This window comes from Procambarus clarkii, chromosome 66, assembly GCF_040958095.1.
Source record: "Procambarus clarkii isolate CNS0578487 chromosome 66, FALCON_Pclarkii_2.0, whole genome shotgun sequence".
NCBI classification, from domain to species: Eukaryota; Metazoa; Arthropoda; class Malacostraca; order Decapoda; family Cambaridae; genus Procambarus; species Procambarus clarkii.
The window spans coordinates 27,307,672-27,451,850 of record NC_091215.1 but is presented as its reverse complement, the minus strand read 5'-3'; the positions used below and the strand labels follow the sequence as shown (position 1 = coordinate 27,451,850).

The window sequence follows — 144,179 nt, the reverse complement described above, 5'->3', positions numbered from 1 at the left end:
AGTGCTTAGACTGGCTATTATATTTCAAGACAAAAAAATACTAGGTACTGTTGATTTTACTATTCTCAAATTTACTAATATTGTTATTCATTTTTGTATGTAAATCGTGTATGTACATGGTAAACAAAGACCCTGAAGCAGAACAATTCCTGAACTCCAGTTATGACTTTCAACGTCACTTTTGATCCAGTTAATAGGTCCTCTCCAACACCGGACACGTCTACCTTCCATATCAGTATCTTGTGTAGAATAGTAACAAAATGCTAACTAATGCCTGGAATATAAATAATAAATTAAACTGTGCCCAACAAACATGTTCTGTAAGCAGTGCAAGACTGTCAAACATTGCTGAAAATCTGTCTAAATTATTTACCAATTTCGAGGGACAAACAGAATTTACCATAATTGACAAACTGGTCAGAGGAAGATCAGGGGGGAAAGTAGGTAGTCAGGAAAAGTAATTGGGAGGAAGGGCAGCAAGATTAAAATGCAAACTGTATATTTGCATTTCAAAATATCCCGCATCTAATCGCCAAAAATTCTGGAGATTAAGAATCACCAAACCAGCGAACAATACAGTAGTATACAGCAGCAGCACAATTACATTTTAACAAATACCCCATTTCCACAAATCCATAACTCACTTCTCACAAATTTATTCTGTTTTTAATAAAAATAAAAATATGACAGGCAAAATTCTGTACTAAGTCCAAAACCTATAAAAATGATTACACTTATGTACTCAAATATTTGTGTACATTAGTCTGTTCCCAATTTAGCTATCAAGCTTTTATTTGCACAATCCTCAAACCAAACAACAAATTGCGTGTTTTAAGTAAAATGGAACGATTTAAACCATAAATCATCTTGCTTCTATGCATCATACTGAAAGTATGTAAAATGTCAGCAAGAGCTCCAATATGTTAATATCACCAGCTTGTCTTACATGACAATTCTGCCATGTTTAGTACACTTAATATGTTTATGTCTCACATATAACTATTTTAGCAATAGCTTAAAACTAATAATATCTAATTTCACTTTGCGCTGTTTTATATGAGAAAATAAATGGATCATGAAGTTGGATCGAGTTCTCATCCCTGGGCTCCCAAATACACTCACTGTCAATGGAACCACAATGAGTAAGAGCGTGGGAACATCTCTTCCTACACCATTGTGGGCAGGTATATCTTCTGGATTGTGGTACAAGAGGCTGCTTTCCAAACTCCTCAGGAAGTAATTCTGTTCAAGATACTTATAACCCCATTATGTTTCAGTTGTTAGTGTGCATTCCTGGGAAGTCCAGGGTTGAGCATCCGATCCCATGATGCCTATGTATTCATAGATGCATCAACCTTATTTGATTTGATTGTATTACAATATTCAGGATTGTACTCTTGTTACGCTTAATGTTTAACAGTTAACAAGATTTTATTTATCACCTCTAATATTAAAATTTTAAGTAATAACTTTAATGCTAACCATTGCATAAAATTTTAAAAATCTTATGCAAAACTAACCTCCAATAATTATTTAAAACTTTAGCAATAGTGAAGACAAACCACATAATACAGCTACTTGACAATAACAGGCTAACCATGAAATGATTTTTCCCTGCCAAATTTTATTCTAATATATCCACTAAGCACTTCCTACCAATATGCAACATGTCGATGCTTTCGTGCAAAAATGTGAAGATGGGATTACCAGAACACAATTTTTATCTAGGCATGCATTAACCATCAAAAAACTAACTTTACAGCTCAATTTAATACTGTTCAGAGCTAGTTTCAATTGAATAAAAGTTAAACATTTAAAATCTAGATGACTACAACAAATGTTAGAGATGCAACCTGTTGGTTTCTTTAACAAGAGTACCTGGAGGGAAGTTTTGAACTAACAAAAGGCATTATTATGCTGTGCTTTGTGATTGGAACCTCTGGTAAAGAAAATTCCCAGAAGCCTGCAAGCAATTATCTCATTGAGTTTTATCATCAATTTTCACCCTCAGGATTGAGTTACTTTCAAATGTAGTATGTAATACGACCATTACAAAATAATCAATAGTAAAATCTTTAATATTTACACGATTATTCTACAATCATTTTGCTATTGTTGAGTCGACACCCAGAACCAACTAGTTAACTTGTATTTTAGCAGATTCAAATGTACTATGGAGCAACACATCTAATTATCCCTGGCATCTACACTTAAATTATAATTTTACCAAGTAAATAATTTATCAGCATGGAATATTCACTTTTTTTTTATCAGGGCTTAAAATATTGAGTATTCAACCTTGTTCATGACGTAAGTAATCAATAATGTAGAAATTCTGCCAAAAAACCCTCAATATATCTTGCTTTGGCTCCCCTATGCAGCACAGTACTGCAATTCTAGACTGTACTAAAACTTATTGTTCCAGTGCTATTACCTTTAAATGAGAAATTTGTCAACATGTACAAAGTATCCTCAATACACAACCCCTGGTTTGGTGCCAAAGAAGAAATCCCGATGCATTCCGATTCAATATTCTGCTGTGTGGATATGGTACTTTTTTGTCTTTGAAATAATATTATGTCCTGTTGAATTGGAGCTTTATCAACTTTTGCCTCAAAATCAGAAAATGGGGACAACAGCAGACATAGAAGGGGTGGATGGGAAAGCAGAATGGGAGGAGAGGGGTGTAGAAGGGAAAGCAGAATGGGAGGAGAGGGGGTAGAAGGGAAAGCAGAATGAGAGGATGGGGTGTAGAAGGGAAAGCAGAATGGAAGGAGGGGTGTGGAAGGGAAAGTAGAATGGGAGGGGGTGGAAAAAAGCAGAATGGGAGGAGGGGGGGGGGTGGAAAGGAAAGAAGAATTGGAGGGGAGCGGTGGATGGGAAAGCAGAATTAGCAGAGGATGGAGAAAAAGCCAAACAGGTGGATAAAGGAAAAGTAAGGGAGGAATCTCAAACTGTAGACATTAAATGGTATTTCCATGTCTTTGCCTTATATGTAGGTCTAAAAACAAAAACATTCATAAATGTAGGCATAACAGCCCATCTATAAAGTATATAAAGACTTTCAGTTATTTTAAGCCCACAAAGATATTTGGCACTGAAGTACTGTAATGATATGAAATGCACTTAGTATTGTATGCTGCAGAATGTTATCAATTTCACTTTACTAAACTTCCCTTTGAATTACGTAAGTTACTTAAGAGAAATATGCACTGCTACCAGATAAACACTGGGACATCAATCCGATACTCCAATTATAGTAGTCATGATGTTGACTAAAGAACGCGAAGTCAAATCAGGCCCGATAAAATACAACACAAGACTTCAGTATCAAGCACACTTGAAACTGACTAGAACAATGGCAAAGTTTTCCAAGGCAAATAAACTGGATAAAACTGTACATTAACCATTTACCGGTTGAAATGGGATGAAGGCCACGAAAACAAGTTGCTTCTGACCAGACTTTGGCCTTTTGCAGAACAATGCTACAAAAAGCACTCTCCTTAAGAACATCACAGTTGAAAATATCAAAATGGAATACTTACCGGTGGTGGCGGGAGTTCACTCTCACTACTGCCTCGTTGGTATGCGCTACGGCCTGGAAGGAAATGAAGGCGATGCTTTCAATACACTAATCTGGGATAAAATGCCAATGAAGAGAAAGTCATATTTACTTCAAATTCTTACATTTGCAGTTTAATGCACTTACTATCACTCTGCCAGGGATCTGGACGACCATCCCAGCTACTGTCCGCCCAGCTACCAGCCAGACCAGACGAGCTAGTGCCTCCGCGACTACCTGCCATTCCAGAGCGACCCCACGATTCACTACCACCTCCACGCCAACTGCTGCCTCCCTGGGATCTGTATGTGTCACTGTTGCGGCGCCAATTGCTACCATCAGTACCCTGATAGCCACTGCTTCCAAAACTGTCTTGGCTATTTTCATTCTTCAACATGTCGCCAGCACGTTCCTATCAATTAAAAAAAATTTAATCAATCATTTATCCAGCAAACATGAAGAATCTTCATTATTAACAATGAAAATATATACATAAAATTCTGTGTATCTTTTAGCTAAAAGAAATTCTCCACATCCATTGCATAATAGTGTCATCCCTCTGCCAACTTTGCTTGCTATGTGCACTATCATGTGCACTATCAATGAAATGGCCCTGGTGATGCGCAGTTCAAGGGTTAAGGGGAATTAAGTGACAACCCGGGATTAAACCTAGACAGCTTGTGGACCAGTCAAGTGGCTTTGGGCCTGCACAGGAATAACACAAACAAACAGGAAGTGTATACATTCGGTTAGGGCAATGCACTCAATGTTCCTAGATCTGACCTCGCAACTACGAGCCATTCAATTCAGTGACTACTTTTTCTTTACATTAAGATTCAACAGTTACATTGCCCTTAATTCACTTTAGTCTATACCACTTTTTTAAATTCTTAAACTGAAGTTGATTTTGACATTTGACTCATTGTCTACTTTACAATTGTCCCCCCTCATTTTACCATTTCTCACTTTAAACAAGACTTCTCTATCCATTTTGACGATTCCCATAGAATCTTTTACAGTCTACCCAATTCAGTCATTGCTCCAGTGGCAAAGTCCAGCTTTTCCAGTGCAAAGTCTTCCTTTAGTTCAGTTCTTTCTGGGCAGCATACTCGAGAATGGGTCTCATAGGATGGATAGTCTACAAACAATTCTGTCCCAATTTCCTTACGTTGATCTGGACATTTGCTAGTTTGGTATATGCTGCTATGTGCTTTTATATTTGGAGTCATGTAAATATCCAGGTATCTCAGATGTGGGAAGTGGCATGCCTTTCCTTCTGTATTTGAACTTTGTTTCCCTTGAAAACAACCTTCTGTACAGTATTTGGAGTCTTCACACTTTAATTTGTTTAGTTAATTTTTCAATATATTGCATCCATCCTCAATTCTGATCCTTTATTATTAGTTGAGCATCACCAGCAAACATTGGCATGAATGGGCACAGAGGGACATTTGTAAGCAAAGAATCAGTTGAACTATGCCTGTTGCAGGCAGTAGTAACACCAGTGCAGGGGCAATGCAAACATGAAACTGATCAAGCTCAATTATATCTATCTATACCTGCAGAAAGCCTATCAAGGTCCCCTAAAAGCACTGCAATGTGCACCCAAAAAAAGCAGGCCAGGGCAACTGCAAATAAAACAGACTGGTTGAGGTTAAGTAAGAGTGGAGCTGAAAGATTAACCCACAAGTCTTAATGTTGGCCACAACTGTTTCTCATTTGTATAAAATAGTTCAATAATGGTTTTTAATACATTAGAATCCCCCCCTTTGTAATACCCTTTCATAAAAACTTCTATCCTTCAGCCACATTATCCCTTACTCGTCACCCTTCGAGGCTTTTTTTTTTTTAAATTTCAAACTAGGTATTTAACTCCTAAAATTAATTTGGTCACTTATCTCTATAAATTGGTAAGCGAATTTACAATCATACAATAGTATGTTGACAAATAACTGTCATGCTCAGGAAAGATAAACCTGAATAACATATCTTATTACTAATACTGGACCCCTAGATATGAACCCTAGTATCCTAGTTTGATAAATATTGTTCAATTAGAGAATTTATGATTACAAGTTATTCTCACTACAGACATACTGAATCCAATTACCATAGGCAATATAAACTAAAGATCAACATTGCTGACAAAGGTGGATAAATAATTGTATACAAACATTAATGCATACATACACATTAACCACTACACTGCTCTGCATAAAAATATGACAAACCCGTGGTGCGCCGAAAATAAATTCTTTCCAAATTATTATTTTATCTTATAGTTAAAATGCACTCTAATCACAGGACACAAAAAAAAAATTTGTATGTGACATACTATAGCCACAATGGAGCTGGGAAGTTGAGCAAATTATGGGCGCTGAGCAATGGAGTGTTTGGGGTCACGCTGCACCGCAACCCCGTGGGGCAGCATTTGCCACGAAAATAAACTATCACATTTATTCTGACGTTTTTCATTCGTGTCTTCTCTGGGTTTTTGCTGTTATATTATTCAAAAGTGCGTAATTTGTGGAATTTATTTAGTTCAATGTGTGGAACATCACTATGCTGAAAATTATGGGGCTTATATGTGACATGTATATTATATTCTACAATCGGTGTTTTTATTACACTATTTACAGTGTTATACACAAGTATCTACATGTTTTGTTCACCATAACTGTACAAAAAAGCTGGTATGCCGAGTTCAGGCAATAAAAGAAGTCACCCCACACAGAGCTGATGGCTGCCTCCCTCACTGGCTCAGGTGCTAATTCTCACTACAATCCTACTATTATCAGAATCCTGGTCCCCAATTAATGTAAATGAATAACTTTCCAAATGTTAATTTTGTAAAGGAACTCGAGGAGTAGTTTGATGAATTTTAGAGGGACGAAATAATGGCAGTGTGCTGTGGCTAGAGCTGTGAACATCTTGAATATTTATTCAATGATATCTGAACATAGTACACAGTCTTTATCAGTCAGGCTCTTCTGTAATACTATCATGGCTAAATAATACCAGATACATATATATTTGGACATTTTTAGGCAATGCCCTGGTCCCAAGCTGAACAGCAATGTTGTTAGCTCATGCTGCGTGCACCAGCCTTGCTTGCTCACTCAGTACCGAGTCCTTCACACCAGGGAACGTTGCCCATTATTTTTTTTTTTAAATGGTCTGTTTAGGAGAGCCCTGAGGAAGCTGATGTGAACCCCATGTAGCCGCAGGAGTTTTAAATGATACGCTATACCCACAATATCCCAGAGGCGCATTGCGCACCACCCGTCGAGAGCCTCAAAGCATGTTGCGCAGTGCAGTGGTTAAACAAATTCATGCAAAAAAATTTGGACTAAGGGGCAGTAAGAATGATTACATTTTAGTTATAAACAATCATTTAATAAACACGCATGCATTAACTTTACTTAGTATAGTACTTATGTGACAAAGCAATGTAGAAACGCCATGTTAATTTGTACAAACCTGCATAAATTGTCTGTTTTCTTCTTGGCGTCTCCGAAGCTCCTCCTCTTGTTGACGAAATTTCAGTGATAATTCCTCCTCTTGACGTCTCTGTCTTTCCTCTTCTACACGGCGATGTTCTTCCCATTCACGCTGACGCTGTTCATAATCAGATTTCGTCCGCTGATTCATCTCTTCCCTCTGGCGTAGTTCTGAAGAGAGCAAATTTACAGTCAATCTTTGAAAACATTAGAGCAGAAAAGTGTGTGCATGTGTGTAATTACCAGAGGTAGGACGATACTAACATTTCTAATGATTGCGATGCCAATGCTGATCAAAACTGAAGTCTTAATATGATCACCTAGTTCCTATTCAGACTCTTTAAAAAAAAAGTTATACTGTACTTATTTTCCTGAAAATTATTATTTTAGTTTTGGAAAATAATGAATTACATTATGAGCATTGTAAAAATATTACTACCAACAGCTTTAACAATAGAAACCAATTGGTTAATCCAGCTAAGTCTTTAGACGAATCCTGAAGAGTGGAACTATTACATTATCCAGTACATGCTGTAATTGTATGGTAACAATTTGTAATCCAATTTCAAATAAGATTAATATTGCATCACTAACTCAAAGCATAACTAATACCTTTTTACTCAAAAGGTATTCCTTAATCTACAAAACACAATCTAATTATAACCAAAATCTAAACATTTATTTTATTAAAAGTTGAGAGAATTTTCAAGAATCTGAAAATTATAAATTTCTCTCGATGCCTATTAACCCTCCCATCACTAGTATTTATGCAAGTTCCACTGCAGGATGAGAATTTTCACAATTAGATATCGAATTTTTATGACAACTCTTGCTTATTTACTTACGTTCTCTAAGCATCTCTGTTTCATGTTCATATTTGGCATATTCTATCTGTTCTTCCAACTTCCTCTTCTCATCTTGCAATTCTTTATCTAAAGCATCTTTCTTCTTATCAAAAAGTTCATAGAGCTGCTTCCACTTCAAGCCATACCTTTATCCAGAAAAAAATTTGGTTTAAAAAATGCACTATTTAAATCAAATTAAATTTATTATGATTTGAAATTTATCATTAGATTTGAATTTATCAAATCTTCTCAAGATAGATCATATAATTATTAATAATCAGGAAGTACAAAATAAAAATCTGCTCACTCAAATTCAAATGATCCAGGATGTGCAAAACGTGGCCCTTGTTGACGTTCCTTCACATACTCGGGATTACGCTTGTTTACATTTATCTCGCTCATGCCTTCGTTATCATCAACTAAAGCCATTTGTTCCACAATGACAGGACGGGGAGATCTGGAATAAAGATTAATTAAATTACAGATAATATATTGGGAAAGGCAAACTTGGTAATTGTTATATCTTCAGTAAACCAACTTTTCAAGACTTATTGCCTTCACCAACCTTATTAACCATTAAAGTGCAGTTATCCTCCAACATTAATTTAGGTGTAATGGGTTATTCATTTAAACTTATTTGCATGGTTTTTATACCAATAATGTTAATATGGATATACAGTAATAGCTAAATGGATGTAGTGGAGTTTATCTTGACAAATTAACATATCTTGCCATCGCTTTATGATTGTTTACTATGCAAATGTATTTATTGTTGCAAATGTTACAAAGAGAATGCGGTATTGGTCATTGGTATAAAATTCCACCAATTACATGTATACTGAGCATGTTTACATGGTTTTCACAACCCTTTATGGGTGTAATGAATACTACAACCAATCATTTTAATATCCTGTAATAAGACCCTGTAGAAGGCCTATTGGACTCATGTGAGGCAATTCCTACTTATATATGAACAAGTTTGGGTGAATATATATAGCTGTCTCATATGGGGTGAATAGGCCATATGAATAGGTCCATATATGAATGAGTTTGGACAAAGAGGCACTGCCTTGTACAGGCCAACAGACCATCTGCAATTTCCTAGTTTTTATGTTCTTAGTGGTACATAAATTCACTCATTCATTGATACATTCTTCAATTGAGATAGTAGAGGTACTTGGGATAACAAATATCTACATATTTATTGGCTGGATGAGCTGGATATCCATGTATAGTATCTCTCTACAGCTGCACTTTAGGGACTAAGCATCTCCCACTAAGGCACCAAGGGTAAAAATATAATCAAAACACTTTTGTATAGCTTTTTTCGTATTTATAGCAAGCCGTGTTTTCCATCTATCCAGCATCCCCACCTACTCAGACATGCATTAAATGGAAAATCAAATATAAACACCTTTCTAACCACCCCTTCCAAGCCATAAATTGACAGTTAATGTTCATTTAATGTCTACCATATTTCACTAAGGCAAGACAACTCTTGCCTTAGTTCAGTAGGTTGACCCAGTAAGAAAGATTCAATGTAGAAATATAACACTACAGTATATGGAAATATTTCTTTACTTTAATAATCCTTAAAACATAAAAAAGTATATAAAACTTACGAAACCATGAAGAAACAGCCTTCATTGCATTTTTTTAGTGCCAAATTTGCAGAGGGTTTCTTGCAGAATTCAACTATTCCTTCACCAGTTGCACGGCCTCGCTCATCAGTAATAACTATTGCTTTTTCTAGTTCTCCAAATACCTAAAAAAAAAACCATTTCAGCTATGTATTAAAACAAGGCAAATTAACAGTACTAGTACTAATAAAGAAAACTTTCACAACTTGTCAATTCTACAAGCTCTTGCACCAATCTGTACACCTTCCCTTTTTAGTTAATGCTTTTTACTGATAAAAAATGGTATGCAGAGTAACATTGTAAAAAAAAATATTGATTTAAAACCTAACAGAGAAACCATATCTTGTTGCATTGAAAGCAGGGCAGGTCCATTTACCATGACCTGAAGTGGGTTCCTTTATTGACTAGATATAATCAGCCACAGATAATTAACAAGTAAATAGTCAGGGAAATACCCACTAATACGGGAAGTAGGTGAAGGTATTGGGTGGTATGCAAGAAACGGTTAAGACAAAACATCGCCTAAGTGCAGCTGTAGTCAGCACTGCCTTAATTATCCTCCATGCCACCCATTCATAATGAATAATAAGAAGGTAATTTCTGATACTGACAAGCAGCTGAAGAATTAACCAATGAATGTAGTGCTGTAAAAAGTTTGCCTAATAAGAAAGCCTTCTCTCCACTGCTAAAAATAAAATACTTATTAAGTAGGTGAGATCATGTGTTTAATTTACAATTAACATTTGCACAAAGTTAGCCTATTGAAACATTTCTGACCATAAAGATAAAACAATTTAAATTAACTTCAGAATCCAGTGGGATTATATATGTTATTAAACCGATAATAAACTCCACTAAATAGTGAACCATTGCTGGTGGTGTGAAGGGAGGGGGGGAGGGGGTGTACAAGTCATGACTGCAGGGAATTCCATTTGCTGGATGGCAGATATGAAGATCTTTGAAACTTTAGTTTGAAATTTGTTTCTCCTTCCACATCTTCAGATGATGTGGAGGGAGAGAGGATTTTTTGATATGACAAGAGAGGAGTGGAAAATGAAAAAAGTGTTGCAGAGAAATGAGGAAAAAATGTGCACAGGGGAAATGCAAGTGAATTATGAGAGTGAGTGAGCAAGCAAGTGTACAAACGTGTTTAACCACACGTGATAAAGAAAACCCTTTGTATCACTACCATTCGGCATTTCAAATTTATTTCTCATCTACTCACTGAAAATGCTTTCTCCAAAAGCTCGTTTGTGACCCATGTAGAAAGATTACGGATCTTTAATGCAGTACCAGGCGATGAGAAGCGAATTTTTAGCTGTCTTCCTTTGTAATCCTTCAAGTGTAGTTCTTGGCGAGCTTTTTCTGCATTGCTCTTGTAATCCTGAAAAGGCAAAATTATAAATTTCTCATATTACATAAAAAACTATAGCAGGCTATACAAAATTATTAATTTTCATTTAACAGTTTATTGCAATAATCCTTACTTTATGCAAATTGACTTACCATGCGAACAAAGGCAAATCCTTTGTTTTTGTCAAAATATACTTCATCGAACTCTCCAAAGGGCTTAAAAAGTTCCTTTACGTCATCCTCTTTTATGTCTAATGGAAGATTACCAACCCAGAGTCTGCAATGGTTAGAAAATTTCCGCACTGTTTCTTCCCTTGGTGGTAGATCAAGCAAAGGCCCAGCCAGCTGTTTTAGACGTTCCATGATTCTGTCTTGATGCTGAAATTTGCAGAAAATATAAACTGAGAACTGTAGTACTAACCAGGACAATATATATATCCCAAAATGTATTACATAAAAAAAATTTAAATTAACAATAAATCTATGTTAACTCCAAGATACCTATGTGCAAATAACAGTATCATATCCTTTACATTTTTAACTTGATCCAATCATATTTAAAAAAAAATAGCAAAATTATAAACATGTTAAGTACACCCTGTTTGGTTAGGTTATTACAATTGCTAATTCTGTACATAATTATAAATTTAGATTAATACTGTAATGTGATGTAAACACATGACCTAATAAGTACTGGACGATCATCTATGTTTTGGTTTATGAATAGTACATTAGCTTAAGGGGTCCAGTGACAGTAAATATTTGTCCAAATGAAATAGTGAACAATTTTAAACAAATCTCCCGTTATTTGGCATCGGCGTCGTTAAAATTTCATCCCAATGTTATTGATTTTTACAAATTTTTAAAAATAAATGTGCGTGCGACGGGCAGCAACCGGTACTGATAACGATAACACCCATTTACTGGCAATCAGGGATAAAGAGATGCAAGCACCTGTCCAAGACAAAGAAGAGTAGTAGTATAAAGGAGGGTCCACAAAGTGGATATCCGCTCATGCCACCTGGAGGGCCAAATTTCACACTTAACAATTAGTATGTTATTTTGCTGTATTTTATTATATACATTATATAAATACATTGCCCAATGGCAATATTTCTTATGTCCCTTTGAACAAAAAGGGACAATTCCAATTTTAAGTTTAACATTCATGATTTTTAGAGATCAAGATGCTCATGACAAATTCTTTTTAATCTAAACCTATATGATGGTTAACTTTCCCAGAGCTATGAACTTGGGTCCCTGCTTCTTAAGAAAATCGGCACATCCAACATACTGCTAAATATCCAAACATGTATTCAGAGAAGCAGGATAGATCTGATTAATACCTTGTTGTAAAAGGAGATTCACTTAAACAAGGTTTACCATATCAAGATTGCACTGTTTCTACCAGATAGTCACTTGGCCAAGTAATTTATATTAAATGTTGCATTATTTGCACTACAATTGCCTTTATTAACAAGGTAGTCTTGCAGTAGTATTCATAAGAGCTTAAGGTGTTAGGAAGTTATGTATTTTCACAGTGGAAAAATTACTATATGAAATATAAAGCCTGACACGCATTCCTGGTCCTTTTAAAATGTTGGAGAAGGATGTTACGAGATAGTGTGATGAAGCTAAGGCATGAGTTATTGAACTAAAGCAGAGCTAAAAAATACAAAATTCCATGTCACCCTTCACCCTTTCCCTTGTACCAGCTTATCAGCAGAATGTCCCACCCCACCCACTCCATCACTCACAATGACCAAGTGTCACCCCACTCTCGCACAATTATGCCTTTCCCACCCCCATCTGGCATGCACACGAATGAAGTACAGCTCTCAGAATGGATGCCCCTCCTCCTATTCACACATTGACAGCATATACCCTCCCTGTCCACCCCTCCCTATACCCATAAGGCCTTGCGGCTGAGTAGACTGCTTGGGGGTCTTAGTCCTAACTGCCCGGGTTCAATTCCCAATGGAGGCAGAAACAAATGGGCAGTTTCTCTCTCACTCTGATGCCCCTGTTCATCTGGTACTAAATAAGTACCTGGGACTTACTATTGTTACTTGTTACTGCTACGGGGTGCTTCCTAGGGATGTGTGTGTGTGTTAGAGAAATGTATATAGTAGATATAATAGAGGAAAAATAGATTGGTTAGAAAGCCAGGGTCCAAGAGGTAATAGCTCAATTCTGCAGACAAATAGTAAATACACCTCAACAGCATGTTTCCACCCCCCACATACACCAATAGGGTACTCCATCATCCACTAGCACCAACAAACATAACCCCCCTCCCACTTCACACCAGTGAGTAGCTTCACATGGCTCGGTCCGCCTTCTGTCGTTTCCTTGTGTTCATTTGTTAAAGAGCCCATGATATTAATGTTTTATGACCATTGACCTCAATAGGTTAGGTTGGTTGCAATGGTTCATAAGTTTCTAGTTCAGCAAGAACAGTTGTATTTTTAACAATACCAGCTTGATTAACAATACAATGTTAGAAACAGTGGATTGTATGAATAATTACCTGTCAAAATAAAAGCAAACCATAGTGTGAGGGGTTTTAATAACTTTCCAAAACACTAAGCTATTTCTTCTAGAGTTGCGTTCATCTAAAAAAAACATTTATGCCCTATTTTTCCCCAAGCTCTATTAGCAAATTTCAGTTAAATTTAATTTTCAATCAACATGACGGACAACTACCAGGACAATGTGAAGAGATTTCTCACTCATTGCAAAAACAGTATTTCTTAGTATCCATCCATTATTTTTCAAACAGGAACTTTCACACACAGTTATGTACACTTCAAACATACTAGAATTCTGGACTGGTTCTAAAGTTGCACACATCACCACATGAGACTAGAAGGCATTTTAGGAAGTATAAATAGGCCCCCTTTGTAAAACAGGTGCAATAAGCACAAAGAACTACTAACATCAAAAACCCAAGACTATTCACCTCTCGCTCTGAACTGACCAGAACCACCTTATAACTGTTGCAAGGTAACCACATGGTAGGACAGACACACCAAATGAATTGGGCCTATCTACTTTCCAATGCCCAAAACCAAGAATTTTAACGAAATATCTTGGGAACTAATAAAAAATTAAGGTGATATACTTTCATAACCATTTTCATAGAAACATTTCTGGCACCTCCACTGTGCCAAATTCAAGCCCCCGCTGAATGAAACATCAAAACTCGCCCCTTCTAAAATGGAAACCGCCCACATGACTTCTTCCAATAATGGGACCAACAACTAACATTCAAAACAGTTTATTAATTGCGGTTTTTCCATGAGCTTTATTGACCATATAACGGTTCATAAGGATATGGGACAATTCATAACTTCCTTCTGTGAATAAAACCTAGCCAACTGTTCTTTCAAACCAAGTCCATCCATAATTCCTACTTGAAACTGCTATGATCAAGTTTACTTATGAAATATTTTAGGAATCTTTTTCCAATTAACCATATAGGATATATGGTTTCATAATCATTGAGAGATTTCTGACACTACCACTAACCTAAACTCTCAACTGAACAAAAATACAGCCCAAAAACTTTAGAAAAACCATCAAGCATGAAATTACTTAATCAAAAGTAATGATCTAAAATTTCACCCCCCCCCCCCCCCCAGAATCCAGACTTTTCTTTAAAAATTTTAAACCTAGAGATTTGGCAACCAAATTTGGTCTGTTTAATTGTAAACAAGCTCAGTAGGAGTATATTTCCTTTTGGCTAGCAAAAAAAGAACAATATTTTACCTAATAATTATGCACAACAATGAACTACAGAGCCCTAAAATTAAATGACTGCCCAGTTTTAAAAAATCTGCATTTTAAAATAAGTACTGTACCATAACAATGAGCCTAATAAGAATTTTTTGACATCTTTTAACATTAAATACTATAGTTGAGCAAACAATAATTGATTAAATGTCCACATTACATGCATTGATAAATTATATACAGTACAACAAATGTATCCAACTGCAACCTGCATTTCAATTTAGAAAAGTTTGCAATTCAAAATGATGTGTGGTACAGCAGAGGCGTTTCAAACTACGTTCTACAGCACCATAGTTAGAGCTCCATGGGGCATTTGATGTTTTTGCATTATCTATTTTTTTTATTTCAGTGATTTATATTAATTTAACACTATCCTGCTCTATGGAGCGAAAGTGCATCTTTTTTTCTCTCGAGTCCTAGTGGCGGATTCGTGCTTGTGTCTATTATTAAAATATTTGTTAAAAATTTAAGTTTTATCCGATCAATCTGGGAATAGTTTCAAAATAAACACCTTTATATTGCGCACAATTTAATACAATAATGACGACGTAGCCTGACAATTCAGGTCAGAACACTGGAAAGATTATAAATACTTGTGGTCCAAAATTTAAAATACTTGCTAAAATACCATTTATTGCTCTATTATTATGGGACTAGTTTTAAAATGCGTGCCTTTAGATTGCAAACAATTTGATACCAAAATGAAAGATGTAACACGAAAATTGATGTTATCAAACTGAAACTAGTACACATTAGGTTGCAGGTGTGCCAATCGGTGCTCGTTCACGGATAACGGTTGGCCGAATTTAGGCTTTGCTGTGGGGGAGTCACGCCAGGCTTTTGGACCTTGTATGCATATATCCCTGTAGGGAATTCTATTGCGAACACAATGATACCTAAATGAACGGCATAGCACGAGAATAAAGGTGAGAAAACGGAAATGAGTATGCACATTTCAGTGTCGCCGCACACTCACCCAAAATGCTGGGAGTATGACAGCGAAGTCTGCGGCGCTTGTGCGCCATGCGCAAAAGTTGTAAACAAAGTGGGCAAGTGAATTCTTTTACCATTTGAACGCAGTATAAAACAGGAACCGATATTGCAATCAAAACACAGCTAATGATCACTAGGACTACTATGATTATAAGATCTAGTTTTCTTGGGTTACATAAGTTATAATCACAGCATATTAGAAAACATCTTAAAATATAAATCCATTGACAAGCCTATGGCACAGGGTGGCTATCTTTCCCCAAGGAATAAATCTTAAGAAGCTTGCATTCAACACATCAAATTATTCTTACTGATGTATTCTAGATATTACCAATATGTATCAAATTGAGGCACAAGGCCTCTTATTTAGTTGCTAAAACATTTATTTGAAAACATACCAGTAACAATTATTTGATTAAGTTTCACAAAGCATTTGTTGATCAGTTGTAGTTTTCATCCCTTCATCTGCCAAGCATATTTGTAAACACACCTGGTGATTGTGGTGTGTGCAGACCACCCTTGGGAGTACTGAGGCATCTAGGACACTGCAGGTAAATCTGCAAACTTCTAACTGGGTGCCTCAATTTTATATTTATAAACTAGGGAGATAACAAATGCCTATTTAGCCTTTTGAATGTGAGCATCACTTGGTCCAGTCTCATCCCACCAACAAAATGTTGAGGTAGAAGATTCATTTATTTCATGATGATTAAATAATTTGTAGTGACAATAAGGTCACCTGAATGAGCTTGTGGATTATAGACAAATTAGACAAACCCATTGATTACATTTTTTGTATTTTGCAACTTTTGTAACCATTTGTATAGAAAAAGTTCCCATGGAACCTGGTTAGGTGGACAGTTGTTGCTAGGAATAATTATTTACGGACATAAACCAAAAGAATGGCAGCTAGACTTTTTAGTAATTTTTTCATCTACACGTGTGTAATGTAGGGAATGGAGAGAAGAATTTATGCACCCCATTATTGCAACATTTTTATGCAATCTCTTATTAGATTTTTTTTTTTTATCTGGGCACTCAAGAGGGAGGCGGGGGGACATCTTTCAGGGCCTACCACAACTAAACAAGAACAGCTACACCTTTTAGCCAATTATTTTCTGTTGCCATCATCTTGTCAAAACTTGAAGCTTTTTTGTGACTTTTTAGTGCATTTTGCAAAAGCTCAAAATGCCTTTAGTTACTTAAATGACATTGCACATAAGAATAGGAATCTGCAGACCTATTGGGCCATTTGAGGTGGTTCCAATTTCTATCCACTAACCCTTCATTTGTGTAACCTATGTGTGAAACAATCAAGCACATTTATTAACCCTTGCAATGCTCCAATTGCTATCTGTAATTTTCTCCTGTGTTCAGATCACTTCATGTGATTGATCCTTATAGATTTTAAATAGTTTTCATGCACACATGGATGCAGGACAAATACCTTAACAGTTCAAGGGTTAAGGGGTTAGCTAAATTGGTCTAGTATTTCAAAAGGAGGTTGATATTTTTATAGATAGGTTCTCGGATCCCGTGGTGCTCTTCCACTATCTGGGTGACGCGGGTAACGGAGTTTGTTTAAGGGGTGCCGGATAGGATGCCTCCACTGACAGCACCGCCTGGTGGTCGAGCACCTTCTGCCCACATGCTGCTGTGGGAAGTGTACTGCTTGCCCTTTCCGGTGTGGGAGTTCCCTGGTAAATATTAGTCGTCGTCATGGACACAACGTGCCGCCCTCCAGTGCGACATGTCTCCCTCTCCTGTCCACCTTTGTTTGCGTCGCCTCTCCTCTGCCTATGGCTCGTTGCGACCATCACTTCTGACCCTTATTCTCAATATATGCACATCTCCTAACATCTGTCCTGGAGCAGTCATCAGGACAAACCCTTCATGCAAACTGCACCTACTATCAAGAAGTCGAGTCTGGCCTCGGGCCGGGCTCGGAGAGAACTACTACTTCCGAAACCCTCTCCAGTTATGCTCCAGGAACACAATGCAACCCTGTACACAAAATACGCTGCTATACACAAGCGGTCCAATATACAAGATCTACTGTGAACAGAGCTGTTGTGTGTAATGAACATTGTGTACAAAAAGCTTTTGGATAATATAAACACTGCCCCTCCCCCTTTTAATTTTCAAATTGTATACAACAGTTTGCCAACATGTTAATAGGTAACCTGACTGCTTAACACAATCGAACACAAACAAACTCAAGCTAATATAGCCAAACAATATATGCAGGGGTTATAACAAAATGATGTCTGTCAAAGACTGTTTGCTCCTAACACCCCGCCCCCCTCATTTGGGAAGGCAACTACTAGGAGAGAGCACCAAGACATTATGCCTATATAGCACTTTGAAGGGGATTCAGGACGGGACAGCGGGAAGGAATAGTGCCTCACTTGGGACTAACCAGAAACTTAGTTTCCTCAAGACCTTTATTGCTAATTTATGAGTGAAAATGTTGGCTAGATTATAAGAATAGCTGGCGACCCAAGATAACCTCAAGATAACCAATCTGCAAGCAGTGACCTCACTCCCTAAAGACAGCCTCGCCCAAGACGAGGATAGTATGACCAATTATGAATTACCTGATTCCTCTGAGAGCTGCCATCTCTGTCTCCATAGTTAGACCTGTCGCCGCCTCTGTCCCCGCCGCCGCCGCCGCCACCACCGCCGCCGCGGCCGCCGCCACGACCCCGTCCGCCCCTATAGTAGCCGCCGCCCCCACGCTGCTCGCTCCTAGAGTCACTGTTACTGTGGTGATGGCTATTGCTACCACCGCCGCCACCACGACCACCACGGCCGCCACCACCACCACCATGGCCGCCGCCATGACCACCGTGGCCGCCACCACCACCGTGGCCACCACCACCACCACCGTGGCCACCAGCCCCGTGGCTACCAGTATCGCCACTCCCACCACTCCCTAAACTTCCAATACCACCGGGAACTTGTGTAGAAGTCTGAACATTTCCCTGGTTATTGTTTGCTCCACCTCGTCCTCCCTGGCCGCCGCCGCCGCCCCGGTTCCCACGGAATCCTCGCCCTCCTCGTCCGCCGCCACGGAAATTCGACGTATTTTCCCCATTCTCATTCGTCTTGGGCGTCTGGGGCTCTTTCTTCACGTTGTCGAGGTTCTTGGCCTGAGCCTGGGTGTCCATGGCCATGGTGTGAGATAATCAACGCGGGCAGCACAATGCCAACAGCTCGACTCAAAATGGCGGCGCTGGGAGGTATGGGCGGCGCGCGGGCTGGCGGGGGCAATGATCGATACTGCGCATGCGCCGCCCCGACCCACGCCACCACGCGTCCCGCCGCCACACTCACAATCGATAATTCTCCCCTTTAAATACTCCAAATTTTCCCTCTATAATCATAATACTAATAAATAATAAATGTTTATTCAGGTCAAGTACATGCATACAAGAGGTTTTACAAAAAATTGATGGATTTATAGATAGACCTGGTACATACAATGCCTAAAGCCACTATTACGCAAAGCGTTTCAGGCAGACAGCTCTCTATATGTTATCCCTGATTTTAAGGAAAGAATGTAATTTTTTTTTGTTTTTTTGCTTTATATGTTGAATGTAGGGGGGTTTTTTAGTTCCTGGGCGGTGTTGTTTGCTATGGTGAGCATTGGCTACCTCCGGGCAGATGCCAGACTCCACAATATTTATCACAAAATCTTAATTTTTTCATTTGTTGTTACCCCGAAAGGTTTTAATCTAAAATAACGCATTCACCAGAAACGTGTGAATGTAGCATATATGAACTATTCAGTGTGACATATATACATAATACTTTAATATACATATAACGAGATTCCTCCTCCCTTGTCTTTTGTGTTAACATACAATATTTTGGTACATGGATTCGGCTTCTCTAAAGTAAATGAAGTGTTTCAAAAAATTTGTCAAAGCGATATAGGTGGTTTTCCATTTATATGTATGGCTGACAAACCATGCATACACTTAATTATCACATAAATGAGTGAAGCGGAATATCGGTGTACTACTAATATGTTAATATATGCGCACAAATATCCTAGCGGGACCTCGATTAGCTTAACGGGCTTCGTGTACTTGAAAATGGGAAACCAATGCATGGTTTTCGCTTATTTTTCCCTGCGGTTAGTTAAGCTAAACAATCCGAAATATGCAGACGATGCGTCACAATAACGTGACTGAAGATATGTTGACCAAACAAGCCACTAGAAGATGAAGAGACGACGACGTTTTGGGCAGGATTCTATTGTGTCGATTCTAGTGTGTGGTTTGGTTAACAAACCCCAAATATGTATAGTATAGACAGCAATTTTATCAACAAATAGGCTTAGATGCACAGAACTGTACACGCCTGTGCTTATACAAGGCACAAAGCATGTTGTTAATAATAAGTTCATCCAATATACGCAACTCTCAGCTAGGAGAAATGGTCATAATAGGCTGTGAGTCCAGTCTGCAATATTGCCAGCTCTGGCAAACTATCTTCTAATATACTCGATTCATAAAAATAATAATTTACTCACAAGAATAGGTTTGTGAGATTACTTAATATTGGTATTTGCACATTCTTGCAAAGCCACTAACACACATAGCGTTTCGAGCAGGTCTTTAATCTAATATATTCAGGTAAGATGTAAAGGTAGAGTGTAACAAGGTTTTATATCAACAAATAACTACAATATAAATTGATAAAGATGATTACTCTGGTAAAGATATATACAAATATTGGGGAAGTGGGTAGTATAAGTATATAGTGTGAGTTTGAAGCACAAGATAGGAAACTATGGGGATGGAATTAGGTACTTTTTGGTTTTTACTTTTGAATTGGGCATAGGTTGGACAATTTTTTAATTCGTCAAGGAGTTCCAAAGACTGGGATGACACATGTTTTGTATGTGAATGTCTTAGGCTAGTCAGGGTGAGCCCCAATGACACCCCCGGCGATTTTCACCATTTGAAATCAAGATTTATTTTCCGTCGAGTTTTTAGCAACTTTTTCAATGCTTTGAGATATAACACTTTCACAGAGAGAGAAAGCGAGAGGAGAGGAGGATTTTGGGGAGAGGAAAGGAAAGGTGGAGAGGGGGCAAAAGGTAAAGAGGGAGAGAGAAAGGGTGGAGAAGGTAGGAGAAAGGGGATGGTGGGGGAGAAAGATGGAGAGGGGAAAGGAAGAAATGAAAGGGAGTGGAATTGGGAGAGAAGAGAAGACAGAGGGTACGGAGATAGACCCGGGTACTGCCGGATACCCCATCTGTGTTATGTTGAACAAAGCTGCGTGAAATAATATCCATACAAACAAGCTAGTTTTTCTCATTTAGTATGCACCCCATACTCATCTAGTGAGTGGTAGCAGATCCCATACCCATCCCATTTGTTCACTGTCCTGACACTGACAAAAATTATTTATAATGTCTGGCTCATTTAGGGAACTTAGTTCTATCTATGTTCCTTTATCCGTATACAATCCTTGCTAAACAGACTCTCCCTATCTGCCTTTTATATTCCTCCTGAGTATTATGTATGTGGTAATCATGTCTGCTCTGTCTCTTCTGTCCTCCAGTGACGTGATGAATAACTCCCTTAGTCTTTCCTTCTATTTCATACCTCTCAGCTCTGAGACTAATCTGGTTGCTCATTCCTCTCTACTTTCTCTACCTTCATTTTGTGTTTATCGAGATAGGAACTCCACAATAATGTCTCATATTCCAGAATTGGTCTAACATAAACGTTATACAAGATCCCGAACAACTCGACCATGTTCAAATTCCTAAAGGCATTTGTTTTATTAGCAAACCTTCCGTATGCACCTGAAGATATGGTGTTGATGTGGGCTTCTAGTGACATGTCAGAGAAATTATCAACCAGCGAGGCTTTTTGTCCGTCCGAATCCAGGAGGATTTCCTCTCCCATGTGATACCTTGTGTGTAGCCTACTGTTCCCGTACACACTTTCTTAACATATACATCAACACTCTATCACAGTTTAGCTCAGTTAGCATGGTTACAGTCACATGGTTATTGTCACATAGTCACATGGTTATTGTCACATAGTTACAGTCACATGGTTACAGTCACATGGTTATTGAGTCGCATAGTGGGTTTAAGAATTGAACTCAAATGTTCTGTGTATATAAAGTACATGACCCACTAGTTACAGGTTTCATTTCCTTAAATTTGTGATAAATATATTATCTCAGAAATAAAATTTCCTCTTGGAATTTTAAATTTTATAATGAACAGTGATAAGGAGAAAATATATAAATCTTCTAATTTATTTTAAACAGTCGTTTATGAGAATATATGCCCTAATCAGTGCTAAAATAAAAAGTAATTATTATTATTATTAAGAGCTTTATTGACAAAATTTATTGAGAAAGAGAGAGAGAGAGAGAGAGAGAGAGAGAGAGAGAGAGAGAGAGAGAGAGAGAGAGAGAGAGAGAGAGAGACAGAGAGAGAGAGAGAGAGAGAGAGAGAGAGAGAGAGAGAGAGAGAGAGAGAGAGAGAGAGAGACAGAGACAGAGACAGAGACAGAGACAGAGAGAGACAGAGAGAGAGAGAGAGAGACAGAGAGAGACAGAGAGAGACAGAGAGAGACAGAGAGAGACAGAGAGAGACAGAGAGAGAGAGAGAGAGAGAGAGAGAGAGAGAGAGAGAGAGAGAGAGAGAGAGAGAGAGAGAGAGAGAGAGAGAGAGAGAAGAAAGAGGGGGCAAGCGCTGGTCTATGGGGGGGGGGGGACATTGAAAGAGAGTTGGCATAATCACAGTCAGATATAAGAGAGAGAGAGAGGATGGACGTCCTCCGATGAACTTCCTGATACACACACACACACGACATGATAATGGTCCAGGATGGACCGAAACGTGGTCTTCATGTTTTGATGTATGGTTTGGTCACTGTTATTGCGACTCGTCGTCTGCACATATGTTAATAAAGGATTCACAACATGCCTTTACTTAGGACCCGTGTTGTTTAACAATTGTACTCTCATTCTTTTTCCTAGTGTATTTTAAGCAGTTGACAGCTGGAAGGCTTTGGACCTATAGCTTGACACTAACATATCATTTTTGGGTTATAATATTCAAAGTGTATGGTGTTTTTTTATGTTATTTTAATATAGCTTAGGTACAGCTGTTGGACGTTGGAAATGATAGGACGGCGTGGTGATAGGTTGGGAATTGGAACTAGACTGGGAATGATGATGATTAAACAACCCATGAGGTGACACGAGCATAATCAGCCTGTGGGTGGTTGATGTTTAGAGTGAATGTGACAGCTTGATTGATGAAGATTAAGCCACTCAAAAGGTGGCACGGGCATGAATAGCCCGTAAGTGGTGGCATTTTTTAATGTTCTGGACCAAAGAAAAGCTCATCCCCCACAAGCACAACTAGGTGAGTACAGAATGAGTATGGGGTCCCATCACTCCCAGGATGGGTAGAGGATGCATTACCAATTTCAGAATGGGTATGGGGGTATAATAATTAATTGTGTCGGAGGACAGGCAGCCAGAGTGTATATGATCATACTTTTGATTTAAATTGACTCTTATCTCTTGATTTAAATTTAAATAAAAATGTTTATGGATACCGGTGTCCAAACAGCGACCATTGACCTAAAATATATTATACCATCACTACTTCCACAACCTACCTCTAGCATATGAAATATTGATGATCGGTATTAACAGTTAAATTACAAGCATATTTAAGTCAATCATTTTTTTAAATTAAGACTGTAGGTAAATATCAGAGGAAATGGTATGTGTTGTGTTTACACTTTACAGAGAAAAGAAGTCAGTAACCCGCGGACTGGTAAACAAGAGCCCGGTCTGGGAGAGCCCAGGAGCTAGATCTCGGCTGCACAGGTGCTACCTGCATGTGTAACAAAGGGAGGGGAACCTTTAGAAGAAGATAACGACCGAACATGTATTAGAAGTGTTAGGACCTAGTTGTTGTATGTTGTAGTACAGTCGGCCATTGTCGGTAAATGTTATCTTCACTGCTCGTTCTCTGGTCTGGTCTGGTCTGCTGGTCTCTGCTTTGTTTCTGGTGTTTATAGTCCTAAGTCTGTAACTATTGCTCTTAACTGTGTGGCCATAAGTAATATTATTAATTTAGGGATGGAAATTTGTAAAAGAGCAACATTTATATAGGAGTAATTTGGAAACATAACATTTCTTATCATTAACTTCTAGAGGGAGCTAGCATTTATACTACATAAATGGACCCTATAGAATCGGAAAAGACATTAAAGTTATTTGTCTAGGTAATATATCTGTGAAACAGCAGCACCATCACCTTGCTGGTGCTCTTTAGCTCAGGGACTGTACTGATGGTGAATATATATCTTGGGTCTCGTCTGGTAGCCGGTTGTTAGGAAATGTTATCACATTTTTATAGCCTTGGTACTTTATTTTCCTATTTAACGAAAATAAGAACTTTCGGCAAGTACTGAAGTTATATTTAATACTGAAGAATTTATGATCCCATATTTATCCGCAGTGTTGCAAAGTTATAAGATAGCAGGTTGTAGGCCTATTCTTCTGCTTGCTCCTGAGGCAATTTACCGACGACTATGTTTTATGCTCTAAAAGAAAAGAAAATCTTGAAGAAAATCTAGTTTTTTGTTGTGGTCAGGTTCTTAACCAGTTGTACCAGAGTTTAAGTCACAGGTAGGGCGAGGCATTTGGTCATGTTTCCTTACACCTGGTGTGTCAATTTGACTAGCAGTAAGTAGGTGCCCAGGAGCTAGGCAACTGTTGTGGATTGCATCCTGGGGAAAGATCAGTTGTTGGCTTGGGGGGGGGGGGGGGGACCTCATTAAATCTGACAGTAGTAGACTATATATAATAATATTAATCTATATACTGTACTGTATATATATGTATACAGTATAGGTAGCATAAGGTAATTATCAGGAGAAAGCACTAAGCCATTACAACTATGCCATATAGCACTTGAAAGGGATATGATAAGTGTTTTAGAATAGTGCAAAGGAAAGGAATGGTATCCAACCACTTGGTCGAGGATTGAATGGCAACATGCAAGAAGCAAGATGCTCTCTCTACCTATACCTACGGTTTACAGTAAATTGTATTATATTACTGTATACACAATGTATATAGTATTTTAAAATAATTTCCATGAACATTATAGAACAGTTATTTAATTATATATTTATTGAAATGTTACAGATGGGCCACTGTTTAAACTTAGAAGTTGTATAAGTGAATAGTTGTGCTTCAAGATGACCAAGCAAGGTGAAGAGACTACAATGGGGAGTCGGGAGGGTGCGTGGGCAGCAGCAGGCTTTGCAGCTGTACTGGTCTTGGTTGGATTACCTGTGTGGTGGTACACTACAACGGTCTATCGTGCTCAGCTGCCATACTCGGACATCGTAAATTTGTCTGGTCAACTTCGGTATCATGGTGTTGCAATGACCCTTGTTAGTGCAACACCATCAGCATTTTCAGCTGATTTGGAAAGGAATCTTCGATCTTTGCGTAAGTCTACTGTACAAAAGTGTACATGTACATGTTATGTATTGCTGTATTTTGTATAGGTTTTGAAATTAAAATAGTAAAATCTTACAGGGCTTATTCAGTACAGCATTTATATTTAAAATCAATCTTAACATATTATGATGATTTCTAATGTTCATATTATAGTCACAAATTGTTTGTATTTTTTGGTAGTTTATGAGAATAATCATCTATATATCTTTCTATATTTTTACCCTTGCTTCCTTCCAGAGTAAATGAAGTTGAAGAATTCCTTGAAACTCATGAATAAGAATATATAATGTGCGAAGTACTAAAAAATATAATAAAAACTTGAAATATTTTTTTTCTTTTGGTTCTCAAATTTTGTATGGTTTAGTAATCAGAATTTCTAAATTGCTACATCAAATTTAGTTCACTTGTTGGGGGAATTCTTCTTTCAGTTTTTCCATCAACACAGTCTCTGTTTCACACAATACCACTATACTTTATCATGTGTCTAAGTTGTTTATATATACAGTACTCCATATTGTAAACTACAATGGTCCCAGGACAGCCTTGGAGTACTCCATTTCCATTGTAGTTGACCCAATTTTGATGTTGCCTACCATCTCGTCTTTACATTTAGCTTGTACAGTGCCATAAAACTACAGTATCTCAATGCAATACTATAATATTACCTAAGTTGTACCATTACATTACAGTACTACCAATTTGGATCTCTCATTTTAACTTGTTTCGTAATGAGAGTACAAGGGTACTACGTTTTTCCCTCTAACTTTGCTGTTCTTCACTGTCACTACAGTATATTTCCCAGTTATTTCACAAATACCACCAAAGTTTTCTCAGTACTTCGTAATTTATTTCCAGAGGGTATCAAGTTTCACTTATCCTCTAGAAAGCCAAGAAAGGAAGAACTAGATTTGATAAAATCAGCCGAGTCAATAGCTGACCTTGATTCCAAAATGACAAGAAAAATGCATGTTTCTGCTGGCACTTTGGCTGTGTTTGTTGTCCCTGAGCCAAAATATTTTGAAAAAGATAATGTCAGCATAATTGTTGGAAGACACCGACTCATCTTTGTAAGACCTGACGTAGGTTAGTGTATAACCATTTCCTTTACTTGCCAGCTCGTATTATTTAGACTATGATAACATTTCCATTACTTGATAGATTCTAAATATTTATACGATGTTGCGGACATTGTTTGATTATTGTAATTCTTTTTCATATTGGGAATACGTACTTCATGCATGAGGGAATTGCCTTGGGAGGAATCTCACAAAATATGTCAGTACTGTATAGTAATTTCAGTTTGTAATTTAGTGACCAATGATTGATGTGAACCTTTGTTGGTATCGGTTTACATAAGAGTTCAAGTGCATTGTTAAGTTTTTCTGACCATTTGCAGTAAGTGGTGACTGTGGAGTAAATAGTGATGTCATTTATAGTCTTAGTTTTGGAGGTCTTGTTTAATGCCTCATTTGTTGAGGCATTATTGATTATGCCATGGCATTAATTAAACTTTCAATAAAACGGTTCAGGTACTTCTAGTGGTATATGAATAAACATTTGTTTAAATACAAATTAATTAGCCATTAAATATACCTAGTATATCCTAATTTTAAAAATTAATTAATATGGATAGGATTGGGAAATTTAAATTAACATTTTTGTAAACTTTTTGTTTGTTATTTAAAGTACAAATAAACTTTCAGATATGCAGTCATTGGCAACAGTGGTAAAGACTATGGTGATAGACCCACTGGCCAACAAAAGGGCACTAGGAAGTAGGCTTCTACACCAGCTCCCTGGCATGCACAAGAAGGAAGCAATGAGACAGGTTAGCCAAGATAATGCATTCTTTAGATTGATTTTTTTTAGAAATAACATTCCTAAGTGATAGAAGCAAAACTAAAGGAATTACACATCATGTTCTGGCCCTGGAATACATTCCAGTTTTCTGTAAAATCCTTGGCAGATTCCTAGAGAGATAATTGGGGAGCTTTAGTGAACAGTATACTGTATATATCTTGAGTTGGTTACATACCTTGTGCTTTAATATGTTTATAGTAAATATTTTAAATAAAAAAGTTGTACTGTATATTGTGTGTATTACCGGGTACATAGTTTTTGGATTTGAATTGGCATCTACAGGTACCAACAGAACCAGCATATGATGTGACCTTAACACTGATGGTGCCAGAACCTCACCGCACCAGAATTGACTGGGATGCCAAGGCTGCCGTGAATGGTAACTAATTTAATTTTTACTAGCTAGAAATTTGGGGAATTTTAATGTGTGCTCTTGCTTTTCATTAAGTTCCTCTCGTGTCCAAGTGTTATTTTCTGGTGGGCTGTTGTTATTTATGATTATAATTTTGTCTTCTTGGATTTAGATCTTAATAGTATAATATCCTTATACTGTACTGTATTGTGGATTGTCAAGTGTTAATTCTTTATGACAATTTTAGTCATTTTTCCCCTTTTTGTTCTATCACATCTCTAAATTGAACATCCTCTTGGAAATATCATCTTGTTTAGTTGTCTCTCTTTTAGTTTCATCTCCCACAAGGCAATGATATCTGATTCTTTATTATAATGCAGTATTACTTAGTTCTAGCACTTTTAAATTAACCACATCAGTGTTTTATTATATTAAATTTCAATCAACTTACTTCCTCTTGTTTAAGCTCTTTTCACCTGTCTCACCGAGTTATTCCAATGGTTATTAGATTTCATTTCACTAGGTGTCTTAGCCCTATTATTCTGTTTTCTTTCCTTAGTTCTGTTAGTTCAACTTTTTTGTGTATTCGTATACCTATTGGTACTTGGTGTTGGTACTACCAGCAATAACTATGCTTGCACTCTGTTTTTTTAGTATAGTTTGTTATCAGTATTTGTAACACTTAAAGAGTGCTTATAGATTATCGTCTTTTGTTCTATACCATTGTTTTTAACAGCTCTTAATGTTGGCCTGTTTTCTTTATTTCTAGGTTCAGAATTTGATAAGTTTTCTTAAATCCTTTTATAAATGTATATACTGTTCAGTACTTATATTACTTCTTTCCTGTCTAAATTGTCTTCTAAATTGGATGTATCCAGTATCTTTAGTTTTTCCTCTTAGTTAATTTTTCTTAGCTCTTAAAGTCCAAAAGACATGTAATGGACTTTTATATTATAGCTGTGTTTGTTTAGGCATGAACACACTATTATTGCTGTATATTCCAGTTTAGATCTGACGCATGTCTGCGAGTCTGTGTTTGTAGTTTGTCTTGTGTTCATGATTGTAATATTTTTGGACAGTACTGTATGGTGATATTTATGATTCTCATTTTACAGATTACCTGCAACCAGTGGTGAATCAGTTAGAGAAGGTTACAAAATTGATTGTTAGATCTCAAGTATTGTATATGTCTGGCCTCAACGTCTCCCCAAAATGGTCTACACACCATGATCATTATGCCTTGCCCCAAGAGCAGTTGCCTCTCACCATTAATGCAATTGAGGCCAAATTAGGTATGTAAATTTTTAAGTTGTGCAAGCTACTGTGTTATATTTAGCTGCTCCCTACATTAAGATACTACTGTGTCCTGGAAAAGGATTATGCACAGTCAGTTAGTGTCATACAATAAGGTGTTACAGGGAAGTATCAAGCATCCCTTACTGGGTCCTATATCTGCTTAGGAACTCGCTGGAATGTAATCAGTCCAGCCCAGAATGGCCACCCAAGGTCAATTCATGAAAATTCAAAGCACTTCTGAGCCATCTCTTGGCATAACAGGTGACCACCAAACATAAGAATATTTAAGAACTTAAACATGGAGGTTTTCAAGTCCAAGCACACTCTTTATGTGAGACCATTATATGAGTATGCAGCACTAGCAAGAGAAAGTTCAGAGATTTGTAACTAGATTAGTACCAAAATTGATAGTGCTCTCCTATGAGGACAGGTTGAGGGAATGTGCCCTCACAACCTTAGAGGACACAAGAAACGGATGGGATATGATCACTTTATACAAGATCCTAAGATTAAGAGACTAAGTGGACAAAGTAAGTATTTAAATTAGTAGGAGGTAGGACAAGGAGATATTGGTGAAAGCTGGCATGCAACTGAGTCGCAGAGATGTAAGGAAGTTCTCGTTCCCTGTACGAGTGGTCGGCATGTGGAATGTATTGAAGGAAGAGGCTGATGAAGCAAACTGAATTTAAGAGAAAAATATGATGAAAACCTTAGTGATATGAGTGGTTGAACATTTGATAACACTTTTGAAAATGTCATAATGCTGTATAAGATATTTTTACATTACATAAGGTAAATTATATAAATGTTAAATAAATGAACATAATGTAGTTAATTTTGGTTTGGGGATTGTTACAATAATTACAGTTTTATTTAAGTTGAAATTTGACAATACAGGGTGATGACAATTTGAATGTAATTGTTGAATAGAAGGTGTCATATTTGGTAAGATGGTGTTTATATAATTAACTTTAAAACAATTGGTTTTACTGAATATCAAGTAAAGATGCAATGTATGAACTTGTTTATATATGTATGTGTGTGTGTGTAGGATTGCTATAATGCTTGACTTCAGTTTTAATTTGGCCAGCATAATGAATAAAATTTTAAGGTTTGACAAAAATATAATTTTTTTGTTTTAATTTCTAATTTAAATTAAGACTGATGAACAGTTAAATGTTTTTGGAATGAAATATTGCAGTATTATTTAGAATACTGTATGATGCTGATGCAATAATGAAGGGCACAATGTAACTCAAATAAATGATTATAATATATATATAAGAATGCATACATGGATAAATATGTATAGTGTGGTTTATACATGTAGTTAACAGTAAATAATTTAGGTAAGACACACGAATATGGATTGGGCATCTTGCTGGAGGAAGCCAAGCATTTATTGTAACAAATAATCTGCAAGAAAAACACAATAGGGATGACCTGTGATGCAGACAGTACAGATGTTCGCAAGCATAAGAGCCTAGGTTTAACCCCTGGGCAGGATGAGACTTATGTCATATGATGCCTGTGTTCTACTATCGGTAAGTAGGAACCCGGCGTTAGTCAAGTATTGTGGGTTACATCCTGGGAAAGGTCAGTCATCAGCCTAGGGGTGACCTTAGTAAACCTAAGAGGCTTCCTGTCTCCAACAATGATGAACTTTTGCATTTATTTACAGTAAATACTTAATACCACAGTTAATTTTGTAATTTTTTTTCATATTTTAGGATCATTTGTATGGACTAGGCCGTCTTTACATTTTGTGATATATATTCCACGAGAGAAACAGAGGCCTCTCCATATCCACACATCAGATGGTCAGCCACTTGAAACAAACAGGTAATGTGTATGTGATTTTGAAATATGGAAATAGATATTAGCTTCTGTCTAATGCAACATTTCAGACAAATTGGCTATGTAGCACGATAAGATTTTTCTCAAGGGAATGTTATTTTTGCACTCGTATACTACTGTATTCCAAACTGATATCCCTCGGGTTCAAATACTTTTTTACCCTTATCTCTCTAACTTATTCCCAGCGACCTGCTTCATCTCCTTTGATATGAACACTTTCTCGTCCCTTCTTCGTTCCATACCTCTACCTGGTTCTTTGCCTCCTCCGTCATCATCTCTGATTCTCGCACTCTTTCACTCTTGTCCCTCTAACTTGTTCTCAGCCTCCTTTTTTAAGTAACTTAAGTAACATAAATTAAGTGAATGTGGAATATAAACACGACATATAAACTATTAATATTAATGTACAGTACAGTATATGTTTATCTAGGATGCCTTGGAATACTTTCAATGTACATTTTGTAGTTGTATAATATTTAGATGGATTCAAGTAATGTGGGTCATGTTGAATCAAACTTTATCTTATGGAATTTATTGTACTGTAGTCTCGGTTATTTTAGTGTCCAAAACTAGATCTTGTAGAGTAAATTCCTGTAAAAGTTTATGACCAAAATTGATCTTTTATATTTTGTTTATCTGATTTTTCTGTGTACTGATGTCATTGTTCAGCCTTCCAACCCAAAAGCCACTTCAAATCAAAATAGAATTAAATTTTGCTTTGTAAAAAGGGGCCTAGTTATACTTTTATTTTCTTCCTAAGAACAATGGTTTGCTTTGTTTCACCTGAAACTTTCTGGGCAGTTTTCTCAGGTTTGGGTTGACCGCTGTCATGCTCCTTTTGCCTCGTTGAGCAAGCCAGATTTGGGTTGTGGTATGAATTGGGCTACACCGGTCATAGGGGACCTGGCATGTTTTCAAGAGGCTCCATTGTACCTGACCGTTTAGTTCTCGGAAGCTGCTAATAAGTTGCACAGAAAGATGCATTTCATTACACTTGATGCTTTTATTTTTATATATTTCAGCTTCTTAGTCCCACGTTGGGGTGGAGTAATGATCCACAACATCCCTCCAGCTGAAGCAAATGTATCATTTCCTCACCATGTGACACTGGATTCTCACTGGATCATGAGTACTGTTCTTACTCATCTTCACAGATTACTGCCAATACCATCTGTGGTGAGTAGTCTATCTTGTAATCATTTTGCTACTACATTTTGTGTAAGATAGTGCAATGTTGCGTGCTTTATGCTAGCTGAATTATTGAATTATTGAAGTGAATATACAACTTTATGATTTATAACATTAATGATGCATAAATCCTTTTAACTCCCTGCCTTCTCTGCGACCCCCCCTCCCAATCTTCTCCATGACCCCCCCTCTTCTCCATGACCCTTTATTTCTCTGCGACCCTTGTGACTCCCTGCCTCTTCATGACCCCGTTGCTGTACCTGATCATATCTTGAGGACAAGATAGCTTCTACTGAAAGAGGGGTAGCAGAATGCTCTGTTCTTTTTATATAACATTAAGGCTTAATTTTTGTTGCTTTGGATTCTTTGCAGAAAGAAATGGAGGGCCTGAAGTTATTGCCTTCAGAGAATACATGCCTGCTGACCGAGTGGCAGCTTGATGGCTTAGCACGGGCCAGAGTCTCGTATTATTTGTCCAGTATTCGCATTACATTACAGGTAAAAATGTGGATCATTCCAATGGCTCCAATAATTTCTTGTAATATTGAGTCCAGCTACAAAAATCATTAAAAACATAATTGGAGCCATATTAAGAGTGTTACTATTCATACCCTAATATTTCCCAAGCTCAATGAGTGATTTCACTGAGTGAAATATTAGTCATATGAAGGACAGCTACCATGAGAACTTATCTGTAAAGAGATTTAACCAAATCTAGCATAATTCCCATGCCCAAGCCTCAAAATCTCATTTTCAAAGGAAAATAGGCCCATATTTTACTGAATATATACCTCTGCAACTGGAAATAAAAAAGAACCATAGAATTTGGTTTTAAATATGCTCAGTGACTTTCCCAAGGCTTTGACTATTTGTTTTTATGTTGCCTCCGTCTATGAACTTGGTCCCAGGCAGTTCCACATATCCGAGGCTTCCATATAATCAAATCGCTTCTCATTTGTCAAATTGGGCGAGTAAATCTAGCATGGAAAGCGTGTGTTCTAACTGGAGATTCGCCAAATCGAGGTTTATTGAATACAGGTTCCATTATCATTAAACTGCAGATCTGACCATGGTGAAATAGTAATACAGTATTATAACTTTGTCTTTTCCAGTCATTGTGGGAGCTCGTTGGAGAAATTAGCAACATGGTAATAAGTGATGAAGTTGGCGGGTGGGTGTGGGGAGCAGTAGAGGAATGGAGTGAATGTGGTCAAGCAGCCCGAGAAGGAAGGCTACAAGAGGCAACTCTTTACTGCAGTCGATCCTTTACCCAGGCTGATGCTGCTTTCTTCCATCCTTCCATGTTAGCACTGCTTTACTTTCCTGACAACCAGAAGTAAGTAAATTTTCGTTCCGTGTGCAGTACTTGTTTCTCGTGTATTTTAGATAAAGATTAACTACTGTATGAAGGAGTTATCATTTTCTGGTTAATGTGTTTTGTGCTCAGGTTTTATAAACAGAGCTTAAACTTGCTGCACATTGAATTGAGTACAATACTATATATTTTAGTATCCTAGTTCTGTTTCAGTCGGTGTGTGGTGAAAATACTTTCACTTGTTGTATTTGAATTTATGTGACCAATTTATTTTCATACAGGTATGCCATATACGTTCCATTGTTCCTGCCTGTGAGCATACCTGTACTTCTTTCCCTCAAAATGGTGTTGAGTCTGTACTGGAAACCTGCAGCAAGAAAGGAAAAGGTGGACTAATTTCTTGCCATAAGTGTGTTTTGTTGAAACATTGTTGTCAGAAGGAATGTTTGTGGCTAATTTGAAAGAATAGGTTGTGTTTTATAAAATGTTTGTAGATGCATTTCTAGTTGGAAGTCTTTTGGCTGGTCAGGTACATTATTGCATGTGATAAAGATGTTTAATGTGACTTAAAACTTTATGTAGAGCCAGAACATTTCTCATTGAATTCATATTTTTTGTTTAAATTACAGTACATTAATTTGATTTTTATCATGCATTGTCATCCTTGCTTATCCTCTGTTTTTTTGTGAGACAAAATTTCAAAAGCTAGTGATGTTTTGTAGGCATGGCAGATGCAACTTAAATAATTTATGGGGGTTAGTGATTGCAAATCACAGGTCAAAGTTGGAGCGTAGTTGTGCTGGATTTAGACACAGTTCAGAATAATAATTCTCGTTTTTATTCATTTTAGTATCGGCTTTGATGCCTTTATTGTAATGTGTGTTCTGGTACAAGCTGAAGTACAGTACAGTACTGTATAGTAATTGTTACAGGCACAATGAGGGTTGTGTACCACAACAGGATAAGAATATGATGCACTCAAATTTCATAAATATACTACTTCTGACATTAACCCAAGTTTGAAATTTGAGTCAATAGAAGCAACACTATCTCAAGTCATTATTTTGTAACATTGACCGCAACAGTTTGGATCATCATTATAAACATAATGTTATACGTGGGGGTACCCAGCAGTCTCTCTCCCCATCCTCCCATTCCATCCCTCTCCCCCTTCCAGCCTCGGACAGACAGGCATTGCCATTTATAGACAGTATTTAGGTGTGCCCTTGCCCCTACCACCACCAGTATTGCCTCTTACCCTTAGATAAGACTCCCTATACAGTCCTCATGACACGGCTTTTAGTATCCTGACATAAGATATGGGACATTACTCATGATTGGCAATGATTAAAACACAATGTCATGGATTATTTTTGCAAAACATCTGAAGAGCAATTAACTTCTCAATTTACAAGTCTAAAAAAAAACCATTCACTAAGGTGTTATACGTTAAATACTGCATTATTTGTAGTGTAAAGCACCCCCAGGATGCACGGTATTTAGTACAAGACCACTGTATCATTCAGGGCACAGTTAACCATTATAATGCTCCAGTCACTATATGCAGTTTTTTCCCCCATTTGATTTGTCAACTATTTTAGATATGTGCATTTAATGTAATAGTTTTAAACAGCTGCACAGTTTAGGAGTTAACAATTCAATATTATTGTTTGCATTAAACCAAGTGATGTTTTGTATGTGATGTATTACTAGTAAGATTGTGTTAGACTTAAAGTTGTAAATACAGGAAGTCTAGCATCCCTTGTATTTGTTTCATTATATAAATTGATTAACAAGAATTAATTGGTAAAGTTTAACAATTTTTAAAGATTAATGCATTTGAAATACATAATATTTAGATGGAATTAATATAACAAATATTATTACTAGTTTATTATGTAGACATAAAATAAAATGCTGTACATTTAAATTGGCAATTATAATACTAATCAACAAGAATTTAATTTAACAAATGATATGCAACACTGAATTAAAATTAAGAAATGTTGGGTTATTAATTATTTATAATTTTTTTTAAACACTGTACTGTATGTAAAAAATATTTTTACATTTGTAATAATGTGATTTAACATTCCAGAATCAAGCACAGTAACTGTCCAAAATACCTATAAGATGTACAGTACTGTACTGTACTTGCAATATTTAAGATATTTGTGTAGACCAAAACAGCAAAGTGAGGACTGGTACAATATTTAAATTAGATTTGTATATGGCAGTTTATACATTAGTTATATAGTTCTGTATGTTGTTTTAAGTATAGTTAGATATTACATTTTTAATAAAAGAAACAATATAATAATTTGTTCTATAACAAAGCAGTAAAAAAGGCTATATTATGGTACCATACTTGTACTATAGTGTCTCTCTTGCATTAGTGGTCCACTGGTATTAACCTTTGGTCACGTATACATCTAATGTAGTTGACGTACATCCACTTTATTATTTTAGTGGCTGGTCGACCAAGCAAAGTGGAACACCAGTGTGTACGTATTTAGATTCAGAAATTCAGACCTTGTTTCATGAAGAGGAAAATGAAGAGAAAATGGTGGTGATCGAGTTGACTGCTTGTTCTTCATTCACTAGTAACCTAACTAAATTTAATAGGTTGCTAAAGTCTTTAAAATAATTAGAAAAGACATTTCTTAAATTGATTGGCTAGTAGTCGGTTAACAGATCAAGCAGATATATATCTACTGTACTGTGATTTTCGTATCTATACAGTACCCACCATATAAAACATTTCACAAAATTTGTATCTAGTCATTTTATTTGTACAGTATACTTTACAGCAATTTTAAGGCTTAGTCCAAAGAAAATATTATTGCAAAAAACTTATTACTATAAATAATTTATTAAATATTTGATCAGTAGCTTTAACATTTATTAAAATGTAATAATGATTTTGATTTGTAAATACTGTACTGTAATGACCTTAATCAAATAATGGTGGTCCCAAATTAAATAAAATTATATCTAGTTGGACTGAATCAAATTTTCTAGTAATTTGTAGGCAGTATGCGAAGGGCAATTTGATAATTCCTGATGTAGCTGCTGTGAAACTAAATAAACATTGACAATTATTTCATAATTCCTATCAAACCTAGTTTTATCCTGCCAGTAGTCATATATGGCTGAATCTTTACAGACATACAAGTACAAATTGTGTCAAGATGTGTAATATTACACATGGATGAGCAAGCAGGTGTAAAGTACGGCATGTGTGTGTAACAAGATGTATAATACGACCAGTGTGTATGAGCAAATGTTGCTTTCAGCAACAATGGTCATCACTGCATTACTCTGCTTCCTTGAGGTGAGCAGGAAGGGGCCTTTCCTGCCACTGTCCAACCTGGATGTTGAAGATTCTCCCAAGCATCTCATTAGATTGTTCCTCCTGTGTATTCTCCTCCTCTGGTAGCTCCCACCAGGGGGCGTCGCTGTACAGCTCGGGCCATGTCATGGGATCAAAGGGTGCGAAGTTTAGAAGAAGGCCTTGAAGAAAGGAGGACATCACAAGTCAGGTTGGAACGATAAGTAGATTAGTATAAAATATGTCAAGTTAAACTAGGAATTCCTAAATAATAGATTTGGCTTCAAGTTATGACATGGAAAGCATATACGAATATATAGTTATGTGATGTTTATAATTCACATTACACTACTATATATTTGTAGTGTGATGCGAATGTTTCTCTCTCTGATGGATGTATGTATGGGAGAGAGAGAGAGCGCGAGCGAGAGTGCTAGCTAGCTAATTAGTTCAGCTGAGAGTTTAGCTGAAGATAGCTTAAAAGTAAAGCTTTAGTCAGTAATAACTGCTGGCATAATAAACTTGTGTACATATAAAATGAGCAGGGTAAGGAGAGGTTGTGGCACCTACCTGCAGTGCCACCAGACACTATTGCCAACAGGAGGGTGATGAGGGTGGCCAAGGCCTGGTGGAGAGCCTGTTGTTGAGCAGTGCGACCTTCACCGGGAACCAGGTCTTCCAGCTCTTGCAGGAGGCTTTGGAGACTGGCGGTGGTGTTCTCGGCAGGGACCATACGAGGATACTGCAGGTACAGCCTATATATAACAAGACAATTTTAAAAATTTAACTGCCAAGATTTGGAAAATATGAAATTATAATATATATTGGTATATTATGATGCTCTTGTTATGCATATTTCTGTATTTTTGTTATAAATTTTCAACATGTCAATTTTATAGAGGTTATGTGTGCATGTACGTGTTGTGGCTTAACCAGTCCCCAAGCTACATGTAACCAACCCCTCATGTCTGAAACCTGGAACACCGAGGGGAAAACCCAGTATTATATCTACTTTCCTAACAAAGAATATAAGTAATTGGAGGCTGAGCTAGGCCTACAAATCTTCTCAATAAGATACTGTACATCCATTCACAACCCTCCCACACTTGTGGACTTACTGGTTGTACTCACTCCTTGCCGTAGTTATCCTCCGAGGCGAAGAAGGCGGTGCCTATAGAAACGCAGGCGGAGAGGAGGCCCGGCAGGCCGTGCAGATTGTGGACGCCGCAGGTGTCGTGGAGACGAGTCTTCTCCTGAAGCCACCCCTGTTGCCACAGTCTCGACAGGCCAGCCACCACCCCAGGGAGGAGACTCATCTTAGTACTATTAGCACATTGCTGTGTATACCTAAGTTTGTTAATTAACAAAATTATAACTAGTCATAAGGAAGATTTCAAATAATTATGAAATCCTTCATTGCCATTAGCATTGCAATTTGTTAGCGTAGTGGGCCAACACCAAACTGGACCAGAGTTCGATTTCCAGGCAGGGGGGGGGTAGACTCTTCCTTACACCTGATGCCTCTGTCCACCTACCAGTAAATAGGCACCCGCTACTTCAGCGACTATTGTTGGTTACAACCTGGAGAAGATTAGGTTTAAATCTAGGGAGACTTCGATAAGTCTACAAGATTTTGTCCCAGAAAGTGGGGCGGCCAACCTGTCCTCAGCGTCGCTAGAACATTGTGAAGTGTATAGGATATACCTGGAGGTGTGTATAGCCGAGAGTGGAGAGTGTACCAGCGCAGTACCCCAGGAGGAGGGCGCCCCAGGGTTGGATCATGAGACCGGCCACAGCACCCACTGCCACGCCTCCTGCCAGCGTTGCGTTCTGCACATGTACCATGGTCCACTTGTGTTGCCTGCGTCACCATGTAACGGCACTCTTAGTAATCACTATCAACACCATGAAGTACACACCACTTATGTCAAAAAACTTTATGGTGGTATCTAGTCATGGCTCTACACTAAACGTTCACAACTTATAGCGAGCCTAGCTAGAGACTATGCGTACTTGTGTGTGACGGAGGAGACAATGAAGGAGGCGAGGGTGGAGCCTGAGAGGGCGAGGTAGGTGTTGATCACAGCTCGACCTTGACTCGACCCACTCTCGACCACCCCATTGAACGACGGCCAGTACACCCACAGGAACATCGTACCTGTACACCAGGCTGACGTGAATATTTTCATAAGGGTAATACGAATAAAACAAAGCACACCAAACAGCAGTGTGTTGAGTTAGGGTATTACGAAGCTCTTACCCATGCTGAGCGAAGTGGGTGCACTATCCGAGATTAACGTTAATGCAAGGTCAATGTTGAATTAGCATTACTTTGATATTGTGACCACTGGTTATGCGGTGGCCAAGAGGTTAAAGCCACTTCTTGCAATGGAAGTCAATTGGAAATTAGAAGACATACAATGACTCTTTCCGCGAAATGTTTGACAATTGGATGTCAAAATTGAACTAAAGTCTAATCTTGCGTTCGAATAAAACACAGATTATCTTATGGACCTTTTGAGTTGAAGAATTTGTTGAAAATTTATTTACGTTAAAAGTAAAATTTTAACAGTTTAATGACAAAGTACAAGGCGATATTTGAATACAGCAATGTATAGCAGTTCTCATTCAACTGCATTGTATTGTGGAGCATCAGTTCATCAATCTCCCATTGTATACAACATTCTCACTACCGATGGAAACCCAACCTCATGTTACGCCACATCACCTCTTACAGACACTAGGCGGCCAGTAGCCACGGGAATAGTGGAAAATGCACGATACCTTAGGATAGCAGTGATAAGCAAAGTACGAGAAAGCATGAGATAAGTGCCAGTGGCATACCGATCATGGAGAACATGTCGGAGATGTAGCTGGAGGCCTCCTGGGCGTGGTGCTTCACACACATCCTGCGCGACACACTCCTCGAGAACGCCAACCCGAAGTAGGCGCCGAAAGTGTGGATGAAGATGGAACCTAAGAAGGTGCAGTAGGTTAAGACTGTAGGTTGGCATAAATTCCGCAGTTTTAACCAGCTGTCCTCTAATACATGCCTCAATAACCTTTTATTGTTAAACATTTATCTAGGATTTTTAAATGTAACAGTTTGTGTTGAATTAACCATTCCTTTTAATCTGTAATCCTTCTTATGTTCCCTGTGGCAGTATTGACATAAGATACTCTCCAAGATCAATATGCTCGGCAAGCATAAATTTTACTTGAAATTACGAAAGCATTACATTTGTGTTGTCAACAAAATTATAAGGCTTAAGTAAAATAATTAATCTTTTTCTCCGTCAACAAAGTGTGTATAAGTGTGTATTAATATAAGTAATTTCAAATTCAATTTAACTTGTAGAGGAAGGTCACATTGTAAGTAAAACAGTTCTATAAACAAATAAATTAAACAATTATCCCCAGCCTTGCGATCACTGGTTAAGTAGGTGTAATTAAGTAAAGTAACGACGGTACAAGTGGGTAAACAACGACACTTAATGGCAGGTGTAGTGAGCCCTTAACAACGCTGGCAGTCAGTCCCAAGTGCAGAATAACTGATTTCTCAAGTTGAAAGCTGTGTTAATAATCTGTGTGGTGCTTCGTGAGTGACAGGGCGAGATACAAGGTCTGTGGAGGATAGGACAAGAGATCGTGAGGGATAGGACAAGAGATAGGATAGGATAGGAGAGAATACGTGGGGGTCGAGAGGCGTGCTTCGTCTATTTAACCATTTCCGTCGTCTACAGATCCAATTGATTAACAACATTGACAAGACAGTGTTCCTAACAGTGGATCAGGACTAACTCTCACCACCGTGGTCGACAGCACCAAGGAGACGGTAGCCCAAGTGAGCGTTGACCTGGTAGACGGGCACCTCCAGCAGCGCCATCAGGAGCAGCTGGGTGGGGGAGGTGGTGCCCAGTGTGGCGCCGACGGAGATGAGGACAGCGGCGCAGGCGAAGTTGGCCTCCACCACACTGACGGGGACCAGGAAGCAGGCAGCGGTCAGCTCAATACCTCATTATTATACACACCAATTACAGTATACTGTGTTAATACTCTCCAGTATTGTCCACAGCCAACCTTAGTATATTTGAAGTTATACAACTCTACATATGCATAACACACCTTTCACATAAACTTATTAAATCCTACATATCCTCCACCTGAGCATACTGAAGACTACACAGCCCCCACCTGAGCATATTGAAGGCTACACAGCCCCCACCTGAGCATACCGAAGGCATACCAATTCTCACCTGAGAACATTGAGGGTAATATATCCGGCGCGAGAGGTGAAGAAGCCTTGGGTGAGCAGGGCGAGCTGAAGGGTAAGTCCCGTCATGAGGAGGGTGGAACCTAGGGCAGTGTGGCCGAACCCTCTCAGGAAGGTCATGAGAAAGGCGAACCCCACCACCATCATCACCCCCACGTCCTGCAACACTGACCAGGAGGCCGCTTGGATATGTAGATTGTGTAGGAGGGGAAAGGTGCCGATGGAAACTTAGATTGGGTGGGAGAGGAGGGTCACATACTGGAGTACATGTTCATAATATTTACATTGATGGCTCCTTGCACCAGTCCTGTGGTGCAGTTGTTGCGACAGCGGGAGATGGATCCTATTCCTATGAGTGAGGAGCGCCTATAATTGGGCCTCCACTCTTCTGATAGAATTGGTTGCCATACTCTTTCCGTTCCAACGAGTATATGAATCCAAAGTTGACAGCAATTATAAGAGATTCTTGTCATCTTTGGCTGCACTCAGCTCCCCAAGGAATGTGACATGCTTATTGTCTGAAGTTAGGAACAAATATAATGAAGTAATCAATGATTGAGTCAGAGTTTGACTTTTTTGGACTCCTTCCCATATTGGTCTCCGAATGCATGATAGAACTGATGAGTTAAGCCAAAACTTTTGCTCGTAAAGATAATTGAATACCATCTTGGCCTGCGAGGGGTAATCTTTCGGGAACCGCAACAAAATCTAGCAGACTTGAGAAAGTGAATTTCACACCATCTGGGGACATTTTAGCCATCTGGGGACATTTTATCCATCCAGATGGACATCCCCCATCTGGGTATATTTTGTCGGGGACACAAAGCCTGAGTGTATATATATATATATACTTTATGCTAATATGGAAGTCCCCTTCCCCCCACCCCCGTTCAAACTACTGACCTTCCCCAGGATGCAACCCTACAACAGTTGCCTAAGTACCCTTTTACTGTTAGCTAAACAGAATCATTGAGTGAAAGGAAACGTGGCCAGCCATGTCTGTCCCGCTCGGAAATCGAACCCGAGATCCACGATTGTGGATTTTGAGTCAAGAACTCACAACCAAGTCAAGAAGCCAACTGCACTAAAAATCTTAAATCATGCAAGGACCCTTTTTAATTGTGCAGCAGTGTTTTAAAATTCATTGCTCTATCTTTAATCATATTCCCTAAAACCAATATAAAATGCAGACAAAATATAATACATATAAACAAAATCTATAGTACCTATACTTATTATTAACATCTTTATTGACAAAATATACAATTGTGCCTAATCTGAGTAGTTCAAGTAGGTGTTATTACAGCCAAGTGCTGCTGGTATTCACTGCCACACAGGACAGGGTCACACACAAGACTGGAGCACATACCACATTGGTGAAAATTAGGCCACTCAAGAGGTGGCACGGGCATGAATAGCCCGTGAAGCACATATACCAGTTATACTTACTGGGATAATATGCTTGGAGGGCTGGGGTGGTGTGACCGTGCTGGCGGGTGTGGTTCCATTTGGTGCCGTCGTAGAACGTGTCGTACCGCACAAACACCGCGAACACCATCAACATTAAGAACTCAATCAGAGAAGCGTAAGTCACGAACACTCCAATTCGTCTCGCCAGCCGCAACATCACCCTGCAACATTATTAGTTAGGTCAAAGTGATTTGGTCTGGCCAGGGAGGACTGACTGGACGCCAGTCCCTAACTGTTGGCTCCTGTTCACCCAGCAATAATTGGCCATGTCGTGGCCTAGTCGACTAAGACAGCGTTTGGGATCATCATGGGCGTAAGTTCGAACCCTCATCACGGCCCTTGTGGATTTGTTCAATTGGGTATCTGGTTGTTAACAGATAGGCTGTTTTCCTGGGAGAACTAGTGGGTAAGGCTTATCAGCCACGGAGAGGGAAAGTTCTTGGTAAAGAAAGAGCTTGAAAGTTCTTGGTAAAGAACTTAGGAACGAAAAAGAAAGGGAAGGGTCCTCAATGAGCGGTCAAGAGTCTTGTGTTCCTCTACCTACCGGCATACAAAAATACCAATAAGACTAATATAGGTTATGTGCTGGGAAGGGTCACAAGATCATGGCTGTGTGTCGAATGAGAGTCACGAAATAAAGGCTAGCTGTCCAGGAAGGTCACCTGACATATGGCCCTAACACCTGCTGGGTCACTGGTGACTGAAAATGTCTTGGGAGCTTCTCCCTAACGACTCGCAAGATGGCTGCTGGCGTTGAGCGCACAGAGCCAAGATGCCAGGCAGGCGGCCAGACTCTGTGAGGAGCCCATCTCTCACCTCAAATTCAAATTTCAAATTCAAAATTCAAATTCGGCACCTCCTGCATTCGAAATTCGAGTTGAAATTCGACACTCAACACAATTTCCCTAACATGTAATCTGAGGACATGTTAGTAACTACTCGCAGTGAAGTTGGTCCGCGGGACCTGGAGGTGACCACAGCTTCTACAGCGAGCACCTGTCAGTAACTGAGGCTCTTGTGTCACTCACCAGTCATTGAGGTCCGCTCAGAGTGAAGGGGGTAGGGGGGGGGTTAGGTAGGAGGGGGGAATGATCAATGGTGTAACTGCTGGCACACAATACCAGATTATGGATGATCGTGTCCTAAATCATGCAATCATGGTCAGATCCACGTGATCTTTGACATCCTGTTGATCTTTGTGGTTAGGAGGGCTACCCACTGAATGTTAACATGTGGGGTTAACCTATGCAGTTAATATATTTGGCTAACCTAAAGGGTTAATCACGGAAAAGAAAGTGGTAATTTAGTCCCCATCTGGACTACTGTCTCCATGCATGGAGACCTCATCTTCAAAGGCACATATCTGCCTGGGAGAAAGTTCAACACCGAGCGACAAAAATTACTCAAAATCTCACGTACCAGGTAAGGTTGAAGGCCCCAGGACTAACAACACTACAAATCAGACATGACTGGGCTGATTTCAGAGACCTTTAAAATACTGACCTAGAAGACATTATTACAGACCACTTCATATAAAGGTCTAAAGTAATGCACACTAAGGCCAACAGCTTCAACACGCCAAAGCCTAGGTCAGTAAACATGTTTTTTTCACCCACGGAGTAATAAACCCATGGGATCGCCTACCTCGCCGAAGCTCCCAAGACAATATTTCAGACTAAAATTAAAGCTTGTAAAAAATAAAAATAAATAATGGAGGGACATTTGATAAATATATCAAAAGAAGGCGCCATGCCGGGGAGACATGGCAAATCTCACAGCAGAGATTTGCACAGTTGAATAACCACCTTTTTTCCCCTTGGAGTCTTGCAACTTTTTCAGATACTCCTTTCCTGTACATTTTGAGTGTTATTACGGCATAGTTAAAGCCATCGAAGTTTTCGTGAAATTATTATATAATGTTGGTATTTTACTTGTCTTCCAGTACATGCAATTCCATAACAGGGGTCGAGCAACTGATAGGTAGGAACCCTTTGCTCTACCCAACGTTGTCCATTGTATAGATGGCGTGACTCCATGTGTTTTCCAAGCTTACTTTTTTCGAAGCATCGAAATCTTTAAAGATTTCGATGATATGCGATGCAAGTGCCATCGGTTTACAGTTTTTCAGAGATTGATGTATGCCAATAGCATCAATAATACAAAAAAGAACGAGCGTGGTCCAGACCGAACAAACGCTGCTCTGAGCATCATGATATTGTAGCCTAGCATGTGTGGTCCATGGGGACTAGCAAGCAAAAGCTGTTGGACTGAGCATCACGCAATTGTGAAGGTTCGTCTCGTGATGGCCACTTTTACTTCAGTTTTTTACTGCAGGAGTACTCGATTGTGTATTTTGTCCAGTAGATATATCGATTGGGACCTCGACAGGCTATTGACAGGCAGGAGCCACTTTTTTTATTTATTTTCATATCGATTTTTCATAATTTATTTTAAAATTCACTCGGGTAAATTACATTTTCATGGGAAAATATACCTATAGTTCAGTATTTGACTTAAATGGCAAAGCATTGATTTGATGCTATATTTTACCTTATTTCTCATTTTAAATATAAATAAGGTTACTAAATTATATGGTCGAAATCGTCCAGTATTAAGTGGTAAACACAACAGATAACTTACATGTTGCATGTCATATAATTGAAATTTTCAATTTCAATTATATGCAACGCTCATAGCATAAACCAACAAACATCACAACTAAAATTCACAACCAATGGGTCAAATGTTCCATCGCTCGTGCTCTCAGTATAGGCCAAGTTGGCAACGCTTTGCAATTAATAGGAATCTGAAAAGTTTTATATTTCCATTTTTACTTTCATGTTTGTTGACAAGAAGAGCCGTGTACCAGTGATCGAGGATTGGTTCTACCAGACACTAATGTCGAGTGGCTAAATGGTATTATTGGGCCCAGTATTGACTACCTGTGTTGCTTCGTACAACACCTGCTGTTCAGCCACGACTCCTTCAGTTTAAGAGCAAACGTAGTGACTTTACACTAAATTCTTCAGTTTTTAGCAAAGCGAAATGGCTTCTTTCGTCGATGCATCGATTAACCAATGTTTTGACTCCGTGTTATGACTCATGAATTATCCATCACTACGCTGTTGCTTTTATATAATAACGGGAAAGTTGAAAAAAGTGTATAAAGTTCAGTGTGTCATAAAGAAGAAGCAAGGACGCCAAAGTGCTGAGAATCAGTCTATGATATCTGGGAACTTATTGATATCCCGCGCTTCCCTCGGCAGTTTAGGGTTTTTTATTTTTGCTATTATTTTGGGTGCCCCTCTACACGCAACTCCTCTTACATGTGTGAATTTCCTTGATATTATATTTATATATTTATATATAATATATATATTATATACATTATATATATATTACATATATAATATATATATAATATATACATATATATATTATATATATATTATATATATATTACATATATATATACAATTCCTTTGTATTGCCTATTTAAAATCAAGATGACCTAAGGTGGGACTGACACGTTACTAGTATACATGTCATGCCATTCTAGTTATTTATAATGGTGACGTCACAGAATAACGGCGTCAGTAACTGCCCAATACCTTGGCTGTGGTGAAGCAGTTGATGCCAGGAGGAAGCCCAGATTATATTGATGCGGGGGTTATGGGCACCAAGATAGCTCACAGTCCCCGTGCATAACACTTGGCGCCCACCCAGGCCTCATGACGGCACTATCTATACCCACCCATCCATCTAGTCCTGCCCACCCACCCCTCTAGTCCTGCCCATATAAAACTGATGCTAAAGAAAGAATCAAGGACGACGGGCAGCTGGAGTGAGGAGCAGGTCAAGACAGTGCGAGGTATGTTAGTGAGGAAGGAGGAGGGGCTGTCCGCGCCTCGCCACTGGCCTTAAAGCGCAAGTATTTGCACCACATTTCACGTGCAAACGTATCCATCATGATGCAAGTATACTTTCTGGAAATGTAAAAGATTGGACATTCGTAAGTAGATAAACACTCTCAGAATGTTTAGCCGTGATTCCGTCAATGATAGTGTACGCCTGAAGACTCCAGGTATTGAGGTCAGACATCTACGATCTTTGACAAAGGAGGCGGATAATAATAAGTGTCAGCCGCTTGTCACGTGTAAACCAAAAGGAAGAGAGCACTAGGGACGAGCACGGAGGTCATCGTGAACACAACTATCGGGAAGATAGTTATGATACGTACACACAGAAATCACAATAGCGTGATATACTTGTTCATTAGTTATGATACGTCATTGGCCAAAAAAATCGGACTCCCCTAGCCAGACATGGGGTGGCGGCCGTAGTGTTGGCACACCCATACATCTCAGTGCTACACGGGACAGCCTCACTACCACCGGTGTCGCCACCTCCACTGTACAACACTGTAGTGATCGACAACACACTCTACTACCCCATTCAGAACCTGGTAGTATGAATCCACTGACATCGGTGCCAGCAATGGCCAGGGACCCACTCTCCCTGCACCAGCCCACGTCCCTGCGGCTTCCCTCCCCTTATGAGGTGACGCATGGCACTAACACTCCCGCTAGCGGCTCATCCTCTCCTGACGTATTTTTCGATGCGGCCGACAACCCTCCACCACTCGTTCTCACGCCAACCTCAGACGCGCTCGAGGACCTCGACGAGTATCACGAGACCTTCCAAGAAGCTCAAGAGGATGCAAGATTGGAGAGAGAAAGCAATATCTATATTGATCAGGCACGTAGTAAAAATATTACAGCTGTCATGAAGGGTGAAATGAGTGACTCCACCAATGGCTCAAGGAAGGAGAGTACACATGGAGACACACGCACACGAGCGGAGAATGATCCTGGCGGTGACATCTCGGGAAATATATTATGTGACTCTTTGCATAAATGTGGATTTCTATTTCAGTATGAAAATGGTCATAGTAGTTTATCAAAAGTTAACGTTAGTGCGAATTACACGCTAGATGAAAACAGTGCTGCATGTGGCGGGTGCTCGGGGGATCAGGGTAACAATGTGGACTCGGAACAGGTGGATTCTTCACATATGATAAGAACTTATGGGTATTGTTGGGAGGACAGCAAATCTTCATGTATAAGAGGGTACGATGATATAGGCTGTGGAGAAGGTGATATGAATAATCTTGCGGGCTGGAGCCCCGAGAATTCTTCCTCTGTGATTGCTGGCACCTGCGGCACCACTACTGACATCCACTTGAGTAGTGAACCCGCCTTAAGTGTCATTCCTGTATCGCTACCACACTTGTCCACCGCAGACGGCGCAGGTCACAGCTCCCCCGCCTTGGGGAAAACACTGGTGGAACACGATGCGTTTCATGATTCAACTTCGGGTCTTGATTGGACACCGACAAATGAAAGTTCACATAATTTCTATTCAGACGACTTCACAGGTGTGTGTCACCGTGAAACCAATACGGCTGACGAGGCAAAACCTACTCGCCACCGACTCTTGAGAGAGTTTGTGTCTGTGCAAAAAATTCCAGGAAATAACTTGCGGGAGGAAACTAGGAGGATAGTAATGATGTTAGGCAACGATAAGTCATGCAGAGTTCCCAGACCAAGTTTGGGCCTGCAGGACCGAGTAAAAAGTCTGGTGCAACATTGTGCTGGAAAACGCACAGCCTACGTTAAAGGACCCAGGTTCTGCAGCACTGTCGTTAAGAACATCGTCAGGCAGTCTCACGACAGACTTCACAGTTGTAGGGATTCGTTTCAGGAATTTATTCAGACTCGCAAAGATCAATGTACACAGAAAGTGTTTACGAATCCAATGCCTTGTTATGGTATGAGAAGGACGAGCTCCGGCGACGATGTAGGGCCGGGGTCGCGTCAGAGGAGTCACACCAGCGGCAATATGGATACAGTCGCCTCCATGGCGCCCTCGCTTAACACAGTGAGACCAGCGGCTGTGTCCTCCATCACTGACAACCCCAAGTCCAGCGTTCAAGACTATATGCATAATTGTTATCGAAATAGAGAAGAAGCTAGTACCCTGTTACCAGTTGGAGGATACAACGAAATGACAGTTTATTATAAATTAAAAATAAATCCAAGTAACCACATAGTAAAAGGTAGTGGACATGTTGAGAGTGAAACACTAGTCACAAAGGAAATGCTTACACATTGTCCTGACCAAGATATTCAAAGCCTCAGTAAAGCTGTGCAACCACAAAGCTTAGTCTTAGATACAAAAGCCAACGACCAAGATTTCATGCCCTCCTGCACATCCATGTCAAAGAGTACAACTGCAGACAAAAAAATCGATTCCGAGTATAATTTTAACATTGTTTATCCAACGACGTCCTTAGACGAAAATTGTGTACCTTCAGAAAAAATTCATGAATTTGACTCCAAAGACGAGAAACACTGCATAAAGAATGAAGAAATTGGTATAGACGTGAAGCGAGCGAGTAAAGCGTTGGAAGAGTTAGACAACTCTATGGAAACGGACATCAAGGTTGATTACCGTTACCGGGAAGGACCTCGTCTTCCGACAAGTTCCTTCCCGACGGACCACTGCCCCATGAGTGATGCTCCAGATATGATCGTATCAAGTACATTAATACCTAATCAAAGTAAAAAACTAAAGAACACGCCCCACAAAATCAATTCGCCAGATTTTGCTAGTAAATGTCAAGGGAGCAATGTTGATCTCCAGGCACCCATTGACTCGCTAAATAAAGTCTCGCTGACGGCAATAAGTAAAGTCAGTGAAGTCAGTGAGGATGGGCGTGGGTGGGGAAACCACGAGGAGGTTGGGGGTGCTAGTGGAGGTGACCACTCTGGTCTTACACCCCCACACCCAGCCTCCATGCAAGGCTCGCCTCTCTTCCTCCCACTCACAGACCAGAGTTCCTTGAAACCAATACAAACCCTACCAGAGAAGTCACCAGAAAAACATAAACAACATATAGAGCCTGCTAAGATACCTTTGGAATCCACTAATCAAACAGTTGAAACCAAAAGTACGAAAAATTCAGACATTACAACGAAAAATATGTTTACGATGGATTCGAGTTCGGAGAGCCATTCCAGAACTTGTGTTGCACATTGGTCAACAAATTCTGATAAAGACTCATACTTCAAAAATGATGTATCTGGCAACAATTTTTATGGGACGTCATCACGTGAAAGTACGGGACAACATTTAGCCCAAACTTCTCACTTGACGAAACCTCATGATGAACGAAAGGAGCCTCCATCCGCCTCGCTGTTATGCACCTTCCTAGAGGACATCACCAAGCTCAAAACTGATAATCTGGTGGCTAGATATGGAGGCATCAGGTCCCAGCTGTATCCCATCTCTGCTCCCCTACACCAAGCCAAGCCGACGCCGTCACCAAGTCTTGAACAACCCAACAAGCCTCTACCATCCACAGCCATCGTAGAACATGGAACTGTGGCCACCATAAACAGGAACGAAGAACAGTTTCCTGGTGAAAAGGGTGGCGTTATTATTGACGGTCGTCCTCCACACATTAAACAAGGCAGCATCAATGAGAAACGTCATGTAACTGTTAACAATCGACAAAGCAGTGTCGATGAACGCCTTCCTCCAAACATTCGACAAGGGAGTATTGATGGACAACCTCCTCTTCCTCAAAAAAGTAAACAAAGAACAACTGAAGATCTGCAAAATCTTTCTTTACACAATCGAACGAACAGTGTTGATAAATGTTCTGGTCAAAGAACTCATATAAATATTCAACAAAATAATACAAATAATCACATACCATCCCAACCAGATGGATGCCGTAGCAGAACAAACAGCAGTCAAAGAGGCAGTATTAAGTATGGATCTGTAGACAACAGAAATGGAAGCATGAACACCACTTACTTGGGCGGAAGACGTGATAGTAAGAGCGTTCGTAATCGCTGCAGTTCTAGACGTGGCAGTAGAGCCAGCTTTGGGCAGGACCTGCTGAGAAAATGTCTGGAGGTAGCTGTAGAGATGCATGGCACCACGGAGCGTATAGAGATCCAGAGAGAGAGAGATACTGTAAAAAATAGTTTGTCGAGTGAAGAACTAAACAAGTCACTAGGCAAGGCCGTGTGCTCCCATGACGCCGACAAGGCAAGATCATTGCTGAAACTTGGTGCTGACCCAAACGTGAGCTGCGGTCATTCACCAGCACTGCTACGGGCAGCCAAGGACGGAGCACTGTACGTTCTGCAGGCGTTGCTGGCTGCAGGAGCAGACGTGGATGTCCGCTCCGAGCTGGGTAATAGTCCGCTGCATGTAGCTGCTCGCGCCGGCTACAGCGAGGTGGCCGTACAACTGGTGCAGAGTGGGGCTTTTGTGGACGCCATTAATCGTTCTGGTGTGACACCCTTACAGATGGCACTTGCGCATGGGCACCTGGAAGTGGCCCAGACTCTTCTCCGTTTCAACGCCGATATATTTCTTCCTAACAAAATTGGTGAAACTGCTTATGAACTAATGAACCAACTTGGCTACGTAGGATTGTCTGCGTCACCTAGAGAGTTGCGCAGAGATTCTGCGCCTGGGACACGGGTGGAGCCTTCCTCGACAGAGACTCCTGTGGCAGTGAAGATGATACTAGGCATCGAAGAAGGGTGTCCAGTGACGGTAGAGACGTGCCTGGCTGAGGGTGCACCGCCAAACACGGTGGTGCCCTTGGCACTCCATTGGCCAGCTCACGCCACCGTTTTGCACCGTGCATCCCATCACGGGCACGATCTCATTGTGCGGCTGCTGCTGGCCGCTGGCGCAGAAGTAAACAGACAAGACGTGGTAGGCAACACGCCTCTCCATGCCGCTGCGCAGGCCGGCCACAATAGAGTGGTGAAGATATTGCTGGGGCACGGAGCACGTCTGGAAGCAACCTCCAAGTCGGGCATGACGCCTCTGCACAGAGCCGCTTCCAAGGGTAAAGAGCTCACCTGCAACTTGTTACTAAGACGCGGCAGCAATCCTCAGGCCGAGGATACTGTAGGGCGCACTCCGGCAGACTGGGCCAGAAAAAGAGGTTTTAAATCTCTAGCCAAGAAACTGGTGTACCGCCGTAAGAGTAGTGAAACTCTGTTAGCCGAGTGTGATCATCATCACTATATAAACCGTTTGAACCAGTTGCACGAAGCAGCGCTGAAAGGGTCGGGGCAGGACACGAGCACCATGAGCTGCGAAGAATAATGGGCAGTATGTTGTTGTTTATTCTGCTACTCGGAACAAAAAATCCCAAGTAGCACAGGCTATGGTGAGCCCGCAGCCCGTCCTCGCATACAAAGATCCAAGCTCGTTTATCAAGCATCCCGTCCTCAAAACAAGCCTAAAGTGATCCCATGCACTCGCCAAACCCCCTGGTGTTTATGAATAAAAACGGTTTACACACGACTCTCAACTGATTTCCTTTGAACACTTCCGGAACAAGTGCTTCACTGACGAATTTTGTTCGAACCACAACGCTGTAAATGCTTCACCCACGTACTACAAATACAAATAATCGCCAACAGAACCTAAACACCTAAAATAACCTATGCCTATATATGCACAGTATGCTAATACAATAATTTACATTTGAGAAAATTCCTGTGCTTTTTACTTATAAATTTTTAATTATATAAATTAAATTTTTATATTTCTTATTTAACTGATTTTGATAGTTTTATAGGAGTGTTACTTTAACACCACTTTGTACCTTTAACATTATAATTGCTGTGATATATAAAGTTCAATTCTATATTTATATTTAATTATTTCTACACTATGTTAGAAAGCCGCGAGTCATCAACGGCTCTTGCAGACCTCTCGCTGTAGCGGAGGCTGTGTATCTTTGTACTCCTGGTTTCACATACGTCAATAAAGACTTGAAAACTGCAGATATTAGTTTTTTGTTCATGAAAGCATATCCAGACATCACAGGGCTGATCTCATCGAGATCATAAAAAAACTGAGCAAACTGGAATATATATTAATCTAAATCCTATACATACTTACCACATGAGCAGCAACACTAAACAGTACAGCAACAATGCAGTCCCTTTGTAACCCTTTGTTGGAACATAATTACTGGACTCTCATTATATTTGTGTTTGTTTCTTAAGTTAAATAAATACAAGAGTGGAGGCACATGTTTTCATTCTATGCATTGCAATATTGGCTCATGTGCAATATTTTACCTATACAGAGACTTACATTCAAGTACAGTAATTATCAAAGGAAGGCACCAAGCCGGGAAGACTATGTAGCACTACGTTGCAGAATATTCAAAGGCTGCTAAATATCATTCAGGATGCCAATACCCGAACAAAAGGTCATAAGGCGAGTGACATCAACGGTATCGGATTCACTAAGGATTTTATCAAAGGACAAGCAATCCCGAGGGACATTAAGCAAGCAAAAGGTGCATGACTGCTAGTGGCATAATGCAGTTTGGTATTGCTTTATTTATTTATGTGATATATTGCAATTTATTTTATTTATTATTGCTTTAAAATTCATAGATGGCGATATACTAATGAAATTGTTCACAACCTTTGAGAGACCAAAGCTGGAATATGCAGCAGTTGTATGGTGCCCATATCTTAAGTAGCACATCAACAAACTGGAAAAGGTGCAAAGACATGCAACTAAATAGCTCCCAGAACTTAAAGACAAGAGCTATAAGGAGAGGTTAGAGGTGTTAAATATGCCAAAACTAGAAGATATTAAAATAAGAGATGACATGATCACTACGTACAAAATAATAACAGGAATCGACAAGTTTGATAAGGAAGAATTCCTGAGACCTGGAACTTCTAGAACAAGAGATCATAGATTTAAACTAACTAAACAAAGCTGACAAAGAAAATTCACTTTCGCAGAGTGGTAGACAGTTGGAACAAGTGAGGAGATGGTGGAGGCCAAAATTGTCAGTAGTTTCCAAGCATTATATGACAGAGTGCTGGGAAGACGGAACACGACAAAGCGTAGCTCTCATCCTGTAACCACTCTTAGGTAATTACACACCCACACATGAGCTCAAGGAATTATTTCATTGCCTAAGTGATGGTGATGGACTTGAGTGCAAAAATGGTGTTCCAGTTTACCATAAATTTACAAAGATCAGTAGTAGAAGTGATGAATATTGAGATATAAATCAGGGGAAACAAAAAAAAAAAAAATAGGGCCAACAGAGGTGATCCAGACAAATGCAAATAAACAAAATGGTAGATGGTGCAGTAACTCAAAAGACATGGGGTGATAATATTTGGGGTTTCACCAATGAAGAAATAATCAGGGGTGATACTCTTGGTGAGCTAGTAAAAAATAGAAGATTTGCTAAAGATATATAAAGGAAGCATATAAAATTTGAAAAGGAAACAAGAAAGTTTTTTAAGGAGACAAGAGAGGCAAATTAAGGAATTAATGAAGGAAAATAAGACAGAAAATGAAGGGGGAAGAGTTTGAGGTAGTAAACAAAAAGATAGAAGAATATAGATAGGGAGCAAGTGAGGGTATCAAATAGGGAGGGAGAATATGAGCAAGTGAAGCTAGCAAAAGTGTGAAGTTAGGCAATGATATGGCAAGAGAAAATTTGTGGACAGCCCTAATGAAGGTGGTTACTAAAGTAAGTAAGTAATTATCAAAAGAAGGCACCAAACCGGGAAGGCTATATAGCACCATCAAATGTGCAGAATAATCAGAGGGCGCTAAATATCACCAAGGATGCCAGTACGGGAACAAAAACACATAAGGCGAACGATATCAAAAGTATCCGAGTCACCAAGAATTCCATTGAGGTGGTTACTAAAGGATTAGAAAAATGTAAGGAAATGAAAGAAACCTCTGACAGGGAGAGAAATGTAGGGGGGTGTTTCTGGATAGTCAGCATTAACCAAAGGACTACAAGTAGTATTGTGAAAGAAGCCTAGATCACACTAGCTAATTTCACAGAGCTGCATTTAAATATAATGATGAAGAAATATTAAAGAAACTGTTCATGCAATTTGTGCGACCAAAATTGAAATATGCAGCAGTGGTGTGGTATCCACATCTCAAGAAGCGCACAAACAAATTGGAAAGGGTGCAAAGACACAGTAGTAAATGGTTCTTGAAACTTAACATGATGACGCGGAGTCACAATAACGTGGCTGAAATATGTTGACTAAACCACACACTAGAAAGTGAAGGGACAGACCGAAACGTCGTCGTCCCTTCACTTTAGTGTGTGGTTTGGTCAACTTAATAACATGAGCTATGAGAAGAGGCTGAACTAGCTAGGATCTTAGTCTTCAATCTTTAAATCTTAAGCTAGCTTCTAATTATTTATTTTAAATGATCATCTGAAGGTGTCAAATTTTTGTTTAAAAAATATGCCTTTTTACTCCTTATGCAATTAATAATTGTCAATTATATTATCCTTGATGGCATTATTTCTTAAGCATGCACTGTAGATTATTTTGGTATCTCCTCCTCCTGTTTACCTAAATGTTTTCTATCCTTACCTTTCAATGAATCTATTGATAGTAAACATTCCATCTTAAGAGTCTCCCACATGTTTTCACCTCTGCTTGTGTTAGCTTCTTTACAATCACCGATGTATATACCGTAAGCAAAATCTTCTGAGTATCTTCCAGTGCCATTTTGTTGAACGGACAGTCAACTTAAAATCATTCTTACTAAAATACTTATGTATACACTAAACAACACAGGCAAAATAATGAATACTTGCCTTTATTCTCTCTTCTTGATCCAGTTATTTAGTGGTACACCAATTACACAAGTGGTTTATATCAATTACAGAAATGTCTTTCAATAGTAGGTACAGCTGGGCTTAAAACATCATAATGCAGCTAAGACAAAATAATACAGGAGCGCTGATGAAAGGATGCAACTTCAAGTGCTCTTTTATAAATATATTTACAGCAGGTTGGTCAAAGGAGAATTTCTCCAAACACTAATGTCATGAGGCCTCTTAACACATTTAATAACTGAAAGCTTTATAATATGTGGGTGCTCAATGGTTCACTTATCACTGTAGTTGCAACCTGCCGTGCCATACTGAGAGTAGGATGTCGGGGGCAATTATTTGACATACTAGCACTAATAATGAATTCTACCGACACATTCAAACCTGATACAGTAACAGACCTTTAGACATCCTTGCTGTGCTATGATTTTTAATGATGACATACAAAGGTTATGGGGATAAGATTAAGTAGTTGCACTAAGTATGAGCTATTACCTTGGTTAAGGGCTGCCTAGTATACCTCTAGAATTTCAAAGAACGTTTTTGTAGAACCCTAAAGCCAATTAGATAATGATTTTCCTTAATCTTGTGACTACATAAAATATTTTCCACAATAAGAAATTTATATATCATAAATCTTGATAGTATTTAAAACCTCTGATTAGATTTCTATAGTAAGCCAAAATAAACTCAATAAATTTAAAAAGATATTGCAAATCTTTCTATAAAGAATCCAAAAATCAAAGAAACTGTGTTGCTTATTTGCCGTGTACAGTATATCAAATCCCCAGGCATTAAATTTGCAAAAAAATAAAATGCATAAATTTGTAACATATTTGCATACATTTATAAAACACTATTTGTCATATTACAGTGCAGAACTGATATTTATGCAATACAATCTTTAAAGAATCAGTTACTCCTCTCCACATATCTTTCATAGTTGACATGCCAGGCACTTCCCTGCTCAGTTGGACTGTGCTGCAACTGTCTGCGTCCTGGTCTTAATTTAGTTTTGCTTGAAAACATAATTTACGTGCAAAATGAAATAATTCCTTAGTGTGACTCACAGACACCATCACTGCATGATTATGGTCTAAATACAATGTACTCTATTTCACTTTGAGTACAAGAGTACAATGTACTGTAGTTCATCGAGTACAAGAGTACAATGTACTGTATTTCACAGAGTACAAGAGTACAATGTACTGTATTTCATTCTGAATACAATGTACTGTATTGTATTTCATCCTGAATACAATGTACTGTACTGTACTGTCCTCATGTGTGTCAATCTATAACATCAGGTGGTTCCTCTTGCAAATCACCTACAGATGTGCATTTAAATGATAAATAAAAAAACTTACAGTATAAAACATGAAATATTCGAACTTTTGAGACAAATGATTTTCATTAAATAATGTTATAAAGCTTTCTATATAGTATACCTAACTAAAATGACTGGAATCAAAAAACACTTTCCTCCTTTCATCCTAGAATTTTATCTCAATAATTTGCCTGGTGGTTCTGCATTGTTTGTTGACACTTTAAAATATAGGAAGCCAGTGTTTAAAATGTATGGGGTACATTTTCAGCAGTGCCCGTACAAATCATGGCTCAATTTTCACTATTTAGTTATTTTGTAAAAAAACTGTCAAGAGTATACAGTTACTTACGTAACAGAATTTCCATTAACTTAATGCTACACTCAGTTCTGTCAAAAAGGTATTATTTACTCACTGAGAATAGTCTAAAAATTGAAGGGAAGTCATTTTTCAATATATGAAGTCTGCTTACAAGTCCACCTTTGCTGGTAGATACAAAGTACCATCCTATTAAAATGTCCAACGTAACACTATAATTGGATACTTTATGCGGATGCTCTTAAGTTTGAATCTGCCGTTGAACTTGTTTTTGTATGATCACAGGTGGCGACGGTGGTAGACTCTAACAGTAGACTCCACCACACACGACTATCACTCCCAGGGAAACAACACTACACAATCCTTCATCGCTCTTCTATGTTAAGAGTTTCCTGTGGATACAGCTTATAGTCCATCAAAGTCTTGGAGACATCCAATGAACTCACCTTAAGAAAAAATATAAAGTACTTATTACTAATGTACTAATAATAATGCATTCAATTATTTGTTTCCGCTTTTGCATTAATATGCTGAAAAATATCAATCTCCAGTGCCTTATCTTTCTTTGTGAGCATCAAGGACTAACACCATAAACATGTCTTCAGGTAGACCTGTTTAAATAGACCTTCTAATAAGTTTTTGTTTAGATCTTATAACTTTATAGGATCTTTAAAGTACATTATGTATTATTTTCACGTTACATTCAAGATTATTAGTTACCTACCAGTTACCTAACTAACTTGTACCTCATTCATATACATTTTCCATACTCTATCATTTCTAATCATCCCCAGCATCTCTACATCCCAAGTCTTGGCAGAAAATGATCTGAACACCCACTGCAACCCCCATACAATACATCTCAAGTTTCTCTGCTATACTCCCATGCTTATAAAATGTAAATTGCCACCAATAAAAAGCACACCTTATATCTATAATAGCAACTGCAGTACTCACATCTCTACGTGGCCATGATTGAAGACACTTGTATTCATCTGCAGGATAACCCTTCACATGCAGAAAGTTGAGCAGCACCTGCCGACATGCCAACGTAATATTTACTAATGCATAAACAGTACAGAACTGCACCTACAAATATCTGAAAAAACTTAATAACAACATTGGGATTTGAAGCTCAACCGATTTACTTCCACCTATGGTAGCTTGCAAAATCATGCCAAAACATAGCTAATATAAACATGAGCACTAACCTGGAGAGTTGTATTTGCCAGAAAATTTCTTATGAAGGTTTCCCCACCAGGTATACGAAAACGTAACGTTGCTACAGGATACGGACAATCTGAACTTGGTTCATCAGGTATGTCAGTCTCAAGAGATGCTCTCACAGCCTAAAGTAATTGAAATACAATACAGTGTTTGTAACAATAAATCTAAATTTATGCATGGCATCAACTTTTATCACTTCCAACTAAACAGGGTTAAATAAGTTAATAAAGAATTTTTTTTTTTACCTGAGTTAGGTAAATTGAATTAAGACATTCAGATTTTAAGACCTGATGTACTTGTTTACTCTCCAGTGCAAATCTTTAGTATGCTGACATGCTATTCCTATTCCATACCTGTGGTTTGCTTCTGGCTACGTTAAAAGTTGTAATCTTGAAGCCCAGTCACACAGGTGATTGTTTGATCAACAAGCTACTTACAATTTGAAATACCACATATTTATAACTTTGCTGATCAGACCCCAGAAAACTGTCAAGGTTCCTCTTAAAAATTATAAACTTTTAGTCCAACAAAATTGAATCTATTACAGCCAAGACAATAATGATTATCCCCTGGCATCAGAACATTTATGAATATATTTTGGAACAGCTGCAATGATTAATTTTTTGAGAAACCATACAAAGTCATCTCATTCCCCAAGATAATTGTTAAATTGGTTCTATACTCAGACACCAGTGGTGGGCCACATGAGCAAGTGTAGCCCACTGGTGACAAAATTAACTGTAAATTTAACTGCACCACCATACATTAAACCCGACATTTTCAAGCTGATATGTGAAGGCGTTCTTTAGATATTATATTTATATATATATATATAAAAGTTCTTAGACAGTTGTAGTGTATCCATAATGGGGATATATAATAAGAATGCAAATACGTGTACTGTAATACGCACCTCCTTGATCGCCTCCTCTTGTTGCTTGATTGATTCAACTCTTTCTCGCTCTTGTTTCTCTTCCATTTCTGCCTGCTTCTTAGCTGCAGCCTGAATACAATAACATGAAATTAGCAAGCTGAAGTTTGCAAATGTACACCCAAAAACCTAAATGTCAGTTCAGTACTATACTATTCAGTATAAAGTTTGTTATAGAATTAGCACTTCAATGTTGTAAAATATTAAGTTTTGTACAAAACAACTCATTAAATCCTTAAAACATGAGTCTCAGATATGATACATGAGGATTATACTTTATCATATGATTATACTGTAGGTAACTGCAAATTATTTATCCGAGGAATTCTTGGCCCAACATACAAAATAGCCATCAATGATTGCAACCTCTTTATAAGAACAATTACAGTACATAATTCTGACTGGATGATTTTACATCAGCATAAAAATCCCAAGAAAAACTCAATGCTGGATGATAAATACACAGTTCAATAGTTCTGGTTAGTTTCAGAGCACTCTGACACCTTCTTCAGTCTAGGCTTTAAAACACTAAAACTATACCTACAGACAGCACCAGTGTGTACCAAAACTGTTTGGCATTATATTTCCTAAACAGATATGGGTATCTATGCTATTTGTTTTCAAAAAACAAACATTCTTGCATCAATGGGTATCATATCTCCAACTTTCATATTGTGAGGGGGCTTCTCACTTTAATAAGACGACAAAATGGGTCCCCTAGCCCAATCTTGCCTCATTTATTGCATGATGACACACATGAATTTTACATCACTCACAGGTAGTCAAGTTGCCATATCCCTACATCATAATTAAAACAATTAATCAATGTTCCTTCAAAACCAATGAGTCGCTGGCTAGCTTAGGCCAACAAAAGTGCCATTTGAAACTTTAAAATAAACTCCTAAATAAACAATTTCCTCACTTTTGCTCTATCTGCTTTTAGAGATTCCAGGTAGGCTGCATCCTGCTCAGCTTTAACAGCCTCTCGAGCTTCTCTTGCCTCCTCCTCTTGCACTTCAGTGGATCTCTGCTCCTCGAACATCTCGGTTGCGTGTAGAAGTGCAGTCATTACTTCATCTAGAACTCCATTACCTGACAAGAATTTCACCCTGCTAGCCAATTGATAGAATGCATGTACTGTACTGATAAACAGTACTAAAAATTACTAGTATTTACGACATTGATTAAATATGTACTCTGTGTCTTTTCCCTACCCAAAAATTATGTACAATACTGGCATAAAATGTTTTCAGTATAAATTATTGTAATGTAACTCCTTTAACAATACATCTATTCATTAGAGTAAAAAAAAAAAAAAGAAGCAATTAGTGAATTATAACCTGCAATATATTTGTATTCTCGAAAATTTGTCTTAAAGAGCTATGAAGAGGATTCAAACCTGCACACTGGGTACTCCCAAAGCCACGCCTTAGACCACTACATGGTCAAAAGCAATGCAAACTGGGATTCAACTGAAGCCTCTGAGGATCCTGAGGTTTCCACTGAAGCCCAGTCAATCTCACACATTGCCCCCATGCACTCTGGCTATTTATTAGAAGAGAAGTGTTGGAAGTGGAATTCCTAGACCACAGCCAGAGTGCATGGGGGCAATATGTGAAACCCTGACTGGGCTTCAGTGGAAGCTTCAGGATTCCTGGAGGATTCAGTTGAATCCCAGGTTGCACTGTTTTTGAGTATGTCATGCAGTAGTAATCTCAGGCATGTGCTTGGGAGTACCCAGTATACAGCATAGAATCCTCCTCATGGTTCCTATTGATTTGATCACTGATACATCACATTAATGTAATTTGTGTATTAGTCTTAAGTACTGTACTTTCTTTAAAATTTCAATAGCAATAAATTGTGTTAGGCATGTTTATGAATGGTATACAAGTATGTATGCTTCCCATCTCAATTACTTAAGAAACTACGTACCATATATAACTGATAAAACTTCAATAGTTCCTCTTGTGCGTGTGATGACCAATAGCGCCGGCAGCTTATCTACACTAAAACTTCTCACTGTTGTTGATGCAATTGCCCCAAAATGTGTTGTAACTAGATTTAATAACCTGTGGAAAAAGAAATCCAAATGTGTTTCTTCATCGATACTGCTTTGGCCACCACGGTAACATTTGTTCACAAAATCCAGCACTAAATGTAATGAAACTTTACTTTCTGGTTGGGCCTCAGTAGTTACCCGAGCTACTGAAGTGATAATGTATTCTTCTTCCCAGAAAAACTCATGCTGAATCAAATTATGATTAATGTATGAGAGCTCGGCACATTAATTAGTATGAATGAGATAACTAACTAAACAAAGGCCATCCCAGCCAGAGGCTTAGGAGCTATGCGTTGACAGCTGGGGTGGACAGCGCTTCAGATTCGTAGTCCTGAGGTTCCGGGTTCGATCCCCGGTGGAGGCGGAGACAAATGGGCAAAATGTTTCTTTCACCCTGATGCCCCTGTTACCTACCAGTAAATAGGTACCTGGGAGTTAGACAGTTGCTACGGGCTGCTTCCTGGGGTATGTGTAACAAAAAGGAGGCCTGGTCGAGGACCGGGCCGCGGGGAGGCTAAGCCCCGAAATCATCTCAAGATAACCTCAAGATATGCAGGAATATTCATCTAGTATTCCAGAATTAGCAACAAAGTCAAGTTAATGGTTACCAAGTCTTCAACAGGATAAATATTTTAATATGTTAAAAGATAAGCTACAGCATCTAGCTAGTAAATTGACTCCAAAATGAATGTGACTGTAATAAAATAGGGGTTCTGTAGTATAGTGGTCTATGGTCACCACTCACAAATGATTCTCTGGTGGAACATAAATGGTTGGACATGTTTCCTTTCACTCAATGCCTTTGTTCACCTGGCAGTAAGTATTTGGGAGTTAGGCAACTGTTGTGGGTTGCATTCTGGGGGAAAGTCAATAGGCATAAGAACAGGCTTTCTGTCCCCAACAGCATTAATTATGAAAAGGGTTTTAGCAATTAAGAATAAAACCAATAATTAAAGAATATATAAGCCAGTAAATTTATTGAAAAGTATATAATTATGCCTTATATTATTAATTAGATAATTATTCTTTATCAAGTAGAATGCAACATAAGAAGAATACATTATTCCTAACATTAAACAAGAAATAAGTCGCACGATACAGAAAAACTGAGATCAAATAAAGTTACTAAAATTCCAAAATACCTGGCTTTATTAGCTTCATGTGTTAAATCCCAACCCCAGACAACGAAGTTTGCCGACAAGTAGTCCACAACTGATATCTGGCATAAAGCTTGGGAGCAGAATACATTGGAGAGAACACTTCCATCATGATGTAAGTACACGGCTAGTAACTTTCTCTGTAAAGAAAGTCAATGGAAGTCATCTTTATTTGCATTTAGATTTTTTTGGTAGAGTATACACATGAAAACACAGACTCAGCATTTCATTTCCAGCCACACCTGTGACACTCAATCCTTTCCTCACTTCCGGCACTCCCTTCCTCCCACACGCCCGACACTCACTTCCTCCCACATGCCCGGCACTCACTCCCTCCCACATGCCCGACACTCACGTCCTCCCACACGTTCGATACTCACTCACTCCCACCCCACATCTCCAGCACTCGTTCCCACCCATCCTTCCTTCTCATCTTATTTTGGGACCCTGTCATAGAATTCTATCTAGTTTGTTAAACAATTTTTTCCTCTCTGAAGACATGTTGTGTCTTGTCTGATATAAAATTATCTTCCCAAATGGTCTACAATCCTTTTCCAGATACTTTTACCAGCATTTTGCATGGAATGCACGTTAACGACACTGGTCTATAGTTTAGTGCTTGATGTCTGTAATAATCTCTCCAATACAAAACAAAAATTTTCACAAATATAATTTTCAACAAAAAATATCAGATTAATTTCAAGTATACACAGTGCATATATATATATATGCCACTAGACCTACATTTTTTGCTGGGAGTTGAACCGATTCTTTCAGGGCATCTTCTAATGAACCCTGATAAAACATGGGAACACAACTGCCATAGCGATTACGAAACTCTTCACAAAAGTGTATAACACCCATTACTTCATCTTCAACATCTACTGGAACTGAAATAATAAAAAACAGTAACCTATTACAAAAGTTGTATAATAAAAAAGATATAATATATGTAAAGCAATGTTTTTATTTTAGGTACAGTAGTTTCAAAGTTATTGCAGTAAAGTACTTTGCAAGACTGAATTGTAAATAATGATCAAAATACTCTGGACGTACATAATTTCAGTAAACATGAATGGCACCTTTCAGAGCATGAGCCATTTGGTTGCCCCCTAAGGTAAGATTTACAATATCTTCTAGACAAGAATCGTGAATCTCTAGCAGGTGATATTTTAAACATCGGTACCATAGGGAACTTTTCAAATAGTCCCTGCAGGATCAATAAAAATGATCCTGCAGGGTCAGGATCCTTAATTTCTATGGAATGAATGAAATCGCCATACAAGGCCCCTACCAAATTTCCCACTGCCAGTCTGGCAACCTTGTGCTATACCCCTCATAGCCAACAGAAGGCAGTGCTTTGTCTACACACTTCCCAGTCTCCTAAATGCTCACATTCTTGTTCTAAAACCGAAGAAGCTGTGAACAGAAGAAAGGGAAAGAAAACTGGCAACCAAATGCCCCTCACTGTCACAGCGGGCATGGAATGTGCGGCAAATATTATTCCACAAAGAAAAGGTTGATCAAGAAGCCTGAAGCATGATAAATCTTTGCACAACGCAGAGTAGAATGCCTTAGTTAAACTTCTAATGTCATGGGCATAAGGATAAGTTTGAGGCTGACTCATTTTAACCAGCCTTCTTAAGTGTTAAGATATCCAAGATCTGGAGCATATCAAGTGTATACAACAGATCAAAATAAAAGGATAGTGTGAATCACAAATACCAGGGAGCACAACCAGACTTTTACAGAGAATGACACACCAATGAGGTGAACTATGTACTACAGTTTAACATTCAGCTTAAACAAAATGCATTACGATGAAGGCAAGCAAAAATATCAATGCAACTAAACATAAGGCGATAAAGAAAAATAGCGATGTGTTCCTGAAGCAACCTAAAGTCCACTTTTTTTCCACTCCTCAATAAAACACCTGCCTGAAAATGATTACTAAGCATTCCCACCATTTCCCAGCCACAAATGTGCTTTATAATGTAATACTACAACATTCCTCAATGACAGCCAAGACCAAAATTAACTTTTATTTCTCATGGAAGCACTTTAAGGTGTTGCAGGCATTGCAGAATGTATTAAGGGTTCCACAAAGTAAGAATGTAATGTAAAGGTCTGCAAACGAGCAGGCAACACACCCAGGATTTGCATTCATTTAAAAGATGAAAAGTAAATATCAGACATGCAGAGACAGAAGGCTAACTGTAATGACAGGAAACCCCCTGTGCATGCTATCCCAAAATATCACACTAACTTCGTATGCTTAGCTGCCGGTATAACTGGCTCCAATTATTTCTCCGTTTATTAAATTTACAAGAATAATGAAGCCTGGTGTAAATAATCTCATACTTAACATAATTCTGCAGCTGCATTAATGCATCACATGTACCTGGACATGGATTATAACAAAAGACAAAACACGTCTTAACTTCACTTACTCAATGTTTGTGGTTTTTTAGTTGCAGGAACATCCATCATGTCTAGGAAGTCATCATCGTCATTTAAAAGTTCCGCTGCATCTTCAAACTCATCACCAGAACTGTTTTCTTCCCCAGTCTCCATTAACGTCTAAGGGACAAGTAATACAAAAATACACACATATACAAGTCCTAGGACAGAGATTACAAAGATGAGACAACAACGCATGTGGACATTTGAAAAAATTTAGCTATGTTGAAAAGCTTCGTGTAGGTATGACCCTTAAACACCACCATGTTAAATATAATTATCTTCATGCCAAAAATAAATTTTAACATTTACTGTATATACAATCTTTATTTTACTATATATTTTTTCTATATGATGTGGTCCCAAGAATGCAAACTAGACCACTGGACTAACCTTACGTTGAGCCTTGGGCGTACGATCTTTAACCATCTTTCTTACTGTCAGGTGATGCTGCTTGCTGATCCCAGATGATACTAAAGTTGCCTGAAAAGTTTTAATATAAAAACAATCAATTATCCCTTCTATTGTATATTAAGCTATTACTATTAAATTTTTAAATAAAACAATAAATTACTACTAAACCTCTTGAAAATTAAAACTCGATGAAACATTAAGTTCCATTCATAAACATAACTTGATACTATAATTTTAAAATGACCTTAACCAGCTGACTTAACAGGTCAATTTCAGCATTTAAAATTCTAAATAACTACAGCCAAGGTCTTTGGACAGCTTATATATAATGTGTTCCTACGCCTAATAGTTTAACACGACAACTTAACCAATAACATGTTGCTTTTACACAAAACATTTTATTATTTACCATCACTTATTTGTTTAAATTATTTAAATATAAAAAGTATTAAAAAGATATGTAATATTAATTTATTTGCAAAGGCAAGGCAACTAAGCGAGTATGTATGGAAATTACATCCAAGATTTTGTGTGCCGAAACATAGGGATGATAGAAGAAAAAGAGGCGATATGACCACCACTTACAAAATAATAACGGAAATTGACCAAACTGACAAAGAGGAATTCCTGAAACCAGCTACCTCAAGAATAAGAGGTCAGCTTCAAGCAAAAGAAACAAAGTTGCCTGCCCCAAAAAATTACAAAGTTTTTTTTCTAAACAGAATAGTAGACGGTTGGAATAAGTTAAGTGAGAAAGTAGTGGAGGCCAAAACTATCAGTAGTTTCAAAGCATTATGTGACAAAGAGTACTGGGAAGACGAGACATTACGAGCGTAGCTCTCATCCTGTAACTACACTTAGGTAATTACATGTGCACACACTCACACAGACCAGCATGAACTTAACCATTTCTAGCAATACATTTCATTATGTAGACTAAATAGCAGAAATATAAAGTTCATAATGTCAAGACACATAATTTACCTCCAAAAATATCGCAAAGCAAACTGCTCCCAGCTATTTCATTATCAATAAAATACTACAAGAAATGCAAAATGGTGAAGGCAATGGTGATGATCTGAGTTATCTTCCTTACCCTCAATCCAATGTAGATGAGGGTATATAAACATAAACCAAGATAGTACAAAATAGAAGAGATTTCATCAGTGGACTAGATGTCTCACCAAAAAAACTGACCTAAAAGAGGACATCATTCCAGAGGAGAACTCGACCTGTAGCATCGTCCTCAGTGCAGTCAGCTCAAAACCAAGAGGTTCTAGGTTCGATTCCCAGACAGAACGAGATACTTGGGCACACTTCCTTACCCCTGATACATCTGTAAACATAGCAGTAAATAGGATACCTGGGAGTTTAGCAACTGTTGTGGGTGGCAGCATGGGAAAGGTCAGTCATTGGCCTAGAGGAACCGTGATAAGCCTCACAAGCTTTCTGTACTTGACAGAAACCATATCAAATATTTGTTCTGTAAGAAAACGTTGCCAAATTTTATTAATGTGACAGTAATTTAATAGCTAAAGTATTGGAAAACCTTAATGAAGTAGTACAGTACTACAAAATAGTGTCAGTGCTAACATTTTCTTCATCTGTATTCGGAGGCCAACCCGTCCACTGTTGATATCGAACAGCAATGGTCGTTAGGTCATGAATGTCACTTTTGATTTCTTTGATTTTCTTGCTCCCAGGAAACCGTAAGCTGTAGTCTTTGCTGTTTGTCTCGTCATGAATCAGCAAGAGATAGTCATCACCATGAGCGCCATTAATTCTGGGGAAATTAAACATTTATTTAAAATCTATACATCTATATAAATCCAATATTACATATCAAGTTCAGTACAAGATGCACTGGAAGGCCCATGCAAACTGTTCCTTATTTCTTCCATACTTAAGCATAGTTTGGTCACTGTGTCACACTACCCCCACACAATTGGTTAAATACTTCATCACCTTCTTTCACTTTTAGTTAACTGTTTTCTCTTCCTTCAAGTACACATATCCTTGAATTCATCCATTCCTTATTCATTCTCAAAGTCAAAATATACTATGAAAGAAAACTATGTTAATTTATAAGCTCTTATTTTTAAAGATGAAATGTGATAAAGACTAATCTAATCATACACTGTACCTGTATCTCTTATCAATTACTTAAATGTCTTGTGTAAGAAACAGGAAGTCACAAACACACAGTAACCATTTGACACTTCATAATCCACACTTATAAGAAGAGCTGAGGTAAATAGATATTTCCATTGTTTAGTCTATTAATAGACACAAAAAACAGTCAATTCGATATAGTAATTGTTGTGGTAACCTTCATTCCATTTCATCAATTGTTATTCATATTGTAAACACATAATACTGTATTGGTCATTCATACTGTACAGTACACACACAATATTGTATGTCATTCATACAGTACAATAAACACACAACATTGTATTTGTTAATGTTACTCTAAATACAACTATTCATAGTAATAACAATTGAATTCGAACAAGTTTAAGATCTCACCTCTCGTAGTAGTTATTAAAAGTGACTGAGGACTGAGCATTTAACGTGAGTGTTCGAGATTCCGGCAAGAGTGCTGCAGTGATAACCATACTATCATCTACTGGTGTTGCAAACCCTTCCAAGATCTGCAATACATGATTTATGATGCCATACAGAAAGCTATCAAATTATAAATACCATACAGTAAATACACATTCATCCCTGATGTACCCAACATAGTACAGTACAGCCAATATAAAGAATGGCAGCAAATTTAGATCATTTTCAAACTCTGAATAAGTTAAAAAACAGTATGAATAAATATTTAACTCAAAAAAAAAAAAAAAGCTGCCAAGGGCCAAGTCGAAGAATTATGAAATGTTTTAATGTAACTATAAAATTGTCATGAAACCTTGCATATTTCAAGATTTTATTACTAAACTACAATAGTTAACACGAATCAGATAATGCTCAATTATGGTAACTCTAAGGTTGTTATTTTTATACAACTATATCCTAAAAACAAAACGAAACTGTGGTATCTTCAAATTTCATTTCACCATTTTAATCATCTAGCAGTTACAGAAAAAATATTTGATAAAATAAAGTGAATAGATTTTTTGTGATGTTCATCAAAATGTGAAAACAAATCAACTTCTCACCTGATTGCATGGATTAATACCAACCAGCTGGTGCAACATTGTGCGTAGTTCACTTACAGTGGTCGAACTTGGCAGCTCTAAGGGAAAAGTGCTGCCTTCAGATGCACCCCCACACATAACCTGGAACAAAAATATCATATATGAGAAGTAATCATTTAAACGACTCTGACATGAGGAAACTATGCTAATAATGCCTTATCTATCTTCCTATTAATGACCAACTGCCTCCCAACCTCAAAAATAAGAAATATTGATGATGCTTTAATAAAATGCAGTAATTATTTAGCAGTTAATTACGAGCAGGTATTTACAGCATTGTAATTTTACAAATGCCATAACAGAACATGTAAGTGCTGTGATTTATACTAAAATGAGCAAAATGCAAAAAAACTGAGAAATAAATCTAATTCACCTCTGACATCGATCTACTGTTATCAGGAAAAGTTGTCATTCTCCAACTGTATTATGGGAAAGGGCCATTAATACTGGAACTAAACCATCAAAGAGGTTACATTCTTATTGTGGAACACTGGATCATAAAAATCATATTTGTGCTGGCTTAATTAGCTGCCAACCCTTGCCATCACCAAGTGGTAACACTGGCAGTCTTCTCCAGTATCTCTCGGCACTAGTATGACCCAGCACGAAAACTTTGAAAAGTTCCACCCTGGGCTGGGGCAGAATGCTGACCTTCCATTACTTCACCAAATCTTAACCAAAAATTAGTAGGCCCTTGCTTTAGGGAGTAACCATGTTGGATCCCAAAAATTAGAAATTATATATATTGCAAATAGTCTGCCTACATCTCCCTCCAAAGGTCTCACCTGAATATTGACATCAAGTACACCGTGTGTTTTAGAAGAGGATGGCAGTGAAGCATCAGATGTCGAGGGGATGGCAGCTGGTAGAGGAGGTATGGGAGGCGGTAAGAGCAACTCAGGTGATGAGTCTACACTTATTACTTCAGGCTGGAAGTTTAAACAAAATACACTCAGATATTTAAAGGCTATTAACTTCGTATACTGAATGTTATATAACTGAATAAGGAATTCATATCAAAGGAAAATTCTTGTATAAAATTTATACAACATTGTCTTAAAATAGCAATTGAGGCTCTTTAATTTTCCTCCTCTGTATACAGTACCTGTAGAGTACAGCAAATTTAAAAAAAAAATTGCAAATAATTTGTAGAATGCTGAAATTAAAATGTTACCATTTATTTAACTGTTACTAAGAATTTTAAAACATTCTGCTGGACTGTCAAATGAGTGGATAAAGTCGTACCTTACACCACATGTTGCAACTGAACTTGAAATTTGTTGCCATATTCACTATATCACAAAATGTTTTGGATTATTCTTACCATAAATTATAAAACATATTTTTGTGCATTTTTGCATCTATAAAATGGAATGTCTGTCTCTATCTATTCGTCTGTCCACAGTAGGCGGCCAGACGCTTGCAGCTAGCAGCACCCAACTTTCCAACATGAAACATGGGGGGTATGGGAGTGTCACAGGTCAGTCGGGGTCGATCCCAGTGCCACACTTTAGGAAATATCAGCATCTTTAGTGCCCCTTGTAATTGTCATGGTATGAAATAAAATCTGGGGATGTGTTTTCTGTAGTTTTGATGCTTGCCCCTGCCATTTTACATGCGGTGGAGGAGAGAGGAAAGGAGACAAACGGAAGAGAGTGGAAAGGAAAAGGAGTGCAAGGGCAGAGGGAAAGAAGAGAGGGGGAGGGAAAGAGAGAGAGGAAGGGAGAGCAGGATGAGGCAAAGAGCTGAGAGAGGGGATTGGGGAGGACAAACAGATAAATACAGACTCGGTACTGCCAGGTACCTCTTCTTGTATACAATATATAAACAATGCTTTTTGATTAAAAAAACATACAAATATAGTTTTTATTTACTTTTATCTGCCTTTCATACACTGTGGCTATATATAGAGTTGATTATATTGAATAAAATTATAATTTAAACCTACAAGTGATGGATACTCAAGGAGAACCTAATTATAAACAGCTTTGATCCTTCTCCCCTGATATTGACTATGGCTTGGTCTCTCAAACAATTTTTCAAAGGCACAGTTGTGCTATAACTACTTTGCCAAACAAATTTATAACCAACCATAGAGTTTTAACTACACACTCCTATAGCTTTAGGTAACCACTATTACAAAGAGGAAAAGTCACTACGAACATGTGAGGCCTGGGAAAGTGTGCTACCACTGCACCACATGGAATTCAGTTCTGAAGTTACTGGTACTACCCAACATATATGGGGAAGAGACAGGTTGTGCAAACAGCCCATATACATAATGCTTGCCTAGCCATTCAAATGGTTCAGGAACGAATATTACCTGTGATACAGACTGTAGTGGAGGTGGTGGTAGTACAGGTGTGGCTGGTGTACCCTCCAGAGGCATAACCACCTGCAGTGCCTCCAGCAGGTTCCAGTTTGCTGCCTCCAGGTGCATAAAGGCCTCTCCCACATCCTCAATACCAGAACATGCCTGATGGACAAATTACAAAGTACAAACATACATAATTATGAACTAATTATGTACTACGTACTCATTAATATATATATATATATATATATATATATATATATATATATATATATATATATATATATATGAGAACATGTAATGAACGAGGTGAGAATAGCTTGAGCTACCTCATCCTTTTGTGTGTACTTACACCTTAATAAAATTATTTAAATTTAAATGCTTCACCCAGTCACTATCTGTGGTATAATTGTTGGAGGCTGAGTTAAGGAAAATAATGTATTTCCTTCATACCTGAGTTAGACTCCCATGGGTGATGCGGCTAGGAAGTTAGATGAGTACAGTTTGGGGAATACACACTTACTGCAACTGTATTTAATTTCTTTCAGATTGTGCTCGTATATTTAGGCTGTACTTAACATCCTTGATATACTCTGCTCACTAGTCAGTTAATTGATAAAATACAGATGAAGCAAAACTCACAAGGAGAACAGGAACTGAGGAAGACTACACTAGTAATTACCTAAATGTAGTTTAAATTGCACTGATGGTGCAACACTAGTGTATTATAATAATTATTAATATAATACACTAGTGGTGGGCAGCTCTCATCCTGTAACCCCACTTTGGTAAATATAATATCCTGTGCTAGAAATATTTCAAAACTAGCACGTCACTTGGTTTCTAATTCATTCCTAACAAGCTCCTGGAATATACTGAATGTGTGAAGCCCGATCATGTTCGCTTGTGAATTTAGGATTTAATTATGTTACGCTGGCTAGTTTAGGATAGGAATGACTCGATAATAAGGCAAGTCGTTGTAAATCTACGCATCGCAGGTGCAGTCAATCCGAGATGAAATAAAGTAAACAATAACATTGGTCATGAATATCAGTGATTTAACAATTCCAATTGAAAAGGAGACTTCACCAATCTCAGCACCTGACCTCAAGGCAACAGTGGATCATCTATGACCATTATCTGGCAAAATAAATACCTAAACATTTATTAACTTTACAAGAGGTAGCACAGCAAACACCCGTCCAGTCCACCTCATCCCACCTTGAAAGCCTTACAATTCAAGAATTGTTACAGCTGTCTTGGCACTGTGGCCGAGTCGTGCACCACCCCTGAGGCTGGTGCCAGACCCAGGCACTCTCACCACCCAGAAATTCCAGGTGAAGCTGTCCCCCATCCCTCGACCCCAGAGCCAACCCCGTCCCTGCCCCACACACCAGAGGTGCCACTAACTACCACACAACCACCAACACAACCCCCACTACATAACGCTAAAATGGTAATACAACAGCACGTAAAGCCAGGATCTTACCTGAAAATTGGCTAAGATCTCATCCCTGCCAGCCATTGTTTAGCTCTTTAGTTAAAGTGTCTCACACCAGCTGTCTCCTTTGTCGGCCACAACTTCCTGTTTTCTTTGAATATTTCCAGCTGGTTTAGACTCGTTAGTGGTGTTTTGACCTCTTGGAGGCTCCTCTGAGAAGCAATGTGGGTCAGGGCGGCCTCTACCATGCCCCAGAGGCCAACCAGAGCCTCACACACGCCAATATTACCAATCAATACCAATATTAAAGTTTGGTGCAGGTACTCGGACGCGGCCCCTGACGTCACCCCAACAGCTGATCAGTGACTCGAGGAAAATACAACACCATGCATCACTCATTATTATCATGAGGGACTCATACATCACTCATTATCATCATGAGGGACTCATACAACACTCATTATCATCATGAGGGACTCATACAACACTCATTATCATCATGAGGGACTCATACACCACCATGCATCACTCATTATTATCATGTGGGACTCATACAACACTCATTATTATCATGAGGGACTCGTACAACACCATGCATCACTCATTATTATCATGAGGGACTCATACACCACCATACATCACTCATTATTATCATGAGGGACTCATACAACACTCATTATTATCATGAGGGACTCGTACACCACCATGCATCACTCATTATTATCATGAGGGACTCATACAACACTCATTATCATCATGAGGGACTCATACACCACCATGCATCACTCATTATTATCATGAGGGACTCATACAACACTCATTATCATCATGAGGGACTCATACATCACCATGCATCACTCATTATTATCATGAGGGACTCGTACAACACCATACATCACTCATTATTATCATGAGGGACTCATACACCACCATACATCACTCATTATTATCATGAAGGACTCATACAACACCATACATCACTCATTATCATCATGAGGGACTCATACAACACTCATTATCATGAGGGACTCATACATCACCATGCATCACTCATTATCATCATGAGGGACTCATACAACACCATGCATCACTCATTATCATCATGAGGGACTCATACATCACCATGCATCACTCATTATCATCATGAGGGACTCATACAACACCATGCATCACTCATTATTATCATGAAGGACTAATACAACACCATGCATCACTCATTATTATCATGAAGGACTCATACAACCCCATGCATCACTCATTATTATCATGAGGGACTCATACAACACCATACATCACTCATTATCATCATGAGGGACTCATACAACACTCCTTATCATGAGGGACTCATACATCACCATGCATCACTCATTATCATCATGAGGGACTCATACAACACCATGCATCACTCATTATCATCATGAGGGACTCATACATCACCATGCATCACTCATTATCATCATGAGGGACTCATACAACACTCCTTATCATGAGGGACTCATACATCACCATGCATCACTCATTATCATCATGAGGGACTCATACAACACCATGCATCACTCATTATCATCATGAGGGACTCATACATCACCATGCATCACTCATTATCATCATGAGGGACTCATACAACACCATGCATCACTCATTATTATCATGGACTCATACAACACCATGCATCACTCATTATCATCATGAAGGACTCATACAACACCATGCATCACTCATTATCATGAGAGGACTCATACAACACCATGCATCACTCATTATCATCATGAAGGAGTCATACAACACCATGCATCACTCATCCTAATGAGGGACTCATACAACACCATGAATCACAATGAGTGACTTGTACAACACCAAGCATCACTCATTATCATGAGGACTTCCACACCATGCATCAATCATTATTATTGTGAGGCACTCTCACAACACAATGCATCACTCAATAGTATTGTGAGGAACTTTCACAACACTATGCATCACTTAGTATTATTGCGAGGGTCTGCATCACTCAATATTATGAAAAGGCACCAAGCCATGGAGACTATGTAGCACAATCTGTCATGGGATATTTAAAAGGCACAAAATATCACTGAGGATGCCAGTACGAGAACAAAAGCAAATAAGGCTGACGATATCAAAGTGATCGGATTCCCAGAGGATTTTTATCAAGGGACAAATGAGGAACACTTGGGAAGCAAGACACTCAAACCTCCTGAAAATAGGGACATTCAACAAGGATATGCACGACTGTAAAAGGGACAAGGCAGTTCAGACAATAAGGAGCAGGACGGCATTCCGTTAAGTGTAAGATGTGTATGGCCAATATGTTACCTCGCCAGATCTGTTTCCCACTGTTGGTTTCAGTGGTAGGAGGAAGACCAAGAATATACTACCCTTAAGAGCAGGCAGTCTATCAGTAACACAAGACCAACAATTTTGCCACTGGACATGGATCCAAGTATAAATGACAAGGTAAAAATAGGAATATGGAATGCTTTTTTGGGAAATACTTCTAGAGGCTGGCGGCACATTATAGGTATGGGCCGGAAAGACCATTCATTCATGAATATAAGAGTGGAAGTGGTATGGATGTTCAACAGAAGAGGAAGGGAACATCATTCAAGGTTAAAAAGAGAGGTGACATTAAAATGAGTATTAAAATGGCAAAATGTTAAAAACTTGTATCCATGAAGGTTACCAGGACAATCACCAAGCATCCAAATAAAATAAAAATAGTTTTCACATTTTATTTTAGGACGTTTTTGAACAAGTAAACCTGGTAGTGAAGCTGGTGAATGAATATGTTTACAAGTGGCATCTGCAAATTTTCCACCCCCTTGCCATAAAATCAGTCACTGTGGCATTGTACTTTACTCTGGAGTTTTATTTATATTTAATATATGTACTTTAAGTTAAGGCATTTCAATACTGGTTTTCCTCCTTAATTTGATATAATTAATCCTCTTTGCATCATACAGTCCTATGACAAGCATCCACTAAATTAGATATTGGGAACACAAATACAGTATAAGTTCAGTCTCGGCATACAATCTGTCAGTCCACTTGTCTATAAACAATTTAACTTCAGGATCAAACTCGAATGACTGTCTTCATAAATTCCTAAATACTGAACATTTCAAATAATCTAAGTTCCAAGTTACATTACCCCTTTAGACATAAATGGGACTGCTGGTATCAGTTGCTCAAGAGCAGAAAGTTGCTCTTATTGGTCTACAGGTTTATGTCATTGCTTTGCCATAATTCTGAAATATGTTTGTCAACAAATTTGAGGATTTTTATAGTATCAATAGTGTCTTAAATACAGAATAGCCTGAAATTATGATAAAACTCTAGGAACCTGGATCTTGGGAAGAGTTCACAGACTCAAAAGTTCTTAAGTCGAAAGGATTTATCTCTATATCTGATAAACAATATGGTGTTGGCATAAAAATTTACAAAGAAGCCATTTGTGCTGTCTATTTAAAGTGTGCTTATTTCTTTGGTACAGGTATATACTGTATATATATATATATATATTAATTCATTAGACTTCGTAAGTATTTAGATACCTTCTTTACTGCTGTCCATATATTTTCAATCTTTAGTAATAACTAAATTCACCAATTAAGTTATTATATAACCGATTCACCAAAATAACCAATTTACTGAAAACAGTGAGATATATTACAATGTTTCACAGTGAATACATGTGGATCAAAGTAAGATAAGTTAAATACCATTTGGGGATCAGAAGACAATAATAGAGGCACTTTAGTACAATATAAAAATGCATTTGCATGCGATATAAAAGTTAAAATAGTAACTAAAATCTATCATTACTTTGGAAAACCTTACCAAAGGTTTATATATTATAAAACCCTTTCTATATATCTATATATATCTTAACAGGTTTACTGATCAGCAAAACTGCATGATTACTACACAGTTTCCATGAGGGCTGGTCATGTATGTAATAACTTATGACCCATAATTGTCATCTGCAGTTTATGCAGAAAATTTAGGATTTTTTGCTAAAACAAAAAATAATTTCAAGTTTAAGGAAATACATAAAACACATTAAATCTGGCTCAGATGTGAAAAAGCTGTCATAAAATAGATAAATGATATAAATGCAAGTAAGTAATTGTCAAAAGAAGGCACCAAGCCGGGGAGGCTATGTAGCACCATCAAATGTGAGAGATATTCAAAAGGCACTAAATATCACTAAGGATGCCAATATGAGAACAAGTAAGTAATTATCAAAAGAAGGCACCAAACCGGGAAGGCTATGTAGCACCATCAAATGTGCAGAATAATCAGAGGAATATGAGAACAAGATGTAAATGCAAAAATTACACCATATCAGAAACAAGCATTAACAGACACCCAACACTATATGTACATGGGGCACACCCTTATGAAACAATTATTTTGGCATTCAATATTCTGGCATTGTTCATTTGTGTTAAAACTTCCAGGCTGACTGTCAAAAATGAGAGCTTAACCTTAAACTACATATGGTTCGATCACATGATGGTAATAGGGAAAGGTATTCTCGGCCTAAAATATTTAATGGTATTAACAGGGTAGTTTAATAAGTAGAGGTTGTAACAAGCACAGAAACTGTAATGAGTACATAGGGTAACATGAGCACAAGTTGAACTAAGTAATTATCAAAAAGAGGCAGAAAATCAGGAGCAAGTTGGAGTAATGTGCAGAGGCTGATATAATGAGCACAGGCTGTGGAAATGGGCAGATACTGAATTAATAAATGCTAGTGAAATGATGGGCAATGGTAATAAATAGTACATACTGTGAGGCATAGAATGAGCAAGGGAAAGGAAGGTGAGCAACCCATTCTCACACAATGAATCTCAATTTAGAAGCTATCAACATCTTCATCCAAGTTGAAGTACTTTAGTGAAATTTTATCAACTAAATTTGTACGTTCTTATATTAATGAACATTGGCATTGACAGGTTATACAAAATCACTTCATATTAGACACTTGTCAAGTTGTGGGAATGAACTGGGAAGAGAGGAAAGAAATGAAGATTTTATATGGTTTGTTGTGTGGAGGTTATTTATAGTGTGTGGTGGTGCTATAAGATAATGTTAGTACATGGTGGTGGTGGTATAGGGTAATATAATATGGTAAAGGCAGTACTGCATATGGTGGTGGTATGTGGTAGTGGTGATATGTGGTGGTAATGGTGGTGGTGATATGTGGTAGTGGTGGTGTGTGATAGTGGTGATGGTGGTGTGTAATAGTGGTGATGGTGGTGTGTGATAGTGGTGATGGTGGTGTGTGATAGTGGTGATGGTGGTGTGTGATAGTGGTGATGATGGTATGTGGTAGTGGTGGTGGTATGTGGTAGTGGTATGTGGTAGTGGTATGTGGTAGTGGTATGTGGTAGTGGTATGTGGTAGTGGTATGTGGTAGTGGTATGTGGTATGTGGTAGTGGTAGTGGTATGTGGTATGTGGTAGTGGTATGTGGTATGTGGCAGTGGGTAAGTTGATGTTGAGATACTAGCATGCTTCCAAGACATACATTCTGAGTTTCCATTTAATGTCAACAATTATTCTTACAATAAAAACTGGCTGTACGTAGTGAAAAGACACAAGGGCCCATCATGGTTCATTATTGACAGGGAACTTGCATTTAACATCATATTTCAGTGTAAAAGTTTCAAGCCAATAAGCAGACATCATCAGAATAAAATAGAGAATTCAAAGCTTAAAAAAAATAAAAATAAAAAAAAATCCTGTGAAAACCACAAGGCACCCGTCCTGGAAATACCTAATACTGTACGCCATTCTTTAAGGCAACAGAAGCCCTGAAGCCAGTAAAGGCTGTAAGTAAACACACATTATCCAAAAATGCATCAATTAATTTAAGTATCTCGGGGAAATTATACTTCTAAACATAATCCTGAAGCCCTATTTAAACGTTTATAGGGACAATAACTTCATCTTCTCCAGGCAACTCTTGTGAATCTGTGCTTTTCAGCTTTACATTATATCTAACACTTCTTGTAACACAAACGCCACTTTTAAGACACAAAAACACTCCACAGGATAACATTAGTTCAACTTGAGACATAGTGCCAGAAGCCAGGTGAAGAGTTAGAGGCACATCCGTCACCTCTTGAAGTTTACCGCTTGATGGTGTCAACACAACTCGTGTATCTGTAAAAAATAAATACTGTACAAACACGTTGATATTAAATAAATTAACCATGTTTATCAGGTGCTACATAATAAACATATAAATCATAACTTTTTTTTTTTTTACCTATCTGTACGGTAATACAGTTAACTAATAATATGATGTGTAATTTAATGAAATAACCTTGATTCAAAGTCAAAGCTTAAAAACTGAGACCAATAATAATAATAATTTATATTTCCTAAAATACTGATGGAAAATGATTCTTCATGATTATGTATGATCTCAAATACTGCACTTTGTAAAGCGCTCTTGAAAGTACTGTACCAAGACCTCAAATATTTTGTGATATAACATTAAAATTAGTAAATATTCTGTGATATGGTATTAGGGGCACTAAACTTTCAAACGCTGATACAAAATGATCTTTAATAAAATAAAATCTTACTGAAATCTAGAAATGAAATACTGTACTACATTTGAAAAATTTGGTTTAATTTTATTGAATGCTAATAATGCTTAAGTTTTTTGTTTTGTTTTTTTTTGCTGCAAGTGGCTGATAATGCTTGACTGAACCTTATTAGTTACTCAACACTCATATGCCATGAAAATGCTTCCAAGGGTGGCTAACTGGCCTAATAACCACAACAGAAACATGCTTCCCATATATTTTCTTCTACAAATATTCATGCCTTGCTATGACTTATGACTAATTCTCACCGCTTGTCTCAATGGTCCACTTATTTGGAGCTTCTTTATTAAGTACTGTATCTTCTGTGAGGTTGGTTCTTATTCTGAGGATGACTTCAACTTTCCTACCATGTGGGACTACAGCTGTTACTTCTTCAACATCTTGGCTCAAGTCTTGACTTGAACTATCACCTTCGTCTATCAATCTTATAGGAAGCTGGAAAATATTGTTTTTAATTAGATACTTTTAACCAACTATTTTGATCATCATTTGTTAAGTTTTTGTGAATTAACATATGTTGCATTTAACTTACTATTCACACTATGTTGTGATTTGCAAAACTTATCCAACAACTTGAATTTTCATGACCTTATAGTAAATAAAATGTATATTTATGATATCCAGATGAATTAAAGAGATGATGAACTAACATCGGAGCTGTGAGGATGTGAACACTACTCACATGTTGTAAAGAGTGGTCTTTAAGGGACAAGATCTTGATGGCATGATTGTTGGTGTCAGCAATGTAGAGGCGGGAGTGATCTTGGCTTGCACAAAGTCCTCCAGGCTCATTTAACTAAGATATATCAATAAAAACAAAATACAATAATTCTAAGTATTACAAAAAATTATAAAAACGGTAATTAAATGCTTAAAGAAATTAATGAGAAAGATGTGGTAAGGGGGGTATGAAATATATTAATCAACAGCCACCCCAATGGTGCATGATTAAACACACCCACTGGTAAGGAAATTAAAAATTGTCTTATTAAAGGATAAGAGCATATGAAATATATGACTTATCACCATCTCTCTGTCTCTCTCTCTCCAATGACTAAGAAATATTCATCACTCCTACTACTGTTGTCTATCACTCTCCTATTCTAAGTTATTTGGAAAAACAAATCAAGTTAAATCTCTCTCTCTCTCACCTCAATGGATGGCAAGAGATACAACCTGCAGAGATTCATAGTGTGACGTCGTGATTTGGACAGACTATGACACCTGGCTGGTAAATGACGGAATGAGAGCAACTTTATCAAATACTGTACCAGTTACATGCTTTATTAATTAAAATATAAAAGAATTCTTATTAGAGAGCATTAAGACTACCCCAGGGATAACTGGAAGAAATGACTTGAAGGATTGCCAAAGAACATTAATTTAGGTGTGCAGCGACACTGTCAAAAAATTTAAGGCTCAGACATTCCTTTCCTTGGAAGTATAAAAGTACCTGGTACTTAAGAAAATGAATGATCTTTGCAATATAAAATTAAATCAAAGTCTTTTGTATAATAACAAAATGAACATACCTTTTTGTTCTCAACATTATTTTCAATCTCCTCTGTAGTTTTGCCTCCGGCCACGGTGGATATTTTGTACGTTTTCCCAAGTGGCGTCACTACCTTTATCTGATATAATTGAGGATAATTATTTCAATATCTGCTTATTTCAAAAAGAAGGCATATTAATTAAACAGGTTTAAAGAATGTCACAAAATTTCTTTCAAATCACAGCAACAGGTTTTAATATACTGTACTGATAGTAGCTTATTAACAAGAAATAAGCATTCCAGGCCTGGATTAAATAAATGTACATTCAAAAACTCATTAATTTCTATACAGACATGAACCTTGGATCATATTCAAACACAAGAGAGCATGATGTAAAAAAAAATTAACATGCTTAAAACATTGGAGGAAAAGTGACTTAGGCAATACACCAACCCGTCCTCTTAAAAATAACGTCACTTTTGGCTCGTATGCGCGATATGGCTAAATTTGGACGTAATTTGAAATGAAATCGACTCACAAAAGTGACGTTCTGTTCCGTTTTCTATTTGAGTCGGCCGGCATTCGCGCAGAGGTTATAACAGGACACTTTAAATTAACGTTTTTCATAACGTTTTGAAACTTTATGAGAATTTCCTGCCCACCTAACCTATCAGAGGACCCTTAACTTACTGTTGTTGAAAAAAAAAATCCCAAATTTATTTTCATATTTTTTAATTTTCAAATTACGTCCAAATTCGGCCATACGGGCAAACGGCCAAAAGCGACGTTCTTTTTAAGAGGACAGGTTGAATACACACACACATCAACAATTTTACCTCACTTCTGGCCCTCTTTATTGCTGCTCTATTTACATGTACTTTTCCCATGACTTTCTGGTCTTTTCCTCCTTGCACTGCCTACTGTACAAGGTCATATACCTTGATCTTCTCATCAACTTTCCTCATGACTGGGATGAACTGTACCATGGCATTTGCATATCTATGGGCTAAGAATTCCATCGTCACATTTATTATCTACCCCTTCAATTATTCTACCCTTGAATTTCCTTCAAATCTTTAGTTTCTTGTAATCCTCACCATGTTTCATGGTCTGACTCCCTCCTTCAACTATGCTATGTATTCGAATACATTGGTTTCAAATACATAGCAGAAACCACTATGATGCAGCGGTTTCTAGGTAAATACCAGGTCTAGTGTAGCTGGTGGATCTCTTCTCTTCTTGTTGGCTCCATTACATGTTGCCTAAAGAAATATTTATCTGCTGCGTCTACTAATTATGCCCTCCATGTTTTATCACCACCATGTCATTCATTGTTAAGTCTATTTTTCTGGTGTTGAAATTCCCAAATATTAAGAGACCTTAGCCCCTGTTTCCTCTGCTGCTGTAGATGCCTTTTCAACCACAAACCTAACATTATTACATTTGTCACAATCTTCCCTTGACCATCTGGTATTTAGTGGGGGATTGTATATACAACTGGGCACCACACAACTGTTGTATAATAAGTTAATAAGTAGCCTCTCGAGCTAGAAGGAACCGAAAACATTCTGCTGTGCCTAGAATGGATGAGACTGGGGTTGGGAATGCCAAAGAACCAGTGCAAGTGTTCATTTTCTACATTAGACAATGTTGAGCAGGTCAAGGCTCAGTACCTTATTAACAGTACCATATAGTATTTATCACATGATAGTATCACATCAGCAGGGAGTCAGGGTCTTTGTTTAACAGTGTATACTGCCATATTACTATTAGTATAATATATGTATAATCTTGTGTTTATTTACATTTCCCACTTATGCATGCATTGAACCTATCTTAGACCTTAAGGATATTTTATGAACTGATGAATCTAGATATTGTTGCAAAAGTTTAGCAGGTCAATTTTAATAATGTATTTGAGATGTCAAACAAGAACAAGATAAGTCCAAAAATATATAGATTGTAGTTACAAAATAAAAAAGAAAGTATGTTCATAACGAACTTGCCTTATGATTGTATGAGTCAGCCACATACACAGCCTCTCCAACAGCTGCCACAGCCAGGGGATGTTGCAGTTTTGCATCAGTGCCACTACCATCAATATCACCATAGGCAAACAGGTCCTGAACAAATTTATGGTAGTTACACACATGCAAAACATTCCAAATATTATCCATACAGTATTTTGACTTGCCCTGAAAGAATTTAGCAAACATGACAAATCAGTGAACTCATACTCATGGACCTGCTTTAAACTCACATCAACTTCTTGTTTGCTACCAGTATGGATAAAAGAGGCAAGTAATTTGCAAAAGTCTACTCTTTCTTTAATCTACATCACAATGGGTCTGCATAGCATGCAGTCTACTGTTCAATATCTTATAAGACATCTGAAGCTAAACAAAAATTATGAATTTTACTTACAAGTGGATCACGGGCAGCTCCAACAACAGCCTTTACAGCACCATCTGTTAAGCTCATCTTTCTTACAGAAGAACTTTCAGAGTCGGCAATAAAAAGCACCGATGTTCCAGAATTAGTGCCAATTGCAAGTCCTGAGGGTTGGGCAAATCCAGCTCGAGTTGGATAAGAGGTATTTCGGTTCTCTTCAGCTCCACTGCCAGCTAAACGTACTACAGTGCCCTTACTGTATGAACTGTAAAAAATTTTTATTGCTATAAAATTTAATAAATAATTTCAGTATTACTGCATGAATTTATATTCATTCTTGCTTAAGAATTTATTATTTACTATCTACAGTACATATGTTTTCATAAATTTAACATATTAAATACTAGATGTTCTATAGAGTTACTACCAGACATTTCCTTTTTACCTAAAGTAAAGCTATGGATGTACATAAAAAGCTTTCCAAGCAGGTCACTCAGTTGCTTCCCCTAAGCCTCCACCACTTTCCAGGACATAGTCAAATTTCAGCCAGATCAGAACGACTTTCACATCTCTGACAGTGGGAATCTTTTTCAAGCCAGCCCTAAAAGTCCATCTATGGAGGAAGAAAGCCTGGACAAATTTAAATCCCACCCAGAGTGGCTGTCAGTAGGCTTATCTAACTCCAGTACCTTCTCCAGGCAATACCTGGCTCCAAAGAAACTGCCACGCTTACTCTACTAAACTACGTTTACTCTACACGAAACTCTACTAAACTTATAATTGCTACCTAGCAACTAACCTATCCCCACTACCATTTGTCATTACCTACACTAAAAATAAAGATTGCCAAGGAATGTTACCTCACTTTCATTCTAGTTTAATCCTGTAGAGGTACTGGGAAAGTCAGTTGGGAGAGCACTGGAGTGACCAAGCTTAGAAAGTTTATTTTTATTTAATGTATACTCATTAAGCCTTATTTCTAAGCTTAACTAGGCAGTTGCTCCCTTAGTAGGAATACCCAATGTTATGCAACCAAAGAGCAAAACTCACTAGTGAAGACTTATCAGGGGCCACAGAGTGGAGACGGAAGGGACTGCAACAGACATGATATGCAAGGCCAAAATCAAATGCCTCAATAGAGACAAGGGCATTTTTTTTTAGGTGGGGGGGGGGGGGGGGCAGTAAAGAGAAAGGAGAGGCATAGGTAAAGGAAAGTTTAGAAGTGAGAAATACAGTGAGAGGTATGAAAGTAGGCAGGCTGTCTGCCTTGTTGACTACTTGTCCCCCCATCAACTTTTTTTTTTGTCCTCCATCAACTTTCTTTTTACCCTCAATGAGGCCGGACCAACATGAGGATCAGAGCTAATAATGAGGTACACTTCCCTAAAGGCAATAATAGGCCAGAAGACATTCAAACTGCCTCCTAGGAATGCTTTGGAAAAGTGTCAAATTAGCAAAACAAATCTGCGATAGGCATTAAACAAGTGATCTCAATGATTCCTTTAATACACCACTAAGTGGCATCCTAAATACTGTATAAACAATTTACATTTATTAACAGTTTAACATGTAAATTTGTTTGAATTAAGGGTGATTATGTAATATTTTGTAAATCATTACAGAACATAATGCGTAGAAGCAGGATTTATCAGTACTGTACAGTATATGTCAAAACCTTTTCTTGCCAATGCACAGCAAAATTACCTACCAAATTATATGGAAATATTTTTTTAGTTATTGCTAATTCAAATTAATACTACCTTTGATACCAAACTAAGCTTTCTCACCTTCCTTTAAGCCATTTACCATCTGAGAGGAATATACCCCAAATTTGGTGAGATCCTGCCATGGCTACAAGAAGTAAATTATCAGTTCCATCTTCAGCTTGATCCAAACTTCTTGCAAGACAGATATCCCAGGGAGAAGATATGGCCTAAGAAAGAGATGCAGTGGTGAATAAAATTACGACTCCAAAAGATGTTCCTTAGACACGAGCGATAACCACTGTGCTACATACAGGTCACTGTGGTTGTAATATTGTAACAATTGAAGGTACGAGATGGTATATGGGTGATCTGTGACTATTTTATCTATAGCTATTCATTTAACATTAATTAGTCAAAAGTCCTGATCTACATTTATCCTCTTTGTCCTTGAATCTGATGTAGATCTTGTCCATTTAAATTATGCTATGGATAAATAACCGATGCAAACTTAATACATTAGAAGACTAATGAAAAGTTCTATTTTTATTTTATTTACAGTCCATTATATATAAATATTAGATTCTGCATTTTCATCTTTAGTGGGTGAATAATTATGATCAGATTGATCTTTTTATTTAAAACTAATTCTACAGTGATTGGATGTAAAAAACAATTAATTTCCATATACTGTACATAATTTCAAAATACTGACTAAGGATACATTCATCGAGCATGATAAAAATGGAGTGAGTCAAAGCCATTAACTAGCGAAGATATCACCTTAAAGAAAATATTTTAATGAAATGAACCATTCATGGTAGAACTATTAATGCTTAATTACAAAAACTAAAATACAATATTCAAGACAAGCTATGTAAAAGACTTTTCTTACTTGAGAAGTTCCAATGAGGCCTCCTTCAAGATCTCTTCCTTGTTTGCCAGTCCCAGCAATAGTTTTTACAGTACTTGTTACTATGTCTACCTGTTGTAGAAAAATAAATATGTCATTATATTCAGTGAAATGAGTATGTCAAGAAAATATTTCATGTGATCTCAGAAGCAATTATCAAAGTGTCACATGTAAAGCAATGATCTTGTAAAATTTATTATTGACTTATATGATAAGCAACATGATAATTACTCAATTCTCAATAAAATAAAGCCAAATCTTGTACACTAATTAGGCTCTTCCTTCATAGACCCAGCTTCTGAATTTATTTTGATAAATCTCTGAATATCAGGAAACAAGATCATATTATTAGAGACTACTAAATAATGCTCTCTACTTAACACTTTCGATACCTGATGCCGGTATATCCGTCAAAAAACGAAAATTCGGAGAGGGCGGAATGATGCAAACGGCGTCAATAATTAAAAAAAAAGATTTAAATTCCATTTATTGTCCGAATACTATGGGACTTGTTTTAAAATGAGAGCCAACTTCTTCCCATTCTCTGTATATCCCACGTGGCATCATGACCCCACCGTGTGGGCACCTACCCACACTGGAGGCTCACTGTTCACTGTTCGGGCAAGTCCTTAATCCTAATTTTCCCTGGAATCCGACCCGCCAAATCTTTTAATAACCAGGCACCCATTCATTGCTGGGTGAACAGAGGCTACGGTTAAGAATTGGCACCCAGTCGATACTCCCTGGCCAGGATACGAACCCAGACCAAAGCACTCGCAATGCGCCGGGCAAATGTTTTACCACTTCGCCACGGGGACTGCCAAGATCCCATGGAAATAAATACCCGTACATGGGGATTATTTTATAAATAAATCCCAGTACAGGGGCTACTGCAACTTTCCCTGACCCATATATTAGGGGTAAGAGCATATAGGGATCAGAGATCAAGGCAAACCACCCTTAAATGCAATGGAATGAGGACACAAAAATGTCTTCTGAGCAATGTTTTGGATATGTGCTGACTAAAACAAAATTTTGACAACTACTAAACAATGTTAGTCAATGAGACTCCTTCATTCACCACCAGTCCAAGCTTTATTACATCACTTAATTCAAGTATTTTTTAACTCACTTCCTCTATGTTAATTTACAAAACTTTAATAAACCGGTTTTCTCCTTTCTGGGCCTTTTGTCCAACTCTCTATTGATTTATTTGGTGAAGTCATATAGTCCTCAGGACAAGGGAAAAAAGGGAGAAGTCAGCACCAGTGGGATCGACTAAAATCGATCTTGGAAATGGCCAAACATGGTAATACTTCCAGAAGTGGTGAGAACAGCTTATAGGCAGTGTCTTGGAGCCCTGAAAAAGCCAAGATCAATTACAGTTTCTACAAGTCTGAAATAATGTTACACAATAAAGCACTCCCACCTGACGAATGGCATGGTTATCAGCATCGGCAATATAGAGGACATCTGGGTGATGATAAGCTACTCCTTGTGGGTTGTTGAAACTTGCATTAGAAATTGATCCATCACTAAAGCCTTGCTTTCCAGAGCCAATTACTTTCTGAAAAAATGTAGATATTAATAAGACCATTCCTCAAGTGAATCACTTCTCATATATGTACAAAGGTTTTCATCTTTGAATTTTATTTAGCTTTTGAAGAGCAGCTAATGAGACAACCTGCACAAAATAATTGATTGTTTCCCTTTAATGACATTTAATGAAAAATCTTTAAAAATAAAATAATACATACATCACCCTGCGGCTGGCAACATGCACTACACATCAAAGCATTAGTGTTATTCAATCATATTCACAGCAAATACTAGCTTGTTTCCAATCATTTCTCATTGGAAAATATACTGTTATGTTTATGTGTTTGAAACTATTGAGAATCGCCATCAAATCTCTCTCCTTGCCCAAATTCATCAGTGTGTTTTCATATTTGTAAACTGAACGTGGCTTGATTTCATATACTGTACTGCATTCTGCACTCCAATACACTGCATTTATCCACATTGAATTCCATTTGCCATTTGTTGTTTCATGCAATGAATTTGTTTGGGTCATTTTGAAAGACACGGCAGTCATCCAGGTTTTCACTTTCCCGGTAGCTTAGCGTCGGCCATGTCATTCTCAAAATTTGTTCAATATTTAACATATTTTCTTCTCTCTGAGAATCGACCAATGTCCACGATCATTCAATAATAACCTAGAGGCTACCTTGAGGTTGTTTTAGGGATCGGTGTTCCTGTGGCCCAGTTTGAATCAGGCTGCAATTGTTATTTAGGTTACTATGAAGAAGCATAACACACAATACCGAATAATTCTAAAGCATGTAAACTCAAAATTTAATTACCTTCAGCAACCATGAGATATAAAAAACTGGCTTTTAGTCTAAATCTTCCTATGGTACCAGTTTAAAGGAATGCAGCTACAAGTATTCACTGGCATCAGGAAATGTGTGTAGAAATTTTGGTGAGGCTATGTTTACTTCTTGTAGAGATAGAGATGTTTTTAAGATAATGTTTACTTCTTAGGTCCTCCTCCCCAATGAAAGTCTATGTTAGCCCTAAAGTACCCACCTATGGCTCATGTGTCCTGACTCTAAACCCCTAATCAACTGCTGTATTATAAAAGGCAACTTTCTTTTACCACTATACAAATGTTAAAAATTTCTAGTTGGTGTTCAGTGGTATTGTAAATATAAAGCTCAGGACGAACAAAATAATAATAAAGCATTCCTACTTGGGATACCTAATAAGCACAGTTTTCAGTCTCAAGGTATACATTATTGCCTAAGAGCCTAAGAAGAAATAATTACTTACTATAACATTACCCTCATAATCGGTCATTAAGATTCGGTTGTGACCCGAGTCTGACACAACAAGGCCTCCAGGGTGGACTGTGACTTTCCCTGGGTACAGCAGGCTGGAGCCAGTTGCTGCAAATTGTCTTGAAGGGGCCAAGGGAACTGAAGATTTGGTCAGACACCTAACAATTGAAAATAAATAATGCTTAAAACAAAAAAGGATTCTGGCTAATTATGTTGAAAGATTTCCCCTGGACCTATGTAAACTGGCAATACTGTGTGTCTGTATGTGTGCACCGGTGTGTGTGTATTTGTGTGCATGCGCGCGCGTGCCTGTGACTGTGTGAGCCTGTGTGTCTGTCTATGCCTAAAATACTGCTGACAAATTTCTTCAAATTATATGAACTTTAAATGGCAATCAAAATGATTAAATTTGTTCCACCATGCATTATTTAAAAACAAAATTTATAGGTAAACTACCACAGTCAACATACCCAGAACTGGAAAAATGTTCAATTGTTGAGTCAACACAGAGTTGAAGCCGTTCACCGTGTCCCTCACCAACTAACACAAACAATGGGTTTCCATTTGGACCTGAAGAAACAATCATGATAGTTTTCATTTACCCAGGAAAAACATAACATTTAATACACAATAAACAGTTACACAAGCTTTATATTTTTCCTACAGAAGCATAATGTTGCAAGAATATTAATTACATATTTAACCCTCAGTATATAGAATACTTTCTTTGTAATTAATAAATAAGCATACAGTATAGATTATGAATTGGTATCGCACAAAAATGCAAACATTTACAATACTGTACTTCATGCTTTTAATTTCATACAAACTGTGTCGCCAATTCAATATTTCATCATCTAAAATAGTGTGTGTAGATATAATCAAGCATTTATTAATGTTAGTCAATTATATTTAATAATAGAAGCAGCATATGGAAAGCTGGCTAACCTAAGAATGGCACTAACAAATCTAAACAAAGTCTTTAAAGACAGTTTACATGGCCTACATGAAAATATCACTAGAATATGCAGCACAAAGAAAAAATACAGTGCAGAGGTTTGTACCAAGACTAGTACCTGAAATGAGAGCAAACCAAGACATGTCCAACAAAACTCTCAAACTAGGCTAAAACAGGAAGATGCAACTTGACTGACAGAAAGAAAAAATGATCTCTAACCAATTCTATTTGAGATACTTCATATCCAATGCATAAGCTTCCTAGTCAAGGAGCAGAGGCTAACAGATTCACCAGAGGGCGACTGAACATCGTGCAAAACTAACAGGAGATGGCCACATTCACCACTCACTCCATTGGAATTGAACGAAACAGAGACTGCCCATAAACCATATTAGACACAAATATTAATCACCTCAGTGTTAAAAGCCCCAGGAATCTATATGTGAGCACATTTTAGTGTCGTAGACCAATGCCTATCGTGTGGGACATAAGCCGGAGATGAACCTCCAACCCATATTTAAACAGAACCCTGGGCTAAAGAATTGCACACCACACAGTCCTGAAGAATGCATGCAACCCATTGAAGAAACAAAAATAAAAATAAAAAATAAAAAATGGGTGTTCAACCAACTTATATATCAACAACCTCAGTGCCTACCAAGGAAGAAGTGAAGAAAGCCAACAAAGGGCAGACTCTGGAAGGAAGAGGGATGCAGACATGGTGTACCGCCCAAACCCCCAACTGTTGGAGCCAAGAGGAAAGAAGTTTGAACCTCAGGACATTCCTCAAGCACTAGAGCCAATCCAGAACTATCAACAACAAATCCTCAGCCAGCCTAATGTATCAGAGATATATCTTTAATAAAATAAAACTTCTATAGAACTTTGTAGATTACAAAGTAGCATTTAAAGATGGGTGCCAAAAGAAGCAAGTTCTTCCAAGAATGTTTGAGATTCTTCATTTGAACAAAAACATGTAACTCACCCATGTTTTAAAAAGATGCATCATAATCAGAGGAATGTAGTTTAAAAATGGCTAAACAAAGCACTATACAGTGGAACCTCGACTTACGAATGCCCCTACTTACAAATTTTTCGGGTTACGATCCCAATTTCATGGGAAAATTTGAATTAGGTTATGACCTTTGCCTCAACTTGCGACTTTGTTGATACACATATGGGTCAACTGAGCGGGTGGTTCCTGGTGGTACGGGCGACCCCGCTTCAGTTTACCAGACCGCCCGCTTAGTGACAATCGCACTTGAATTATTTGTAAAGAATTTCATTGTTTTTGTGCTTTTTGTTTTTTGAACATAAAAGTAATTATTATATATCATGCCATGGGTCCCAAGAAAGTCAGTGGTAAGGTTCAACCCAAGAATATAGTTGTAAGTAGAGTCAGTAGAGGATGTCCCTTCCTCATTAAGAAAATGTGTGAAGTATGGGAAGAACTGCAAAGTTTTGCTGAAAAGACTCACCCAGATAAAGCTGTAACAGGCTGTTACATTGACTTTATTAATGATAATGTGATGTCTCACTACAGACAAGTGTTAAAATGTAGGGGGAAAAACAAGTCTCTATGGAAAGGTTCTTAGTGAGAAACAAGCAGTGAGCCACAAGCAGGTCCTAGTGGTATGCAGGCAAAATGTAGGAGAGAGAGTACACTAGAGAAGTCATCACTGCCTGATGTTATAATGAAAGGGAACTCCCCTTCCAAACACTAACATCTTTTCTCCTCCCCTTCTCCTCATCGTCTTCCATACGCCAACAAGAATCATCAATAAAGGTAAGCTATAACCTATACATACTATAGTGCAAAATATTTGTGTGTATTATGAATGAAATGTATTTTGAAGATAATATTTTTGGGAGCATGGAACGAATTAATTAAATTTACATTAATTCTTATGGGAAAATTCACTTTGAGTTACGACCCATCTCTGGGAATGGATTAAATTCGTAAACCAAGGTACCACTGTACCATATATATATTTATGTTCAACACTATACCGTATTAGGAAGTGTGTCTTAAGAATAAGTTAAACTCAGTTCCTCTGCAGTGTTACCAAGTATGAGAAGAGTAGGCCAACATGCAATGCTCAGTTGTGCCCACATCTTTGCTTGGGGATCATTGACAACTGGATGATGGATGTGGTATTTCTCAATGGCAGCCAAAATGTTAGAAGACACACGTTCATTTTCGAACTTGGCAGAGTGGACACCCACCTATAAGATATATTAATTTTTGCAAATTTAAACAATACAATAATAAAAATAATGAATGAATATACAAATAATAATAATATTAATAATAATGGTAACAACAATTCAATGTTAATTAACCACGCGAGACAATCATAAGTGATACCAGTCATGCTCCCCAGCTATACAATACTTGGAATTAAGAGTTGTTCCATGATCCCACCATCTTTAGTTCACAACCCAATATCACTACAGTATTACACTACCCACCATCTCCTTTCACAACCCAGTACAGTATCACCATTAGATGACCCATCCTTTATGTTACACAACCCAATATCACTATTAAATGACCCCTTCATCTTCCTGCTATATTGCCTTCCCAGCTTGATACCGCTTTTGATAATTACCTACTTACACGACCTACCCCATCTCCATTACATAACCGACCCACCACCATCTCCATTCCACGGCCCTTTATCTTCTCCATTACACCACCCACTATCTCCACAACAGCAGCACCCACCATCTTCTCCATTACACCACCCACTATCTCCACAACAGCAGCACCCACCATCTTCTCCATTACACCACCCACTATATGAGTACCATTTCCTCAATACAGGTTCTGTGCCATCTCTATTACACTAATAGAAATGAACACCTCTGATAACAAAATCTGAAACAATTAAACAGAGGCATTCTTGAGATATCCAAAATTTAATGCACAGCACTATAAACTGTCGAAAACCTGTTTTACCAAGAACATACCTTGCTTTGGAAATTTTGCTGACATTTTAAAGGTAAAATGGGTTATGTTATTCCAGATTTTGCTGACTTAACTGGATTATTCTTGCAAAACTACTAATATTCATAACTATTCATGAAAGTCTTAAAGTTAGCACAGAATTTGCAGTGAATTTTAAGTTTCAAGGCAAACAGTTAATCTTAAAAAAAAAGTACAGTAGTGTCAAACTGTAAATAGTATAGGTTTTAGGTTAAAAACACTGGTAAGTCACCGATATACTATAAACAAGAACAGAACAGATTCTAGAATACTATTGTGTGGCACTCCTGTGGTTAACGGAAAAGAAGTGCTGAAGTGCCACGGAAGAGGGCAATTGGAAATTGAGAACTATCACTACCATATTACCAAAGATGGCTAAATGATCACTAATTTGTGGTTTTATGGGTAGACACAACTTAGGTAGTAATTGTATAGTTATGCATAGTTAAGCTAGGGCACCAACTGAAAATAATCTACCTTTTTTGGGTTATACTCTATGTTACTGGCAATTACAAAAATGTCTCACCACTAAAACTTCACCATCATTGGGAGGATGCAGTTTCTCGAGGGCCTCAAGGTCTGGCAATATGTGCATACAGTTGACGCAACAATAAGTGAAGAAATCTAGTACTGTGATTCGACCCTTCAAATCTCTAGCTAGAGTCAAGGGTCGAGATACATTGAACCACTCCAACCCTGCAAAAATTACAAAGTCTTTGAAACAAAATTATGAAAAGATATAGGTGTATTCACTATCCTGAAATTTACTAATACTGTACTGTACTTATTTTATGATATTCAAACAAGTCTATATGTCTAAATATTAGTAGGCTACATTGTAGCCTATAAATTACATGAACTCATAAATAACCCTCGATTTATCCTAAGTCTTCATATAGAATCGGGTAGCACTAAAAAAAAAAATTGAGGTGAAGACACTGATATACTTAAAGATTAAAAATATATTAATAGTAAAGTAATATTTGAAAAAAAAACATGAAAAAGAACTAATAGCTAATATTAGAATTAAATGAAATAGATGAAATAACACAGTAGAACAATGTAATTTAGATAATTAACTAAAGATTTAAAAAATAATCTTTTTAAGATTCAACTAATCAAATTAAGAATGCCATGAGTTATCAAAATTGATCAAAAAAAGTTGTCTTAGCATGCCAGAACATCACATCAGTTTAACATTCAGATGAAATCATCGTCAGGAATAATGGGCTCTTAGCAAGCCACGAGCTTCCTGTCCGTAGAGCGGGTAAATTACAAATATTATAAGCTAGCAATATATTAAACAAAAGATTTAAAATAAAAAACGAGTTAATAAAGTGTTAATATGAACATTTAAAACAAAACAAAAACTAATTTTACATATAAGAAACTGCAATCTTTTGATAAATTACAAAACAAAATATACCCGGACCAGCACTTACCAGCCTCAAAGTCTACCATTGGTATCTGTTCTTGGGTGTATGTGACAATATGTTGAGTGATGAGTGATATCTTATCTTCTCTCGTTAATGCCTCGTCCACTCTAGCTGCCAGCTCTAGGCAAACGAGCGTCAATTCACTTATATCACGAGCCGGTCCCTCCATTGTTATTGTTTGGTGGTGACTGTTGGGCGGTTACAACCCCAGACCGGCCAGACCCTCACGTACTTATAGAGTAATAAAAAATAAATGTTTTTTAATTAAAAATTATGTTTATTTTTTTATTTAGGTAAAGTACATACATACAAGGGGTGATACAAATATTGATGAATTTATAGATAGAGCTAGTACATACAATGCCTAAAGCCACTATTACGCAATTATACTTATTACCTAAGTGGATTTTTTTGTGTAGTTACAGGATGAGAGCTACGCTCGTCGTGTGCCGTCTTCACAATACTCTTTGTCATTTGACGCCTAAGAAGAACAATCAATCATTGACACACAAAGGGTAGAAAGCAGCATTAGGCAATCTGGTAAACTTCTGAATGCAATATACATCATGACAAATTCGTCAACTAACATCTTCCCCACATACTTTACTCAAACTTGTAAAATTCAACATCCTGAGTCCTAGCCAGTTTGGCTTCTGATCTCAAGAAAGAGTACCAACGATGTCATTATTAGTTTGCTTTATATAATCTACCAGCCCGTCCTCCAAAAATGGGGTGGTAAATGTAAGAAGACAAATAAGTGCAATTATATACTATTCATAGCAGTTAGAAATTATACTTATTTTCACTTAGTATTAAATCATAGTCAAATATATTGTAAATATTTGAGTTTACCTAAAAAACAGAATAGAAAACCACAACCTCACCTAACCGTCTTAGTTTTTGAAGATAATAATTTTATTGCTTCTTAATTACAATTAGTACTTAACCTATAGCTATATTGATATTACAGTTTTATAAAACTAATAAAACAAAACTAAAATATATCAAAAAATTGTAAAGTAACTCAGGATATTTTAAAATTTTGTATAAAATCTATATTGTTTAATAAAACTGAAAAAGAAATTTTTGATATTTAAAACTTGTGTTTAACATCTTGAAATAGAAAACTTCATCCTAAAATTCTGAGTGACGAGAATTTAAATTAGGGGAAGAAGTTGGGTAAATGTAACAGCCCCATAAGTGCAATTAATCACTGTTTATGCCAGTAAGACAGTGTACTTATTACACTTAGTATTAAATCGTACTGTCAATTCATGGGTTGCATCTACACATCCCTTGACAAAAATGAATTCCCTCGTGGCTTCTTCATTTACCTGCAGTTGTGAGGCGGGACTAAAGAGCCGAAGCTCAACCCTCGCAAGCACAACTGGGCGAGTGAATGAACCATGCGTGTATGTATTATTCATCATCAATGCCAGACACGCTCACAGGCAAGTTGTCGTGGGACTGGTTCATCATATTGATGATAAAGTTTAAGCACGGGTATGAATAGCCCGTAATGGTTCATCAAGTGAATCTGCAGCCTTACAGACGAGGCTCGCATCTAGTGCCACAGTTTGCTGGATAAAGATCAAGAGAGGAGTATTTGGACGGTTGCTATGATTACCTATTGTTCACCTTGACCTATATAAATTCTATATCCCAGAGACGCTTCCTTCTTGACAGTGGCTATTTGGTCGTCATAAATTTGTGGCGACGTTTTTTGTTTAATAAGTTATACCATCAACTATATACTATACCATCAATTATCCATCAACTTTTTGTATCTTACCTTGTATATATGTACTTAACCTGAATAAATATTTGTATTTGTATAATATATGTATATCCAATGTTTCGTGGTGATATATGAACACCTAATTTGGCACCATGGAAGTACTTTAAAAATAATTCGTTTTGTCGGGGGACAGGAAGCCTGTATGTATAATATATAGCGAATATTATACTTTATAAGTTATACAATCCTTGAGCAAACTGCAGCTGTATTATACGTAAGTTATTAATTAACCTTGACCACAATGCACACAACAGGCGAGTATAATTATTATGAGGACAATGTTTTATGACCAAACCTTCATTGTCTGAACTGAGTATTGCACTGTGTTAATAGCCCAACACATCAGATTGATTACTGTACTGGCTTGGTAGCCTAGTACCAGCTTGATTACTGTACTGGCTTAGTAGCCTAGCACCAGCTTGATTACTGTTCTGGCTTGGTAGCCTAGTACCAGCTTGATTACTGTACTGGCTTAGTAGCCTAGTACCAGCTTGATTACTGTACTGGCTTAGTAGCCTAGTACCAGCTTGATTACTGTACTGGCTTGGTAGCCTAGTACCAGCTTGATTACTGTACTGGCTTAGTAGCCTAGTACCAGCTTGATTACTGTACTGGCTTGGTAGCCTAGTACCAGCTTGATTACTGTACTGGCTTGGTAGCCTAGTACCAGCTTGATTACTGTACTGGCTTGGTAGCCTAGTACCAGCTTGATTACTGTACTGGCTTGGTAGCCTAGTACCAGCTTGATTACTGTACTGGCTTGGTAGCCTAGTACCAGCTTGATTACTGTACTGGCTTGGTAGCCTAGTACCAGCTTGATTACTGTACTGGCTTGGTAGCCTAGTACCAGCTTGATTACTGTACTGGCTTAGTAGCCTAGTACCAGCTTGATTACTGTACTGGCTTAGTAGCCTAGTACCAGCTTGATTACTGTACTGGCTTGGTAGCCTAGCACCACCTTGATTACTGTACTGGCTTAGTAGCCTAGTACCAGCTTGATTACTGTACTGGCTTAGTAGCCTAGTACCAGCTTGATTACTGTACTGGCTTGGTAGCCTAGCACCACCTTGATTACTGTACTGGCTTGGTAGCCTAGTACCAGCTTGATTACTGTACTGGCTTAGTAACCTAGTACCAGCTTGATTACTGTACTGGCTTAGTAGCCTAGTACCAGCTTGATTACTGTACTGGCTTGGTAGCCTAGCACCACCTTGATTACTGTACTGGCTTAGTAGCCTAGTACCAGCTTGATTACTGTACTGGCTTAGTAGCCTAGTACCAGCTTGATTACTGTACTGGCTTGGTAGCCTAGCACCACCTTGATTACTGTACTGGCTTGGTAGCCTAGTACCAGCTTGATTACTGTACTGGCTTAGTAGCCTAGTACCAGCTTGATTACTGTACTGGCTTAGTAGCCTAGTACCAGCTTGATTACTGTACTGGCTTGGTAGCCTAGTACCAGCTTGATTACTGTACTGGCTTGGTAGCCTAGTACCAGCTTGATTACTGTACTGGCTTAGTAGCCTAGTACCAGCTTGATTACTGTACTGGCTTAGTAGCCTAGTACCAGCTTGATTACTGTACTGGCTTAGTAGCCTAGTACCAGCTTGATTACTGTACTGGCTTAGTAGCCTAGTACCAGCTTGATTACTGTACTGGCTTAGTAGCCTAGTACCAGCTTGATTACTGTACTGGCTTAGTAGCCTAGTACCAGCTTGATTACTGTACTGGCTTGGTAGCCTAGTACCAGCTTGATTACTGTACTGGCTTAGTAGCCTAACACCTGCTTGATTACTGTTCTGGCTTGGTAGCCTAGTACCAGCTTGATTACTGTACTGGCTTAGTAGCCTAACACCTGCTTGATTACTGTTCTGGCTTGGTAGCCTAGCACCACCTTGATTACTGTTCTGGCTTAGGAGCCTAACACAAACTTGATTACCATAATGGGTTAGCAACCCAGCACCAGCTTGATTACTGTACTGGCTTAGTAGCCTAGCACCACCTTGATTACTCTACTGGCTTAGAAGCCTAGCACCACCTTGATTACTGTACTGGCTTAGAAGCCTAGCACCACCTTGATTACTGTACTGGCTTAGTAGCCTAGCACCAGCTTGATTACTGTACTGGCTTAGTAACCTAACACCAACTTGATTACCATAATGGGTTAGCAACCCAGCACCAGCTTGATTACTGTACTGGCTTAGTAACCTAACACCAACTTGATTACCATAATGGGTTAGCAACCCAGCACCAGCTTGATTACTGTACTGGCTTAGTAGCCTAACACCAACTTGATTACCATAATGGGTTAGCAACCCAGCACCAGCTTGATTACCACAAATGAAGACTAGAGAGTAGCCTAAACCATGAGAGAGGAGAGCGCCACAGGTAAGGTGGTGCACGTGGTGTAGGGGCACGGCCCTGACCAGGTGGACGAGCAGGTGCACCACTGCCGTGTGGCACAACCTTAATACTAATGCAGCTTTCACTTGATCTGATACCAGTATTCCCCCTTCACTGAGGTGCTGCAGTGTTCCACCAAGTGTAGTGTTCCACCAGGTGGTGCGGTGTGTTCCACTAGGTAGTGCAGTGTGTTCCATAAGGCGGTGCAACATGTTCCACTAGATGGTGCAATGTGTTCCACCAGGTGGTGCAGTGTAATTTCCTAAGTGTAATTACATTAATTGTGTTCCACTAGGTAGTGCAGTGTTACAACTGGTGGTACATGGTATCGTACCTGATGACAGAAGCTCAGCAGAGCCATTAACTTAAGCCATCACTAGGAAAATATATCCAACAAATAATTTATGCATAGTGTGATAACATGTAGCCTGCCCTCCTAACACTCTTAGTATTGTCCGGCAGAGAGTGAACATTATGGTATGATGCTACCCTCTCCCCATAACCACCAGGAAATGAAATAATTTCAATATACACTGCAGCTGGGTTCTGGTGTGCAAACCTCAACGCCTCAATAATTACCCTCCTGGACTCTGCAAAAAGGTAAGCAGACCTTGATTTGTGTTCTTAATTTTATATACTGTACATATATGTATATATGTATATATATATATACTGTACTTTGGTAAAACACCGACATAAGTGAATATGCATTAAAGGTTAATAAGACTTTTATGTACTACAATATTTATTTAATTTCTCAAGTATACATAAAGCAGACTCTGAACAATGAGTTCAGTATTAAGAAAAAAAAAATGAGGTGTGAGGAAATGTAGCAGTAACTTATGTCGCTGCGTTCTACAAAATGCTTCCTCATGACCAAGGCCAGCTCCTCAGCTTCTTTTCATAAACTTGAAAGATTTTTGTAGTAAATTAAAAAAAACAGATAATCAATGTAATTTTATATTATTATTAACTAGACCATCTTTCTTTTTTATATTTTTTGTTGGCTAAAATTTGATGTGATTTACTTAGACTGAGGTGTAGGCACCAGCAACGCTTTTTCTGAACTCTTCACCAACTTTTATGTTCGTTTTTGTGTAAAACTTAAGATAAATAAAAATTTTGTACAAATTAAAAATAATACAGGTACTCTTATTCTTCCTATTTCTTTATACAATTCCATAAATATTGATAATCCATGTTAAAGCTACGATATGTGTGAACATGATGTGTTAAATTGCAAAAATTTATTTTACAGAAAGGTTTTAGGAGAAAAGGAATAATCAAGATTCTAGAAGATAAACTAGTTTAACGATTGACTAATAAGAGTGATTCATGAAAACTTAAGTGCCTCATTCCATCATTCTTAAAAATTACAAAATTACCTTGCACAGCTGGTGTAATTAAATTTAAATGCTTAGGAACATGTGGTTTTCACAGCTCTTGTCACAAAAACCTCATCTCCTTCACTGATAACTCCAGGTAGGTCCAATCCAAGATATATGCCAAAATGTGGATCTTTACTTCCTCCAATGCAACGATATCTGTTTGAAAATAATAAAATATAAGATCATTAAATAGGGAAAGTAAAAATATTCCATTATGCATATTAAGTTATACACTGTGTAACAATGTTTGTTTCTGGGTTGTAAGTCTTATTTTCTGAGCGCTTATTCCTCCAAAGTATAGAAAATGGCTATTATTCCTTCAACATTTGCTTTGGCCTTTGCCTAAGACAGCTTAGGGAAGATGTCTTGAAGTTATCTGAAGGCTACTGACTTATGAAAATGTGTCACAGCTCTTGATTAGGATTTGGTAGCATTCAAGTTCAGTACCTTCAAGACATTTTTCCCAATCTGTACCAGACAAAGATCAAAGCAAGGTTTAAAGGGAATAAAAGCTATATTTTATATACCTGTAGTACTTTGAAGGCATAAGCAATCAAAAAACCACCACCCAGGAACAAAAATTGTTACATTGTGTTATCTTTGTCAAAGAGTAGAGTAGTGCAGTACAGTATGTTAATATGAACCTGAATAAGCATAACACAGCAAGGGCAAGCACATTTAGGTATCTAAACACTAAACACAACAGGTATCAACCAGACCCTTGCATATTTCACACTAATATTACATCTTCTATTAACACAACAAAACCATAAGGAATTCCTAGTGTGGCTACCAAAGGAGCCACCACCCCAGACATGGAATTAATATCACAACCCATAGTACAACAAAATATTTTCACACTTAACGTTTTAAGTGTTTTTAGTGGCTCCTGGTTGGGATCCTTCTTGCCTGTTTCATGGTTGATTGTGGTAAAGATGCACCTGAGAAAAGATACATATACAGTATATAAATTCAGAAAGCAGTTCTTAATTTCTTTACTCTAATAGAGTACAGTATTTACAAATTTAATTTGTAAACAGGAATGCTTAAAAAATAAAAAATGCAAGTAATTAAATGAGGCTGCTTATGCAACCCGTTCTCGCAAATTCGTAAAGTCAATATTGACTTATTAACTACGTGCATAGGTGATATACTTAACATAATAGATACCCTTAAAAAGATTCATAGAAAACACCAACCTTACCTAACCTTGTTAGTATCTTAAGATAAGCATCTTATTGCTTCGTAATTACAATTATTACTTAACCTATACCTATTATAGATTAGGTAATAATTGTAATTACGAAGCAATAAGATGCTTATCTTAACATACTAAGTAGGTTAGGTAAGGTCGGTGTTTTCTATGAATCTTTTTAAGGGTATCTATTATGTTAAGTATGTCACCTATGCACATATTTAATAAGTCAATATTGACTTATTAAATTTGCGAGAACGGGTTGGCTTATAAGTGGTTTACATAGCAACACAGTATAGGAGTTTTGCAGTTTTAGTTATGTATTGTATTGTATTCAGTACTGTATACCTACATTCTGTCAACACAGGGAAACAAAAATTATGCAATCCATCTTCAAGTTTTTTTTATCTTTTGTTGCTAAACTCCTTTATTCTACTGTTTTACCTTCCATTATATTTAAAATGCTTTAGCTGTATTTGTATATTATTTGGTTATACTGTATATATGTATATACAAAAATGTGTTCCATTATTTGCAATAAAAACTAATGCTAGGCATCAACAGCAAAAATTTTAAAATCCTTGATATACTGTATCAGAATCCCTGGTGGAACTGATGAAGTCCTAATTATTCTGTTCAAGTGTGGATCCACTATGCAAAAGCTACATATCACAGTGACAAAATCACCCCAGAAAGAACTCTCAAACAAGGAACAATTGAGGGCCCATGACTAACAACACTGCAAACCAGGCCTAACAGGGCTAAGCAAGCCAGTGTAGGAGAAAAAACAGAAGATGCTTTTTCATCCAGAGCTATAAACCCTTGGAACCACCTATATGCCAAAGCCATAACTGCCAAGACAGTACCTCAGTTCAAAATCCAGTTGGAAAAATGCTCAGGCACAATAAGGGACCTTGGACAAGCCACTGGCTTCCTGTCCTCATCATCCTCGGATAAATTCACGTATATTCAGGTAAATTCAAACATAGTTGTCCCAGCCTGGTGCCGTCTTTTGATAATTACAGTACTGTACTTACTTTATTCAGGTAAATACTGTAATGCAATGCTTGAATTTTAAATTACTCTTAAACAATACTGGCTTTTCTACTTCATTTTTTCTTTCAGGTATATATGAAACGCATGAATATTTAAGCAACAATTAAATGCTTAAATATTCATGCATTTCATTCATTTACAGTATGTACTTGTAATTACCCAATGGTTACTGACTGTATAAAAACACACATTCAGGTACATTACATTATAAAATGTACATTATTTATATGAATTCACCTGAGAGCCACCATATCTCAAGTGGCCTTAATGAGGAACAAAGCCACCATTTAACAGCCTGTGATTCTGAGCACAGTGGCACTGTAATGAGAAAGTCTAAATTAGACTAATAACACATACAATACTCTACCTCATACATGGGCTGACATGTCTGAAAACAGCCTCTCCAATTTTTACATACTCCCACCCATCTTCGTCATAAGGTTCCCTGATTTTATTAACCAATATATTAGGTCGAAAATTCTCGGCAGCAATTTGACACTGCACCCTCCCTTGAAGATCAGCAACACTCTCCTCGGTCATGAGCAAGAACCCAGCTTCATCAGCATACAAGGACTGAAAATAGAAGTTAGTTACAAGAGCACTACTCTTGGTATGTTGCCAAAAAGACATTACAGTAAACACAGCAATTATTTTAGAGGAATATTTAAGTTGAGAGAACCTGCAATTAAAAAATATTTACAGTACTGTTTATTCACTGATAATGTAATAATTGTACAGTACAGTAGTAGTAAATAACAATTAAAATAATAAATAACAATTTAAACAAAAATACTGTAAATAAGAAATTAATTACAAATAACTAACAATAACAATAAAAAATATTAAAAACACTAAACTAATTAAATAAAAAATTATAATAATATTGATAATAATGAAAAACAAATAATAATAATTATAATAATAATAATATTAAGGCCTGCAAGCTAAAATAACACTAGCAATGTAAAAAAAAGATAATAATAACAACTTAAAATCTTTTATCATGGGCCTTTACATTACATTATCTACAACTGTAAACATAAGCAAGATTATTATTGAAGAACTTAATTGATAACTAAATAAATTAGCAAAAGCCAGAACTTGTGTAATCCTGTACTCCAATGTATTCAACAGATTTGCTTTCCTAATTAAAGGAACAGTAGCTACAAAGATAATTGATTGTTTCCATAAAACAATTGCTATTAAACTTACATGATTATCAGTCCTAAGGAGAGGAAAAGTTTTTATATCATTAACATCTCTCATCCTTGGTGACGGCAGATCTGCATGGTACAAGAGATGACATTTACGTCCTAATATCATCTGAAGCCAGTTGGATGGACCGTCACCACAGTCTAAGCCTGAGGTTTCCTCGCTCCAAACTCTACAAATAAATTTTGTTCATATTAATATATCATTACAAAAATATACTTTGAGCATATGATAAGCTTCTTTCTGACCATGTTATGATGCTGCTTTCATAGCACCATCTATTTCATGGCTCATCAAAGTTCGAGAGAACACATACGATACCTAGGCAACACTGACCATGCACTGGATATTATATCCAGTATATCTGCCGTCACCAAGGATGAGAGATGTTAATGTTATAGAAACTTTTCCTCTCCTTAGAAATGATGACCATGTACTGAATATTATATCCAGTACATGGTCAGTGTTGTTATGTACAGTACAAGGGTATCACTACCCTTGTAGGGGTACCTGGGATCCTCCTGGAACATAATAAATAATAATAAATCTGACCAGGATAACAGATACTCAGAAGGAAGCTCAAACTAGCTTAACTACTTTTCAAAACATTAACTGCAGCTGCACATAATTGCAATAATGGAATGAAATTCACAAATATGATAGGAAATACAATAATTCTGAGGCACTAACAACCGATGATTGGAAGAGGGTCACTGATGATATTTATGTAATATAATAAGTTTTGAGGTAATAATTGTGTCAGAAGTGGCAAACTCACAGGACTTCATCAGAAGCATTCGAGATCAGCGAAGGCAGTCATACACAACCCCTACCAAACTGTAAGAGGCCAAGGGAAGACTATATGAGAGCAACAACAAAATGTTTGAAGATCATAGAGAGAGCAGCATCAGTGGTAAGTGAAATGAGGGCAAAGCACCTAGTTTTTAGTGATTTTAATCAGATAAAAACTGACAAGAGAACAAAGTATTCTAATATATGGAGAGACACATTTACTGAAAATTTTGTATACACTAGAAACAAGTCCAGTTCTTCCTAAAATTTAACATAATGCAAACAAGGGCAAGAGGAGGTGACACACCATCACTGGAAGCTAGCAACCATTACATATTGGGAGCTTACCATTACTACATCTGGGAGCTGAAAGAAGGAAATGGGTTGGAGAGCACATCTATGAGGGAACGAACCTACAACAGACATTACATAAGGGTGAACAACTTTCTTCAAATAGGTGAATGAACTTGAGAGTGAAATACTGTAGTATATAAGATGGAGTATCTACTGTAGTCTGAAAATATGCAAAGGCCTTGGATAAATATATACATCTCAGGAAAGAGGTAGAGAATAAGATAAAGATTAACCTTTAGTTCAATAGGTAAATACAGGAGAAAGATGGTTACAGCACATAACTTACTTCACTGCCATTATCTTATTGTTCTCTTTTACTTCAGAGATGTTAACTTTCAAGTCTTCAATGCCTGGGAACTTAAGAGTCAAAGTGTTGTCTTCAACAACTGGACGTATCAGCACTATAGATGGAATCATGCGTGCAGTGATCATCGTTCCTTTGTTGTTACAAATTATGAAAGATCTGAAAAGATAAAACTAATACTACAGAAGTGCATACAAAATTAATGTAAATACTGAACTAAAAGTTCTTGTAACTCTTTATATGGTACAAGAAGCAAAATAATGACAATAGTAACTGTAGGACCCATGACAGATTACACTAATCAAGTTGTGGAATTGGCATGTGCTTCAAGAGCTCCTTCAAGGTATTTAATAATGTACTTACAGGTAATTTAAATGTCTGTGCAAGACCGTGCATGTGACCACAGGTAAGATATCATCCTATAAGAAACAAAGTAACCAAAATATACTATACATTGATATACATTTGTATCAGTTAACATTAGAAAATATATGCAATACTGTATACTGGTACAGGTATTTAAAATGTCTACCTATACTCTAGTTTTCAGTACAATAATTATTAATGCAACTTGCCTCACTGTGAGGAAACTACATTCTAATAATCTAATTACTTTGAATAGTCTTATATACATTAAAGTTACCAACCTGTCAGTAGTTTCTCCATCCACTAAGCCAACCAATTTTGTCTTAGCTGAGCCGACAACTATTCCACTACACGACTTCACTGGGTATATCATAATCTTCACTACTCTGCCAGCACACTCCCATTTCATATCTTTCACTTCATTCCTGTTTCTGGACACATCAAAGCTAATATTATAAATTATTACTTTTAAAAAGCATTTCCATTTGCTTAATAACCTTTACACATAATACAGCACAAATACTGTAATTAGGTTACAAAGTGGAACCAAATATTTAGTGTGGCTTAAAATCAGATACTGTACATTAGTTGGAACACTTCTTCATGCAGCCCTCTAGGTGCATCCTCTCATTCCTGTCTTACTCTGTTCATGGCTTTATCTTGCTGTTTTTTTTTTTTTACCTAACTATTCTTAATATCACACATACACAAATTCCTAATTTGTCAATCACACATCTCAGGTATATACTTTATATCATCCTATTAGTATAATACATCTTCATTCATGTTGATTTTACACAATCTGTTTCTAAATGCTGCAGTTTTTTTGGCATTGGAATGTTTTTCCTGATTAGATAATTCTATGACATAATCTATGATAATTCAAGAAATGACAATCTTTAATTATACAGTAATTCACTAATTTCCTCCTCCTCCAATGTTATGCACTGAGAAGTGGGCAGCTTTACCTTTGCAGTAACCAACCATTCATCCATATATATATAGCATAATTAAGGTATATTTACATTATACCTCATCCTTATTTGACAAAATGGGCTATTGCCTGAAAATAAGCATATAGTCAAAAGAAACTTAAATAAAAGATATCTTACTTGCGGGGCCTCATGCTGATCTGAGGATGCCGTTTAAAAACAGTTTGATATAATAAAGCAAGTAAAGCAATTCCAGCAGTAATTACTGCAGTTGTGATTATAGTGCGTGTTGAACCCATTGCCATCTATGCATTTGTCACCTGAAACATATAAAACTTAAAAATTAATTAGTTAAAGTGTAACAAGAGAGCAGTATATAGTATATTACATAGTATATGTAAATACACAAGTGTGGGAAGCCAAAGAACGTCCAGGGGGGGGAGGGGGGTAGAAATAGCCTAAGCTACTCTATCCCTTTGAGATGTAATTCTTTCTTGTCTCAATAAACATACTTGAAGTACGCCCAAAAAGGGGGTGGGATAATATTATCAAAAGGATCGAGTATCAGCCGGGGTCAAAACGGAAAAGAAAGCCATGAAGGCAGCAAACATAAGTGCCTCCACCAGCCTCATGTACTGTATACTGACAAACTCTGTAACTGGTTTACTAAAGCTGTAACTTGCTTAGCTAAACATGAGGCTCGGTTCCAGAGCCCATTATACGCCTCTGTAATCTTTGAAATTACATTTTACAGAATGGGTGTGGAGGGCATTATAAATAAACTAAACTAAGTTAAAACAAAAAAAACTTTTGGCGAAGGTTTACCAGAGATGTTGTTGTTATTGGTGAAGGGTCAGGGGCAGCTACAGCACCGAAGAACGGATACGAGCACAATATAATACTATTAATAGTTAAAATCTTCAATTTACCAGGAATATGATTTTTAAATGAAGTTAAGTAATGTGATGGACATAAAGTAACAAAGTCAGAAGTCAGTCTCCACATGTCTGATGAGTGGGTGCCTGAATTTATTTTTATTTATATATATAAGTGTTTTTACATTCTTGTACAGCCAATAGCGCGCATTTGTTTCGGGCAGGCCCTTAATCCTAACTTTCCCCGGAATACGACCCGCTAAATCGTTTAACAAAGGTACCCATTCACTGCTAGGTGAACAGAGGCTACAATCAAGGATTGGCGCCCAGTCAATCCTCCCCGGCCAGGATACAAACCCAGGCCTAAAGCGCTCGCGAAACGCCAGTCGAGTGTTACCGTTTCCCCACGGGGAATGCAAATTAAAAAAAAAAATAATAAATCATAATGATAACGTTTATTTATTTAGGGGGAATAAATTTCTGGGCCCACTCAGAAATAATCGAAACATTATAATAATTCATTTTTTTGTATTAAAAATATAAAACCCATGGCTACTCTATTCCAGTATTAATAAAACAACAGGTGAACGAATAAAGAAGTCAACACCCATATCAGAAGATATTATAATTTATATTTTGTATATATAAGAGATGAAACAAAGTCATAAGCTAGATCGGTGTACTAAACGCTCCTGATGAGGCGGGGCTTTAGCAAATACCTCCCAGTGATTGGCTGTTGCAAGGAATGCCAACACTCTCTATGAATTAAATTCAAGCTAAGCGAAATACTTCCTTTTGCCCATGAATCTCTTTGTTTTGTTCCTGACAGAAATTTCCATCTAACTGAATAATGTAGTCCAATAAGAGGGCGGAGCATTGTATTCAAATTCAAATTAAAAATCAATGGTATCATCAATGTTATTTGTGTGAGGCAACACGTACCCACTGTGACGTCACAAGTTAGGTAGCCAGGCCATTTTTCTGTAACACCTGTTACATCCTGCAATATTTAATTAATTATCACTTTATTAATACTTTTAAATAATTAACACCATATTTTAGGTAGATTAAAGTTGAAGCAGAATGTCATAAGCAAGGCTGGTGTTATGAATAAAGATGATTTATTAAGTTGGGTGATGTGCTGAGTCCATAAGGAGGCGGAGCTTCCTGAAATACCTTCCTGTGATTGGCTGTTGCGGGGAATACCAACACTCTTTTATGAATAAAATTTTAACTAAGAAATAGGTCCTTGTGCGCAACAACAAGGTTGCTGTGAGACAGAAAAACAATTTCTGTTTTGCACCTGACAGAAATCTCCATCTAACTGAATAATTTACTCGAATAAGAGGGCAGAGCAGCGTATCATTATTTGTGTCAAGGCAACCCCCAATAATAACGTCTCAAGTTAGGTAGCCAGCCCATTTTTATATAGCATTTGTTATATCCTGTAGTATTTAATTATCACTTTATTAACACTTTAAATAATTAACACTTCACTTTTTTGGGTAAATTAAAGTTAAAGCAGAATTCCATAAGCATGACTGGTGGGCTGAACTAAGATGATTTATTAAGTGGATGGCACCTTTAGCTGATCCCTTCCTGTGATTGGCTGTTGTGTGAATGTCAACAAAGAGTTTCTACCAATGATATGCCATTGATTATGCACCCCATACCATCTGTGGGCGGAGCTTGGAACCTCCTACCCGAGCACAACAACCCGCCTTATGGGTTGCTGTTTGGCTATTTATAGTGCGTTGGAAAAAACAGAGATGGCGTTAGTGGTATTTTGTGGGGTAATTTGTTATAGGTGTAATTTGATGTCAACAGATGGCGTAAGCTGTACCTTATGGCTACTATTGACCAGCCAGTTAATAGTGTCCTCTTTTGCCGACAGATGGCATCAGCTGTATCATTATTACCTCCGAATTCCCTTTTAAATACTGACCTACAAATCCCGTAGCTTATGATACGCTTTTATATAGTTTGTGATAAGGATTAGGTAACTGGAGTTCTGCAATGTTCTTGTAATGTTATTTGTCTATTTGTACTCGCTGAATTTGTGCGCCCCTTGAGGGACTTGAAGTAGAGGGGGAAGAAATAGCCTAAGCTACTCTATCCCTTTGAGATGTATTAATATTTCTTTCTTATCTCAATAAACATACTTGAACTTGAACTTGAATTCCGTTATAAAATGAGTTAATTTTGAAGCAAAATTGGATATATACATTTTATCCTATTTTTACATGCCATTTCCAATTATAATTTGTCATAATTTAAAAAATAGTACCAACAAATTAACGGATCACCATAATAAAAAAGACCTCATTTAACATGCATGATTCAAAAAGCTAGGCAACCTAGATTAAATTATTAACTTAAATAATTCGTTTATTAGACAATATATATGATATTCATATCCATAAATTACTCTGGAAAGACCTATAATGCATATAAATATTAATTTACACACTCTTGGAGCTATACGTTAGAAATTTCAATAAGCGTTCAAACAATTTTAGGCAGAGGGTCTTTGGGTTGGTTGGTCGCTTACGGCTCAATGACCAAGATGCCGACAGTCGTCAGGAAGCAGCGGCGTGAGACATGTCGCTCTCTTCTAGGTAAAGTTGATCTTATTTATATATCTCTGAGCATTTGGGGGATGCTCACGTAAGTATAGAGTCTACCTCCACGTACAATGCTTAATACATCTGTTCCTCATTACAACAATGAGGTAATGTTTGTAATGTCTCTGAGGGACATTGTTTTCGTATTGTTTGCATCCGGGTTCAGTAGTATTCATATGTTTGTATAAACTCGTGCTAAATAGGCTGTCCTCTCTTTTGGATACTGTGGAAGATTTTGAGGATCATGATTTGCCAAGATATATAAGTAGGATATTATGTATATGAGTGGGATTGGGTGGTTATAGATAGGAGCTGCCTCGTATGGGCCAATAGGTCTTCTGCAGTTACCTTTGTTCTTATGTTCTTATGATATTATGAAGGATACGGATCACTTCCACACATGTTTTTTAAACCACCCCGTCCACAGGCTAGGCTCGTTAACGCGGCGGTCAACCCCCCCCCTCAAAATTTATTATCGACTTTAATATACTGTGTATTAAAAAAAAGTTTTCCTCGTGTATAAATGAATATTACAATATATTCTATATACATTTTAGCGTATAGTAGGTTAGGTATTTTGGTTCTGTTGACAATTATTTGCATTTGAATTATGTAAAGGTTTGGGGGGGGGTTGAGGCATTTACAGTTGCCTTATGTATGTACGTAAAACATATGCTTAAATATACCGGTGAATAACTGGAAGACACAATAATTGTAGATGATAACTAACTTCATAAATTACTAGGCTTGAAGAGTAAAATAATAGTTGCCAATTAGTTGCCCAAAAAGGAGGAGTAAGGTATAGAAGAATTTACACAGAAATCACAATAGCGTATGCATCACATGAACAAATATAGGAGAATAATGGAATGTCACAGGCTCAGCTAAGGAAGGGGAGATTTGCAGTAAGTGAACACCAGAAGAGACGTTCTCCTAACGTTTTTTAACATAATAGAACATCGCATTTTGATGTATACTTTATCTAAGGCCAAAAATGGTCGTACTAGGAAATGGCTCGCGGAATTGACATATTGTCCCGTTTTCTGCTTTGGGTCCTCTGGTAGGTTAGGATAAGGCACTTTAGTATGAAAATTTCTTGACGTTGGGAAACCTTAGGAGGACGGGTTGTCAGGTAGGAAATCCACAATAATAAATAATAAATCAATTTTTATTCAGGAAAAGTACATACATAGTTGATATACAAACATAATGTTGGATTTATAGATAGAGCTAGTACATACAATACCTAAAGCCACTAATACGCATAGTGTTTCTGGCAAGATTTGGTTTTGTTGTCTGTCATTAAATATCAATCTGAAAAGATAGTGAACAGAAAAGAAAACAGAATTTGTGAGTAATAAAAAGTAGGTAAAACTACTGCCAATGGGATAAAAAAAAGTAAAACAATTTTAGAAAACTTTAATTTTAAGTTTGTTCCATGGAGATGTCGACCGTGGCGGAGGTAGACGGAATGGTAGATCCTTGTGCTCACGGTATAAGTCCTCTGTGAATAATTCAACTGCAGAGGCCAGATTGGGATACGTGGTGTAGGAGTGAAAGTTTCGCAGAGACAGGTTGTATAGTGGGCGGCAGGCGAACTGTGTAAAATTAAGGTAACATGTGTATGGGCAAGATCCACTTACCCCGTCAGAGGCAATCACTTAATTTAGATTTGACGGTCTCTGATATTTTTTTCTTCGGAGGTAATATCCACACCATCAACGTTTGATAATTGATGTTGGTACGTGTTCAGATAATTCCGCGTCATCGGTCCTAACATGTCGAGGATTTTATCTTTTACCAGTTTGCATGGATTTTTATCCTATATTATTAATGCTGTTGTTTATATTTATGTAAATTAAAATCTATTTGTTAACTGTTAGCTTTGCTTTTGTAAACTCATCTACTTGCTGTGTAGTAGGCATCTGACTATGAATTTGTAGCATCACAAATGCGTATATCACAGACTTTAGATTTATAAACTGGACGATAATGGCGGAGGAAGCAGAGGATGTTTACCAAAGTGGCCGTATATAATGAGTCAGCTCCAAGCAGTCAGCGCTTCAAGGCACCAACAAGAGAATATGCAACATCGTCTTAAACAATACATATAGAAGCATATAATTATTACAGTCTTGATTTTGTTATAGTGTTACTTATAAAACTGTCCACCAGAGCCCCACATCCGCAAACCCCTTACATAATAATATGACGATAATGAAAGTCTAGGGACATAAAAGTGGGCCAGGAGTTATCAGCTGGAGTTGCCGTGGGTGCCGCAGTCGCCACGGTATATCTCTGCCATGCGGTATGGCTTCGGGGCACGTAACACACTGTTATCGTAGTGTACTGTGTTAATGATCTATTACAAGGTGAGAAAATTATACTCGATGACAAACGAACCATTTACAAGTAAGTTTTATGCTATATTTCACAGTGAACATCGTAACACCTTGTGAGGATAACCATATGTTCGTGGAAATTGGAAAAATATCGAAAATTATATTTACATTCTGCGTTAAATTAAGTATGAAAGTGCTACATTATGTATAGTGACCACTACGCTATAACAGGCAAACATATCAATGACAATATTCAGTGAAGAGAGCAGACAACAAGGCTGAAAATCAAACCAACTATCAGGTGCCTCTAAAAATAACATGGGACAAGCCCATGACATCACCTTAACAAGAGAAATGTTGAATGAAAACACTTGTATAATAGACAAAACGCAAGATATAAGAAGATTACAAATTCTTGAAGCAATATATATATATATATATATATATATATATATATATATATATATATATATATATATATATATATATATATATATATATATATATATATATATATATATATATATATAATGTGTGTGTGAGAGAGTTGATGTCAATTAGATTGGTTTGTAGGGCTTCAGAGAGCGCCTGACATGTATTAATGACATGGTTGCACTTCCCGACCAGCTGTGGCAAGTGGGAAGGCTGGCTTCCCAGCTATACCTACATGGCTTCCCTCCGCTGATTAGCACACTCCGCTGTTTGTTGTTGCTTTAGATTTAGCTACTCAGAACGAAGTGTCCATGTAGCACGGGCTATGGTGAGCCCATAAACTCTCCGCTGTTAGGCGTGCTATAACATATCGCCTTGGGATACCTATGTTTTGTATTACAGGTCCCTGAGAAATATTGGATCCATGCTTTGATACGTTAGTGCGTTACGCACTTCTCTATCTTTTCCTGTCAGCGTCAGTGCTTGAGATAACCTGTGAGACGCCGTCCAGATGTCTAACCAGCACCTAAACCTCAACGCAGGTCTACCTGTGGGTGGAGTCCTTTGCTTTCAGTCTTTTTATACAGGAATGATGCTCAGTAACGTATTTTCTAATGATTTTTATAGAAAACTAGACATCGTCTTAATAGCGCCTTTAGTGTGTACATCGTAGAAGAACGCTTACTATTGGTGCTATTCAGCCTCGAGTAAACATTTATCTTATCTTAGTTTCATTCCCAGAGCGAGAGGAGTGTTGCTGGGGTATTCATGTCCAGGGTAAATTATATACTAGGCTAGAAGATTCGTATTACAGAAACACACAGTGTCATACACATCCATCACTACTAAGAGAGTTGAAAACTCTCCACTAAATTGCCAGAATTAATCTGGTATATCTCTTTACGTATGACAGATAACGAATCTCCCAATACTGAGGACTCAGCTAAGTCTATGCAGACGCTCAGTCACAACACCCCGGCTGAAGATATGATGACCAAACCACACATCAGAAATTGAACAAACGACGACGTTTTGGTCCATCCGGACCCTTATCAAGTCGTTTTCTTCATTTTCATTCATCCACCGAAACGTCGGCGTTTCTGATACGTGGTTTGAATATCACTTAATGCAAATTCTGTGAATAAGAGCTAGGACACTACTTTCGTAAACTACCAGTTATCACTGCCTTTAGACCAAATGACATTCATCTCTACTAGTATATTGTTTTCTGGCTAAAGACCCATGCGATCCATATTGATCGCACGGCCATACTATTGATCCATACGAGGCGGGTCCTATTTATATCCACCCAAAACCATTGATATGCCCAACCACCGCGGGGGCGAGGGAGCCAAGCCTCGCCCCTCTCTATCATCAGCACACTCACCATACTGGCTTCCATTGCCACCATTGGAGCATATTCACTATAATGTCTTTTACTGTAAAAAGTTTATTAAAGTTTAAAAAAATGTTTACTTAAAGTGTTTACTGAAAAAAATTTGTGACATTAAAAAAACAAGTTTTTGCCAGTTAAGACTGTTTATAGCCCTAACTCGCAATAGTTTTTATAAGGAGTGGAATGGAGTTATGATATCATGCGTGTAGATGTAATGTGGTGGGTGTGTGTAGTTCATATAGTGTGTGTGTTTATGGGGAGCTTGCTACAGCTTTAACTCCAGTGAATAATTTAATGAGCACTTGAGTGTAGGCTTCCTTCTGAACAGATTTTTATACGCATTGAGTATTTCTACCATTCAACAGCATGTGAATATTGCAGCTCGAGAAATTGTTTGAGAAACAATAATTATGAAACGCCAAAAAGTGTGTGATATTTCCTACCAACGCCAGTGAGGCAAACTATGCGAGTGAGGGGGTGAGGTATCAACCAGAGGGTTGGTAACACTTGTGTACAGCAGGTGTACTGAAGCCTACACTCCCGCTCCCCCGCCAAGGAAATGCATTTAGGGGAGACTATCACTCATGTTCTCTCAGGTAAGTTACTCTCAGTTTTCCCTCTACATGTGAAACTACACTTTGTATGTATCTGTATTTTGACCCATTTGTAAAATGTTAGTAAATTCACGACAGATGTGAGTAATAATTTTTATACGCCGTAGAGTTTGATTAAAAAATGAGACAATGTATCTGTATATTTTTATCCAAAGAGTCTTAAATGATTATATATAAAGTGGATATTTTCGTTCGATTTAAGCAGATGTGATTACATGTTTGACTTACTTAACTGTGTTTAGGCGGCTTGCACAACCTCTGCTACAAGGTCATGGCCCGGGCAAGCCTCGTGCGCTGCATTAAACACATCTCTGACAATTATTTCCAACTTCCACCTGATGCAGTTAGTTCTATTTACTCTAATCTGGACACAAGACTGTCTCAGTCCACTTCTGCTATTTCATTCAGCATCTTATACGTTGTGACCATATCTCACCAGGTCCCCTCCCTCTTCTAGTGGCCTTATTTTGTTATTCACATAGACAAGGAACAGTAAGAGAAGGGACAGAGCCCTGTGGGACCCCACTTTCCACTTCTCTCTACCTTGACATTTTCTCACCTTAACAGTTGTTGAGTACATTGATAACCAGTCCAACAACCTCCCAGTTACTAAAGATAGCTCTCCATTCTATGTACTAGCCTTTTATTGGATCAATTTCAAAATATTTTTGTCAATCTGGAAAGTGCAATCCATACAACCCTCTCTGTTCTGTCTTGGCAACTGTTCTAGCTGCCGTACAGAGTTCACCAGGAACGACTTGCCAGCTTGTAAGTCCACGGTGTCTCTCCCTTCCAAATATTTCTCTCCACAGACGCTCCACAATCCTTCTCTTCACCTTTAACATCCAGGACTTTGCAGGAACTATGCGCCAGTGGCAATATGGTCTGCACTTTCATGTCTCTTGCCTGTAACATATTTTGAATATCAGTACAATGCCATTATTCAAATTTTGGGGAACTTCCCATTATGTAATGAAGCTTATAGACACTGTTCACCTAGTTCAATAGTTCACCTAGCAGTTATGGGTTACATAACATTTGTGTTTAGCGCCCTCAATAGACGGGAATGTATCTGGTCAAGTCCTGCTGTCTTGCTTATCTTTGATATCAAACAAATGCTTCCTTACCTTTTAAGTACAGTATCTAAAATGTCGCTCAGTGTAGGTTGTCTGTCTGTCTGTCTGTGTCTACCGTCAGCAGTATCAATTTTAAGTTCTGGTTCGATCTCAAAGACCTCCTGGGATATTCTGTTAAGTGGTTTGTTGCCATCTGTGTGGACACTTATTCCTTCACATCAAATTGATTGATTGATAAAGATTAAGCCACCCAAGAGGTGGCACGGGCATGAATAGCCCGTAATCACGTCAAAACTGTCTTCCTCATTATATTGTTCCCGTCCTAAAACTTAACAGAGGAAGTACAAAAGTAGAGAGGTTTAACAAGGGCTTGAACCATCACTCCGTGAGCAGAGAGCTAGAGGAGTCAAATGAGTATTGAGGCCGTCACAGATTGATTGATGATTGATGAAGATTAAGCCACTCAAAAGGTGGCACGGGCATGAATAGCCCGTAAGTGGAGGCCCTTTTGAGCCATTACCAGTATCAATAGATGATACTGGAGATCTGTAGAGGTGCGACTGCACCCTGCGTGACGGGAGATGTCTCTCGTGGGCCGTCACAGCTAGGGAAGGGTGTAATATATGATCCAGTAAGGGCAGTGACAGAAAACTCCAGAGACAGCACCGGGTCTAGCCACCGTCACCCGTCAGGGAGGACAGAAGTATTAAGATAAGACAGCAGTTATGCTGATTCAGAGGTAAAAGGTAGCTGATAAATAGTTTTATTCAACCTTGAGTGAGCAGTGTGTTTACTAATACACATTGTGTGTGTGTATTAGTAAATACACACACACAATGTGTGTGTGTGTATTTATTATTTGTATCTGCAGAATCGAGCTATTAGCTCTTGGACCCTAGCTGCCTTTCAAACCAATTTATTTTTCTATTATGTCTACTACATATATTTCTCTCTAACACAGAAATGAGCAGTGTGTGCTCACTTAGTTGTGCTTGCGGGGGTTGAGCTTTGGCTTTTTGGTCACGCCTCTCGACTGTCAATCAACTGGTGTACAGATTCTGGAGCAACTGGTGCACGCGCACACACACGCACACGTGTGTGTGTGTGTGCGTGCATGCGGAATAACCCCAGAATCTATTTTGTGCTAACGATGGTCTGAGGTGACAACCCGTTCAGCAATCTGTTATTTTTCATTGGGGTTATTCTGCATACGTATTTATTTGTTATTTATTTATATACAAGAAGGTACATTAGGTTTATGAGAGTACATTAAATGTTTTATACTCTTGTACAGCCACTAACACGCATAGCATTTGGGGCAGTATACTTAGACCAATGTTTTCGTGAGCCTAGTTCAAAAGCCTAGTCCTAGTGGGTTTGTTCTATAGCTAGATATCTCTCCTCGTCAGCACACACATAATTCATACTTATTTATTTTTTTATTTATTTATATACAAGAAGGTACATTGGGTTTGTGAGGATACATAATATGGTAATTACAATCTTGTAAAGCCACTAGTACGCGCAGCGTTTCGGGCAGGTCCTTAATCTAAGAAAATTTTAAGTAGGTAAATACTTGCAAAATTTACAATTAATTATATCTGTGTCTACGGGGAGATGTATGCAAGCAAAATTGTTCTCTTCAGACTACAAGAAGAGTGAATGGGTTGATAATGGTGAACACAGCTCCGCTCCTGCACCAGGTAAGTCCACTACGGGCTCACCATAGCCCGTGCTACTTGGAACTTTTGTTCCAAGTAGCAAATCTTAAACGGCAGCGTGCTAACTCTACCCCCAAGATTGGTTGTATAGCTGCGTTGCTCACTTGTTCGCAGTGTGGATCGATAAGCGGGGGTCGTCTCCCCCCACCCCACTCTCGCCTCCTCCCCCCACAACACACACACATACATTCCCGACTCCCGGTTCGATTCCCGGCCGAGGAAGAAACAAATAGACAGAATTTCTTTCACCCTGATGAAAGTATGCCAGTTCACCTAGCAGTAAATATTTACCTGGGAGTTAGACAGACACTACGGGCTGCTTCCTGGGGATGTGTGTGCATGAATAAGAAAAATATATGTAGTAGACATAATAGAGGAAAAATAAGTTGGTTAGAAAGCGGGGTCCAAGAGCTAATTGCGAGACTCTGCACATACAAATAGTAAATACACACACACACATGTGAGTATACATATACCAAAGTGCTAAAGCTCAACCCCCGCAAGCACAATTAGGTGAGTACATGCACCCCCTTCTCCTCTATATACACAGGTACACATACACATATGAAGGAACCTTTGGACACCTCTATACAACTTTTGTAAGCCCAAGTACTGCGTATGCAGACCCGGAATGACACACATACAGAACCACAAAATATAATAGAAAAAGTCAAAGGCTTCCTTCCTGCCTGAGCTATAAAAAGAAACTGTGGGAAATGGGCTCCACCACATAGGATGAAAGAAGGAAAAAGGCGAACATGATAACGACATACAAGATACCAGCTTAATAGACTAAATAGACAAGGAATCTAAAACCTGTAGAACGAGGCACAAATGGGTGACTGAGATGCTAGAAGGAACGTCTCCAGAATAAAGATCGTACATAAATGAACTGAATTATATGAGGAAATAAAAATTACTAATTCAATACACAGACTTCAAAGGTAAATATGATAAAGAAACTAATGAAAACAGACATGGTCGAAAGGTAGTTTGGGCTTAAACTAGCACCAGGCGCCAGGTGTACTATAGCTATCTACCAGCACCAGGTGTACTACAACTATCTACCAGCCCCAGGTGTACTACAACTATCTACCAGGCTCCAGGTGTACTACAACTATCTACCAGCCCCAGGCAGCAGGTGTACTACAACTATCTACCAGCCCCAGGCACCAGGTGTACTACAACTATCTACCAGCCCCAGGCACCAGGTGTACTACAACTATCTACCAGCCCCAGGCACCAGGTGTACTACAACTATCTACCAGCCCCAGGCACCAGGTGTACTACAACTATCTACCAGCCCCAGGCACCAGGTGTACTACAACTATCTACCAGCCCCAGTCTCCAGGTGTACTACAACTATCTACCAGCACCAGGTGTACTACAACTATCTACCAGCCCCAGTCTCCATGTGTACTACAACTATCTACCAGCCCCAGGCACCAGGTGTACTACAACTATCTACCAGCCCCAGTCTCCATGTGTACTACAACTATCTACCAGCCCCAGGCACCAGGTGTACTACAACTATCTACCAGCCCCAGTCTCCAGGTGTACTACAACTATCTACCAGCCCCAGTCTCCAGGTGTACTACAACTATCTACCAGCCCCAGTCTCCAGGTGTACTACAACTATCTACCAGCACCAGGTGTACTACAACTATCTACCAGCCCCAGTCTCCAGGTGTACTACAACTATCTACCAGCCCCAGTCTCCAGGTGTACTACAACTATCTACCAGCCCCAGTCTCCAGGTGTACTACAACTATCTACCAGCCCCAGGCACCAGGTGTACTACAACTATCTACCAGCCCCAGAGGACAAGTGTACACACGCTAGTGGGTGTATAGCCAGTGTTGTAGCGACCGTGGTGTGGTGGTGACGGGCGGTTCAGGGAACTGAAGCTCAGCAACTCAGTGCGACTTAGAGTTGAACTCATTGTAAATGGTTCTCTTAAGGGATCATGATCGCTTCGTAGAAAGTATACAAGCCCACGGAGCAGGCAGTAGTCAGGATGCACAAATGGTCAATGAAAGGTATTGACCTCTTTTTTTTCCTGCCCCAAACGCTATGGGTGTTAGTGGCTTTATATAAATATAAAAAAAAAATATTTTTTCTCATAAATCCAATGTGCCTTCTTGTATATAAATAAATAAATCAATAAGTATATTGCGAAGCAGCCACGTACTGGGCCAGCTGTGTGTGTGTGTTTGTACTCACCTGGTTGTGCTTGCGGGGGTTGAGCTCTGGCTCTTTGGTCCCGCCTCTCAACTGACAATCAATTGGTGTACAGATTTTTAAGCCTACTGGGCTCTTATCATATCTACATTTGAAGCTGTGTATGGAGTTGACTCCACTACATCACTTCCTAATGCAACCAAATCAAAATCAAAATGTTTATTCAGGTAAAAGTACATACGTAGAAAATGAGTTACAAACATAATGTTGGATTTATAGATAGAGCTAGTACATACAATACCTAATGCCACTACTTATACAATTATACATGGAGCAATTATACAAGTTTGTCAACAAACAGTATTTTTTGAAAATAGTAAGACATGGGTTGACATTTAGGGGTAAGGTAGGTTACATGGAGTTTATTAGGTAGTATTTAGTTTTTCTCTTAAACTGGTTGAGAGAGGGACAGCCTTTGACATGATTGGGAAGGTCATTCCACATTCTGGGTCCCTTGATTTGTAGAGCATTTCTAGTTTGGTTAAGTCGTACTCCTGGAATACCAAATAGGTATTTGTTTCTGGTGTGGTGCCCATGGGTTCTGTTACAACCTTCTAGGAAGCATTTAAGTTCAGGATTGACATTACAGTTCAGAGTTTTAAATATATAGAGTACACATGAGAGGATGTGCAGTTACCTAATATCTAACATTTCAAAGATTTAACAGATTCCATCTGTTAACTATTCTGACACTAAAAACTTATTTCTGATGTCTCTATGGCTCATTTGGACACTCAATTTCCACCTATGTCCCCTAGTGCGTGTGCCCCTTGTGTTAAATAGTCCATCTTTATCTACCCTATCAAGTCCTTTGACAATCTTGTATGTGGTGATCATATCCCCCCCCCAACTCTTCTGTCTTCCAGCGACGTGAGGTTTAATTCCCGTAGTCTCTCCTCGTAGCTCATACCCCTCAGCTCGGGTACTAGTCTGGTGGCAAACCTTTGAACCTTTTCCAGTTTAGTCTTATGCTTGACTAGATATGGACTCCATGCTGGAGCCGCATACTCCAGGATTGGCCTGACATATGTGGTATACAAAGTTCTGAATGATTCCTTACACAAGTTTCTAAATGCCGTTCTTTTGTTGGCCAGTCTGGCATATGCTGCTGATGTTATCCTCTTGATATTGGTTTCAGGGGACAGGTCTGGCGTGATATCAACCCCCAGGTCTTTCTCTCTCTCTGACTCTTGAAGAATTTCATCACCCAAATGATACCTTGTATCTGGCCTCCTGCTCCCTACACCTATCTTTGTGTATTCACCTAGTTGTGCATGCGGGGGTTGAGCTCTGCTTTTTCGGCGGGGTTGAGCTCTGCTTTTTCGGCCCGCCTCTCAACTGAGAATCAATCAACTGTTACTAACTAATTCCCCCTCCCTCACACACACCCTAGAAAAGCAGCCCGTAACAGCTGTCTAACTCCCAGGTATCTATTTACTGCTAGGTAACAGGGGCATGAGAGTGAAAGAAACTATGCCCATCTGTTTCCGCCGGCGCTGGGAATCGAACCCCGGACCACCGGACTATGTATCCAGCGTGCTCTCCACTCAGCCACCAGCGTGCGTGCGTGTACTCACCTAGTTGTGCTTGCGGGGGTTGAGCTCTGGCTCTTTGGTCCCGCCTCTCAACCGTTGTGTGTATGTCCTCACCTATTTGTACTCGCCTATTTGTGCCTGTAGGATCGAGCATTGACTCTTGGATCCCGCCTTTCCAGCTATCGATTGTTTACAGCAATGACTCCGGTCCAATTTCCCTATCATACCTAGTTTTAAAATTAATAGTTTGCTTCTACAACCTGCTCCTTAAATGCATTCCATTTTCCACTACTCTCACGCTAAAAGAAAACTTCCTAACATCTCTGTGACTCATCTGAGTTTCCAGATTCCACCCATGTCTCCTCGTTCTGTTACTATTCCGGGTGAACATTTCATCTATTTCCACTTTGTCAATTCCTCTGGGCATTTTATATGTTCTTATCTTATCCCCCCTCTCCCTTCTTTTTTCTAGTGTCGTAAGGTTCAGTTCCTTCAGGCGCTCTTCATACCCCGTCCCTCGTAACTCTGGGACGAGCCTCGTCGCAAACTTCTGAACCTTTTCCAGTTTCCTTATGTGTTTCTTCAGGTGGGGACTCCTGAACTATAATTACCTAAGTGTAGTTACAGGATGAGAGCTATGCTCGTGGTGTCCCGTCTTCCCAGCACTCTTTGTCATATAACTTTGTCGTGTGTGTGTTTGTCAGTACTGACACTCACTAACCCTGTGTTTATGTCCCCAGGGATCAAGAGGAAACATTCCTTAAGAAGTCCGGCTTATTTCCTGGGCCACCATCAGCTTGTCTACACCCCAGGTTAGTGTGTGTGTGTTACACCCCAGGCTAGTGTGTGTGTTGTCTACACCCTACAGGTTAGTGTGTGTGATGTCTACACTCTCCAGGTTAGTGTGTGTGTTATCTACACCCTCCAGGCTAGTGTGTGTGTTGTCCGCATCAGCACTGGGCAGTATTGTACTTGCTGAAGGGTTTAATACGACGCCAGGGAGACCAAACACGCAGCAAAGGCAGCAAGACGTATCGTCATGACTACTAAAGACTACCACAGCACAATACACTGGTATCCAACTAGGATATTTCACTAATACTCAAGAGATTTGAAAACTCCCTGAAATCTGGAAAAGGGGGCAAACGTAGTCCCAGTGTTGTAAAAAGAGGGTTAAACAAGAAAATATTAAGCTATTGAGCAGTGCCAGTAACAAGATAAATGACTCGGGAAGACAATGGCAGGGGTTGGGGTTGTTTAGTTCATTTATTATGCACCTCATACCCATCCTAAATTTTAAATTTTGCCCCGAGGGGCGAGTTTATTGGGCAGCGCCACTCATCTTGTGAGTGGACACACCGCCATAGCATGTACAACACTCCCCAATAGGAAGAAAACCCGCTGGGTTGTTCCCCATCTACCCATCCTGTGGGCGGTAGTGGAAAGGATTACAGAGGCACATATATATGGCCTCAGGGACCTGAATGGTGTATGGAGTCCCTAATCAACTTAGGGGACTCCATTCATAGAAAATAATATGAAAGAAAATAATTAACCCACCATTTCGATAACACGAGGAAATGTATAGACTATATTTCGATCCCAACCCGGTATATCCTCTTCAACAGAGGTTCAAAATTTAAACCAGTAAATCTTGTAATTCAAAATTGACTTGGAAAACAATTATCAGGGAAAAAAATGAAGAGATCTTGGACAAGCCGCCGGCTTCCTGTCCCCGTCGACGCCACGTTATAGTAGATGGTGGTTCTCAGGTAAAACTATGTATAACTACTTCATACACTCACACGCATATTGGAAGATATTCTTGAGCTATTCTGAGATATTCAGAATGTTTCAAACTCTGCATCTATGTACTTTTCCTAAATACAATATTATATTATTATTATTATTAGCTCTACGCGGAGTTTTACTAGTGCAGGCTGGTAGACTAGTTAAGGTAAATATCAGGAGCCAGCGCTCAGCCATTTGGGCTATATAGCACTTGGAAAGGACGGGGGAAGAGGATTTGGGATGGGACGGAGTAAAGGAATGGTACCCAACCACTTGGACGGTCGGGGATTGAACCCCGACTTGTAAGAAGTGAGACAGTCGCTCTACCGTCCAGTCCAAGTGGTTAGACTGGACGGTAGACAGCAGCATAGTGTACCATATGGGAGCAGCATGGTGTACCATATGACAGCACCATAGTGTACCATATGGCAGCACCATAGTGTACCATATGACAGCACCATAGTGTACCATATGGCAGCACCATAGTGTACCGTATGACAGCACCATAGTGTACCATATGGGAGCACCATAGTGTACCGTATGACAGCACCATAGTGTACCATATGGGAGCACCATAGTGTACCATATGGCAGCACCATAGTGTACCATATGGCAGCACCATAGTGTACCATATGGGAGCACCATAGTGTACCATATGGGAGCACCATAGTGTACCATATGGGAGCACCATAGTGTACCATATGGGAGCACCATAGTGTACCATATGGGAGCACCATAGTGTACCTTATGATACACTATGTGTGTAGTGTATATGCACCATAGTGTACCATATGAGAGCACCATAATGTACCATATGACAGCACCATAATGTACCATATGACAGCACCATAATGTACCATATGACAGCACCATAATGTACCATATGACAGCACCATAATGTACCATATGACAGCACCATAATGTACCATATGACAGCACCATAATGTACCATATGCCAGCACCATAATGTACCGTACACGAGCCGTGAAGGAAGCGATCCACCAGCCATTAGGAACTGTGGTGACGTAGCCCAAATGCTTCCTACTTGCATTACCCGGGGCGGAGAAGTAGGAAGACGCTGCGCATTATAATTGTACACACGGAGGTGACTAGAGCAGTGGTGGGGATGCTCCAGCACCACTACCACTAGCTAGTGGTGAAGGTCGCCCCTGGGGACACCAGCAGCACCACGCTGGGCCTCCCACACCACCACTTTCCTCGCCACTTTGCCACTCTGGACTGGTAAGCTCTTGGTCTGGTGGGAATTTGGGGTTTAAGGGGCCTGGAGGCTGGGGAATGCTGGGGGAGAGTTAGGAGTGTGGGTGTTGTGTGGGGATGTCAGGCTGCTCATGATATCTGTCCCCAGAAGCTAGGCTTGGCTGGCATGGGAGATGTCAGGCTGCTTATGACATCTGTTCCCCTGAAACTAGGCTAGGCTGTCATTGGGGGGGATGTCAGGCTGCTCATGATATCTTTTCCCCAGAAGCTGGGCTTGGCTGTCTCGGGGTACGCTCGTTTCTCACACGAGACGTTTCGATGAAGCTGCTTGTTAAAAATCATATATTCTGTGTATTGTTATGGTATCATGTACTATGTACTACCTACCCAGTTACTACCCAGGACCAGTAACCAAGCAAGGTGCACTGACACCCAAAGTACCCCCCCAATAAAACAACACCCATAACCTTTTATGTTTTCATTGGTATACTGGTGGGCAGTAGGCAGGCAGAGAACACAATTGTGCTCTTTGTACTACGGGTTCCAGACAAATCGTCACAGCTCCCTTTCACCCGGGGCTGTTTTTCTTCATGACCCAGCAGGTCGGGTTGTATTGAGCCCTGTTGGGTTAGGGTAGGTTGGCTAAAATAGTCTTCCTGCTTTCGTGCCTTCTGTTGATAATTACTTTCTTGGGTTGGGTTAGGTTAGGTTAGGTTTATATAAGGTTGGCCTGTGTTACGTAGGTTGCAAAATCTCTTGGCAAATTGTATTGTGTACAATATGCTCCTTGCTTGGTTACTGGTCCTGGGTAGTGACTGGGTGGGTGATCATATGACTAGTAGAACTGACAAGTCAAGTTTAGTCACTATGACTGAATGGTACTATGATGCTCTCGCTTCTTGCAAATTCTGCATTTCATCCCTGATGTTCCAAATGATTGGGCACCAATCATTTACTGTACTTCATTTTAATATCCCAGTTCCTAATCCTCATTCCACTTCCAAATGCCATGTACAGTAGTCATACTGGCAATATGCTTTTTCCTGATAATTACCTTTACCCTTTGACAACACAAGGATTTTGTTTTCTATGTATAAAACACAAAATTTATTTTATTTATTCATATAAAAGAAGATATATTGGATTGAACAAATCCACAAGGGCCTTGATGAAGGTTTGAACCTACGTCTGAGAAGATCTCGGATCCTGCCGAGAGACTGCAGGATCCGTGTGAGGGGCAGTTGCACTCCCAGTTGCAATTCTTTTGACCATGTCGTGGCACAGTCGATTAAGGCACATCTGGGATCCTCTCGGACGTAGGTTCAAACCCTCATCACGGCTCTTATGGATTTGTTCATTTGATGCATCATGCTATTCTGTGTGTATATTGGGTTGTTGGAATACATAACATCGGTGCACTTACATTCTTGCAAAGCCACTAACACGCATAGCATGTCAGTGGCTCTCATATTGGTAATGGCGTTAGTGGCTTCATCAAAATGATGAATACAAATTTGATAAGCTTAGATTCAGAGAAGATCTCAATAAATATTGTTTGGAAATAAGATTCTGAATTTTGGAACAATACCAGATATTATAATTAGGTCAGACATAGTATATAGTACCGTAGTGAGTTTGGTTGGGGATAAATAGGAGCGCCATTGTATTGGCTAATATACCTGCTGCAATTATTCTTTTGTTCTTATATTTTAAGACTCTAGGCAGTCAGACTGGACTATACCAACTGCAAATTACAAATTCCCTTCATTTGCAAAGGAAATAGGTACCAATTACTTTACAGTTTTATAACATCCCTCTGGAAAATATTGTATGTCCTCAGAGTATGCTTGAAATTGTAAAAATAATTTAATTTAAATTTAGTTTAAAGCAAGGGAAGGAGGGGAGGGGGCCTTAACAGATGAAAGGACAGCACTCGGGGTCCCTAGTCCTTAGGGTCGAGGTTCAATCCCCTGAAGGGAGGCGGACACAAATGGGCAGAGTTTCTTCCACCCTTGTTCACCTAGCAGTAAATAGGTACCTGGGAGTTAGACAGCTACTGCAGGCTGCTTCCTGGGGATGTGTGTGTGAAAATTAGGGTTAAGGACTTGCCCAAAATGCTATGCTTGCTAGTGGCTATACTAGAATGTAAGAACTCTTGTTTATATATATATAAATAAATAAATAAATAATTTAAATAGTTGTGTACAAAGATTTTAAATTTTAAAGTATTGTTGGCAACTGCTCATGTATTTCAAGAAACATTTCATGAAAATTGCAAATTCGTACCAAAAATATTTTTATTCATAGTACAGTATTTGATATGTGACATTTGGTTGTTCATTACATAGTTGATGCTTTTTAAATAGTTTTTAGTTACATATACTTTATACAGTATATGGAAATCACTCCTTTGTTTTGATTAGAGATTTAATATATTAACACACCTTCCAGCAAAACAGCCGGGAATTGTCAAGTGATCGCTTCTCATCATATTTTTGGTGGAGCATCCCTGCCTAAATTAATGGCATGTAAATGGTCATCACACATCATGTTATGGTTCTAGAGATGGATTGAAACCTATTATGAACTCAGGTACTGGCTATTTTTGTGTGAGTATGAATGACAGTCTAATTTTGTCACTTGCAGAAAAACTTGAAAGGTTGTTCCTCCAAAGTGATTGCCATTATATAATGTAGCTTGTATTCCTACTCATTGTTTTCAGTCAAGCAGCTTAACTTTATCAAAATGCCCTCTGCTGTATCTTATTTGTGATTTTGCTCATTTGTATTGTTCTTCGTAAATACAATACTCTTCTTGTAACTATAACTGATTTTGTACAGCATGGCTGACTTTTCATATTGATGTCAGGGTCTTTTATTGTCAGTTTTATCTAATTTATGTTATTGATACTGTACTTCTAAGGTATTTCGCTAATAGTAATGAACTGATGCATGTCGTAGAGTATTTGATGATGCTTTTGCTATGTCAACATAGAATGCATGCAAGCTAATCAGGATGCTTGCCTCTACAATTGAGTTTAGCTGGAATGGGATTTGGTCAACTGGAAATCCAAATGAAGTGGATGGATTCTGTTTTGACCATTGTGATATGTTGTCATAGAAAATTATGTAAGATGTCTGGGGGAGTGGGTCTGTGCATTCACTGGTCTGAAATGTGGGTGGGATCCCCAAAATAACAAGACAAATATAAACAATTTATTTTTCGTTATAAAAAAAATTGTGATGTTGGTAATAAATTATGCAGAAATATGTGCTAAATTTATTCTGAACATAAAATAACAGAAAATATTAAAGTTCTAATGAACAGTACAGTAGTTCTCTGGCCTGGGAAGGGGTCCTGTAGAAATGTTTGTTTGAATGGGACTGTACAATACTTTATTTCAAATATAACTACAATACTGCACTTTTTTCATTACCTTCTCAATGGATAAGTGTTCTTAACATACAGTATTTTTTATTTCTGAATAGTTACAGCACTGTACAGTGATATGTATTGTGCCTATTGTACCTAGTTTATTTTGTTTACTAATAATGGGAGTTGATCTAGTCTAATTACAGCACTCCACTGTACACTATTTGCTTCTATTAACCCTATATTTGAATGAGACAATAAACTTTATTTGTGGTATTATTTTGCTATTTCAGGGCCTTATGTTAATTTTTTGAAGTTGGTAGTCATATTAGAAACCTCCATATGATACAACAGTTTAATTATACAGTATACTAAAAAATACAGACTTCCCTTATGTGGGATTAATTTGTAACTTCTTTGTTTTTAGTTCAAGATAAATACGTTAATGTACAGATAAAATATACTGGTACAGTATGCAAAAAGCAATATATACAGTATCACATTTGCTTGCCTCCTGAAGTAAAATCTACTGTCTTATGATTAGGATCATGAACAGTAAGACAGGACAACATTCTTGCCACTGGCTTGGGAATTATAAATTGTCTCGGCAGCATCACAATAAGTTGGTACGGAGTCAATGAAGATTGCTCATTCATACAAAAATACATAGAAACATTCATAAATATTTAAAGCCTTATCAAGCCCTCTCTTGGCAATACAAGTAATTTCCAAAAGAGAGCCATCACAAGCTGCTTTCTTGTCTGACTGATGACCTGCACCAGTGCTAAATGGATGAATGGTTCATACAATGGTAAATTAAGTTGTTGGGATAAATTTTTTTCCTTGTGTGATAAAATGAATTATTATATATAAAATTAAGCTCAAGGGAGAATAAGAAAAAAAGTTGCTGAAAATTACAAGAAAAAGAACATGAGGAAATTTAGTCTAGGATGAATTCAGTTTTGTGATAAGGGCTCGAAGGTGAATGACACTGAAACAGTTGTAAGTGCTGACCTATGCCACCAACCAGCATGTGGTACATGTAATTCAAAAATCAATTCTCCAAAATTCATTTTTATTTACAATTACAATTCATGGTCAAGTTTACTTGTTTTTCTCTTAAGAGGCTTTGCTTTCTAGAGCACAGTAGTTTAAGCATTCAGTATATAGGATATATTATGCTTCATGCGAGCACGTGGTGCACAACAATTGGTTAGCTTTTTGAGCCTTTGCCACTTCACTCATGGTCTGTTGGTACTTGTGTGACCCATTGTATGTTGCTTACAAAGCATTACTGTATACTCATAGGTTGAGCGTTAGCAAGTTGATTGAAAATGTTGATCTTTTATATCGTCGTTAGCATTTTCTTGAATGGTGTAACAGGTTTTAGCTATTGGTTCTGTTGCACTTGTGCTCTGTAGTCAGGCCACTATCTCGTACTTTGGTCAGGTGTAGAAAATCTGGTGACCTATTCTATACAGATTCAGTATATCAATAGGCATCAGCCAATAGGCTTTCTGCAGCTTTATATATTCTTATGTTCGCATAAAATAATACAAAAAAGGGGTGAATGACCACCATGGCATTTCATTTTATAATTGTTTAAGTCATTCCTATGGATATGTGGCCTCTTGTACATTCATTCAGTATATTTTAACTGTAACTTATCTACCATCTCATAAAGGAGAACAATTACAGGATAGTAAATGTTTCAAAGAATTTAGTGTGACAAATGTATCTATTAGGTTTTTTTTTTGGTAAATACAGGCAACCTTAGCCAGACATGAGGGCTAGGTTCCAGGAAAACCATTTGCTCAACAAAACTCCAGTGTGAAAGTTAAAGGCTTAGGGAAATACTTTTGTTACATTTCAAACCTTGCAAGGTCACCCATTTTATAACTTTGTTCAATTCACAATTAAGTTTGTCAGTTACCTGTTCCTTCATGGATTTTAAGTTTCAAAACAATGTAAATGTAAGAATACTATAATAGATTACATTAAGCTTGTTTGGCTACACAGTATCCAATCACTTTGGTCAGTACAGTGACAGCCTTGCTTCTTGCAAGGTCGGTGTTCAATTCCTGATGGTCACAAGTGGTTGGTCACCATTCCTTTACTTCAACCTCATATACCAGCTCCTTGAGCACACATCCCTGCCGAGCTCTATATAATCATGCTGGCTTGGTGTTTTCTCATGGTAATTACTGTATCTTTGGACACATTGAGATACTGTATTGAAATGTTTTGATGATGGTCGTGCATGTGGAAAGGAATTGCATGTGCTACTTTTCTGTAAAGAATTAGGGTTCTTTTTTCTGAGAAGATTCAGGAGTGCAGTAAACTCCTTGTAACAGTGAATTGTATAAACTCGTAAGACTTTTTAATTGCTGTATACCATGAAATTAAATGACTTAACAGTATTTCTGTAATTAACTATTAGAGTAATGTAAAGTTCAGTTTACTATCCTGTTTTGTATTTAAATGAATTGCCAGTTCATGTTATATTTTACAGTTCTGTGCTTTTCCTTTTTAAGTGTAAATTTACTGTACTAAATTTAGGTACTAAAATTCCAGAGCTAAATTTGATAGTGAACCTCATTTAGTTGTAATATCTTTGGACAAATGCTGCTTACGTTCTTATATTATTAAATGCAAGGGATCTTACTTCTGTTTTATTTCCAAAGGTAATCAAAAATTTGTGCTTATAGTTATTCAATTTATTAAGAGAATTTGCAGTGAAAGGCTGTCATTCAGTTTCCAGTTATCTAGTTATCTAGTTGTAAAACTTGTCATTCGCTGAATTTCGGATGTCATAAGAAAATCCATTGCTTCGAAAGTTATTAATTGCAGTCCAGTGAAAAAAGTATATTATCACCTTTACAACCTCAAGATCTTCTAAGGGAGATAACTGAGCTCAAATATAAGTACTTATTAAGAAGTCAACTACAGCTGCTGTCATGGAGGCAAAAGGTTGGAGATTGCAGACAGACTCAGCAGATGAAGCAAGTGGTAAGTATATTGTTTCATATTGCTGCTGATGCTTGGCTTGTACATCTGTTAACTGTTGCATTTTGCAATATTACTTACACTGTTCACACTGTTGTGGCTCAGTTTGGTTGTGTTGTGTGCATTATTCTCGGGTTTATTGCAGTCATTGCAATTGTTTGACATTTGTGAAATTAAAATCTTTACATTCAGTTTAGTATAGATTATCAGTTTAACCCGAAAGCAATTTGAAGTGTAGTTAACTTTATTTGCTAGATAAAATCTAGATTCATAGGTGATACAACTCACCAGCTGAGGACTTAGTGCTGCTTGCAATTGTTTATGGGTGCAAATGGGTACGTTTATATTCTGCAGTAGAAAAAAGTTGTATGTATGAGCAAAACATTGAAGAGACAGAAAATTCTGAATAATGATATAAGATATATTGTTTTTCTTGTGGTTGGTGTCAAACTATGTATGAGAAACTTTTAGAGATTTAGTAAAAAAAAAAGAAAGATTAAACCAGCACAAATTTGACTGCAGATCATAAAATGTTACAAACGGTGTCTTAATTAATCATGAAATTAATTGTAAACAATTAGCAAGATGAGAAGTAATTTTGTATGTACAGTACATGAATATGAAATGAGCATACAGTACAGATGTTTGAAATGAATTTGCATAACTACCATCTACAGTTTTTCTTCCCTTTTTGGCTATTTCAAAAAGCCAGTCCATTACCATTTTTGGGGGGAGAAACAATATTGTATGAACCTTGATAAATGTTTACAGTTGACTAGCATGTAAACATTGCGACTGATTCAGGGGTTTGGTGTATGAGAAGCTGGTTATTTTCTGTTTGTGTTACTCTTGAGAAAGTCGGTTACCTTGGTGAGATGTTGAGTAATGGTTTCTTGAGCTACACGAAGCATTTTTGTTCCATATTGTCCAGTCATCTTTGTGATATCAACATGAAAGTTCTTAGAGAGACAGAATTCACATAATATAGCATTTATCCAACACGATGGGCTTGTGGGAGTGGAACTTCGTATACTCAGCAGGGTCACAGCCATTACACCAACCAGAAATGGAGGGAACAGGGCCACAATCACTATACCCACAAGAACTATGTCAAGCAGGACTACTGTCACTACACCACAGCCAGATGGACCCGAGTTAGAATCACTACACCTACCACAACCTGATGGAACAAGTATACAAGCACCAATATCAGGTGGAACAGTTACAAGCCTTCTCAGCAAATCTCCCCAGATACAACACATTAAGTCGAGTAATTTATTTTCTTTTGTTTATGTACTGGGTATGTGGTATTGCCTGATAAATTGTGTAATTTTATTTAAAGAATTGATAAGTTATTTGTGGGTACGGGTAAGGTCATTTTTGAGATGAGAGAAGACATTTAATTCTGGTTAATTATATTATAATCACTTGGATTCACATTTGTAGTATAGTAAAGGATCACATTACAGTGGCTATTTAGTAGATACAGTATTTGTATATTATATGAAGCCACAAACTGCACACTTAGTACCACGGGAAAGTGTCCCTATAGTATAGAGTATCATCATGAATATAGACAAGTATGTGTTACTGTTTTCAGTTTTTATTTCTATTATGATATGTACTGTACTATAAAGAAGCTTGTAATATGCTGTACTTCTAAGACTAAGAGAGACATTGAGAAGAACATAATTAGACAATTAAAAAAATCATAAAGTTTGTAGATCATTATTATGCTAAATTTGTATACAGTTTATAATAGGTTTATATTGCTTGTTATGATGCTCAACACACCATAATGTACGTAAGTACACTGCATTGTAAATTTTGTTTAAATGTTATAATTCTAGTTAAATAAGTTGTTTTAAGGGTGGCCAATGAGATAAGCTGTGTGTTTTGTGCCATCTCCGTCAGATGGCAGCACGTACCAGGTCATGAAAGTCGGTTTTAAGATCGAGATTTGATTATTAACTATTGCAATACACTGAAACTATTTTTATATGAAAATGGGCAAAAGTTAAGTTTTGCAGTGAAGGAGAATTTCATTGGGTAATACTATGTTGACAGTTGCAATACATGATTTCTCTCTCCTCCCAAGCTCTGTAGGTTTATCTAACAAGCACAGTCTTAATTGCACCAACTAATATGAAAGAAATCTACAAGAGCACCTGATTATACATTTTTGTTTTATTTCAATCTCGGTCTCTTATACATCAGCACCGGATACCTCTTTTATCTAAGACAAGCTCAATGACTCAATGTAATAAGGATGGACAAAGTGTTTTGACGTTCCAAGTGGAAATGAAACATAATATTTTATTTTAAACATTGTATGCTCTGTGTTTTCCATGATTAGAGTACAGTACTGTAATGTTAGGGAAGATACAGTTATAGGACCACTTATTTCCCCCCATGTTCTGTCTTGCATCTAACTATAGTAGTGAAATGTTATTTTCATATCACTCATATGACATATCCAACAAGAAATCCTGATTTGTATAGAATTTTCACTCTTATCCCTGGACTTTCCCTTCACCCAGCCCTAAACAGTGCCTTGACCTCTTACACCAGATTGAATTGTGCTTTTCAGTGAAACCTCAATCGATTGGGCTAATCCAGGTTTAGTTTCCATCATCACTAATGCCATTTTTGTGATTTTTTCTTTATGCAAATGACAGAACATTTGTGTGCATTTTAATTAATATTAAACTATTAAAAAGTCATGTGTTCAAAATAATGAAGTGCCATTCAAACCCCATCTCCCCCTCACCCATTATCTCACCCATATCTCCATTACACCCCCATGTAAGCATAACACATGTAATTAATCACATTGTATACCGAGGTATACCATCCTAGTGATGCCTTACTGAATTGCCCTCATGCAATTTAACCATATCTAATTATTTTATCAACAACTGATTTGTAAGGAATGACATAATTTAAATTCGCAATGAAAATGCAGTTCCATATGTGGAAATAAGAGCAAAATGTGTGTTCTCTCGTATATTTAATAAAATTGCACATTGTAAACATTCTTTATTGTACAGTATATTCATTTACCTTACCCATCAGGTCTTGTGAACATGACGGGGCTGGAGGTGACAGAAGGCCGGCTAACGAGGCGTCGTGGTGGCCGAAGAATTGGTCAGGTTATTGTTCACTGCATACGAACACTAATTCTCATATTAATGTATTACACATGCTCCATTGGCCTCACATTTTATCAGAAAAAATTATTCAGGGTAAGTTGTAAATTAACATTTTTATTATTATGGGTAATTACTGTAAAGAAATGGAATTACGGTACAGTACTGTATGGTGGGAAACTTCAACGACATTTCATCATCTTAACATCTGGATGCAATGGAAGGATTCTGTTCTTGCTTAATTTTTACTACAGAAAGTATTGGAAAATCTGCGGTGAAGTGAGTCCATGTGCAGTATTGTACTACAGTGGTGTATACACACTACAATAACATATGCACTACAGTGGTATGCACACTACAGAGGTATATATGCTACAGATGTATATACACTACAGATGTATATACACTACAGAGGTATACACACTACAGTGGTAGATGCACTTCACTTACATAACACGTTCAGGTATTCTAGTTTTTTTAACTTGAAAGTACAGTATCAGAAATAGCCAGAGAAGATTGTATATAAACATTTCCTTTAGAATAGGGAAGAAGTTTCTAAAGTTTAATGTATGCTCTTAACAATAGTATTTTTTGTTTATTTTGCAGGATTTCAAGTTTCCCTTAACAGTAGTAATAGTGCACCTGTTTATGAAGTTTGTGCTAGCGGGAATATTCCGGGCAACATACACTCTAGCAACGGGTATCCCCAGGGTGTTGCTTCCCTGGGATGTTTACTGGAGGAGATTATTACCTCCTGGAGCAGCTGCCGGCATTGATATTGGCCTCTCTCAATGGTCGCTTGAGTTTATAACCGTAGCCTTGTAAGTATAACACTTGAAATGCAATTACAATACATTTATCTAGCTTGTACATTATTGTGATTACCTAAATAGTCAACTACAGTTGTCCATAGAAGTAATGGCTTGTGAGAAATTATGAATATACAGTACTGTATATGTTTATAATGTTTCTTTGCATTGGTCATACTTGGGCAAACTATATTTTCATTTCCCCACAAACATTGAAATTACATTGTCCATACATTAAATAAAAAAACAAATTCATGAGTTTCTTGATAATTGTTTTGTTTTCATGTTCTAACATATATGTCTAGGTAACTGTTTATACCCAAACTTGTAGCTGAAATCTATGATGAACTTAAGAAAAAGTGTTCCAGACTACAGAGTATTGTTGCAGAGAGAATGTGATCAAATCCTTCAGCATGACCTGGTCAGACTGAACAACTGAGTGAACAATTGCTCATTAAATTTTAATGTGGAAATATATCATACAATGAAGTGGGGAAGCGTGAACATAGCCCCAATTTTACCTACAGTCTTGGCAAAAGGATTTTTATGAAGTTAGACAGGGAATTTTACCTTTGAGAATGTCACCACAGGACCATATAGATTGCTATGTGCAATTCATATGGTCCTAAGCAATGCTAACTGAGCTCTGGATAGCATTTAAGTACATGGCAGATGAAACAAATTGGCTCTACTTCATTAGTTCATTCAAGTGAGGGCCCACTATATACCCTATTATAATTCAGCATCAGGTAACATGGTGACACTGGACTACTTTTAATAACTATTCAAATACTCTACATTAAAGGTATCTTACATAAGCTTGAGAACACATTCCTTATAAAGCACTAAGGGAAGCTAATAATTGCCCATCTTCTGTGTTTAAGGTTGCTCAATCTGCACACACCAAGGCTTGCCTTAATCCCTCATAATCAGCTTTACAAAAATCTGGATCATGATGAACATATGTTGAATTATTATTTAATTTCAAATGTTGTCTACATTTGCACATATAAAACTAACAGACTTAAATCATTTCTGATATTTGGTTAAGTTTTCTACCACAATGAAGGTAATATTTCTTTTATTGCCGGAGGGTTTGATGACCAGTTGTGGCTGATGTCTGGCATCTTAACCATTAGATATTATGAATTGAGAGCATTTTATAACTAGTATATTACCATCTGACTTTGTATTTGCTTACTTTCAGGTATACAATGTCCAAGTCTACAGCTCTGCTATTTATTTTAATATTTGCAATTATCTTCAAATTGGAAGAAATGGTAAGTATTTTGATCACGTGTTGTATCGTTTTTACCTATTAGTTTTAGTGCTCACAAGCTGGTTGTCGGGCATATTAACCCCAATTATAATTATCAGCAGGAGAATAATAACTTTTATGTGTGTGTGTGGCAGTTTAAGCTTAGTCTGCATATAACATGTACACTAAACATTTGGAGAGGAAACGTTTGTTTCACTAAGCTACTAAGGTCACCCACCAGTATGGTGAAGCAAATGCTGTCAGCTTAAGTATTAAACTAAAGACATTTAAGAATTACACATTAGTGATTAGGATTTAGATCTAAATCATAGATTTAGAGCAAGGTATAGATATTTTGATTCAATGTGCAGTTATTTTAAAATCTGAAAATAGTTGTCATTATGCTCAAGCTGATTTATTTTATAGATATACATATTTATGTGGATTGTGATTGGAGTTTACGCTTTCAGAGATGTAGCGTAGTGATCCTGGTTGTGCTCATCACTAGTGGGCTCTTCCTCTTCACGTACAAGTATACACAGTTCAACCTCTTTGGCTTTCTTCTTGTTATTACCGCTTCTTTACTCAGGTATTATACTTATTTTCATTGTTTGCTTAATCAGCATAGATTATTTCAGTGTGCTCAGGAAAATAAGGCTTTGAGTCAATATAAAGGGGCCCTTTTGTGATCAGTATCATTCAGTTGCTCTCATAGGAAAGATCCGCTATGTCATATGATCAGTATCGTGTATTCAGGCAGCCCAACACTCTGGATTGGTATTGCAGGGATCTTTTCATATTGTCCTTCAGAAAACAACCAGGCATAATTGTTCAGAAAATAAATTTATATTGCATATATACTAAAGTATGTACTACATATAGAATATTTAATTTAACATTTAGAGTAGTTTGAACACTAAAAATCAATTTCAGATCTTCAGAATTTGATAAAATCAATAGAAAAATTAAACCATCTTTTTTAGCAAATTATTTTTCCCTTCAGTGGTCTGCGATGGACATTATCCCAGCTGGTGATGCAGAAATCTGAGCTGGGACTGAGTAACCCCATTGACATGGTGTATCACATACAGCCGTGGATGACTGTGTCCCTCCTACCCTTGGCCATCATCATGGAAGGTAGGAACAGAACTTGGTGGCTGGAGAATATTAAGTGCTTCTGTTTGTGTTTCCTTAATTCTATGATATATGCTACTAATAGTTAAATTACAAATACTATATATACCTTTAGCAGTTAATATGTGAGTAAAATTTTAATCAGTCATAGCACTAATTATCTAGCACTAAATATAAGAATCATTTGGAAGTTTAAAGGAGTTGGCAAATTATTAGGAGTTTCAAAATTGGTATGTCTAATATCTACACAATAGAAAGTCTCGGTCCAAAGTAGACAGCCAGTTGCTTGAGGCTAGCGTCGCCTGATTTTCAAAGATGCCACATGGATGGAGGGGCAAGGTGGTGGTATGGAAGTGTCATAAGCCAGTCAGGGTTCATCCCAGTGTCACCTGCTCCTATACCAACCCCCCATAATTTTCATGACATTGCTACATCATTTTTTCTTGGGCTTCACTTAACCACTGCACTGCACACCTGTTAAATATGACAAAAAAATTGCAAACACCATGGAGTTTTTTAACATTGTTAATTAGACATCAAGTAAGAAATCTCTACCTGTTGTAGTTTAGCTGTAGTGGCCCAGAGTTGTTGTTTTTCTTCAGTAGAAATGAGGTGCTGCATGGGAGTAACTTTGGCAATTATTTTTATTTCTTGATTTAGTTTTTTGGTCCTAACAAGCTGTATTGATGTGTCAAAGGTGGTGTTACGTTGATGTGTCAAAGTTATTTATGTTTAACTTTGGAAATATATATATATATATATATATATACAGATCTGTGTGTATAAATGTATGCATATATGTAAGCCTAAATCTTGTAACTGCATCTGGCACACATTTTGCCTGTAAATATATACAGTAAATGGTTATTACTCATTTGTTGTTGGTAAAATTTCAATGGCGCTTAGTATGACTGTCCTGCACATTCACACACTGGATGGTGATGTGCCAGACATTGTCCTCATAGTCCTGCTAAGGCCCTAGAGGGAAAGTCAGAGACTGGATAATTTTTTCAAGATGAAGGAAGGTTGCTGGAGGCCCAAGGAAAGAATTGTGAAACCCTTGTATGCGTAGGTATTTTTGAATCTGATGATATACACATGAGCGCCAAAAGACATCATGCGCACCACCAGTCGAGCGCCTTAAGACACTATTTACAGTGTTTTGGTTTAGCTAGTGATATGTGTAGCTGTACTTATAATCAGAGCAACAGCTATGCTGAATATAGTTTTCCCTATTTATTTAATTGTTTAAGTCATATTTAATAGTTAACTTTTGTGTATGCTGGACTACTATTAGATCAACAATATAACTCATTTTCACTTGTGAAGTTCTTGAAATTTTATATTACGTTTGTCTTAACACACCACGAACATTGTTCTTGCAACTACACTTCGGGTAATTATATGCACATGTTCCACCCCCATCCCCTTGACACCCATCAAGTGTATGTGTCGGATACATGCATGCATAGTCGTGTTTGTGTTTATGTATTAACATTACTTTCCAGGCACAGAAATAGCAGCAAGTGAATATGGATTTCGGTTCACTGACTCGTCTGACACTTTGTTTATGTGGGGTAGAGTTATGTTTGGAGCTGTCCTTGCATTCTTCATGGAGGTACGTCATCACGATTGATAACCTTTTTATATTTATGTATTTTCACTATGAATAATTAGGCAGGTTTATTGGAGGCACTGATATAATTGCATCAAAGTGTAGCTGATACATTATTTACCTTACTTTCAAGAATGGAATAGTTGTAGGTTTCCATAGTATCTCTCTCCTCATCTCCTTAAAATGTGAAGATACTTTAGATGATAATGTTATGTGAATTAAATCAAGAGAAGCATTTGCTAAAAGATATGATTATCTCATTCTTTCAAACTCAAATAAAACAATGTTTAAAAGAATACAATAGGTAATCTATAGAGTACAAAGGAATTTTAAGCAAAATACAGTGTTTATTATTTATTTAATTGAAGAACCTTTGACATGCACTATATTGTAGTTGTAAGAAATATCATGTAAGTAATAGCAGACATTAAAGGTAGCAGACCAGTGGCCTGGTTGCTTATGAAATCAGAGTTCACATTAGTGTCTGTTGATGGCGCCTTTTATCGCACTACACAGATATTGCACTATAACTTTATACTCTGCTCTTTTCTTTTCTACATCCACACATTGCAGTGGGCTGGCTGGTGGGGTGTGCTGGGTGGGTGGTGGGGTGTGCTGGGTGGGTGTGGAGTGGGGTGGGTGGTGTGTTGGGGTGTGGAATGGGGAGTAGTGGTGGGGTGGGTGGTAGATTGTGGGGTGGTGTGGTGTAGTGGGGTGGGTGGTGGATTGTGGGGTGGTGTGGTGTAGTGGGGTGGGTAGTGTGATGGGGTGGGTGGTGTGGTGGGTTGGGGGTGGATGGTGTGCTGGGGGTGAGTGGTGGTCAATAGGCCTTCTGCAATTTCCTTTATTATTTTATCACTATTTTAATCAGAATCAGTTATTGTTGCAACACACATGATGGAACTGGAAGTGGATGTGTCATCATTGCAGCATCTTATCAATCACCACTTACCCACTTGCTCCCGAGTCTTTCTTCTCTTGCTCTTAGAACAGTATATTTTATATTCCGAGGGATAATATTAAAGTTACCTACCTGTTAGATATATCTCTATCACTAAGATCTTGCAAGTCCATCATAGTCCTGGTAGTTTTACATAGCATTAATGGTTCCTAGCATATTTATGGTCAAATAGATGTTTTATCGAGTAAAATAGCATAAAAAGTTATCATTTTGGTGTTGTGGAATTTTTCCCATATTCCTCTGTTTAATATGTTTGTTTTTTAAAGGATTTTTACAGGAATGTAATCCCTGCACAGATCAAGAACTGCCTGTACATATGAATTATAATTTGATTATTATAAAATTTTCTCCAAACAGTTCAAAGATACATAGTAACCAAACTTATATAGTATATGGATATAATGTTAGTTTTTACTTCTATGTTACAGGTTTCGGAGTACCTTGTAGTCGTTTACACCTCATCCCTTACATTCTCTATTGCGGGCGTGGCCAAAGAGATCATGACACTGTCACTAGCAGTCTATGTCTACAGTGAACATCTGACATTCATAAATTTAGTAAGTTTCAGTATTTTTGCCGATTGTATGATTATCAAATTTCCTTATAGCAATAGTGGAAATACTTGGTGTGAGGGAACCAGGTGAGCACATGTTCTCAAGATGTTTTATCATTATTGTATGGTGTCTTCTCCTGAGATGAATCTTGTTAGGTAAATATCAGCTTCCACACTGTGCTATTAATGACAAATGTTTTGTTAATGCATTGCCATGAGCACGTGCCCTGGAGGTTTTATTTGGCCGACTGCATGCAATTGCATGAACATTACGCAGTATTGCAGGGTGATGCATTCCCTCCCACATGAAGGTGGGGAAACTGTACTAATAATGATTTAACATCTTACTTTAGTAAACTGCCATTTCATATAAAATGTGTTAATACAGTATATTTACACATTAATAGATTACAAATCTAAATCTCTTCTTTCTAACAGATGGGGTTAGTCCTTTGTATCATTGGCATCACATTCCATGTTGTGCTGAAGGCTGTACATCCGCCCAAGCCACCTCAGCAGCCCATTCCCTTATCACCAACAGAAAGTTACCAAAAGGTACCCTTGCTCTCGGATACAGATGGTGAGGAGCAGGAAATTTACTCAAGGTAGTTCATGGTAAGAATGTGTGTGTTTGAATTGTTAAAAATAGTCTGGACCAGTATGGTTCATAAAGGGGCACTGGTAAAAATATATATATATCCCCATACACGCAGGCATGCATGAATCCAATTAGTTTCTGTGAAGACTAATTTCCGTCTGTCTTTTGTTACAGTTTTATATAAAATATTATGCAGTGTTAGTGGTTTGATTTTTTACATGCTCTTAATGATTGTGGATGTGTGTTTTAGACAAATTTGACAGTTTTTGTTAAGCCACTGTTAACTTGTCTAAATGTCTAGGTCATGGAAAGTGTTCTCAACCTGGACCAGGATTCATAAAGCGGCTATGCAAGCACCTGCGAACCTATACATCTTTTCTCAATCTTTGGCGGCTTTGTTTACAATTATTAAACAGTTAATGAGCTCCAAAACACCAGGAGGCTGTTTATAACAATAACAACAGTTGATGGAGAAGTTTCCATGCTTGTAAACTGTTTAATAAATATAACCAAAGCCGTCAAAGATTGAGGAAAGATGTACACGTTAGTAAGCACTTAACTGCTTTATGAACCCAGGTCTTGGTCGGGAGCCGAGACCTCCTAGGAATGTGAAACATGTTCATAACTGTAAAACAGACAAGGTTTATAGCCTATGGTGCACACACAATAATGTACAACAATTATTGACAAGGACCGGTGTAAGTTAAGTTTATTTTATTTATTTTGGTGTTGCCAAGCAGCAAAATAAATAATTTTAAACAATTATTAATATTGGTGTTAAAACTTTTGCTAGTCACAATGTAAATAAACTTGAATTTAAGATATATAGTCTGTTAGCTTAGTTATTCAATACAGTGCAATGGTAGGACAAAATTTACTGCTAATCAACGAAGGGCACTTTAGCAAGCATGCATAAAGGGAAGAAAGAAGCCATGTACTTATTTTGAGAAGTATTTATATATGTAAAGATGTCAACACGTGAATACTGAAAAATATGAGACTTCACAACAATAACAAGTTTAATGTATAGTACTGGAAATTTTATTTATATATATATATATTATTATATAATTTTATTAATAATTTTAACAATTATATATATATATAAATTTATTAAATATTATATTATATATATATATATATATATATATATATATATATATATATGTCGTACCTAGTAGCCAGAAGTCACTTTTTGGCCTACTATTCAAGGCCCGATTTGCCTAATAAGCCAAGTTTTCCTGAATTAATATATTTTTTCTAATTTTTTTCTTATGAAATGATAAAGCTACCCATTTCATTATGTATGAGGTCAATTTTTTTTTATTGTAGTTAAAATTAACGTAGATATATGACCGAACCTAACCAACCCTACCTAACCTAACCTAACCTATCTTCATAGGTTAGGTTGGGTTAGGTTGCCGAAAAAGGTAGGTTAGGTTAGGTTAGGTAGGTTAGGTAGTCGAAAAACAATTAATTCATGAAAACTTGGCTTATTAGGCAAATCGGGCCTTGAATAGTAGGCTGAGAAGTGCGTTCTGGCTACTAGGTACGACATATATATATATATATATATATATATATATATATATATATATAAAGGTAAAACAAATGGCAAATTTTAGAATGACAGTGTGTAGCTGTTGACAGTTCTAATTATTTATTCATTTTTTATGCATTATTGGTCGTTCTGGTCACTTATTTTCTGCAAAATGGTACAAGTAAATAAGTTACAGTATGTATTTGGCCGAAACTTTGACACCCAACCCACACATTAGAAAATAAAGGGAAATTTAAATTTTTATTGTTACTGCACCATTGCTCATAATCCATTATGATGTTCCCTTACATCTTTGTTGAACATCCACTTCACTAGGCAATTCTTCTCACTAATTCACCTCTTCTCTACTAATTCTGAGGTAATTCTCTCACTAATACCTGTGACTGTCTTTTAGAACCCTTTATTCTTTCTTTGTCTCTTGAATACTGACTTGCACACCTGCACTTCTTCCAGGATTTGCACTCCTCTCTAGTCCGTCTAACGTAGGCCATGGTTGCTTTGCATTTTTTATCAGTTACACTGAACCCTTCATTTTAACACTTTGCATCATATGGACTTATGCCTTGGCTTGTTTTTTGTTTTTTTTTTGTTTTTAATTGCTATTTTCCAAAAGTTCTCATAAAAGCTTTTATTACACAATAACTGCTGCCCCTCTTGAAAGCTCTGTTCACCATGTGTACCCTCTTATTGTGCCTGGTTCTCCCCCATGATGTCCCCTGTGCATTATATTTTGTGAAGCCTTAAGTCCTGAAACTGAACATTTTCAGTGTCTCACATGCTTTGTTTATGGGTGGGTTGAAATCTGCTGATGGCTATTCCATTGTTTTTCATGATAAAGCCTTTATGTACCACCTCCCCTTTCCCCCCTTCCAATGATTATTTTTAAGGCAGAGCTTTACATTGTCCAAAATGGTTACTTTTCATGCACCAATGCTGTTATTGACTCTTGTGGTTGACTCTTGAGCAACCACAATGCGTGCGGTTGACTCTTGCAGTGTCAACCACACATCCCATGGTGATCGAGATAAAACCTTGGCTGTTTCTCATCTCTATCCGATATATATGTACAGTATAACATTTTGCTAAATTCCCAGCCATATTGGTACTGCCTTTAATGATCTCATGGGCACTGCTGCTACAGTCATTTGTGCTCATCCTAACTCCCAGAAATGAATTCCTCAGTTTTCTACCATCATTATTAATGCCATTTAAAACAATTAGATAATGGTTTGCCATTATGAATAGTTATGTATTATCAAATGTGACCTATTCCCATGGCCTGTCGCTGAAATAAGAAGGGAACATTTATGGCCAGGTTCTATATTGGCTGCACAGTTAACTTGTGGGCATATAGTGGAACAAAGATCTGCACCTTAATGTCAGAACTGCAATGTCCTGTCAACAGTTTTGCACCTTGTAGAATATTCAAATTTTCAGGATAGAAATATTTTAATCCAAATCTTTTGAGTCATATGTCCATTAATAATCTTTGGGGAATCCAATACTTTTAACACTGCTTGTCTTGCATCTTTTTTCTTTTGTATTGGTAGCTCTAATGATATCTAGCATGTCTTGAATATTCAAAAGGAAGTGCTATGTAGTATTCTGGGCTCGGTATATTTTTATATTACTGGCATTCCAATAATCCATAGAGGTGGGCTTTATTTATTTTATTACTTTTTACAATGGACCATGTTGTCAAAATACATTCCTTGCATTTGAAAGTGGATGCATTTCATTCCTGTTCAATCACAAACTGCAGGATTATCATTCCCAGAACATTATTGCAAGGGATTTGATAGCAATGCACGAGAAACTTAAGATAATTTGTTGCTTTGGCAGGGTTGTATAGCTATACTTTTTTAGCACGTTTGATAATGATCTAATACTTAATATTCAGTAAATGTGCACTGGTAATGCATTTTATACTGGATTCCACTTTGCCAAATATAACATTTTTATACTGACAGAACCACAATGCTAATTTAATTTGCATGTATTCTAGTTTAAAATACCTCAAACTTCATTCCATTTTTTATCATTAAGGAATTACACATGTTCAAATGTACGTTAAAAAATATAGCACTTTTTTTAACAAATAAGTGTTACGTGCTCAGCTTTGTGCACTATATGTTCTTTGGCTAATCAGTGAGGGTTTTTTAAAAGTAAAATTCAGGATGCACACACAATGGTATAAATAATACCATATCTAATTTTCAGTTTGGAATTATTGGTATTTTTGTATATGTAAGGGTGTGTGTATATATATATATATATATATATATATATATATATATATATATATGTCGTACCTAATAGCCAGAACGCACTTCTCAGCCTACTATTCAAGGCCCGATTAGCCTAATAAGCCAAGTTTTCATGAATTAATGTTTTTTCGTCTACCTAACCTACCTAACCTAACCTAACCTAGCTTTTTTTGGCTACCTAACCTAACCTTACCTATAAATATAGGTTAGGTTAGGTTAGGTAGGGTTGGTTAGGTTCGGTCATATATCTACGTTAATTTTAACTCCAATAAAAAAATATTGACCTCATACATAGAGAAAAGGGTTGCTTTATCATTTCATAAGAAAAAAATTATAGTAAATATATTAATTCAGGAAAACTAGGCTTATTAGGCAAATCGGGCCTTGAATAGTAGGCTGAGAAGTGAGTTCTGGCTACTAGGTACGACATATATATATATATATATATATATATATATATATATATATATATATATATGTCGTACCTAGTAGCCAGAACGCACTTCTCTGCCTACTATGCAAGGCCCGATTTGCCTAATAAGCCAAGTTTTCATGAATTAATTGTTTTTCGACTACCTAACCTACCTAACCTAACCTAACCTAACTTTTTCGGCTACCTAACCTAACCTAACCTATAGAGATAGGTTAGGTTAGGTTAGGTAGGGTTGGTTAGGTTCGGTCATATATCTACGTTAATTTTAACTCCAATAAAAAAAATTGACCTCATACATAATGAAATGGGTAGCTTTATCATTTCGTAAGAAAAAAATGAGAGAAAATATATTAATTCAGGAAAACTTGGCTTATTAGGCAAATCGGGCCTTGAATAGTTGGCCCAGAAGTGCGTTCTGGCTATTAGGTACGACATATATATATATATATATTTATATACATACACCCTGTCAAGAGCCTGGAAGGCTGTGATGTGACGGGATCCCCTCACTAAGAACTGAGCTGTCACTCGTCTAGTTACTTGTCTCGACCGGTACATCATTCACTACGCTAATATTACAATCCACACACATTTCCCTCTTAAACAAAAAAATTGGTGCCAAATATTTTAGCTACTTCGAGTTTTGATAATTTTATAGTGTTTAAAAATAT

General features: G+C 37.8%; 8 protein-coding genes and 1 long non-coding RNA gene across 39 annotated transcripts in view; 4 read left to right on the top strand and 5 right to left on the bottom strand.

Annotated features, from left to right (window-relative positions):
- Nucleotides 1–18,971, bottom strand: part of LOC123769236 (hrp65 protein) — a 119,961-nt gene extending 100,990 nt beyond the window's left edge. For 5 of the 8 annotated variants that reach the window (XR_011223888.1, XR_011223889.1, XR_006774239.2 and 2 more), the window contains exons 1-9: nt 18,286–18,971; nt 11,054–11,278; nt 10,773–10,931; nt 9,530–9,672; nt 8,215–8,364; nt 7,908–8,053; nt 7,043–7,233; nt 3,710–3,974; nt 3,546–3,598 (exon numbers count right to left, since the gene is read on the bottom strand). Coding sequence is in view for 4 of the 8 variants with exons in the window: in XM_045760282.2 (XP_045616238.1) it covers nt 3,546–3,598; nt 3,710–3,974; nt 7,043–7,233; nt 7,908–8,053; nt 8,215–8,364; nt 9,530–9,672; nt 10,773–10,931; nt 11,054–11,278; nt 18,286–18,864 (1,911 nt within the window). In the remaining 4 variants the exon portion in view is untranslated. The remainder of the gene's footprint in view (nt 1–3,545; nt 3,599–3,709; nt 3,975–7,042; nt 7,234–7,907; nt 8,054–8,214; nt 8,365–9,529; nt 9,673–10,772; nt 10,932–11,053; nt 11,279–18,285) is intronic. The other 3 variants (XR_006774238.2, XM_045760279.2, XM_045760280.2) reach the window with 1 other exon arrangement.
- Nucleotides 18,972–23,477: 4,506 nt separating this feature from the next.
- Nucleotides 23,478–36,188, top strand: PIG-S (phosphatidylinositol glycan anchor biosynthesis class S). Of its 5 annotated transcripts, none has more exons than XM_045760284.2 (11): nt 23,478–23,569; nt 24,899–25,207; nt 26,075–26,302; nt 26,923–27,047; nt 27,362–27,458; nt 28,547–28,723; nt 30,458–30,569; nt 31,607–31,760; nt 32,145–32,270; nt 32,885–33,108; nt 33,369–36,188. In XM_045760284.2, the coding sequence occupies exons 2-11, from the start codon at nt 24,952–24,954 to the stop codon at nt 33,481–33,483; spliced, it is 1,614 nt and encodes a 537-aa protein (XP_045616240.2). In that variant the 5' UTR covers nt 23,478–23,569; nt 24,899–24,951; the 3' UTR covers nt 33,484–36,188. The 5 variants fall into 5 exon arrangements, with proteins under 5 accessions (XP_045616240.2, XP_069166054.1, XP_045616241.2 ...); XM_069309953.1 differs by having other exon boundaries at nt 23,553–23,687; XM_045760285.2 differs by having other exon boundaries at nt 23,558–23,641.
- LOC123769240 (ammonium transporter Rh type B-like) lies at nt 35,391–50,172 on the bottom strand. 3 transcript variants are annotated; one of them, XM_069309955.1, is made up of 10 exons: nt 50,046–50,172; nt 42,141–42,322; nt 40,675–40,858; nt 40,226–40,392; nt 39,263–39,394; nt 38,432–38,576; nt 38,123–38,279; nt 37,550–37,683; nt 36,989–37,173; nt 35,391–36,600 (listed from the first exon to the last, which is right to left on the bottom strand). In XM_069309955.1, the coding sequence occupies exons 2-10, from the start codon at nt 42,316–42,318 to the stop codon at nt 36,404–36,406; spliced, it is 1,479 nt and encodes a 492-aa protein (XP_069166056.1). In that variant the 5' UTR covers nt 42,319–42,322; nt 50,046–50,172; the 3' UTR covers nt 35,391–36,403. The 3 variants fall into 3 exon arrangements, with proteins under 3 accessions (XP_069166056.1, XP_069166055.1, XP_069166057.1); XM_069309954.1 differs by lacking the exon at nt 50,046–50,172 and adding an exon at nt 43,105–43,168; XM_069309956.1 differs by lacking the exon at nt 50,046–50,172 and having other exon boundaries at nt 40,675–40,850; nt 42,141–42,272.
- LOC123769242 (uncharacterized) lies at nt 45,717–52,048 on the top strand. Its single transcript, XM_045760290.2, has one exon. It carries the CDS (start codon nt 46,443–46,445, stop codon nt 51,360–51,362), a length of 4,920 nt encoding a protein of 1,639 aa, XP_045616246.2. The 5' UTR covers nt 45,717–46,442; the 3' UTR covers nt 51,363–52,048.
- Nucleotides 52,049–54,868: 2,820 nt separating this feature from the next.
- On the bottom strand, nt 54,869–72,104 carry casp (Fas associated factor casp). Its single transcript, XM_045760291.2, has 16 exons — nt 71,807–72,104; nt 70,327–70,479; nt 68,789–68,932; nt 67,965–68,084; nt 67,324–67,448; nt 66,388–66,577; nt 64,774–64,863; nt 64,371–64,500; nt 62,665–62,810; nt 61,906–62,060; nt 60,637–60,773; nt 59,624–59,793; nt 58,684–58,773; nt 57,755–57,892; nt 57,501–57,578; nt 54,869–56,989 (listed from the first exon to the last, which is right to left on the bottom strand). Exons 1-16 carry the CDS (start codon nt 71,840–71,842, stop codon nt 56,909–56,911), a joined length of 1,983 nt encoding a protein of 660 aa, XP_045616247.1. The 5' UTR covers nt 71,843–72,104; the 3' UTR covers nt 54,869–56,908.
- LOC123769244 (uncharacterized) lies at nt 66,738–69,583 on the top strand. Its single transcript, XR_006774240.2, has 2 exons — nt 66,738–67,044; nt 69,409–69,583. It is a non-coding gene; the product is annotated as an uncharacterized lncRNA (long non-coding RNA).
- Nucleotides 72,105–74,494: 2,390 nt separating the features above from the next.
- LOC123769245 (NHL repeat-containing protein 2) lies at nt 74,495–93,341 on the bottom strand. Of its 2 annotated transcripts, XM_045760292.2 has the most exons (14): nt 93,134–93,341; nt 92,218–92,387; nt 90,769–90,928; nt 88,215–88,314; nt 87,737–87,902; nt 86,334–86,471; nt 84,887–84,976; nt 84,076–84,221; nt 82,322–82,553; nt 81,904–82,020; nt 79,937–80,035; nt 79,087–79,200; nt 78,653–78,839; nt 74,495–77,952 (listed from the first exon to the last, which is right to left on the bottom strand). In XM_045760292.2, the coding sequence occupies exons 1-14, from the start codon at nt 93,294–93,296 to the stop codon at nt 77,708–77,710; spliced, it is 2,127 nt and encodes a 708-aa protein (XP_045616248.1). In that variant the 5' UTR covers nt 93,297–93,341; the 3' UTR covers nt 74,495–77,707. The 2 variants fall into 2 exon arrangements, with proteins under 2 accessions (XP_045616248.1, XP_069166053.1); XM_069309952.1 differs by lacking the exon at nt 90,769–90,928 and having other exon boundaries at nt 92,232–92,387.
- A 4,714-nt stretch (nt 93,342–98,055) lies between these two features.
- Nucleotides 98,056–105,812, bottom strand: LOC123769246 (mitochondrial amidoxime-reducing component 1). 4 transcript variants are annotated; one of them, XM_045760295.2, is made up of 8 exons: nt 105,753–105,812; nt 105,108–105,247; nt 104,277–104,426; nt 103,612–103,788; nt 102,180–102,351; nt 101,335–101,540; nt 99,583–99,657; nt 98,056–98,872 (listed from the first exon to the last, which is right to left on the bottom strand). In XM_045760295.2, the coding sequence occupies exons 2-8, from the start codon at nt 105,230–105,232 to the stop codon at nt 98,746–98,748; spliced, it is 1,032 nt and encodes a 343-aa protein (XP_045616251.2). In that variant the 5' UTR covers nt 105,233–105,247; nt 105,753–105,812; the 3' UTR covers nt 98,056–98,745. The 4 variants fall into 4 exon arrangements, with proteins under 4 accessions (XP_045616251.2, XP_045616250.2, XP_045616252.2 ...); XM_045760294.2 differs by having other exon boundaries at nt 105,108–105,262; nt 105,753–105,805; XM_045760296.2 differs by lacking the exon at nt 105,753–105,812 and adding an exon at nt 105,673–105,691.
- A 2,581-nt stretch (nt 105,813–108,393) lies between these two features.
- On the top strand, nt 108,394–142,454 carry LOC123769248 (solute carrier family 35 member C2). Of its 14 annotated transcripts, none has more exons than XM_069309947.1 (12): nt 108,394–108,420; nt 112,962–113,192; nt 115,933–115,989; nt 120,524–120,595; nt 132,246–132,415; nt 132,926–133,140; nt 134,336–134,408; nt 134,857–134,975; nt 135,390–135,523; nt 137,029–137,138; nt 138,525–138,653; nt 139,088–142,454. In XM_069309947.1, the coding sequence occupies exons 2-12, from the start codon at nt 113,156–113,158 to the stop codon at nt 139,256–139,258; spliced, it is 1,287 nt and encodes a 428-aa protein (XP_069166048.1). In that variant the 5' UTR covers nt 108,394–108,420; nt 112,962–113,155; the 3' UTR covers nt 139,259–142,454. The 14 variants fall into 14 exon arrangements, with proteins under 14 accessions (XP_069166048.1, XP_069166050.1, XP_069166047.1 ...); XM_069309949.1 differs by lacking the exon at nt 108,394–108,420 and adding an exon at nt 110,427–110,798 and having other exon boundaries at nt 112,978–113,192; XM_069309946.1 differs by lacking the exon at nt 108,394–108,420 and adding an exon at nt 110,427–110,798.
- Nucleotides 142,455–144,179: the final 1,725 nt, after the last annotated feature.

Coding starts and splice junctions, on each gene's coding strand:
- LOC123769240 (XM_069309955.1), bottom strand. CDS start 42,318: ATGTTGCGGCTGGCGAGACGAATTGGAGTGTTCGTGACTTACGCTTCT. Junction 38,577..39,262: donor CGACATGTTCTCCATGATCG/GTATGCCACTGG, acceptor CCTGGTGTACAG/GTACGATGTTCCTGTGGGTG. Junction 37,174..37,549: donor GAGGATAACTACGGCAAGGA/GTGAGTACAACC, acceptor TGTTATATATAG/GCTGTACCTGCAGTATCCTC.
- casp (XM_045760291.2), bottom strand. CDS start 71,842: ATGGCTGGCAGGGATGAGATCTTAGCCAATTTTCAG. Junction 70,480..71,806: donor AGATCTTAGCCAATTTTCAG/GTAAGATCCTGG, acceptor TTTGTCCATCAG/GCATGTTCTGGTATTGAGGA. Junction 56,990..57,500: donor AATCATGGCCACGTAGAGAT/GTGAGTACTGCA, acceptor TTTTTTCTTAAG/GTGAGTTCATTGGATGTCTC.
- LOC123769245 (XM_045760292.2), bottom strand. CDS start 93,296: ATGGAGGGACCGGCTCGTGATATAAGTGAATTGACGCTCGTTTGCCTA. Junction 92,388..93,133: donor AATGGTAGACTTTGAGGCTG/GTAAGTGCTGGT, acceptor TAATTTTTGCAG/GGTTGGAGTGGTTCAATGTA. Junction 82,021..82,321: donor GAGCTGCCCGTGATCCACTT/GTAAGTAAAATT, acceptor AAATTTGTTCAG/GACCTGTTTGCCTATGGTGA.
- PIG-S (XM_045760284.2), top strand. CDS start 24,952: ATGACCAAGCAAGGTGAAGAGACTACAATGGGGAGTCGGGAGGGTGCG. Junction 30,570..31,606: donor CAGCCACTTGAAACAAACAG/GTAATGTGTATG, acceptor TATATATTTCAG/CTTCTTAGTCCCACGTTGGG. Junction 32,271..32,884: donor GTATTCGCATTACATTACAG/GTAAAAATGTGG, acceptor TGTCTTTTCCAG/TCATTGTGGGAGCTCGTTGG.
- LOC123769248 (XM_069309947.1), top strand. CDS start 113,156: ATGCATTTAGGGGAGACTATCACTCATGTTCTCTCAG. Junction 115,990..120,523: donor CAGCTCCGCTCCTGCACCAG/GTAAGTCCACTA, acceptor TTATGTCCCCAG/GGATCAAGAGGAAACATTCC. Junction 132,416..132,925: donor ATCAGAAAAAATTATTCAGG/GTAAGTTGTAAA, acceptor TTTATTTTGCAG/GATTTCAAGTTTCCCTTAAC.
- LOC123769242 (XM_045760290.2), top strand. CDS start 46,443: ATGATACGTCATTGGCCAAAAAAATCGGACTCCCCTAGCCAGACATGG.
- LOC123769246 (XM_045760295.2), bottom strand. CDS start 105,232: ATGGCAATGGGTTCAACACGCACTATAATCACAACTGCAGTAATTACT. Junction 101,541..102,179: donor TCCTTAGGACTGATAATCAT/GTAAGTTTAATA, acceptor TTCTATTTTCAG/TCCTTGTATGCTGATGAAGC. Junction 98,873..99,582: donor CCACTAAAAACACTTAAAAC/GTTAAGTGTGAA, acceptor ATTTTCAAACAG/ATATCGTTGCATTGGAGGAA.